Below are 143938 nucleotides of genomic sequence, written 5' to 3' on the forward strand. Positions count from 1 at the left end.
CAATGTGGGTGTGTGAGGCTGGGGGGGAGGTGTGCCGCTGCAACTGGGGGACACAGTCTGCTCTCCAAGAGTAGAACCAAACTCTCAGGGGGAGACTCCTTCCTGCCTCTTCCAGCTTCTGGGGGCTCCAGGCGTTTCTTCGTTTGTAGCCACATCACTCCAATCTCTGCCTCCATCTGGAGGAGGAGGAGACTGGAGTTCTTGGGTGTATGTCTCCTCTTCTGTTTCTTATAAGGATGTGTCATTAGACTTAGGGACTGAGTAATCCAGGATGATCTTCTGAGATCCTATCTTGATTATCTTCATAAAGACCCTTTTTCCAAATGAGATCACCTCTATAGATTCTGGGGGTTAGAATGTGGACATATTTGGGGGGGCACATTGAACTCACTGGAGTGGTCTTCTCTCTCTCCACTTGCTGTCTTCAGCTGAAAGTGCCACTATTTAGAGACACAACTGAAATTTAAGCACTATACCTCTAGAGGGCTCCTATTAAAAGGGAAAATATCCCTGAGAAAGGTCCCCCGAATATTCAGTGCCTATTAGTACAGGGTAGAGAGCAGGATCCTGGGGGAAGGGACAGATGAGGCCAATTTTAGTAAAGGAACAAGAGACAGGAATGGTCTGGTAGATGGGCATACGGGGTTCAGGACTGCATTGTGTTTAGGGGAGGACCTTGGGCCCCCAGAAGACTGGATCTCCGAAAGGGCTCTCTGAGCAGTTAGGGCAGGGGTGTCCACACTTTTTTCAACGTTTTTCACCAAGGGCCATACGCGATAAAATACACAAACAGCTGGGCCACTCACTCGAGGTGAAGTACGTATTGCCTCTCCTGGTTTATTTAAGTAAACTAAATATATTTTTGGAATTTGCTGTGGGCCAATTAACAATGGATTGCGGAACATAGTTGGCCCACGGGCCGCAGTTTGGACACCCCTGAGTTAGGGAGTCAAATGTAGAGTCTGACGTTCCTATTTTCGCATCTATTTTCATATTTTTGTATTTCGTATTCCATTTTCGTATTTATACGGGGCTCACCTTCCGGGACTGCACAGGAAAACTGACCAGCTTCTTGCTCTCATCTGTTTATTCCTGGATCACCCCATACAAGTGTGGAGTCTGCAGCGGAATTGAGTTGGGCTTTTACGCATGAACAGAATGTCGCTAGCCATTTAACGCATCATGAAACATGAATCCACAAGCCAAGGGTCACATGCCTAATACGTGGAAAGGTCTACAGACCTCTGACTCCCAGGTAAATGTTTCCCCTGCTACATTTAGTTGTCTCTGAAGATTTCAGTGGAGTTTAGGAATATGTTTCATGTATACAGATCTTTCTGTTAGAATTGGAGTTTATTTAGACAATCAGCTGACATCATGAAATCCGAAATTTGTAGAGATCCCAATGGTGTACAGTGCTTGCTCCCCAGGGGCTATGGCTTTGACCTCCCTATTATATCTTAACTATCACTTACATGAATGAATGGATGGATAAGTAATTTAAATCAACCTTCCCTTTAAGGATTTTACGTGTTTGCTCAATGGAAGAACCAAGGTTAGAAATACAGCCTTGAGGAGTGAAATTCTCATTTTAAGCTGCTTGTTTTTATGGATAAATGGAAACCTCAGGTCTAACAGGACTGTCCATGCAGTTTGCTCCACTTCGTATCCTGGAGCCAGACAGAATGAGTTCAAATTTGGGTTATTCCATTAAATTCGCTGGAGGTTAGAGGCTAATTACTTACCTCCTGGAGGACTCAGTTTTCTCCTCTGCCAAAGGTGGTGGGGGCAATAATCGTTGCCATCTCTTAAGGTTGTCAGTAGGACTAAGGAAAGCAAACTTAAAGGGCTTGAGCTTTCAGGAGGAGTTCATTGTCATGACGTCTCTCAGGAGCGATGCTAGTCAGCGGGGAGTTAGGTGGGTTGGAAGGACAGGGAGTGTCACATGGGGCGTCAGGCGGGGTCTCAGCTCCCGCTGCCCGCACAAGAACGCAGGACACGGTGAGGCCAAAAAGGAACACCCACGGAGCCATAGATAGGGAGTTCATACCACTATATCCTCACTGGCAGCTGGGTGGGAGACACAGGAAGCAGGAGCCACACAATCCGCAGACATCTGCTTCTCTGCCAACCAACCAACCCCTTGCTAACTGCAACCCGCGCTTGCTAGCTTAGCCATGGCTGTTGTGTCAGTGGCTAATGGCTAACCGGTAACAACTAATGGACATCTGATTGCAGCTGATGGCCATCTGCTACCCAAGCCAGCACCTTTCCACGTGAGGCCGAGAGCCTGGAAACTGCTCTCTGGGACTCCGTCCCCACAGGGAGTATTTGGTTAATACACTGCTCTCTGGGCTGGGGTTGGGATAAGGAGGTAACAGTTCTTTATTAAGGCTTAGTTTGCCAACCTGGCTCTCCCCTTGAGCATCTCCTCCCTCCGTGTCCTCCCCCAGGTCTGCACCTGTCTCATCCACGATATGCTCTCCCTGGAGACCAGCTTCATGTGCACAGGTATTACAATGAAATCTATCATAAGAAAGATTCCCTCCAGGCTCCCCAGGCTCACGGTGGGGCACATTGGTAATTTATGTGTGTTGTGTGGCGTGTGAGGCATTATACAAATAAAAATGCCATATATTTTATAGGAGTGAGGGTAAGCATGGCGATTACCCATGACTGTCGTGGCTTCCAAATGCAAATTGAACAGCTTTCTTTTGATCCTGAACTATGGCCACAAGCTAACATGGATCTTTGATCCTTTTCCAGCGTCTAGAGAAAGGATGAGGTCTCCAGGATGGGATAACAGGTCCTCATCAAGACGTCTAGCTTTAGGAAATTGTTTAATCTCCCTTCTCAGTGGCTGCAGCTTTGAGGCAGCTGTGACTGAAAGGTCCCAAGTGCTATTGAAAACAGCTCATCAGTTCAGAACAAAGCCGATTATGTAAATCGTGCATTACCGATGCAGCTCCAATTTAATTTTACTCTGTAAATAAATATCCCATTAACATCCATCTGTTGAAAGTCAGGTAAGACTATAAGGCTAGGGCCCCCGTGAACACCACATAAATGCCGATGGGGGAGGGATTAGGGCATCCAAGTTCACTAGGGAGAACTTTGTTTTTTCTTTAAATGGCAAGTCAGCTATAAAATAATTTTAGAGCAAGAAGAAGCCCAGATTGGCCGAGAAAGACACTGCCTCTATTTCTGGTCCTGCTCTTTTCAGGGCACAGGAAACCTTTCTCCGATTGCTGTCACAGAGATCAATAATAATTATGGCTCGCTGGTTTCCTCCCCAAATAAAAACATTTCAGCTGATGAGAAGTGAACACTAAATTAGCACCAGCTCTCTTTGCTGCAGGGCAATCTACCCAGCCAGAAATGCCACATGCGAGAACTATCTTCCCCGAATGGGCACAACTTCCATCTCAGAGTTGGCTGTGGTGGAAAATCCCACCTTGCCTCCAGAACCGGAACCGGAACCGGAACCGGCAGCAGGATTGCAGGGATCGAGACAGGCCGCCTCCAGAGAGCTGCCTTCTCCTCTCAGTTTCAGCTCCGTAACTCCCCATAGGCCTTGAGCTCTAGGAAAAGCTTCTGATACTTCCGTGGTAGCCTATTAACATCAGGTGCTCCTAGAGCGTGATGCTCAGCCCTTATCTGCTACCATTTAAGTGGGAATGAACTGTCAGTCAGCTGCCCTGAGGAGAGGTAAGAAGCTGTAGTATTTCTGGACAGTGGTGTACTTCTGTGCTGCGGCTGGTGGTGATGGCACGGAACAGAGATGAGGACTGGGGTTAGCACAGGGCTGGGAGGATCTGGGGAAGACCCCTAGTGGGCTACGCACACTCACCCCCAAAGCCCTGTTTTCTAAACTGTTGGTCACTTTTCCTGTCAAAGTAGCCATATAGCTGGCTGGGGGCATCCCTGGAGGGTGTGAGGCAGAGGCCCTTCAACCAAGACTACTGGGCCCAAGGCCCCCAATATAAAAGGTGCTTTTGTGCATATTGCAAAAAGAAAACCCCTCTGAACTGAAAAAGATTAAAGGTACCCCTTCTTCCCTGCTGATGAAGCCCTGAGTCTAGGCCCATGGAATCAGGAGAAGCAGGTACGTCTCTCCCATGCTTCTCTCTCTAAAGTATGCCCCTTCCTCAGGTGTGAGGCCTGGACCTCTGCCCCACCTGTTGTACCACAGGGAATGGGACTGAAGCTAATTCCTCCTCTTTTCTTCTTCCTGTCTTGAAGGTGGACATGATGTTGGAGCTAAAGCAGCCATTTTAGAACCATGAGGCAGCATGCCCACTTGCTTAGGGAGGCAGAAGCTAAGATGGGTGGAGTCTGGTCCTTAGTGACGTTGTTGAATTGCTCCACTAGCCTGGGACTGACTAACCCTGAACTTGTTACATGAGAAAGGGAAATCTCTATTGTAAACCACAGCTAGTTAAATATTCCGTTATAGCCAAAACAGCAGTAATAGAAGCAGGGAATGAGGGAGGTGGCAGCTAGGTGAATGGTAGCAGAGTCTGGACTCCTGATGCTTGGCAGGCTCATCTGCAGAAACAGCACTCATGCCTCTTGTCAACAGGATGCTATGACTCCCGTCAACGTTCACTGAACGCCAAATGGCTAAGTCTGTCCTTATCTTGTGCCCTTTTACAGAATTCCCTTTAGGTGTTCATTCCAGGATTGTTTGTTTCTGCACTGTCACTATGGGTCCTGAATGAATCAAGGACGCAGGTTGAACGAGGCATTATGGTAACTGTCAGCCCTGGAAGTAAAATATCAGAAGGAGTTCCATGGGCAGGAATGAGGTAAAAACATCTCAGCACGTGTGGCTGTTACACAGCCAAGTGAAAACCCCAGCACCAGCTGTGCCTGGAAGCCAAGTGCTTTATAAGACCTGTTCAGCCTCATTTTTGACTCCGGTGTCTGAAGTGTCACTGGGCAAAAAGAGCGTTTCATGTCCTGCCTTCTCTCTCACAGGAGATAAATAGGTGTGTGTGCGTGTGTGTGTGTGTGTGTGTGTGCAGGAATGACTACAAGCAAGATCAGGACGTAAGGAGTATCTCTTCCTCGGTGTCCCTTTCCTACTGCATGTCTTGCCATCCCTCCACCCAGACTGGCTCCTACTGTCTTCATCTTTCTTGTGTCAATTAGAATAGACCGAGTCATCCTGTGGTAATGAACAAAGCCAATCTCAGTCACTTAAACTAATAAAAGGTTTATTTCTCTCTTATGCTGCTGTCCTTAGAGGATAGCAGGAGGGCTCTCCCCACGTTATTGTCATTCCCACTCCAGGATCCTGGCCACCAGAAGTAACCTTATCTGGCACATTCCTAATCTTTGTAGCAGAGGGAAACAAAGCTCTCGGGCAGCACTGTCCAATAGAAACCCATAATACAAGCTAAATGTGCAAGTTCACGTTTTCTAGTAGCTACATTAAAAAGGCAACATGAAAGTAAGGTGGAATTAATTTTAATAATGTATTATATGTAACACAATATAATTTCCACATATAATCAATATAAAATACATTTGGGCATTCTTTCATATACATTTTTTGGGACACTTACTCTTTGTAATCCAGTGTGTGTATTTTATACTTATGGTACATCAAGGTTTGGACCATATGTGGCTGTTGGCTGCCATGTTGGTTGGCACAGCTCTACAGTCTCCCTTCAACAATTATGTGCTTGGTTTAGTTGTGACTGACATGTATCTTTTCTGCTTACAACTCATTGGATAAAACTTGTCACAGGGAACCAGCAAGGACAGTCCTTCCTTGTGCCTTAACACAGAGAGGCGGACATTTAATAAACAGCAGTTACGTCCAGCAAGCCCTGCTCGGCCAGCATTGCCCTTCGCTGGGACGTCTTCCTGGGCGGTGCCTCCTCCGGTATAGAAGCCTTTTGGGCCAGCAATCTGTTTTAGCTTGACCCCATTCCTTGTGTGGCCAAGGAGTGGGAGGCAGATATGCCAAATCTTGTAGGTTATGACCCAGAAGACAGCCACATTCTTTTTGGGGGGGGAAAAAAAAAAGAAATCTTGGAAGTGTAAGGTAAATACTAACATATTGAAGCCAAATGCTGGGGGTTCAGGAAACAAGGGAAGGTAGTCATGGAGCGGAAGGATTTTGTTTATCCTTTACATTTGCTAATACCTTTAGCTTCCTTCCTGGTGCCTTGTTGCTGGCCTCCCCTAGTTCCCCTCCACTCATAACACAAGAGCTAGGAGGCCGGGACTAGTGACTGTCCACTCCACTCTGTAGAATATAAGGTGATACGAGGTCTGATAATTACACTCGTGAACTTGTTGCAACGATGTTGCTAACTTTTGTTTGATATCAGAGGGATTATTCATTATGAATTTGTACCAACTGGACAATCATTTAACTTTTACTATTTGGAAGTGCTGAAAAGGCTGTGTGAAAAAGGTAGACGACCTGAACTTTTTGCCAACAATTCATGGCTCTTCACGACAATGCACCAGCTCACACGGCACTGTCTGTGAGGGAGTTTTTAGCCAGTAAACAAATAACTGTATTGGAACACCCTCCCTAATCACCTGATCTGGCCCCTAATGAATTCTTTCTTTACCCAAAGATAAAGGAAATATTGAAAGGAAGACATTTGATGACATTCAAGACATCAAGGTTAATACAACGACAGCTCTGATGGCCATTCCAGAAAAAGAGTTCCAAAATTGCTTTGAAGGGTGGACTAGGTGCTGGCATCAGTGCATAGCTTCCCAAGGGGAGTACTTCTAAGGTGACCGTAGTGATATTCAGCAATGAGGTATGTAGCACTTTTTCTAGGGTGAGTTTGTGAACTTCATTGTCAGACCTCTTTTATGGGCACTAATTTTTTATACTAGGAGTTCTTGGAAGTCTGGACTACAACTTACTCTTTCTTGAATCTCTGGTACACAATAGATGCTGAGTAAGTATCAGAATGAATGAATTTTATGTTAACGGTCACAAAACCATTTCCTACCTAAGCTGTTTGTGTTTTTAATGGCACTGTGACTGAGAGTGTGAATTGGCCCATGTGACAGCTGTGCAGCTGGCATTGAAGAGCATGCTTCTTGGGGAGAGCTCTTCAAGTAAACAGTTGGACGTGTGCTTTGTCATACATGTGGATGTATGTTTTAAAATGTAGATTTTATTATGGTGAAGCCAACAGATCAGGAGCTGATTACCATGGAAAAGACAGCATATCACTAACAGTTCCCAAGAGAAAAGGGGCATGCCACATCATGCAGCGCCACACAGGACAGCACCAGTGTTGGTCAGGAGCAGAGGGAATGAGGGGAAAATGTAGACAAGAGCCTTTATTGTGGTTTCTGCAGGAAATGCAAGACAAGGCAGGGGAAGCAGGTTTAGGATGAGCTGGTCTGAATAATTTCAGAGGGTTCTGGGGTACAGGTGCTGTCCCTAATTGTCTGATACCTGGCCCTGGGGGGTTAGGCTCTGTGTAAAAGCTTGATAAAGGAAGTGGTGGGGGTGTGGTCGTCCAATTGGTTAGTTTTGTGAAAATTAGTAAACAGAGACTTCATTTAAAATGGATTTGGGAGGCTGAAAGAGAACTCTCACCCGTGTGTCACTTAACACACACTACTGACCCAAACAGGAAGAAACATACTTTGCCTCTTGGACTTTACTACCTCAGCAGGAGGTAAAAAAGGTCCCTCCTCGTTTAGTAACAGCTCAGCTAATGGGAGACGGCCATAACTCAGCCAATGAGAAGTCGCTACACTTCAAACGTTCAGTTTCCTCCAATGGACTCTTCCTTTACAATAGCTTCTCCCGAGTCGGTAAAAGGGGGTTTCTTTCCCTTGTCTCTTGGACTTGCGAATGGTTCACCGTTATACTGCGTGTCCCAAGTTGCAATTCTTTGTTTTTCCTGAATTAAACCCATTTTGACGGAGGAATATCTGGCTTTCTGTTTAAGGTCAACAGTTTGCATATAAAAGGCATATTTACAGGCAAGTCATTTACTTTACCTCTAGGGACTGGCCAGCTCTGGCAGGGGCAGTCTCTTCAGGTTAGTAAGGCCCAGATGTCAAAGTACGGGTATCAAATACAGAAAATAAAAAGGCGTTATTAATACATATATAAGTGACTGCTGAGTTGAAAGATGCCATTTCAGTCTCTCAGGGCTTCATAGAAAACTGAAGCTTATATACCCTTTACTTGTAAGTGTTCAAAAGTGGTGTTTACCACTAGTCTGGGGGATGAAGGGCAAGAATGCAAGTCCAGAAGGCAGAGGACCGAGCTGTATTCGTGTATCTGAGCTGTTGAAGTGCATTCCAGGAGGACCTCTGGAGAAGTTTCTGAACCTCTGTATATCTAAATGGGTACATGTTACTGGATATGTTTTACCTCAAGCAATCTGACTTAAAAAAGTAAATAAATAAGTAAACAGAGCTGTCCTAAACATCCCAGGGGTGAAACGGGGGTTCATTCGTTTTCTTCCTTTGCACCGTGTCCCACAGAGCAGACCACATTGGGATGCCAGACCAGAACTAGAGGAGTTGAGTGGGATCGAGGACGCAGAGAAGACTATCTGCCAAAACTGCCGGGCACGGATGGGGCCGTCAGTGCTCCCCATGCTGAGTGCCTAGCACCTTGCAGAGCAGCTGGGGGGCTAGCACGCGGACAGCTCTGGGAGTTCCTCCAAAGTGTATTAGATTATTTCAGTGACAGATACTCAGAAAGTCAAGTGGAGCTGAATCGTACCTGAAAAATGTCGATGCACCATTTGGTTGTCCCTTAAGCTTCTCTGCAACTCAAATGCATGGTCATTCAACCACATGGAGCGCTTCCAACCAGAAGTTAAAAATTAAGTCTCCATCTCAAAAGATCTGAACATTTCAATATGTCCTGCAGAATTGGAGATCTGTGAGTACTAAGCTGCAAGGAGAACTCTTAAAATGATGGTGTCTAGAGCCAAGGATAATAGCTATTTATCTCCAATAGCGAACATTGGCTTTGAGAGTGATGGAGTGCCTGGGCCGACGCTTGTGTACCTGCAGTGGCAGCGCCGTGCTTTACTGTGAGGTCTGGCAAGGCAGTGTCATCTGAATGGTCACAGCAGAATGGCTGGCAAATTCTTTGGGACTAAAAAATATATATGAAAAATCTGTATTTTCACTTAAAAAATATATTTTTTTACAGCCACACACACAAAAAACCCTTTATATGTTTATTCAGACTTACCTGTCTAATTCAAAAAAGATATTCACTGATGGCTGGGGAAAAAAATGGACTAATGATAATATTAACAATAGACTGATAATATTAATAACTGGTACTTACAGTACTTACTATGTTCCAGGCATTGTTCTGAGCCCTTTACTTATACTGATTTGTTAATTCCTTACAACAACCCTATGAGGTAGGTGAACACAGCTGAGATTAAGCAATTTGCCCAGTGGCCATGCAGCTAGTAAATGATGGAGCTGGGATTTGAACCCAAGGAGTCCAGCCCAACACTGTTAAGTGGGAAGGACAGATGGGAAGGCAGCACTGCCTTTGCTTCAGCTGGTTACTTCCTTTCCAGTCTGTATTGATGTCTATTGAATAGCCTATAGGGAGTCATGGCATACTTGTATATCAAGTACTGAAAGTCATATCGCTAGAGTCATGAGATGGTCCATAAACCCAAACAGGCCTCCAAAGGGTTTGGGATTTTCATACTGCTGCTCCAGAAATAGAGCTCCACTTAGAACACCAAAAATCTTAGGGATCCATAATTTTCACAATTCTGGCAAAGGCTTCCTGTGATCGCAAGGCTCCTGGTTTTCTTACTTGTGCCTGGTTCAAAAGCTTAAATGTATCACGGTAACAAAAACTCGCAAATCCCAGTGGCTTAAAACAATAAAGGTTTATTTTTCATGCATGACACCTGTCCATAAGTCACGGGTATGTGGACAGATACTTGCATGTTAGGTGCCTATCCCAGGTTGCTGAGAGGTCTTTGTTCATAGTAATCAAGAAAGGACCCAGGATATCAGAGCAGCCACCATCTTGAAGTTGGCAGCTGCCATCCAGAGGAAAAGAATGCCCTGGGAGTTCTTGTGCCTACAATTAAAGGTTCTTCTGGGAAATAACACATAATACTTGGGCCAGAACTGGTCTCATGGCCCCACCCAACTGGAGGAGACCAGGAAGTGCCACCCCCACATGTGCCCAAAGTGGGGGAGAACAAGCAATATTGGCAAACAGCATTAGTGACCTCCACTGGGCTCGGTGTGAATGACTATGAGAAAGAGGGTTTCAGAAAGAGCCCCATGTACCAGTCAGAGTCTGCTGAGACCGTGGTAGCACAGTGACTGGGATCGGTGTCAAACTTTACTGAGTCGGACGTAAATGCGTTACATTAGAATGCACTTACTTTGGCTGGTGGTTTCCCAGATTTCAGTGGCTGTGCCACCCATTTTTCTCTGCTTGCCTCCTTCCTTTATCCCCCGTTCACCTGCCAGATGCCACGATCGTAATAGTGATGCTGTGTATTTGGCACAAGGCAAGGTGCCAGGGCAGCTTTCATTCATAGTGATTTAGGGGATTGAATGGAACCACAAAGGGTGAAGAATGAGAATAGATTTGTAAACATGTTCTGTACCATCCATTGATTATATGTTCACAAGAGGGGGCTCTGTGGGACTCCTTCCTACCCCTCATTCGATAGAATCACTTAATTCTGTCTGTGCTGTTTTTGGTGTGTGTAGGACGCTGCTCATCACCCACACGTTGACCTAGAGCAGAGGAGGTAAGAGACCTGTCACTATTTCCCAGTTTGACTGATTGTGGGAAAAGGCTGAACTACAAACGTGATTATCTCGGTGTGTTCTTCTCAAGGCAAAAGACAGAAAGGGAATTGATTTTGGAGACATGGGTTCAAATTTTAGCGACATCTCCTATGGCCTGTGTCTTGGGCAGGTTTGTTTCTTCTTCCTTCATAAATGAAAAACACTGTCAACAGCTGCTCAAAAAGTTTGTGTTTTTAAGCAGACATAAAATAAGGAAAGCACTAGGCTGCTGTGAACTTACCTTTGATTCCGACCTGCTAGGAGCTGTGGTAGGAGTGTGGTGGCAACGGACCCATAAGGGTTGTCATTAGGGTCAATACACGGGGCGCAGAAGCCACATGTTTGCATGTCCTTGTCACTCCCATGTCTTCAAAGAGCCATAGTTAAAATATTTCGATGTGTGGTCCATATTTAGGAGGGCCAATGAATAAACAGAGATCACTAATAAAAAGACTTTCAAGGAGAGAGATGTCAAAATAGCCCGCACTGGGGTGGGGGCTGATATTGAGTGTAAACAGCCTGATTTTTAGAGGAAGACACCCGAACGCATCCAAAGCCGGGAGGGAAGAGAGTCTAATCAAAGTGGTTACTTTTAGTCCTTCATTATTGAAGAGAAACATATAGCAGTGCTGGGTGAATAAACTCCATTGCATTTTCCAGAAACTTATGTATTTAAATAAAATTAAACCATATTTCTTGTTTTCTTTTTCATTAGAGTGAAAAGTACGGCAGTGAGACTGGTGAGTCCTGACTAAATCCATAAATCACCAAAGCAAAGGCCCCTTGAATCCTGTTGACTGCCCCCTCCCCAAATCTAATCCTGGGGGACCTGGCAGCTTTCCTGCTCGTTCCCGCTGTGGCTGCACTGGTGGGTTATTAAAATCAGGACCACTTGCCTGCAAATCACGTAATCAGGACCCTGGAGATGCGGTGTAGGGCTGTGCATTTTCACACGTTCCCCAAACACTGATGCTTGAAAACCAGTGACTTAGTGTCCATGTAGGAGATTCCTAAACTCCATCATCAGCACAGACAAGCCTCACACCCCGAAGGCTTATAAAAACCAGAGGTGCACTCCCAAATTGGGGAAAATGTTGAATTTGTGAAGCCCTCTGCTCCAACTTCGTATTCTAAATATTATTTTGGAAGGGGCAGATAGTATTTAGTGAATATTAAAGTCAGAATAATTCTCAAAAACAAACAAACAAACAAACAAAAAAAACAGAGGTGGAACGTTCTAGAGCCTGCCTGTGGGCAGAGAGCCTCCGGAAACCCAAGCGGTTACCCCTTCCCCCAATTGAATTCTCAAACTCCCAGTAAGCATCCTGAAGAAGAGGTGATTTGCTTGTGGCAACACTCCTTCTTGGAGCCCCGACCCACCATGTGGGGTCTGACTATGCTGAGACTTCTGCATGTGGGGGAAGCCACCAGGAGGAGCTTCGAATGGCAGTCCCAGCTGAAGCCTTCCTCAGCCAGGCACAGACCTGTGAGTGAAGGAGCCCCTGGAAGTGGGTCCTCTGGGCATGGTGGAGCCCTTTCCGAGTTCCTGACGTATAGAGCCCTTGAGCATAACCACATGGGTGCTGTTTCGTGCCACTAGGTTTTGGGGTGGTTTGGCAGCAACACGTAACTGAACAGTGGCATATGAGAAAAGGGCAGCTTTGGAGTCAGTCATAGGTCAGTTCACATGCCAACTCCCACTTGGCTAGTCCTGTGACCGTGGACAGGGTCTGATACAGCTTTAAAGTGGGGACCGTATCACCTCTATGTCAGCTTGATATGAGGGTTAAATGAGGTGATATATGTACAAGGCTTATCGTGCGTTAGGCATTTGCAAAACGTCTTCCTTCCCCTTTCCTTTCCTTCTCTTCCACCTTAGGAAGAAGAAAGCAATTGCCTAGCTATGTCCGTGTTGGAAACGTGAGTATAGTTGATGCAAATTGTGACCCCAGGATGCGTCACTCTGCATCAGAGCTGTCAGGTCACTTGCTCCAGTGCGCTGCCTGCCTCCCCCAATTCCTTAAGGCGGGGCCTGCTCTCTACAAACTTAGAGCTTAGCCCAGGGCCTCGCTCAAAATAGCTGCTCAATAAATGTTGTCAAATAAACGTGTGGAAGAAATGTCCACAAGCAGAAACCTGAACCTATATGTCTGGCTTCATAGTGGTTTAGGGGGTACAAGCATTATATCTCTAAGAATTAAGCTTGCTTTTTAAATGTCAGCTATTAAAGAGACCCAGACTTTGGCACTCGACTTCCAGGGTCAAATTCTGGCTCTATTCTCCATTGGCTGTGTGACTTTAGGCAAGTTAAATAACCTCTCTGTGCCTACATTTCTCCATCTACCAAAAGGGAGAACAATAATGCTACTTACCTGAGAGGTTTGTTGTGATGAGTAAACACTATGCGTAAAACACCTGTAACAGTGCCTGGCTCATGGTAACCTGTAACCTGTAAAGTTGCTCCTCAAAGTATGGTCCATGGAACCAGGAGTCTCCACATCACCCATGAACTTGTTAGAAATGCAGGAATCTCAGCCGGTGGCCGGACCCCAGACCCAGATAATTGAAACCTGAGAAAATTTGTTCTAATAAGCCTTAGCTATTATTACGACGAGGAAGAGAATTAGCATTTGGGAAAACGTCTTCCTAAAAATTTTGTGCAGCCCCAACCTGCAGGGTTTTACAAAGTGGGATGACTTGTGGCGAGGTCAAATGAAGGACAGTGTCAGGGGCTGCCTTCCACTGGTCCAGCAGCATCTTCTCCTTCCCCTCCCACCGTACTCAGTCCTTCAGCCTCTCTTCTCGCTTGCCGACCCATGCGAGCCTTGCCAGGGGACTCCTGTTCATTCCTGGGCCTGATGGCTCTCTGTGGTCCAAGTGAAGTTCACCGGCCGGTGCTTACTCCAGGTAAAGGGAAGTATTTTAGTACCATCTGCAGGATCCCGACGCAGAGAGTTGCTCTCCATTTGTCGGAGACATCTCCTTTGTTGCACCTGTAAGTGTACCTGTAATCTTATGTGAAACTAGGAACCCATAAACATGTATCTTCGTGTAAAACCTCAGACTGCTCCACAGTTAACACCTCTGGCACTCATGCAAAACTAACCATCTGGTCTACTTGTGGATTGGTTCTTTCAGTCACGTATACCCTCTGATGGCGGGTATCATTGGGGAGAGTTATGCAGATGGTTTGGGACTGAAGATAATCAGTGCTTCTAAAATTACTGCAAGCTGAATTCTCATTTACATTTTGTTAATGCTGTTCCTGGTGTGTTAATCAGATACTTTTCAAAGCACATTACTCTATTACGTTTCCATTAGTATTGTCCACTATTTTAATAGTGCCGGATTGTTTGGATACCTTGGTATTTCATACGTTTGCATTTTGTATTAACACCTTTGTGCAAGAAAAGCAGTGTAGAGTGACTGACCAGAGTAAACATCCTGGTGTGGACTTTTGCACCCCCGGCTGTTCCCACACCTCACTAATACCCCAGAGTTCAGCGATAAAGGCAGGAGGGCCTTGGCGACAATTCTGCGAAAGTACCAATTAGGAAATCAGCAGATTCTGCATTCGGGGTCCTGGGGCCCCTGTGTTGTCACTTGACTGATAAGGACCACCCGGGGCTGGCAGTGCTGTTTCTTCCCCAGCCTGGTGTGGGTGGCTGGGGCTTCCCGAGAAGGGACAGGCAGGCTGTGGCCTTTTGGACCCGGCGATCAGGTGGGGAGCCTGGGGGGGGCTTGTCCATTGCTGCGTGGAGGTGCTCTGACCTCTCCCTGCCCACGGAACCCTGTGCACCAACTCTGCCTCACACGGCCCTGGCCTCCTGAGATGCTGTGGACACCAGGTGTGAGATGGTTTGGAACAGCAAGGGAGGAAGGAGTGCCGCCTGACCAGAGACACCTGTGTGTACGCTGCCTCCCCCTCCCGCTGCGGTTTTATTGATTCCATTGTGGCAAAGCAAGCTGCATGTCTTTCTGTCCCCAAAGGGAGTCCTTCAAATTTGCAAAGCCTCCCTCCCAGCCCGCAGGCGTCTGAAGGTTTTCTGGACCAAGTGGCCGTCCCCAGTACAGATGTGATTGTTCCAGATGCAGGGCTCACAGTAGCCCCCATCCTTCAGCCTTTCACGCCGGGCAAGTCTATTTAGTAAACAAATGGAGTGATCAGGGAGCACAGGGCAGCCTGCTCCATTATTCAGGTTATTATGGAATCAGAACTGGCAATATTTATTTTCTTATTATAGTTTTCCAATTATGCGAGGGGACTCCAGGGAGATGCCTGAAATTTCATATGCAGCTTGAAGGGATAGAAGGAGTTCACCAGGGCGGCGACTTGTGTGAATCTTCCCTTGTCACCGAGGGACTAGCGGAGCGCTGTGGATTTGCAGTCTTAATCAGAGGGGCTGCTGGAACTTTCATCATGACTCTTTCCTTCTCTGATGGAGCAGGTCACTGGATCCTTTGTGCACAGGATCTAGGCGCTCAGGGCTTCCTGGAATGGCAGCCCAGTGGCCAGCTGTTTCCTGTGCTGAGACCAACGAACCTTGCCTGTCCTCGGCCACCAGTGTGGTCGAGGACAGCATACTTAGCAGGGCACCTCCCGTGCTCCAGCCAGCCTGGCCGCCCCCTCTGCCCCACCTGTGCCCACTGCCACCCCTGGAATGTCCTCCTTTCTTCCCTCTTTGGCCACCATACTTGGCTGCCTCTTCCAGCTCTGAGGACACTATCTGACATGCTCTCAAGGCTTTAGAAGTCTCTAAACAAGCCCTTTCTTAAAAAAACAACAACAAAAAACAAAAACAAAACAAAAAAAAACAATGCCAAGATCTAATCATAAGAGCAATTCATTTGCGCAAATGTTGATAATACAGAATGTAATGTAACCCCGCTGCCCCCGAAGGTATTTGTTTTTCGCTCTTCAGCAATGGTTTTCATAATACATACTCAGTTCCTTTGGTCGCTTGGCAGGGCCGTGAGCCTTTTCTCATGCCATTACCAATCTTTCTGCAGCGTCATTTTTAATGGCAGAGTAGTATGTTATTATATGGGTATCTTTTATTGTTTGGAAACCAATTCCTCATTTTGGGCCATTTACGTGGTTTTTAAGATTCACATAAACTGCTTAGTAATGAATGTGATGGTCACATCTGTTATTGTCGCCTTAAGATACATTCCTAGACGTGGCTTTGCCGAGTTCAAGTCCCCGCCGACTCTGAAGCGTTTGGACCAATACTGGCATTTTATCTTCCGTAAATATTGCTCCAGCTGCCTTTGCCCAGCAGGCAATTGGATTGCAGCTGCAGTTCCTGACAGGCAGGCAGCAGCACGCCTTCTTCTCGGGTCCCTACACCAACTGTCGGGACTGCATCTCTTGTTCGTGCCCGGCCCACCCAGCCTGGGCCAGGTGAGGGACTCACTTTCAGGGGCAGATCTGGTCTGTTTACAATTCTGACAGTTTTTTCATCATGGATTTTTTTTGGCATCAGTTTTGATTCTTTGAAAATATTGCACTAAATTATTATTTATCTTGATTACTGACATTGTGGCATCCTCTTAGATTTCACCTGAAGGGAATGCCTCACTCTCCTTCCTCTCTTCCTGGCCCTGTGCCAGCTTGCAAGGCCTTCTCTAATCCACTGTCACCTGCCACACAGGGCCTTGTTGCGTTGTCCTGCATGAGCTGGCCAGCGGCCGAGCGGTCAGTGTGTCTGGCCGGTCCTGTCTCTGCTGTAGTGAGTGTGTCTCATCTCTTGTAGGTGCATGAGATGACAATGGCAGCTCTGAGGTTGACACCAGCTTTGGCCCCGCTTGCTGCTTGTCTGTGGGGTGTCTGATGCTTCAGGAGGGTGCAATGAATGGTTCAGGACAAGAGAACGGGGCCATGCTTCTTGGCTCAGGGCTTTCCAGGAGCAGAGGTTTCATTCTGGCCCGGAGGTTCAGTGGCACCCCAGGGGTCCTCCCTTCCTCCTCCTGCTTTCTAAATCCCAGGGGTATCCACCTCATTGTCTCCATAATTTGTTGCTAATACGTATGATGATAATAATAGACACTGTTCTCAAGCTCTTGCCGTATGCTCCGGAGAACACAGCCAGGAGGAGATGGAGTCCTTATTTAAACTCCTGGCCATGGCCAAGCCATTACAAACCATGGCTCTGGGTTTAGCCCGACTGCGTTCAAAATCTAATTGGGCCACTTTCAAGATGGGTGACGTGGGGCAAATTACTTAAGCCTCCCTAAGTGAGCCTCAGTTTCCTCCGCTATAAAGTGGGAATAATAAGTGTGCTCGTTTTATAGGTGGTGCTTTGCCAATAAAGTACCAAGCCCAGTGCTTCACACACAGTGGGTGATGAGTCAGTGTCAGTGTGTCAGAGGCCGTAGTGATCCTCCAGAATTGGTTCTCTCCTTCTTATATAGTTCTAGAACCTTCCGTTGTTCAGGCATATAGTTATACTGAATAGCAACTCCTCTTCCCAGCACCCACAAGCCAGTGTGGTCACCCTAATTCCAGCCCTTCAGAGAATCCTAGGTTTAATTACAGTGCAGAAGGGGCCTCAGAAATCATCTCGCTCTTTACTACACAATGTGTGGTCGGAAGCCCAGCAGCACAGCTGTCACCAGGCACTTGCCAGAAATGCAGAATCTGGGACGCGACCCAGCCCTGTGGACTCAGAACCTGCATTTTTACAGGATCCCCAGGTGATTCTTGGGTACCCTAAAGTCTGAGGAGCACTAATCCCGTCTAATTCTCAGCTCTGTCTCTCCTTCCCAGGCCACCACCTCTCCTGCCTCTACTACCCCGTTTGGGGTTCACAGCCGGCACTCTCTCCCTCTCCTTTCTCTCTGATGCCCTGTTCGCCCGTGGGGCAGAGGAAGAGGACAATTGATGCCGCATCCTTGAAAAGTCGCACCTTCTAATCTAGGCTCTCAAGATGCTCCTGCCTTGACTCACATTCCACACGTCCCCAGGTGGCCAGGCGTGGCTCTGACGTATATAAGAAGGTGACAGCTTGTGTGGCACCATGGTCACTAGCTTCTGCAGTGACCGCAGTGTTCCCAAACGTGCACGAGTAGGGCATGTGTTCCTGGGGGGCCCCAGAGGAGATTATCATCAATGTAGGTGGTGGGTCTGGGGTTAGGCATGGGGAGGGAGCACAGTTGAACCAAAGAGCTAGGATAGTTGAATAATAACAGAATTGCACCAATGTCACATGCGCCAGTCCTCAAATCTGCCAACAGGGCCCAAGGTACTATTAGAAAGGCTAAGTAAGAGGGGCATCATGTGGAGTGACCTGTCCCGGGTTTGCAGAAGTCAAGTTGCTCTTCGCCCTGTTTCTTTGTACTCAGCCTTTGGCACACTGGCCTCCAAATTCAGCTCCATCAACAGTAGCAGGTGTTAACTGAGCTCCCACTATGTGCTGGGCCTCGTGCAGGGGTGAAGAAGGGATGGTCCTTGTCTTTCCGTTCACAAACAGAGATGGGGGCATCTGTGAATATCTGGGATGAAAGATGACCTGAGGTGGAGCTGTGATATGGACACGGAAATGGCAGGAGAGACGAGTCCCGCGCAGGGGAAGGTGGCACACACCCGGGCTGCTGACCCAAAGGCAGTTGGTTTTGCTTCTTCCCGGCTACTATCACCGTAATTTTGTTCAGACAGTGGCTGACCATGGGCTTCAGGGGAATTGGATCCTATGTAACTTTAACAACCTAAATAGGATGATGAAGAAAAAGGAGGATTGTAACTTTTCAAAGCCATCACTTTTGGAAGTAATAATATTTCTTTTTCATCTGTTTGTGTCTTTTTAAAATCTCCTTCCATCGTAGCACAACACAGTGACCACAGAGCTTCTGCCAGCCTTGTTCAGGCCTGTCCCCTAACACTTTGGGGACAATGTCTGGCATGTGGTCAATATTCGCAGGAAACATGTAGACCCCCTTAGTCGGGCAGCTCATTTCAATTCCACAAATAGTGATTGATTTTCTGTGCTGTGCCAGACCCTGTGTTGGGCCCGCGGGACAGACACAGATGCAGGAAGACGGACACCAAACTCAGTGCTACAAGTGTGATGTGTTACTGTGCATCAGGATGCCAGGAGTGCAGAGCAGCGGGAGCCGCGTGGTACATCGCGGGCGTCAGGAAGGTACCAGGAGGGTGGGAGTTATCCAGAGAAATGAGGTGGGTGGGCAGGAGGGAGAGCATCCCCGACAGAGCACCAGCATGAAGACCCTGAAGAGAGAGCGCTCTGCACAGTCCCCAGGGCCTGAACGTTGCAGAACAGAGAGTGAGGGGAAGACGGGTGAAATAAGGATGACGGAGAGGGGAGGATCAAAGGGCCAGGGGGACAGAGGTGACAGGCGGAAGGGAGAGCAGGAGGCGTTGCACTGGGAGGCGGTCAGACCTGGGTCAGGAGACTCTGGAACCCCGCACAGGGGCGAATGGCAGTGCTGCGTGCTGGGTACTGAGATGCTCGTGTGTCGTCGTTGCTCAGAGCTGACTGACCGCGGGGAGCGTCCCCCATGGGGACTCCCGGCCCAAAGCCCGCCGCTGAATGAGTGGTGGGGATTTTACTCTTAACCAGAAGACGATTGGCACTAGAGTCACCCCAGCTGCCACAGTCCCATTGGGAAGGACCTCCGGGGCAGAAACAGTGATGGTGGTGGGCTTGCTTTGGAGCAGAGTTTCGGAAGTCAAGCTGGCTTTACACTATCGTCTTTTAAGGAGATGGGGCATTTATTCCTCATTGTTTTATTGAGGTGTGCTTTTTCTTTTCTATTGGGTAAAGTGAACACGACTTTATTGGGGAACAGTGTCTACTTCTGGGACTTTTCCAAGTCAAGTTGTTGTCCTTTCAGTCTTAGTTGTGGAGGGCACAGCTCAACTCCAGGTCCAGTTGCTGTTGTTAGTTGCAGGGGGTGCAGCCCACCATCCCTTGCGGGAGTCGAGGAGTCGAACCGGCAACCTTGTGGTTGAGAGCTTGCACTCCAACCAACTGAGCCATCTGGCCACCCGGGAGCTGAGTGGCAGCTCATTTACTTCATTCTAGTTGCCGAGGGCACAACTTGCTGGCCCATGTGGGAATCGAACCAGCAGCCCCATTGCCCAGAGCTTGCGCTCTAAGCAACTGAGCCACCCGTCTGCCCGAGAAGTGCTTTTAATCTCAATTAAAATAACAGGATGGAAATATCAGAGGCCTTTCCTAGGGGAACCCTAAGCTCTTAATTTAGTTTCATTAATAGGACTATGGAAACTTCCCTTCCCTCAGCCTCACACAACTGGTCTTTCTCCAGAAATAGTTTGAGTTCTAGCAGGATTTGCTATTTCAACTCAACTCAATAAGCATTTATTTTCTTTCCTTCTTTCCTTCTTTCTCTCTCTCTCTTTCTTTCTTTTTCTAATTACAGTATTATATTAGATTCAGGTGTACCACTAGTGGGTAGACATTTATATAACCTACCAAGTGATCCCCCTAGTGAGTGTAGTTCCCATATGACACTATCAACAAGCATTTCTTGAGCACATGCTCTGTCAAAGCGCCACGTGCTCTGTCAAAGTGGCGAGTACTGAGGGGGATGCAAAGATGGGGCAGTCCTGCCTCGGGGGACACACACACTGGGGGAAAGGCATGTAAACAACTACCCTATGGCTCAAGGAGGGGTGAACTGGCCACCCTGATGGGGCTTATTCAGGAAGAGTAGGGGGCCTGGGAGCAGGGAAGGCTGTGTGGAGGGGTGACCCATGTACTGAAGTTTGGGGGGCTGTTAGGAGGGAAAGGGGATTCAGGTGAAGGGAGCAGCATAAGCAAGTGTCTAGAGACACTCCGGTTACTGAAGCGTGTGATGTGTGGGGAACTCAGAAGGACACAGCCTGAAGGGACCTCACCGCGATGGCTTTTCCTGGCACACTCCAGGGGAAGAACTGTCTCTCAAGACAGTGGGGAGAGGAGACTGACATGGTCTGCAGTGTGTTGTCTAATGATCTTCTTTCTGGCAGTGTGAAGGGGGGGCTGGGGAGATAAGAAGGTGGAGATACAGGGAACGGGGAACGGGGTGGATGGTAAGTTTAGGATCTAGGAAAGAATTTAAAAGGAAGCAGTGGGCCTGGCAAGGAAAGCTCTGAGAGAGAGCAGCATTAACCAACCCCATCTGAGATGAAGTTCCTAAATAATACAAGTAACTTACTCGCATAACTTCGGAAATTATAATACACTAAGTGTAATATAAAGGGGACATGTTGAGAAAGTCATTTACAATCAAATAACATTCATTTCATTATGAAGTAGTTAGATATTTTTACCCAGATCTGTTACTAAGATCACTGTGAAGGTGGCAACTGCAATGGGACATAATATCACGGGGAGCACTTTATGCGGTAATTTGAATACCTTGAGTGGTACTGCCAGTTGTGAAGAGAGTTTCTGAAATCCGGGACAAGTCTTGGACAGCTAGTGACATAGGGGAACAATCAAGAGGGTGCCAGGTGGACTGGGAAAGCTAATGAGGAAAAGGGAAGGGCTAAAGATGCCTCTGGGATTTCCGTTTCCGGATGACTGAGAGGAGGCAGGGAACTCCAGAAGAATGGATGGTTTAGTGGGGACGCCCCCATACAGGTGGAGAATGCAGCCAATGATGAGTTTGGGTAAACTGAGTTTGAGGGGCCTAGTGGACCTCTCTATGGAGTGCTCAGGAATTGCCCAGAAATCCACGAGTACCCATAGCATCAAATGTGGCAGACTTTGAGTAAAACGAAGCTGATAAGAAGCCACTGAATTTGGTGATATGTGACGTGAGCGAGACGAGGCAGCCACGCTGTGCCGGACGACGTGGGACACAGAAAGGGAAGACACTGGAAGTTTATGAAGTCGAAGGAGCGGGCTGTAAGAGTCTGGGCTGTTGCACGGAGCGGGGAGCGAGCGCGGATACAGAGTGTGTGTGTGTGTGTGTGTGTGTGTGTGTGTGTGTGTCCACGCGCACGTGCCCCGGGCATAGAGGTAGATGGGAAATAAAGGTAGGGACAGGGAATTACAAGTCATTTGGCAGAGGTTCCATTTAGAACTTAGACAATTATGCTCTAGCCAGCATTTTACAGAATTTGTTGAATTAACAAAAACAATGTGAAGATTTGTGTTTCTCTTCAGGAATTTAAAAGGCACCTAGCCCAGTGTTCCTGGTATAATCATTGCCACTTCATTGTCACTTGGCTCTAGGCATTGGTGGGCCTTCCAGGAAAACAAAGGTCACTTGTTAAAAGATGCTTTGGCAATTTGTTGTTTTCCAATGAGGAGGCCAAAGGGTCCCCTGGAGTCAGCGGAGGCTTCTGTCGGGCTGAGCCTCCTTGAGGAGGCAGAGGGCAGATCGCATACAGATTATCATCTCTCCATTTGGACATGGACAAAGAAAAATGTGTTTTGTTTTTTAATAAAAGATCACCTGCATGGCACCAGGGCACATGGCACCAGGACGGAACCCCATGTGGGGTTGAGTGGTGAGATTAAAATACTTAGGGTTGGTCCTTAGAACTCAGTCTAAGGCACTGCAGACCCTGGGCCCCTCCCGCTGAGCCTGTTGCTGAAAAATTCATTTAATTCCAGTTTCCATCTCTGACCTGCTGGGCTTATTACCTTGCTTTTCTCCCATTCACCCAATTGTTTAGTACAACTGAATCAAGCTGGCATTTTGATAATCAACTCCAGGATAGGGCGAGTTTTCAAATTTGGTGTCTTTTTCCCTAATCTGGTTTTCATTGATTCTGAGAGTTGTTGGAACAGCGGTGGCTCGTTTACAATTCCCGGCAGGGACTGACAACACTCTCTCTTTGTACAAAGATGGCTTAGATTTCTTCACAGCTTCCTCTCCTGCAACAGCTCAGGAGGCATAAATGGGCTGGGGGATGGGCAATGTGTCGAATGGAAGCGTTTTGTAATTTCAAAGCAACCACGCAAAATAGATCCTTCAGAATGGTTTTCTCTTCCGTGGCGATGTAGTCCGGGCACGCACTCTCCTCTTCCTCTCCCTGCATCTGTAGCCTTTTGCATTACTTCATCACTAGCAGAAAATAGGATTTCTCACCTGCAGATGGGGAAGAGGGAAGAGGCTAGCGTGAACATTAGGTAGAAATTACTTGTCAAGTTTGATCAATTCAGAGAAAATCCAAACCCTTTTTGCAAAGGCACAGTTGATATTTGACAATTTGTGGGGATTCCTTATAGAACCATTGTTTGGCTAAATTGTCTGCATATGCAGTGTGTGTGTGTGTGCTAAATGAACGATACATTTGCATCTAAATGGTCCATAAATAATTGGATTCTGCTCCAGCAGGGTAATAAACAAGCCCCCTCCCCTCGGTTGGACTAGTGAGATGCCTGCGAGTGTGGGCTCCTCTCTTATTGCTTTGACTGTGCCATTATTTGACAAGGCACTGGGGGAAAAGTGTGTGAATCTATTAACGAGAACCAATCTCCATTATGAGCTGAGATTGGAAGGAGCTGGAAGAGAGAGTTTTCATAATGTGCAGCGTTTGGCCTCTGGCTCTCTGGGCAAACATTTAAAACAAGAAGTCAGAAGTCAGAGTTGCTGTCACCGTAGCAAGTCTGCTTCAGATGTGGGGACAGTGTGAGGCGTTAATTACCATCCGAGTGCTGCGTTGTGTGAAAGCATTAAGTACCTGCGCCTCGTGTCCAGCACCTTGGCGAGTATTTATAGTGTACACATAGCCGCGGCCCGTGACCTACGTTGGAGGTGGTCCTCAGAGGACGTCAGCGACTAAGCCCTTCGAGGACCACGCAGGTCTTTCCCACCGCGTCCAAGCAGAGGAGTTCCAGCACTTATTTGGGAAGGCAGGGAGTGCAGCGAAGGCAGTGACGGTGGCCACTTTTACATTTGTAGTCATGCCATGCCTGTTATGTCAAAACTGTGACTTTTTATGGCCTCCTTTCATAAAATTTGTGATGTTCCGCTCTTTTAAAGGCTCCAAGGGGATGGTATACCTGAATTCGAGAAAGCGCAATATATTAAATCCAGCTTCATGTGAAAGATATATAGAAGGACGATTATTCACTTTGCCAAGGGATTCACACTGGGGTGCTTTAAGTAATAAATACTGTATGAGGCACTTAGCATGTGATTTAGTTCAGATTTTCAGGACTAAGGTCTATTGGCAAAATGCAGTCTTACTTACAGCATTTTGGTGCTTCTTCAGATGACTCACCCCTTGTTTCGTAGCTCACACCAACATGGGTACAGTCCAGAACTCAGATGACAATCCCAGTGGCACCTGCCTCTAATCCTCAGTTTTGGTCTCGAAACTCGAAACCTCTCATTCTTTACTCTGTCAGGTAGTGTGACTGGCTTGCTGCGCTCACACTCCAATTCCCTTTCACTTTGCCTTCCTGAGCAAAGAGCCCCAAAGCTGAGACCTAGGTTTCGGTTCCCTGGCATTGAGGACTGTTCACATGACTTAGGGATTTGATCTTTGGCAAGCGTGGTGACAGGGGAGGGAAAATGCTGTTGCTTCTACCCTTCTGAGTTCTTAGCTGAGACTCCCGCAATAAAAGACAGACTCACAAGAGAAAAACAAACAGAAGCTTATTAACATGTGTACCATATGCATACATGGGAGAGGCCCAGGAAAAATGAGTAACTCCCGGGTGACGTAGAACTCAGCATTCAGTACCCTCTTAATAGGGAAAGGGGAGGGGAACAGAAGCCTCTTCGGGGAGTGGAAATGATTTTAGGGGAAGACTGATGGGCCGGGTCCTTAGGAGAATAGATGAGAGGTAGGACAGTTTGTGACAAAGTTTGTCTGAGTGTGGAGTCCACTTGTAGTCTCTCCCGTGACTTCTCTGGTTGATGAAATTGTTAGGGAGGGGATCTATGACAGCAGAGTTCCTTCTGGAGGATCCGTCTATAGGCAGATAAGGACAGTTCAGAGACAGCCTCTCCCTGCATTTGCTGATTTTAAAGTGCCTACAGCTCAGCACAATCGAAATAGCAAAGGGGCATATTTTGGGGTAGCATGTCCTGAACTTCCAGTGATGTTTTGGGTGGTATGTGCTGCTACCCTTCCCTCTTCTGGGGAAGCTGGGGCTCAGTTTCTGCCCCCAGTGTCTGGTTGTTACCCTCAAGGTGTTGAGAGCAGAGGGCGACAGCAGTGTGCTTCTGCTCAGAGAGTTCTGTGCTGTAGCTGAACGTTCCTGCTGCTCTGTCCCTCCTGTGAACTTCCTAATTGATTTTCTGCTTACACTAGACTAGATGTCCTTGTCTGCAACTAAAAACCTTGACTGTAGGGGGCGGCCGGATGGCTCAGTTGGTTAGAGTGCGAGGTCTGAACAACAGGGTTGCTGGTTCGATTCCCACATGTGCCACTGTGAACTGCTCCCTCCATAGCTAGATTGAAGGACAACAACTTGGAGCTGATGGGCCCTGGAGAAACACACTGTTCCCCAATATTCCCCAATTAAAAAACAAACAAAAACCTTGACTGTACACGTCCACTTCGCTGTGTGTCCTGGGTGGTTCCCACTCAGAGCTCCCGGGTACAGCTGTGCAGACTGTGCACTGCACAACTACAGAGGGCACCGTGCACAGGGCTGAGGCCGAACAACGTTTCCTTATGAATTGCTGTCGTCTCGAAAGGCTGTTTTCTGTCTCCAACCCTGCTGCTCCCACTGCCTGAGTTCAGGCCTCACGCCACAGCTTGTGCAGTAGTCATCCAGGTATGAAGAGAGCACCTTCCACGAAGGTTACACTTTCAGTCCACACGACCTTTTCCAAGACATTCAAACGCGTTCAGGCTGTAATTTCTTCTGTCTAGACACTTACAGAACTTCCAGGAGCTAGGTGTTTTAATCATGTGTTCTGTTTTCTATATTTTCTGATGCTTTGACAGCTTGGGACCTTGAGGAACCAAGAGGGGACTGGCCCTTCCAAGGTCAGCTAGCTAATTCCTAGAGCTAGCACAGGATTTGCTGTGAGTGTGCCTTTGACATGCAAACCAGCCAATCCTGAATCCACACCCCAGGGCTCCTCCTTTTATCAGCCTCCCTCCTGAAGTCAAGAACACTTCTGCCCCTACCCTAAATCACCCCAAGGCCAAGTACGGGATAAACTGGAGACCATCCTGCAGCCTAGAACCCAATGAAATGATTCAAATAGCCAACCCAATCCTCTCAGCGGCTTACTCTGCCTCACCCATTCCTTCCCATGAGAAAACTACAGTACAAGCTTTTGCCACTGGTGCTTTCCTGCCTCCTGGTCAACGCTGCTTCCTTGTGTGTGGCCCGGCGTGGCATGGTGTGCCCTTCCTCCTCTTGGGAATTGTAAGTAATAACCTTTTCTTTCAAAGGTAGTCATGTCTGTGCCTGTCATCTTACCATACCTGATTCAATCAAACCTGGGTACATCTTAAAACGCTGGGAAAGAAGATATTTGAGCAGCATCACAGCATGTCTGTCACATGCCGAAGTCTTCTCTTACGATGAACTGGATTTCCCAAGACAGACTCTTGTATTTTGACTGTCTTCTGCCTCAAGGATGTTACTTGTAGAATTATCCACCAATGCACTGCCCCCGGCCCACATTGTTATAATGAAGCTGTAGTCCTGATTTTGTAGAAAGGTCAAAGTCCCTTTCATCATTTAGAGAGCATAGGAGCTCTCACGAGTAAGGCTCACTGTGGCCTTCTAGAATATCTAGTTCTTCTAGAATCTTGGAGGTGAATACATAAATTAAGATTCTAATGGGACTGTAACTTTATTCTTATATTAGGGAGAAAGCTCAAAATACTTGTATAGTTTGTAGTCATTCTATCAAGTTTCTAAACAATTATGAAAATTCAGAGTGATAAGGTACGCTAGGAATTATGTAGTATAGATATTTCCTCTTTCACTCTTTTCATCATTTGCTGCTGCTTCATCCAACTCTCTTCCCCGTGAATGAATCCCGTCCAGCATTGTCAACATTTGATCATTCCATTGCATCTGTGTGGATGCTAATTGTTGTGCAGGAGTTGATAAACTAGCCTGTAGGACCAGTTGGCTGCCTGCTTTTGTAAATGGTTTCAATAAAACTTTACTTGCATCCACACTCATTCGTTTAGGTATTGTCTATGGCTGCTTTCACACCATAAAGGCAGAATTGAATAGTTGCAATAGCAGACATATGGTCTGCAAAACCTAAACTATTTCTTATCTGGCCCTTTATGGAAAGAGTTTGGCAACCCCTATTTTAGCAGATAAAATGTGCTGCTAGTCTCGAATATTACAAGTTCTTCAGGGACAATCTCAAGTTCTTCCTCTTTATGTCAGCTTCCATTAGCTCTTCGTCAAAGGATGCCACTTAAGGTCCTAATCATTTCATTAACTCTGCATTATACTGTTGGTAGACAGGTGTCCATGAATGTCTCATGTTTCCCCACGTATAGGCATTAACAGCCAACTTACTTCAGAGCTGTCTTTTCAGGAATGTTAATATAAGCGTAGAGACAGTGACTCATTCCAGAGCAATATTCCTGGATAGTAAAATTCCTATATTCCTGGATAGTAAAGTTAGAGGTATTCCTTCTCAGAGATTTGTTTACGTTTCAGGGGGAAAAAGTCTCTCTCCCCAGAGTGGGGAAGGGCAGGTTTGCTAGCAACCCCATGTAAGATCAGAGTCTCCGAATCTCAGGGTTCCTCTCCTGAATGCACCCCACTCTCCGCACAGGCCATGCCTGGCCCTCACTGCATCGTCCTGTTGGAATTGGGGTTCGGGGAACCTGCACCAAAATGTCCTTATTGCCGTAAGTCGTAAGCTGTGTAAGTACACTTGGCCTCATCGTGTCCTTGCTGGCCAAACCCATCTTCTGCTACTAGGCTGCTGCTTAGAAAGTGCTGGAGTGCTTGACAGTGGTTGAGGCAGGCGTTCGTGCATTTGTTTTGTCCCCTGGAGTACACTGAGGAGTTCCTTGACGGTGGGGACCAGATCTCCTCTTCCCTTTGTATCCTCCAGCAACCCCAGCATCCAGTAATATTTTGTTGCTTGAGATGAAGGCACCCACACATCCTGTCCTGAAGTGCTCTTCTTAGCGGTGTTGCAAGTGAACTGACATCTTAAGATGCTTAACCATAGAGCTGGGAAGACGATGGGTCAAGCTGGGCCCCTTGTTAACTCTCTAGTCTTGACTTCCTGTTGAACTCTATGGTAACCTCTGGCGGAGGGATGTTGGGGCACCTCTCCTTTTACCATGTGGGTGGCGGGAGGGCAGTCCTGCCTCCAGTGTGCTTGTGCTCTTTGGTGGTTCCATTTCTTTTTCTTTTCCCGAATAAACTTTTTTCTTTGGTGTATTATCTGGAGAATTATTTGGCCAGACGACAGTGGCACACAGAGACTTAGGACTATTTTAAATGGCCATGACTTCCTTTTGCCCAAGTGCCCCTGAGACTCTGGGGTCTAAAGCCACCCTGGTCTTGTTCAAAAGCAGAGGCAAGTTCCAGCCCACCAGCGTCCACTCAGAACACGGGCCCCTGGATGTGGTGGGGGGAGGGGGGCTAAGGAAAATGGTCCCGCCAGCCCTGTGGCCAGAGGGAGTGGGACACACTCTTGGGTCCCCAGATTGGGGGCAGAATTAGCAAGGGGACCCCTCCCTCCTGAGTGGTTGCTGGGGGTAACAACCTCCATCCACAATAAAATGAATGTACTTTATGGACTTGTGGGGACAGAGCCCCAGAGAGTAGTTTACAGGCTCTCGGCCTCACGTGGAAGGGTGCTGGCTCGGGTGGTGAATGGCCGTCGGCTGTGGCTGATTGGCCGTCGGCTGTGGCCGGTTAGCCAGTTGGCCGCTGGTATAACTGCTGTGGCTACGGAGGGCCGAGGAGAGCGGAAGAGGAGAGCCGAGAGAGAGGAACAGAGAAGAGAGTGGAGGAGAGTCGTCGGTCGGTTGGCGGAAAGGCAGACGGCAGGTCACGCGTCCAGTGGGCCCAGCCTCCAGTGAGACCGTGGTGGTATGACTCCCCTACCTATGGCTCCGTGGATGTTCCTTTTCGGCCTCACCATATCCTGCGTTCTTGTGTGGGGAGCGGGAGCAGAGACCCCGCAGGCCGCCCTGCCTGAAAGATGGCGCGGCGAGGCCTCCGCGCACGACAAATGGCGCAGCGAGCAGGGTCGCCCGCACGACAGGACTTTTCCTCCTAGGTTTGCCAATTTAGCAAATAAAAATACAGGATACCCACTTCAGTCTGAATTTCAGATAAACAACAAATACTTTTGTAGTATAACTATGTCCCATATTTTGCACAAGAGACACTAAAAATGTTGTTGCTGTTGTTTAGCTGAACTTGAAATCAGCTGGGTTCCCTGTATTGTAGGAAGCAGCCCTGTTCTCTGCCCACTCCCTGGGAGGGCCCATTCTCCCCCTGCACCTCCCCACAGGGGGTCGCCTCTTCTCTAAAGCAGCCCCGGTGAGAATGTCTTCCTGACAGAGCACGTTTCCCCCATTTCCTGGGTGCAGAGCTGGGTGTTCAGGGGATGGACACAGGCTTTCAGGAGAACTGCGAGATTTGTTGATGGACCTAAGCTCCAGGGGGTCCAAACTGCGGCCCGCGGGCCAACTGCGGCCCGCAATCCATTGTTAATTGGCCCGCAGCAAATTCCAAAAATATATTTAGTTTACTTAAATAAACCAGGTGAGGCAATACGTACTTCACCTTGAGTGAGTGGCCCAGCTGTTTGTGTATTTTACCGCATATGGCCCTTGGTGAAAAACGTTGAAAAAAGTTTGGACACCCCTGGCCTAGACCTTCTGTCACTGTTTGCAGGACGCAGGACCAGGGGATATGTGGTAGGCTCACCTTTTGAATGATCTGGGAGCATTCCAATGTATTGGGGGGCTTCATTTCCTGTTGAATTGCCTTTTATTTTGCAAATCTGTAATTTCCAGAATTGTCTGTCAAGTCAGACCTAAAAATTAAGAACTGCCTATGTCCTGTGTATCAGTGAAAGTTGAATTGGAACCCAAGAAGAGGCAGAAAGATGGGAAAATTCGATGAGCTCCTATGGGGTGGTAATCCAGGCCCCAGCTTTGATCCTTAGCAGGTGCTTGCCCCCTGTGGGGACAGAGCCCCAGAAAGCAGTTTCCAGGCTCTCGGCCTCACATAGAAAGATGCTGGCTCAGGTAGTAAATGGCCATCAAGTGTGATTGCATGGCCATCAGCTGTGGCTAGTTGGCCGTCAGCTGTAACCAGTGAGCCATTGGCCACTAATATAACTGCTGTGGCTATGCTAGCAGAAAATGGGGGCTAGCAAGAGCAGATTGCAGAGAGGCGGATGCCGCCAGTGAGAATATAGTGGTATGACTCCCCTACTTATGGCTTCATGGGTGTTCCTTTTTGGCCTCACCCATATCCTGCATTCTTATGTGGGGAGCGGGAGCAGAGACCCCGCCTGTCACCCTGCACGACAAATGGCGCAGTGAGCAGGGTCTCCCGCAGACCGCCCCGCACTACACCCCACCACCCCCGCCCCTTTGGAGAGGGTGTGCAGAGTGTATCTTGTTTACCTCCAGGCTGCTCAGAAACTAGTCCCGTGATTTCCTTTGCTCTCACCCCATAGGCAAGGCTTCTGTGAGGTTTAGCTCTAAGCTGCTGGGGAAAGTGGCCTGATAATTCACATTCCCCACCAATGGCCCTGAAATGGTGACCCCTGCTCAGGCATTCCAGAGAGATTTGCAGAAAAAATAAATGCATCGCTGGTGATTTGGTCGGTAACTCCCTGTCAGGGCCAGGGGCAGAGATTTACATATGAATTATCATCCTGACTTGGTGGGGATTTACAGGATGAGCCCCTTCTGCGCTCCCAGGGAAGATTTACACAGTCCGCAGTCTGTTCCTCAGCACCAGGCTGCAGGGATTGTCACTGTGTGGCACGCAGCACGGGGACCGCTCCACACTGGCCTCCATCAGCCAGCCCCCGTCCTGGGTCGTGGCTGATGAGCTCGGGCATCCTGCCTGCGCAGCCATTTCTCTGGTTCCTGTCCCCACCGCCCTCCACCTCCAGCCCCCAAATGACAGAAGAATAGAGCGCTCTCTCCCCCTTGGTCGTAGGGAACCCCGCTCAGCTCCCCTCTGCTCCCCTCCATTTCCTGTTTCTCCATCACAGTGTAACCATGGCCACTTCCCTCCCCTTGTTCCCTGCCTTCCTACCTCTTGCAGGCCCCCCCCCCCTCAGGTGACTTTATCTGCTCCTTTGTTTTCTGTGGCCCCTTTTCTCATCAGTGTGCTCAGCTCTGGATTTGAGAATCTAACGGTCCGCCAAACACCTCTAGCAGAATCCCGTGGGGAGAGTGTTAAGAATCAGAGCCCCGGTTCCCCTGTGGACCTCCTGAATCAGAATCTCTGGTTCCGGGCCCAGAAATCAAGTTTTCTGGATAATTCCTAAGTACACTGAAGTTTGGGCACTAAAACTCTAGGTCTCAGGGAGCAGCCTGGACTGGGCCTCCCTCCCCCGCTGAATTTCAGGCAGTTTCTTCTTTCAGCAGTCTCTCTCTGGTGTGTCTTTGAGGACATTTGGGAGGGAGGGGCAAATATCTGGGACCCCATAGGAACGGAATTGTCCCAAGAGGGAGGAAAGGGCCTGAGAACACACGTGGCTCATGAATATTCATGCTGGCCCTGTGGTCAGGGTTGATCACTCAGATCAATTCAAGGCGTTCTCTATAAGCCTCTGTGAGAGCAGCAAACAGGTTCTGGGAATAATAAGGTAGGGAAGGAGATAGAGGTTAAAATGAATCGACAGGCAATAGGATTAGAACTCGTGCTCAATCCTCATCTTGCGAGTAAGTAACAGTAGCCTGAGATTAAAGAATTAAACCAAGAAGCTCTCCCTTGACAACTGATCTGATAAGCCCAGAAGTAAATTTCAGAATCGCTGTCATCAGGGAGAGGCAGGGAGAACTGAGATAAGGGCACTGGGAGGGAGGGTGCTGGGGGTTGACCGCCTGTTTCTTTCTCTGCAATCCAGGGCAGAAGGCTTGGTCCCTCTTCTTGGGGCAGCACTATATTGGGGGCAAACTAGTTGCTTTGCTTCAACTCCACTGGCACTTTCTTTCTTACATCCAGTTATAACTGTAAAATGGCAGCAAAATTGGAAAGGGGAGAAAGATAATGAAACATAAGTCAAAAGTGGCAGCTGGCGAATTTCTGATAATAGTGTTTTCCCTTGTAGCGTTTCATTGCTGTTCCCTCATGTTGCAGGGTAGCCTGTGGGAAGAAAGAACCCCCAACAACAACAAAAACAACTCCAAAGAGTTCAAGGAAACAATATCAAATGCAATTTAATGACAGTTTTCATGGCAGAAAGGGTAGAGATCAAGTAGCATTCTAGGTCTGCTTCTTCTTGTTCTCTTTAACATCATCAGAAAGCCTAGAAAATTGTACATACATCAATTTACGTTAAGTAAAATGATTCTCAATTACCTTTCTCTTTCTTATCTCTATACCTCTAAAAAAAAAAGGTTAAAAAAATGGAGGGGAGTCTTTATAGCATAGCACTCAAGGTGAAATATTTTCATACATTATTGGAAAAGACAGACGCTGACTCATGTGGGTAACCCATGTGATAACCTGATTTGGAGGAAAAAAATCAATGCTTATCTACAGCAGTCCTCTTGCATCTCTATTCAGTGAAGTTTTTCTTGGCTGGCCCTTCTCCAGGTTCACATAACACAACTTACCAGTTCTTGGAGGAAATTTTCTGAACAAATCATCTCAAGGTCTAACTATCTACTAGAAGACTCTGCTCTTCCTCTTGATGCTATTTGTAGCCGAACTTTAATCACAGCGTAATTCTTGGATGTCCAGGCCACAGTCCTTTCCCCTCCCACCAGAAATTGGACCCAAGTGGAAGCTGCAGCAAGCCTCACCTCTTCCATGCCTTCCATTGAAACCACTGGGATCAGAGTAACTGAGTCACTGTTGACCGTGGAGTTTCTGCCTGCTTCAAGGCACTCACCCTGCGGTTTCCTATGTCTTTTATCCTAATGGGAACCATAGCCTTCATTTAGGAAGAGTATTACTCTGAGCAGCCTATGGAGAAAGAACAGGGTCCTTGCTAGGTTGCAATGAACTGTAATAGCCAGAGTAGGAAGGTAAGGCGGTGGGCTCCATTCTCTATGTGACTCATCTCTTGACTCATTCCCTTTCCTGTCCCTCAGCTTTGAGCTATGGAAGACTCCCACTTTTGTAGTCACACATTTTATGTGATGTTTGAAACCACTGCTCACTGTGCCCTTCTCAGATGTTGCATATTTCCAATCTCTAATTTCAAAGTAAAATACTTCCTTAGGCTGGGTTTTTGTCTACACGTAGCGATAAGAAAGATGGCCTGTAAGAATAAGCAGCAGGAGATTCTAGTTTGGGAGAGCTTGGTTTTGTTTTTTGGATTGGGATGGCCAATAGGCTGGTTTTGTGGAGCCAGCTTTTTCTATGAAAGTCATCAGCCAGCAGTTCCCACACTAACAACCGTAGAGAAGGGGCTGGAGTAGGGCAGGGAATGCTCTTGAAGCAGCTTCAAAGCCTCAGAGTCTCTTCTCTAGAACAGTTTGTATTTTCCCAACAACTTGCTGTTTCACTGGCTGGGTGGTCATCTGTACCCCATCAGTATCCTCACCAGGGTCTCGTTTCTCCTTCTAAAGTTTCCACCCCACTCTGTGCATCCGAGATGTCTAGGTAGTGTGTGTTGGGAACCCTTTAACAACTAGCTCTCTGAGGAAAAAACCCCTAGTTTATAGCTCTTGCCAATTTCCATGGTGTAACTACTACCATCCTGGCCAATTTCAAACTATATCACTACACGTGGACTTGGGAGATGGGCTGTAGACATCATTATATGGTATGTTCACCATGCAGCCACGCTAGATGGAAACAACCGCTGGAGCACAGAAATAATTAGGAAGTGATGGGTTTTGAGTATAACCTTTGCTTTTTAATATAAATAATTGTAAATTTATATCATTTCATTCTTAATAATGGCTGTGCTTAACAACTGGCTCGCAAAATTCCTAAAAAAATGTAACAACTGATATGCAAGCCACCTTAGCACAGCCTCTGTCTTGGGGTAGGAAAAGAGGGAGGAAAAGGAGAGGTGAAAGGGCACGTTTAGTTCTAAAGCACTGAAAGGCCTCTAAGCCTTACAGCCTTTATGACCGGTCCTTCTAAGCCTTGGGTCCAGGAATTCATTGAAATAACACGGTTGATGTTGGTCAGAAGCCTGGACTTTGGAGCTAGACATGCTGGGTTTGAGGCCCGGCTCTCCCCTGTGCGAGCTGTGTGGCCTGAACCGTGTCTAACCGCTCTTAGGTTAAGAGTCTCATGGGTACCATGATGTAGTTGCTTTGTCAGTTTGCTATGGAAATTAAAGGAGCTACTGTACACTAAGTCGTCAGCCCTCTGGGCCACATAGTGAACCCTCAATGAATGGTAGCTATGAGTACTACTGTTATTATGAACCTGATCTATTTCTAAAATGTCAGCAGTAACCGCAGGTAGTGATGGGATCTATCTCAGATGTAAGATCATGCCGCGTCCGGTTGTTGAAGACAAACCTCTTTGTATGGTGTGACCTTTCCTTCTGCATTGACCATGTATATAGAGTCAGCCTGAGGGGCAGAAATGTCCTCTCCACATCTCCTGAAAAAATTGTTTTTACAGATGCCTGAAGTTCAAATACTGTTAACTCATTTTTTTGCTATTAAGTGCTACTGTCTCCCTAGGCCTGCTTTTTAAATGCAGATACTTAGAGAGTGTCATTAAGTCAGCACCTGGGTGGGAATGAAGGCAAACAGGTCCCAGGCTCGGCACAGGATGACTCCTGAGAATGCAAGCCTGAGCCTGGAGTGGGAGATGGACCCAGAAAGGGGCCTGAGGGCTCCACATGCCCCGTGCCGCAGAGTGGATCAGTTCTTCACGCTGAGATGCCTCTCAAAGCAGGTCTCTCTCACTGTTCCCCCAAGTATCCCGGGACCAAGACCCAGCTGACCCTCAGGCCCACAGTTCACTGATGAGGTGGGGACCTTGCTGAGTATTTGGGGTCGGTCTCCCTATTGCAAGAACACCAAGTTTGCAGTCAGTTTACTGGGTTCTAGTTGTGGTCCCAACCGCTTGATGTGTGACTTCGAGAAGGTCATTTCATGTCTCTGGACCTATTTTGTTGTTGTTCTTGTTTTTTTAGGAAATTGAAGATTCTGATGAAGATTAACCTGAGACTCAAATGAAGGGGCCCTTTGTGATTATGAAGGTCGTGTGACTATAAAGAATGGTGCCAACATGCTTTGTTGGTACCACTCTCTATCCCTCCTCATTGCTTTCAGTTGGCTCCTTTTTCTTTAGTTCTTCACATGTGGATATGGAGAGAAAGGCCTCTTGGCAGCACCGTAGATGGACAAAAATAACGCACTTCTACCCTTTGTTCTAAATTTGCTTTCTAGGAACCAAACGTAGATCCTATCTGGGCTCACATATTCATAACACAATGTGCACTAACAACCTTGGTTACTGCCGGTTTGGCTCAGGGCACTTGGCACAAGGAGGCCGGGTGAGGTTTGCAGGAGCCCTAAGGCCCTGTGAACACTCATTATATTCCTGCTGAGGTTTTGTTTGTTTCCCTGGGGCACCTGTTAGGATACACAAATGTTAGCAGGTGGCTGAGTACCAGAAACCAGGGGAGGAATTGTGGCTCGCAGAGGTGACAGACCTGCAGCCAAGAAGGTCTTAGGTGCCAGGGAAGGGCCTGGGGACAAAGGAAGGAGCCAAGAGAGCCAACCTGCCTCAGCTCGTTCCTCACCATCCGTGTGGTTTGGGGGGGGGGGGCAGCTGGTGCCCTGGTAGGATGTTCTGACAGTGCTAAGGAAGGAGGTGACAACCTTTTCCTTGGGACTGCGGACCTGACTTTTGCCTCGTCAGTGACACAATATTCACTGGCCCCCTTAGAAGTCTAACAGAAGGAAACCTCAGCCCCAGGGTCCCAGCCATTACTGTGTGACCAGAGGGAGCTTTGTTATTAAATCTCCTATTGAGTGGCACCACCCTTCCGGTGATTGGGGTGGGGGTTGGCAGCACGGGTGGCTAGAGGTTTACCTGGCCATGAAGGGAAGGGAAGGCTGTTATGTTTTAGGATCGATTATTTTTGGTGGGGGAAAGATTGCTGATGGCCAGCCAGGCCAAACTGCCTGAAACTAAGTACTCAGTTGGAGGCCTGCCAGGATCCAGCAGAGGTGGACGCGGTGAAGAAACAAGGCAGAGGGAAACATTAGGTTGGCAAAAGGCCCACTCGGTTCTAATGAGCTTGGTTCTAATGAGCATCGCGTGGGGTTTGGGCGCCTTGCTTCTGCAGCGACTGGAGATTAGCCAAGGGGAGAACAAAAATGACACGGAGGGAGAAGAGGGCCTGCTGGGAAGGCTTACAGGTACTCGACCTTGGACAGAGGAGACGAAGTTGACTAAATATGCCTGTGTTCTTTAAATACACGGTAGGCTCCCACAAATTGTTCTGATAAGCAAAGACAAAGCCATCCGCACAGAGGCAACGTGGATTTTCATTAACCCTCCGACAGGCTGCCGAATACGTATTTGACCAGTGAGAATGTCTGTGAGCTGAATGGGGCCCTCAGAGCATTTTAGAAAGTACAGAAAGGAAAGGGGACCCTCCCAGGTGTAGGAGGGATTGGGCCAGCTCTCCACGTCCCTTGTGTTTGATGCTGAGCTGTGGTTCTGGTTTAATGAGGTACCAAGAGCACAGTGGGTTCTTTGCATGATACAAAAGTGCTCAGCACTAGTGAAAAGACTGATGGATTGATAACATGATACCGAGCCTCTCTGAGGAGAGAAAGCCCTCCCAGAGGTGGGCAATTCATTGCATCCTTTGTTTCTTCAGCTGCTTCTCTTTCCCCACCTCTTGCCCATCCTTTTTACTACCTGGTCAAGGGAGGGCAAAGACATTCACAAGAAAGCACCAAAAACTTGAGGACTTTGATTGCAGAGCTGGAAAAGATAGCACAGGCTGAGAACAAGCCCACGGCAGGCCGCCAAAAGAGGCTTAAACACCTGCCCACTCCTGAGCCCTGGGGTCGACCCACAGGACTCAACATAGTGGTGCCTCCAGCCCCATGCCTGGGCCTTCAGAGGAGGCACCATCTCCTCACACCCAGCAGCTCAGCTCTGACCCTGAGGTTCCTGGAAAGGTGCCAGAGTTGTGTGTGTTTGGTCTGAAATGTACCTCTGAGCCAGCCAGGTTCCCCTTCCCAACCTGCCTTCTCACACACTTCAGAGTTAGTGTGCCCTGAAATAGGCTGAGAAGAGAAGGAAGAAATGGTTTGGATACTAAATCTCCTTTCAACCCCAAAAGTCTGCTTCATGGTCTCAGTGACTTTTGCTCATTTTGGAAGCCGTGGAGAAGGGAATTGGGGGTGGCGGGAAATGACCATTCTGATTGACTCTGATCCAAAAATTTCTATAAAACTATACCACTAATTAGAACAAAGGACACACCAAGGTCTTGAATCACAGGATGCTTACATAATATAATGCCCACGGCAGACAAACACTAAATACTTCTAAGTACCTGAGACGAAAAAAGAAAGGAAGGAAGGAGGGAGGGAAGGAAGGAAGGAAGGAGAAGAATAAAAAGGAGTCTGGAGTCCTGGCATCTGGAGATTCGAGGGGCACAGGCAGAGTGTCTTGGTGGAGGGGTGGCTGTGTGTGAGCATCTAATGGCTTCTTGCTTCACATCTCAGCCTCTGTGGAGCAGACCTCCGTTGCTGTGATAGCGATTCCGATGGCAAGGCTGCCATTGTCGGAGAAGAGCTGGGCCAGCGAGGTGTTGAGGATGAGGCAGTCTCCGTCAGTGATCACCGAGTCCACGCACTCAAGGACGGACCGGGGGGTGGCCTCCCATTTGAGACGCCGATGGTTTCTGTTAAGCTCTAGGCGATAGGTGAAGCAGTCGGCCTGGGTGGGGGTCCCAATCAGCATCATGGTGGCAAAGAACTGGGGGTGCCCTTCATGCCGCTCCTGTTTCCTAAGCACCAGCAGAAAGTGGTGGCCAAGGCAGGAGTGCACGATGATCCAGTCAGCCGGGGCGGGGAGGTGCATGTCCGTGGCCAGGAACACTATCTCGGCTCCCTGAAGGATGTCAACCCTGTGGATCTGGCGCAGGTGAGGCACCACCACCTCCAGGTGGCCTTCCCACGGGCAGGAGAACAAGGGGCACAGGCAGGTTGTCACCTGGGCGGCGTGCAGCTCTGCCTCGTGGTGGTGCAGGTGGTGAGGGTGTGCATGGTGGTGCAGGTGGTGCTGGGGGCGGTGTTGTTGCCGGTGGTGGTGGGTGAGGTGGTGATGGGGGCGGCTGCCTTGCTCTGGCGCGCTCTGAGTGACGGCCCGGCGGCTGGACACACACTGCAGGAGAAAGAGAAGAATGTCAGTGGGCGTGAGGCCAGTCTCTCAGCCTGGCTGAGACTCCCCTGGTGTTCAAAGGAGACTCTCCAGCACAGGCGGAGAAAACTTGATTTCTTAAAAAATGAGGAGAACCGCCATACTGTTTTCCAAAGTGGCAGCACCGTTTGACATTCCTGTTAGCCATGTAAGGGGCTTCCAATTTCTCCGCATCCTCGCCAACAATGGTTATTACCTGTTTTGACAGACATTTTGTAGACAAAATTGTTTCAGATGTTTTGCCAAATTTATATGCTGAAAAACTATAAGTCTTCTCTACATCAATTCATTTTGGTATAGGACCTAAATTTACCTAATTAAAAACAGAAACTCCTTCAAAGATTCCTCCTGCAAGAATAATAGATTTTTCAAATCTAATGGAACATTTTTTTTTTTTTTAATCCAAAAGAAAAATAAAGGATATGGTGGATACCTTGGGTGGTTGAAATTCTGAAAATTCAGTGCAAGAAAATGCAACATTTATGCCTTTCTGATTCCTTAATAAGATAAACAAAGAAGCAGTTTCACACTCAAATAACATACATTACGGTGGTCATTAGTATTAAGAACAAAAGAAATTATTGCTACTGTCGATATTTATGTGCTGGCACTGGATGCCAATGGGTTATTCCCCCGAACTTCATCATTGCTTTTATTTTTAAAACAAAATTTCAGTAAATGCCCATTTGTCCTCCAGTGTTATCAGGACTGTGCTGTTTTGGGTGCCCCTCTCTTGGGTCCTAAGGCAACTGGTGGGACACAGGGCTGGTTATGTGCAGTTGGGCCATGGTTCCCAGGGAGGGAGCCTCACCTGTGACTCCCGGGACTTTGTCTCCAGGCACACTTCTGCCCTTCCAGGCTCACTGTTCCCAGGCAGCCTCCACCCCGAGACTCTCCTGACCTTTTGTTCCTCATGGCAGTGTGCCCACAACGTCCTCCAAAACACCAGGAGCTGTGATGGCACCTATTGAGCAGGTATCAGTAAACATTTATTGACCACCTGCTATGGCCAGACCCTACAGGAGCTAGGGGTACAGCCTTGGGCGAAGTAAACACCACGTTTCTTGGCGTGGATGGCAGACATTAGTATGCATATGGTTAATTGTGGTTTTCACAAGGTTCCTCCCTGTGACACGAGAACTGTGATTCATAGTTTTCAGATGAAGAAACAGGCTTCCTGTAGTGATGTGCCTGAGGTTACGAAACTCTTGTACATTCGTAATGAAAGTTTGGGATTCATTTTCATACCTCCTGACTCTGAGCACAGCAGCGTTCCTCCTCCCCCAGTTATCCCCGCCTCCAGCATGCCCCCTCCCCCCTCACACCGTTCCTTGAGTTCCTGTTCTCTGCAGGATCTAGGCTGTTCTGTGGAGGTGGCAGCTGTATGGGTGCTCCCGGCGTGAGGCCATCACATGGCAGCCTTCTCTGGTCTGCCCTCAGGTAGAGACTGTGTCTTCTGTCCTAGCTCTCCAAGCCCTTTGGGCGCTTGCATCCGTGCCTGGCTTCGGCATAGAGTACAAGGACATAGGTCTGTCTTTCACACTCACCACCACTGCTGCCAGACTTGCTGCCTCCCCAGACTCAGTGTGTGGCTAGCGGCTGAGGCCTGGCTAGTCTCTTTCTTTAGGGCACACGGCGGTCACACACACACACACACACACACACACACACACACACGCGCGCGCGCTGAGATTATCTCCCTGGTGGTGGAGGTGACTTGCAGGCAAGTGTGGTCCAGACCAGCTCTATTCTTGAGTTCACCCCAGCTGCCAGTTTCTGCATCTCCCCGCAACCTCGGGAATGCCGCAGTTTGAGCTACAGGGGCCCTTCCGGTAGCTCCTGCCCTGTTCCTGGATGGCAGCTACTGGGCAGTCTGTTGTCACCCACCCAACCATGAAGGGACCAGCGGGGTTCCGGAATCCTGCAAGCAGTGCGTCTGACTTACCTTGTGGTATTAAATTCAGGGAAGGAAACTACTATGTAGGATCTCCTAAGTGTTTGGCATTGTGGAAAGTAGGTGTTTTTTGCATAATTGTTTAATTTTGCACAGAAAAGATCAGTTTCCTTTTTAACAAAAAATAAAATCTGGCTTAATTCATTCCCACTTGCCTGCTGGTGGCATGTACCATTTAGTCAGTGGGTGATAGCGGGCATGGGGTCTCTTCCCATCCATTGAGCTTGTACGAGCCCAGGGCTCACACACTCCATCAGCCAGCTGCGAGGGCCCCTCCCAGGGCCTTCTGTCAGTCTCATGCACTGCAGAAGGTCAGCCTCTTCTGCTGAACTCAAGTGCATCTGGTCTTGGCTTCTCATGGAAAGCCCCAAACGCTGTCCCCTCTCCCAGCCTTTGAGAAGCCCCCCTTCTCTCTCACTTAGCTTTTACAACAATTACGAGGGAAACATATTATGTTGTCGTATAGATGAAGAAACTGACACACAGAGAGGTTGAGTCACTCGCCCAAGGTCACACAGCTCCTAAGGTGTACAGCTGGGAATGGAACCCAGATCAGTTAAAGGTGACATAGATTATAGACTGGGAAGATCACAGGTTGGATCCAGCAGACTCTGGTCTGATTCACGGTTTACTCATCCAGAAGTGTTAGTTTCCCCATCAGCAAATATTTATCTCAAAGGGTTTAGGGGATCAAATGAAATAATGCCTGCCAAACAGCTTTAAAACCACATTAAGTATTACATCAAGATGGCATTTCCAGGGGCCGGCCCGGTATTCAGGCGGTTGGAGCTCCGTGCTCCTAACTGCGAAGGCTGCTGGTTCGATTCCCACATGGGCCAGTGGGCTCTCAACCACAAGGTTGCCGGTTCGACTCCTCGAGTCTTGCAAAGGATGGTGGGCTCCACCCCCTGCAACTAAGATTGAACACGGCACCTTGAGCTGAGCTGCCGCTGAGCTCCCGGTGGCTCAGTTGGTTGGAGTGCGTCCTCTCAACCACAAGGTTGCTGGTTCGACTCCCACAGGGATGGTGGGCTGTGCCCTGCAACTAGCAACGGGCAACTGGACCTGGAGCTGAGCTGCGCCCTCCACAACTAAGACTGAAAGGACAACAACTTGACTTGGAAAAAATCCTGGAAGTACACACTGTTCCCCAATAAAGTCATGTTCCCTTTTCCCTTTAAAGACAAAAAAAATCTTTAACAACAACAAAAAAAGATGGCATTTCCATTTGGATGTGCTTTGGGGTGAAGACTCGGTGGCCTCCTGCCCCAGTCCATGCCTACCTGTGCCTACTCTGGTCAGCTGGCCTTCGTGCCTGGGCAGCACCCCGGGCTGAGTACAGGCCAGCATGAGCCCCACATCACACTTGCCCTGGGGCCTCCTGTGTCCGTGCTGACCCGTGACGACAAATATCCCGAAATTCCCATCTCAGAAGCAGTCTCTCGGCTAGTTATTTTCCACATGCCCTTCTCCAGATCAATTTTCCACCTTCTCCATTGTCATGCACGAATTCAGCTCCCACCACCTCCCCCCCCCACCCACACAAAAACGCAGGATATGGTGAGGCCCCAAAGGAACACCAATGGAGCCATAGGTAGGGGAGTCATACCACTAAATCCTCGCTGGCGGCTGGGTTGGAGACACGGGAAGCAAACATCCGCCAGTACCCCAACAAGGGGTCTTCTGCACCCCCGTTTCGCTGGCAGCAGGGGAGACACAGGAAGTTGAATCCACCCGATGCTCAATCCTCCATCCGGTTCTCTGCCAGCCAACCAGCCAACCAACCAACCAACCAACCAACCAACCAACCAACCAACCAACCAACCAACCAGTGTAGCCACAGCAGTTACATCAGAGGCCAATTGGCTAACTGGGTACAGCTGATGACCAACTAGCCACAGCAGACGGCCATCCACTACCTGAGCCAGCACCTTTCCACATGAGGTCGAGAGCCTGGAAACTGCCCTCTGGGACTCTGTCCCCACATCCATCCTATTCTGTGCAGCAAACATTGGAGATGTGAAATCACAGCAGGGAGGGGGTGGGAAGAAATGCCTTGATCTCCCTTTCTTCCCTTCCTCCACACCCTGCCAGGGCCTCCCACTGGTTAAATCCAGAAGGAAGCCCAGAGATGCACTCAGCAAGGGTCTGCTCCCTTTGGAAATGGTGCTGGGTGAGAGGACAGGTGAAGAGGGAATGCCCACCTGTATGCAAATGTCTCCATTTCCTCCTCTGTGATGTTCGCTGATCCAAGCAGGCTGGGCCTCCTGGGCTGAGATTTGATGAGGCTGAAGGAGGCGTTGGGGGGTAGGCCTATGCCTACAATTAATTAAGCCATTCCACAAAACCGCACACACCACCTACCGTGTGCAAGGGGCTGCGAATACTGAGCAGAGTAAGGTCCTCATTCCTGCCCCAGTCGCTTGCTATGATTATGAATAATATTATACTAGAACGCACAAAGGCAGGATGCCGTGGGGGCCCTGTCGCTACCAGCGGGGCAGGTAGCCATTCTGGTCAGTGTGAAGTGACATTTAACGTGAAGGGTGAAGGCTCTAACAAAATAGGCAAAAGACGTGCTCACAGGGTGAAAGGCAGCTGTGACGGAGCCGGGGACAAAAGAACACGGGATGGTTAAGACATGCCAAGTTCCAAGTGGCTGTAGATGGAGAAGCTGGTGGACAGGACGAGCAGCTGGACCGTATTGCCCACATCTTGGAAGCTGAGCTGAGGTACCAACGTGGCACCCAGTTCCGCAATGGGAGTCCGTAGGGGGCCCAAGAGACACAGCGTCCTGCTTTAGGGAGCCCTGCGGCAGCACCAGCAAAGCCTGTTCTAAGGGGGTGCCAGGAGGGGCCAGCCGTCAAGAGGCCGTGCAGGAGTCCAGTTATCGGACCCTCACAGTGGCCATTGCATCTAGACTCTCCCGTTGCTACCTTTGGGCCTCATCCTCCACTAGCCTCTTCATGTTTCAAATTGCTGCCGGCTAACAAAGCAGCTGCAGGTCTAACCCATCGGGATGGAAGTGAATGACTGTGCCTATAGAATGAGACATGGAAACTCATGGAGAACCGGGAGCTTGCTGTGCCCCAAGAAAGCACTACGAATACTCATGGCCTTAATTCTTTCCTTCCTGCTCCATCTTCTGAAGCAAAATATGTTTCATTTAAATGATCTTGGGGTGAGCAAGGTCACAGGGCTGCCGGCAGGGAGAAGGAATTCTTTTAATTGGCAAAACGCTAATCGTTTTGGAAAATGAATTCTAATCTTTCCATCCAATACAGTGGATGTGTGAGTAATTACTTTCCTTCACTAAACTGTTAGTGCAACATTAGTGATTATGCTAATTAAAACTGATGAACTCTTACAGACTGATAAACCCCAGCCAGTCCACAGATGCCTTCTTTCAATCGGCTGTATTTAACTTCCCATTTGGAAGAGAGGTCTTGAATTAACCTTTAGAATATTGCCCAAAATTGAGTTTTAAAATGTAGGGCTTTATGGACTGGGTATAATTCTTTCTCGAAGCATTAGTGAGACCATTTCCACTGAGGGTGTAATTGAATTTAAAAACACTTCCTTAATCCGATCAGCCACACTCCCATAGTTGGTAATGGCGATCCCTCCAAATCCTGGCGTCCAAAGGGGAAAACTGCCCCTGGAAAAATCACGTGACCCTTTCTCCAGTGTCTGTTTCCTTTACTTAGAGGATGGCTTTGCTTTTGCAGTTGTTTCCAGGAACATGGCTATGCTAATGCGTTTCAGGTGAAGGAGGATTTTGCACCCAATTTCAGATGAAAGGCGTTTGCTCTGAGTTTGCTCAAGCTGTAGTATTTGTGAGAGTTAATTACCTAGGGTTTTCAGTGCTGGGTGAAGGGGGAAAGCAGCGACGCTATGGATGCATGTCTGAGAGGCAGAGCTGGTGTGTGGGGTGACATTTCAGGGCGGGTATCAGAGTAGTGGGATAAAGTCAAGACCTGAACCAAGCTGGGCATCAGGTCGGCTAAGGAGAGAGAACTGTGACTACTTTTTCACTCCACATGAAAACTTGTTGCTGTTTCCAGGGAGGACAGTCAAGGCTGAACGCTTAGTGCTGCCCACTCCATTTTCCTGGGGTGCCCTGGCTCCCCACTTCTCATCAAAATCTAGCATGACTGTACACGAGCCCACAAAATCCAGGAGGACTCTGGGACTCTTCCAAACAGTTAAGAAATAAATTAAATGGAGACAAAACAACAATGGGGCTTTTATCAACGGGAATAGAACATCTTAATTAGAAAGCATATCTACGCTCCTGCCCCCCAGTCATACTTGGTACGCAGATGGATGAGGTCTTCTGTAGACAGCATGATAATATCTATAATTTTCTTTAAAAGACTTCAGTGGAGAGAATGTGATATAAATATGTACATGTTTAGCCTACACTCTAGGGGCTGTCAATTCCCTAATCAGGAATTCACATTTCGAGGTGATCACCTAACATTTTACTGGAAAGGCCACATCCAGAGATAACAGTTACAATTGCTTCAATTAGCATCCATATTTCTGATCCACACCAGATGCTGCTAATTAGCATTTCCGCAGAGGTTTTCACTGGTGAAGTCAGTAGTTTGTTAGGCAGCATAATAGAAGCGAGAGATGGACTCTGATGAAATTCGTAGTTTTCAAGCTATGAACATAGGTTAAAATATTTCAGAGAGATCCATTACTATAGGGGTGGGTCCAGAAGCTTATTCCCGAAGAATTCCTACATCCAGTGTGGGGACAGAGTCCCAGAGAGCAGTTTCCAGGCTCTCGGCCTCATGTGGGAAGGTGCTGGTTCGGGTAGTAGATGGCCGTCAGTTCTGACTAGTTGGCCATCAGCTGTAACCAGTTTGCCATTGGCCACTGATATAACTGCCATGGCTAACCTAGTAAGCGCAGATTGTAGTTAGCAAGGGGGTTGGTTGGTTGGTTGGCAGGCAGGCAGGCAGAGAAGCGGATGGTGGGTTTCAGCTGGCAGGTGGGTTTGGTGGTTGGTTGGCAGAGAAGCGGTGGCAGATTGCGAATCGTGTGGCTCCTGCTTCCTGTGTCTCCAACCCAGCCGCCAGCAAGAATATAGTGGTATGACTCCCCTATCTATGGCTCCATAGGTGTTCCTTTTTGGCCTCACCATGTCCTGTGTTTTTGTGCGGGGAGCGGGAGCTGAGGCCCTGCATTACATCCGGCCACTGAATCAAGGATTTATGGTGGTCTGATGTCATCTTTAACAGTATCAAAACCTTGCCTCTGATATGTGACTACATACACAATTTCTTTATTGGTGATCAAAATTATGTAAATTGAGCAGGGAGACATTGGTTAGCAAACACACAGAAGCCTTGAGTCTTGGGCTATAAGTGTATTATCTAATTAGAAAAGAGAGAAATGAGTATTATTGGTAAAAGAGGAAAATGAAAATTGTGGTGGCCAAAACTTTTTAAAACCTAGGTTCATGGCTGAAAAACTGTAAAAAGGGGTCAGTACAGACGTGTCCACTGGTCCTATCATCTCAAAAGCCTGCCGACCAAGCTGGTCGTCTTATAAACACAGTCCTTGGCTATGACGGGGGCTGGGAAGGAATTTGTGGGTGACATTGTGAAAACAAAAACTATGACTCAGTCTTCGAGCTCCCGGGCCCTCCTGTAGTTCCTAGCTGCCCAGCGTTGGTTGACTTACACGTGCGTACTTTCCTACCTGTTGAGTGCCTGTAGAATGGGGACTCATTGTTCCCATGTCCTCACTGCTAGCACAGGGCCCGCACACCATAGGTGCGTGACACATATGTGTAGCGCTCATCAATGCATTAGTGGCAGCTTCATACATGAGGATTACGTTGGTCCTATTCATGTCGGGCAGTCATGGTCCCAGCTGGCGTTGTCTGTTTGAGACCATCGGCCCCTATAAGACAGGGATGCTGCCTGCCTCCCTCCCTGGCCTGTGGGTCAGGCAGGCAGCAGTTAAGGTCTGTCCAGACAAGTCACTACTTATTTCAACTCAGACTGAAAATCACTAGTTCATGGCCTTCTCTTCTCCACTAGGATGGCAGTCATTGAGAGCAGGGGCTGTGTTTCGTCTGCACGGTGCCTAGTCCAGTGATGGGCACATTTAGCACTTAGCAGTGTCGGGCATCTAGGAGACTCTCGGTAAGTATTTGTTGTTTGAATGAATGAGTGACTTATAGATGGAACCCTGTTCTGGATCTGGACCATATCTATGGTGGTAGGCTGTTTGTCTGCAGTTGGAGGCTCTGTTGCCTACCTTTCCTTCTTGGTTGTACAGAAATGTGTGTGTGTGTGTGTGTGTGTGTGTGTGTGTGTGTGTCCATCTGTGTGAATCCACAGCTGTGGGCTCAGCAGGAAGGTGTCCTGGCAGCTCCTCACCCAGAACCCAACAGTGACGAGACACAGAATATTCTCTGGGCTTTGACCAGGAGAAGGGCACTGACACTTGCTCAGCTGCCATCACAGGAAGTCAAATAAAAGCTTTGAAGAAGAAATTTCTCATGTCAGAGAGGTACTTTCTTTGCTTTTACTTTTCAGAGAGATTACTCTCAGCCTCAGGTGTTCCCTTTCTCAATAGCGCTGGTTTTATATAAGTTGCTTGGGAAACTCAGTCTTCTGGGTCACCCCAGAGAATCTGTCCACCTCCTAGAGTGACCTCGGCCCACTTTTCCTTCCCACACCTGGCAGGACCATTGACCTAACTAAAGCTGGATGCACGCTCACTACCTTATTCATTGTTAACAGCCCCCAGGAAGTAAGTTCAATCCAACCAAAGATTACTGCCCTCTCCCAGCTATACCCCTCCCCATGAGATGAGGTGCCGAAGGGCCATGCCCACCCCCAGCCATGAACTGGCCCGTTTAGACCACACTCCAGATATCTGGGGTCCTGGGATTCTCTACACAAGGCCTCTGAGTCAGTTTCCTGCAGCCTGTGCTATTTCTGGGATCCAATGTACAGAAAGTGGACCATTAGACACGAGGTGTGGCCAATGGGTGAATATTTGGAGGTGGATATGAGCAAAGCTTGGATGTGTGACCTGCTGCGTCCGCTTGCCTTTGCGTGAGATTCATCCCAGTGTAGGATTATGTCTCACTTGGAAGAAAGTAAGACATGTCATGGGCTGAGGGCTGTAGCCATCCAGATCACTGTGAAGGGACAATCACTAAGGTAGGAGGGTAGAACATATTTTAAGAGCCTCTTGCCTTGATTTTTACTTGTAAGCATTTAGACATCCAGTATATAGGCCTCCATTTGCACTTTGGTGGTTAGCCCTGCACATGTCGGGGGTGCCCCGCTATCAAACCACACAGTCAAAGGAATGCTGCTCCATCTTTATTTAGTCTTTGGCTCTGCCTTTCATTTGCCATGAGTTTTATCAATCTTGCTAAATCTATGCTAATGAGTTTTATCAATCTTGTAGATGAAAGACTTTTTCTTAAAAGCAACTTTTTGTGTAGTCAGAGTTTCATATCTGCAATTGGCAAGTGAAACCCGGTGACTGTATGTGCAGTTGAAAGGCTAAAAATTAATTAATGAAGCCCCATTAATGATGACATCTCCAGAAGATGACTTCAGGACCACAGGGGTGACTGAGGGAGGTGTGCCTAGCACGCTGGGAGCACTATTGCCCATGGACACACACACACACACACACACACACATACACACACACACACACACACGGTATGGGCAGTAGTGTTGCTCATGTAACGGGTCATTATTCTAGGAGGGAGTGCTGTAACCTTAGAGAAGGGGTGGGTTGCTAAACATGGTTATATATGCAAATGCAAATTTCAGAAGCAGATGTGTTAGCAGACGATGCACGGGCAGAAGTGTGTCCTAGATGGTCTGAGACATTCTGATGGCCGGGCTGCCCAAGGCCCCAAGCCATCTTTGTTTGTCTGGTTCATTAAAGACCTCATGACCAGGAACTCCATAAATTCAGCTCTCGCTGCCAGAACCCTCCACCCTCTGCATCCCCTACCCACAGAGCACCCTTTGGCCAAGTTGTATTTCTCCTTTATGTGTTTCTCTGACTAGGTCATGTCTGTCTGTTGCATGTTTCCTTCCTAACATGCAACACACTTATTCAATGTCTAATTTTCCTGGAGCATGATGTGAGCTGCTGGTGGGTGTGCATTACCCACTGTACCCCCCACTGTACCTCCCTTGTCAGCCGTGCTTGGAACATGGCTGCTACCATAGAAATATTTACGGACAGGATGAATAAATGACTCTTCCCCATTGACCTGTCCCCCCAACACAATCTAACCACTTCTCACCATCTGACTGCCACCAGCCTAGGGCAAGTTACCCTCGTCACCTGTCTGGACTATTATGACAGCCTCCTAACTCGTTGTAGAGGGTTGAAAGTTGATCCCCAAAAGATATGTCCACATCCTAACCCCTGGAACCTGTGAATGGGACTTTACTTGAGAAAAGGTGTCTTTGCAAATGTCAATGAGTTAAGGATCTCGAGCTGACATCATCCTGGATTATTCGGATAGGCCCTAAACCCGTGACAAGTGTTCCTAGAAGAGATGGAAGAGGAGAAGACACAGACACAGAGTGAAGACAGAGCCTGGAGTGATGTGGCCACAAGCCAAGGAGTGCCAGGAGTCCCCAGAACCAGGAGGAGCGAGGAAGACCCTTCCCTGGGGCCTTCACAGGGGACGTAGCCCTGCCAGTACCTTGATTTTGGAATTGTGGCCTCCCAAACTGTGTGGTAATAAGTTTCTGTTAGTTTGAGCTCCCAAGTATGGTCAGTTGTGTAGCAGGCCTAGGAACTTAATCCATGAGTCTTCCTGTGTCCATTCTTGCCTCATACAGACTGTCGCTCTTCTCACTAAATATTTTAATGGTTTCCATCACACTCAGAATGAAACCCCATGCCCTATCATGGCCACCAAGAGCCAACATACGCTGGCCCCCAGCTAATTCTCTGACCTCGTCTTTTGTCTTACCCACAACCCCCCGCTCACTCTGCTCTAAGCACACTGACCACTTGCTGTTCTTTGAACATGCTGTCTACACCTGCCACAGGGCCTCTACACTCTGTTTGGAACACTACCGGCTCCCACGTGGCTCACTCACACTCCACTCATGTCTTTGCTCCATACTTACCTTTACCCTGAGGCTGTCCTTCCCTCACCTATTGAAAAAACAACCCCTCAATCCTCTTACCCTGCTTTATTTCACTTCACAGAACTTATCGATACTACAGCAGTACCCCCTTGTCCTTAGGGGATATATTCCAAGACCCCCATTGGATGCTAGAAACCGCGGGTAGTGGTCAACCCTATATACACCATGTTTTCCTGTACATACATACCTATGACAAAGTTTAATTTGTAAATTAGGCACAGTAAGAGATTAACAACAACAACTAACAATAAAACAGAACAATTATAACAATATGTTGTAATAAAAGTTATGCGGATGTGGTCTCTCTCAAAGTGGAATTTTCCATATAATATTTTCAGACTATAGTTGACCATGGGTGACTGAAACTGCAGAACATGAAACCTCGGATAAGTGGGGGGGCTTCCATATATAATCATAAAGTATATATAGTGTAGGTCATCTATTTATCTGTGTGCTATCTACCTTCCCTACTGTGATGTAAGTTTCTTGGGAAGAGGAACTTGGTTATTTTCACTGCTGTATCTTGAGAACATTATCTGGTACTTAAAAAAAAAAAAGCTCAATAAAAGTTTTTGTTAATGAATGGATCAATTCTTCTGGGTCTTAAACTTTTCCATCTTAGAGGCCCTGAGTAACGTGTACGTGTCACTGGCATGTTGGTTTGACTATTCCCATCCCCCCACTACCCCCCTGGTCTCCCTGTCAGAGTTTTGGGCAACTCTGAGCTGGTGATGGGTTTCTCACAGCCTCTGAATGCTGGTACTATGGAAGTGCTGGTGCCGGGAGGGTACCAGGCAGGCCATGGATGGCAGCATTCATCCCTGTGTGTCCCTGAGCCCAGGTGTATCTTTGAACTGCTTCTCAGCAGATTCAGAGTAAAATGAAGCAGAAGAAATCCCAAGCTCACTTGCTGGACCAGTGCTTGGGGCAGGCCTCGCTTACTGTGTACAATATCAGGCACATCCTGACTCCCAGTCTGTTTCCAAATCTCCCAGCGCTGATGAATTCATGCCTGCACACCTGACCTCCTCTAAGTCTTCTAGGCCCAAGATGGCAAGGCTGTGCGAGAAGCAGGGATTCCCTCTGCTTGCCCAGGACCTCTCCTCAGAACTCTGGTTTCCTACCTGGCGACTTGCTTCTGCCCTGGAGGACTGAGACTGAGCGTGGCCTCACTGTCAGGACACACTGTTATGTCTACACAGAGGCATGGCTATGGATGATTATCAACTCACACCCAAGGGATCACACCAGAGAGGCTGAATCAAGAGCAGACGACCCGGTCATTTCACACAAAAGACCGTCTTCCAACAGCAGGCTCAATTCCCAACAGTCGTCTTCAGCAAATGAGGCCTTCCTATGAGCCTGTCCTTAAAATAGGAAGTGCGCCGTTGGACCAAGCATAGAAGGAAAGACAGTGCTTCCAAGTAGAAAGAAAACACATTTGAAGTCAGACAAACTTAGCTATGAATCCTGGTTTTGCTACTAAAAGCTGTGACACTGTGGACTGTTCACCTCTCTATGCCTCAGTTTCTTCATCTATAAACTGGGAATGATAATATCTCATAGGGTTGAAGTGAGGATTGAATGATATACAAAGTACCCAGCCCAGAGTAAGAAGATATTATTATGTTCATCATCATTATTATTATTGCTATTGAACAGCTAGCTGATGGAGACGTAAGCAAAGGAACTTCACCTAATTTCTAGGCTCGTATCTGAATTAGATGAAATCATGGAAATACCAAAGCCCTCCCAAGTCACCCTTAAAGCTCTCTGACAACTCTCACCCAGGACCAATGGTTTCACTAGCAACAAGCCTTTCACTGAGTATTTCCATCTCGTCACTGGCTAATGGATGCTGGCTGCAATGTACAGATATGTAAAGAGCCTCGCTTAGTGCCTGGAACATAGATGGTACTCAAGAAACAACCGCTACGATCTTCATCATCATCATCATCATCATCATCATCGTCATCATTTACTAGCATTTTGGTCAGTGTAGTGCTGCTGGAAAGCTTAGCTATGCCCATGAGCAGCTCTGGCCAGTGGCCCTCCCAGCCTCCCGCCAGTTCACCCCTTTCTCCTCCACTGGGAGTCTGTCCTTCAGGTCTCTTACCCACCATGGCAGGTCTTGAAAGACATTGCACAGGCATCACCTTCCCTTAAGATTAGCTTTCCCTGCTTGGGAACCACCTCACACTTCCTCTGTCTTTAAAATGTGTTACCTGAGAGAAGTTTGCCGTGTGTGTCTTTCTGCTTCCCCAGAGCCTGACCCCCGTTGCCGATGGCTCCCTTGGTATACGGCTATAAATGTATAGTTGACAGATCAAAACTTGGTAATAATATTCACGTTGATCTGAACCATTTACATTATAAATAACATGTAAGCAGCCCTGTATGTGGAAGCATCCCTGAAAAATCAAAGGCATGGCCATACCAGGAGGGTTTAAATGAAACAGACCAACAATGCCAAGTGCTGACAAGGGTATAGAGCCCTTGAAACCTCCTACATTGCCAATGGGAGTATAGACTGGTACAATCACTTCGTGATACTTTTCTGGTGGTATTGACTAAAACTTTGACACAGCCAGTCCACTCCTGGGCATACTCCTGTTGGGAAACAAGTCTCCACTGGGCTCTTGCATTTCTGTCCATCTTGCAAGCCAGGCATTGACTATCTTTTGTTCCAGAATATCTTTTCAAGGATGTTTGTCTAGTGAACAGCCTTGAAATATAGCGACACCAGTCGTGTCTCCCTCTGAAGCAAAAGGCAGGTTTTCTTGCAGCCGCAGGCCTGAGATCTGATCTCTGTCTACAGCTAAGGGCAGGCAAGCCTACTATTCATTATAAAAGATTTGGGCTTCCTAAGCTTTAGTAATGCAATCTAGTGTGCGCAGCCATCTCTAGCCCTCTTTGCATTTCCCTGTGGTAACTGGGTCTCTAGGAACGGGTGCAAAAATGCAAATGCTCTGCCTGCTGCTCTTGCTGTGGGTAAAAAGCTGCCCTTCATCTCTGACCCAGGAGCTCACACGGCATCCACGAAACTGGGGCAGGCTAATTGGAGAGCCTGCAAGTAGAGTAAAATCTCAGACTCTTTATAGTTACATTTAACACCTGATAGAAATGAATATTAGGTGATCAAAAAACACACATGAATATTTACAGAAGGATTAATTCACAATAGCCAAAAATCTAACAGCCACCTAACTGGCCTTTAAATGGATACGTTATGTTATCTTCTTACAATGAAGTGCTACACAGCCCTGGCAGAGAATGAACGACTGCTGCACAGACACACGGATACATTTCAAAACCATGCTGAATAAAGAAAAGTTAGACACAGGAAAGTATGTACTTAATAATTCTATTTGCGTGAAGTTCTAAAACATGCAAAACTTAATCTATGGTGACAGAGACGCGAACAGTGGTTATCTTTGGGTGGGGGCATACAGACTGGGAAGGGACCAGAGGAGGCTTCTGGGGAGCCAGAAATATTTTCACTTTGATCTAGGTGGTTGTTGTATGGGTAGACCTATAGATAGATTGATAGATAGATAGATAGATAGATAGATAGATAGATAGATAGAGATGTTATAGATAGATAGATGATAGATGATAGGTAATATAGATGATAGACAGATATAGATACGTGTACATTAATACATATTTATATATGTATATCCACTGAGAAATACACTAAAGATTTGTATACTTTACTGCATGTTATACTTTAAAAAAACAAAACAAAAAAAACAGCGGGCGTGGGTGTGTGTGGCCATTATCTCCGGGTCACTACCAAACGGGCATGTTGTCCGGGGCTTAAGGAAGAACCCTAGAAAGCCTTTTCTTTCATTTTCGCATGTGCTCATTTGACCACGTATTGATCTGGCTGCTGAGACGCTAACCATTAGGAAGACTGGAGGTCGCGGAGGGGAGTCACTGCAGGGACAGACAGGTCCTGGGTGTCCAGAGAGAGGAAGAGTCACATAAGCTTGGAAGGGGGTCGTGGCTGCCACTTCCAGGGAGACTCAGGGCCTGGAAGCCGGAAGAACGGCAGTGAGGGCGTTCCCAGCCTTGCCTGGAGTGGTGCAGGCCTAGCCCTTAGGTTCTAGGGGCAGAAACCTGCTCCCTGAGACTCGATTAGGGGCTAAGGACCGAAACCAGTACCACAGCCACCAAGTGGGGAGAGGAGGCCACCCCTGACATGGCACGTGCCTGGCTGGACAAATGGCTCCTTCTTTCTCTCCAGCACCGCCATGAAAAGCTGCTGACAGCTCCCAGGAAAGCCCCATGAGTGAGGTGGGGACAGGTGTTTTATTGGCTCGAAAGCTTTCCCAGTCACTGGGTATATATTTAATGAAAAAATCTTAGGCTTTGGGGGAAGACATGGGAAAGCCGAAGCTGGAATTGCTGTTCCTGGGCTTGGGAGGCCAGCGGTCCGGCCAGTCCCTAATGACTCATTCCTCCAATATTCATCTTTGAGTTATTACGGTCACTGTGTGTCTCTAAGGAACACATTTATTAGTGTCTGCGAAGATAATTAGCCCGATGTACTTCAAGGCAATTGAAATTGTGTCCATATGTGTATTTCCTTCCAGAATTCACCCTGGCTGCTCTTCAACATTTGTCCTGTTTTGCTCACATTTCCCCCACTGGAGGATTTCCTCTTACTTCCTGCAAGTGTCTAAACTCTTCCCCTGGCGCAGGGGAAGGAGCGTTTACTCCCCAGGCTCAGCCGGCTGCAGGCTAGGATGGGTGCAGCCCCACCACACCTGCGGCTTGGGCCACCTCTGGGATGACGCCAGGGGCTGGCTTCCCTTCCTCTCTCTGCTGTTCCCCATGCTCTAGGCGGGTGTTGTAGAAGGGAAGGCACATGCAAAGCTTCGACTGATTTAAAGCACCCGATTGCATGCCTTGCCTGTGTATGAATCTCCCAGCGGCCCTTGGAATTCCAGCAGCAAAACTCTCCTTTCACCTCCCCACTGAGGTTGGGCTAGACCTGCCAGCCTCCAATGCGGCCGTATGCACGAATCACCCGGGCGTCTTGTGAAAATGCAGACTGATTCAGCAGGTCTGGGCTGGGGTTGGGATTCTGTGCTCCTAACCAGCTCCCCAGACAGACGGACGCCCAAGCTGCTGGGTCATAGACCGCACTTTGAGAGGCTCGCACACCGACCTTCCCTGCCCTCGCACACCCCGCTGGATTCCCTTGTGGGATCAGAGCTACAGTTGGGGTGACCTCAGACATTCCTCTTACCTCTCCAATTCTTTTACAACCTCCTGCCCTTACAGGTTCCAAAGTACCTTCCTAAGGGAGGGCTGCCCATTCTGCAAGGTGTTGACTTGACTTGTCAGTCAGAGGGAGTCCCCATGCCCAGGCAGAGCTTGGAACACCGACTGGCTTCCCAGAAGGCGCAAGGGGAAGCATAGCTGTGAGGGAATTTTTAAGTACAGAATGGGAAGTTGGTTTATCTTCTTTCTTTTCACAGTAGCTAAATTCATTTCTTAGGAGCAAGCTCGGCTTTAATTCATAAATTCCCCACTTTTTAAATGGCTGTCGGTAATTCCTACTATTTAGTTTAATTGGGTTTTCAGGCTCAGAATTTAGAAGCAGCTTCGTCCTCTTATTTTTAATCAGCAGTAATACATGAACGTGTCAACCTCTTCAGTAGCATCCATTGATTCCCATACCATTCTGCTGTTCCATAGTGGATTCATTCATTCATTCCCTCACTCATTCATTAGACAAATATATACTGAGCGATTACTGTGTGCCACGGGAGGTGCTGGGGAGTAAATGGTGAACAAGGCAGACATAGTCCCTACGGCCACGGAGCGTGCTTTCTGGGGTCAGGAAGGGGTTCGTAGGAGAATGACCAGAGTGGTATCCTGTCCAGGGACTTGCAGAGGTCTGAGTGCAAACTGCCCATCCCTCCTGTTTTTCCTTTCCTGATGTCAAACCCAACAGGAGGGCAGGGAGGAGAGGGTGCCTCGGTGGGAGGTGAGGGAGAGCTGGAATGCACTTACGAGGCTAATTTCTGTATGAATTACCTGTAAAGGAAGGAGAGTTTGGAAGCACTTCATCCTCCGCCTCATCCCTTCCCCCGTTCCACAGCTGCCAAGCATTCTTCCATGAATCTAACTGCAGAGACTATTTTGGAAGGAAGAGAAGCTGCAAATGGCACTAAAGCCTTCCTCCATAAAACACAGAAATGACAGGTCCTCAGTCCCAGTGCTGCTAATGTACCAGCCTCGCGTAAGGACTCAGAAGGAACGGTGCTTCTTCACTTTCTCCCCACGACTACAACTTGGCATTTTCATAGCATGTGAACTCGGCCGAGCACTTAACAGTAACTACCTGGCTAAGCTCCACACTCTTTATAGATGGGCCTCGGGTTGAAACTTTCATTTCCTTGTGTTGGCGGGGGAAGGGGACTGAGGCACAGATTGTCAACTCAGCTGTGTGGGAGGGGAGGGGGCAGGGCACGTGGGGAACTGAGAGGTGGCCACAGCCCTGCCACACCTTGCAAGACCAGGAGCAACTCCTCACTTTTCCAGGACTTAGTTTCCAGGACTGTACAGTGAGAAGGATGGCGCCTGCCCCACTCCTAGGGGACACGGCGCCTGCCCCACTCCTAGGGGACACGAGGACGAGGTGTCAAGTCATTGGGAAGGAAGGATTATGTGAATACAAGTCATGGAAGACCACGCCCCAAGCAGAAGTGCCCTGTCTGACACCTGCTGAGGACCTATGCTGAGCCTGGACTGACGGTGTCATGGCATTTGGTCCTCCCGGGGCTCTGGCAGGGGAAGGCCATTATCACCAGCAGTTTGCATACAGGGAAACGAGGGTGCAGAAAGGATGAGGGTCTTTCCTGAGACCTCAGGGTTAGCAGTCATGGAGCTGGGTTTTGATCCTCGGGAGCCTGGCTGTAGAGCCGGGATCCTGGGCCCCCCCAGAGCTTCCTGCCCCCTCTGCGTGTGCAGCCAGAGCTCAGTTACCCGCCTGTGGGTTATCTGCAGCTCACATTTCATTTCACTCCAAGCTGATTTTTTCCTGCCATCCAATTCAGCTCATTATTGGCAAGGGAGCTCAGGGACTTAGAACTAATCCTAATATTAAGTAAAGAGCAAAGCATAATTAGGAAGATAAATCTTCTGGGGAAGAAATGTATGGAACGTATTCCAAAGTCAAGCACGGGTGATTTTTTCCATCTTCTAGATGATCTACGCTGCTGTTCTCTTTTTCTAGCACAGAGAACTACAGGCTGATGGGGGATATTTAAAAAAAAAAACTTTTTTTTTTTTTTCTGATTAGAAGGAAATATATTCTCATCACAAAATTTTTAGAAAATTCTGCATAGCACAAAGAAGAGAATGGAAAACTCCGAATGCCACTATCCTGACAGTACTACTGTTAACATTTCAGTGTGTGCTTTCCCAATGCCTTTTGCACATAAATACCTTAGTATTACTATATGCATAGTCTTTTCTTCCCCACTTAATAGCTTATGGGAAAAATACACGTCAAAAAAGCACAGCTTGACACCATTGTTTTTACTGGCTCCATTGGCCTTGGCGAACTCATGGAGAACTCACATGGGTGTGGCATAATTGGTTTCCTTCACATCTGGCTAAGAGAGACACAACTGCTGTACGCATCCAATCATTTACCAGCTAATTTATTCAGTAAACCTGACAGATAGTGGGACTAAAAAGAAAAATAACATTCAGTTAAGATCCTCAAAGAGTTCACTGTCTTGTCTCAGGTCTCTGCCTCACTTTCTTTTGTGGCCCAATCTTGTTGGTTATTCTCTGTTGCCCCCTCTTTGGACAGTGTTGCCACACCTTGCGAGAAGCAGCTTTGTCCCTGGAAGCAGTCAGGCCTTATTCGCAGACCCTCTCCCACTTCCAATCCCTTTCCCCACCCCCACCTTTTTTTTTGCCTCTGGGTTTAACAGTAGCATAAAACTAATTTATAGCTGTTGCCAGGAAGAGGACAAATTTTCATCTCAGCCCGTCATGCGTAAAGCACTAGTACAAATGAATAATTGTTGACCCATGCTACCTATTAGAGATTGTGCTGGGATCACCTCGCTTGTTGTTTTAACACCAGAAATTAAAGGCCCTGGCAGGGGTTTCCACAGGGACTGAACTGGTCATGAGGGCACACCGTCTTCGTGGGTGACCTCTCCTGGCGCCCTGTTCATGGCAGGGAGGGGCATGGCACCTCACTTCCATGACTATCCCATGAGAAGGGCAGGTTCTGCCTGTGTTCTCCTTGGATGGTAGGCTCAGGGCCATTTCCTCTCAGGGTTCTTATCAATCAGTATATGCCTGGAGGGCAACTAGAATGTGCTGGACACTGTGTGACCTGTTGAGGGGACATGGCGATCGACACGGCTGTTTTGTCCACCAGGGAGCTCACCAGCACCTGCCATGTGTGGAGCCATGTTTCTGCAATATGAGCGCATGGAGTGAAACAGGCGCCTCCCGTTCAATGTCAAATGGCTTGAGTGGTATTAATAGAAAAAGACCTGTGCAGGGGGTGACCCTTGCAATGGGCCAGAAACAATGGAGAGAGCTGGGTAGTGGAGGGATGAGAGGACGGCCCCCCTTAGGAAGGGGTCCAGCCTGGCTGGCAAGGGGCTAGTCTGTTCATGGACTGGTGAGGCCTCAGCAGAGTCATGAGAAATAAGGCGGGTAGGAGTGGGGGCACCAGGTTACCAAGGGCTGGGAAAGCAAGACTGGGGTCCGGGGCGGGAAGGGATTTCACACCACTTTTGATTGGTTCTGTATCCTGGATATATGACCATGATACATAAGCTCCATTGAAAATGACATGCCTTCCAACAGGAAAGACTAAAAATTGCAATGGAAATGTGTGTAGATAGAACCTTTCACACAGGGGCTCAACAGGCATTTAATACCACGTTACATTATTCATTCTTATGCTGTCTCTCCAGTCCAGAACTATTACCCTGAACCGTCGCTAGCATTTTAGGAAGTGTTTTCATACCTAGTGTCTCATGTAATTTTAAATATAGGTAAGGTCACGTGCACGTGTCTCCCAGTTGATAGCATTTGCTGACTGAAACTCCCCACTTCCAGGCATTGGTCTAGGCCAGCGGACGAAGATGCTAAGGGGCAGAGAGAGTGAGTTTTGATGGAGACTCTGCCAGCCTGTCCATGCTGAGTCTGGAAGATGCAGGCACCAGGAGGGAAAACTGCTTTTCAAAGAGACTGAGATGTTATGCAAGAGAACCAACCAGGAAATTAGTACAAAGAGTAAAAAAAAAAAAATCAATAAAGTGGCAGGGTAACAGGAGTCCAGTTTTTTCCAGCCACAGAACCCTGATCCGACAATGGTGAGGTTACAGAGTGAGGAAGGGTGTGGCAGAGAAGGAACTATTGAGTGAATCCTTCTTTTGGATCTTGGACTATGGTCCCTGGGCAGAAAGGAGAGTGGGAACACCTTCTGGATTATTAGGCTCATTCTCGGCAAAGGTGTCCAAACACTCGGAAGGGGAGCCACATTTGCTGTCGCACGGGGCCACAGTTCACATCATGTGACAGGCAGTGGGCAGGCTCTGGGATAATGCAGTGTTTTGAAACATGAGGCCTTGGGGAGCCTCACGAAGGCTCCCAGCGAGCTCCAGTTCTGTATTCAGCATGTTGTTATCCTACATTCATGGGCACGAGGCAAGCAAAGAAGGTGGAAGTAGAGTGCTGGGTTGAGGCAGCCACGGAGCCCAGTGCTGCTCAGCAGGGTGGGCAGGAGTGATTTAATCTCCTAAGGAGTTTGAAAGTGAGGGCTGCACTTTATACACCTCTAGCTCAGGTCACCGGGGGTATGGAGGAGGTGATCAGGTCGTGTCTGTTGATATGCCTAAAGCTGGAGTGTGTGGATGTAGTTTCATTCTTTCATTCATTCACCAAATTTTATCAACCATTTTCCATGTGCCAGGAACTGTGTTATGTTCTGATGATAAAATAATAAATAAGACCTAGTGTTTGCCATTCCATAAATTTAACAGGATCATGATAAACACGCCAGTAGTTTTTAAAAAAACACACACAATTAAACAAGTTAATTAAAAAAATTGTATGAAAAAATAAAAATACAAGTATAGTGAGGATGTTACAGAAAAATGAGTAGTAGTGAAAAAGACTGGCTGACCACGTGGCAAAATACAGATGAAAGTTACAGTATTTAAAACAGTGTGATTCTGGTGCACAAAACGACAAGCAGACCTGTGAATTAGCACAGAGTCCAAAAATGATTTATTGGCCTAGATCTAGTAGAGTAGAAAGTTAGCATTGCATATCACTAGAGAACAGAATCTCTCAGCCCTTCTAATGAGTTTTAAAACCTGCGCCCCATTCATCCAGAAGCACAGAGATGAGCGGAGGGAAAGATTGAGGACCTTAAGAAGACAGCCTGTGTGAAGTCCGGGCACAGTCGTTACCTGCTCGGACAGATGAGCAGAGACCCGATGGCAGCCAGAACTGCAGTGGGTGTCGGGACGGATCAATGACAATAGCTAGAAAGAATGCCCACCAAATCCAACCACTGACAGCACAGGCTCAGCGCGTATCAGCTCACAAAAGCTACTGGGTAATGTTTCAGGAGTTTTGTGAGCTGACTGTTAAATACAGCCATTATTAAAATTAAATTATGTAAACTGACAATTAGATAATTTATATTAAAAACAAAGGTAATAAATACTCCAAACTCATCACTTCCTGTTTTACATGTTATACGTGTTCTTGAGGTTATTTACATATCCATAAATCTGTATTTGTATCTTTATGTATGGTGGAAATACTCGATAATGAGAAGCATCTCTTTCCCAACTTCATGTACAATGTCACATTGGTAGCTTGACATTAGCCATGCTGAAAGTATTTACACCATGGACATTAGTAAATGCTGGAAATCAGGGATTAATTTCCTCTTGGGTTTTTTTTTTTTTTTTTTATTGTCTAAAGTAGACTGAAGAAAGTGATGGAGAAATGTTAAGAAGGCAAATTAAACTTAAAAGTGTATCATGTATGTAGCCGTTACTTTGTGTTAAATAGCGCTAACAATTGAGGAGGTATTATTTTAGTATTCCAAAATTATCTGAGTCAGCCAAGAAGTCAGTCATTCAGGTCATTGATGAATGATATTCCGACATTTACTTGTACTGTTTCACTTTTATCTTGTTAACGAAAAAGGAAATATCAACCAACATTCATATGGAAATCACACACATTCATCAATGATGCAGTGATTTCTCATTGTAATCTATTTTGTCAAATGATGGTTGAATTGCAACGTAGGTTGACTATGGGTACAAAAGTTCAGCAAAACCAATGAAGGCATTCTGTGTGGCTATAGGACATTTAAAATTAAGACTACTGTATATATTTATTATTCTTTAAAAGTTGTGTCACACATCCTTTATATTAGTAAAATTTATAATAAATTATGTACATATGTGCATGTGTATTTCCCCAGCCCCCCACACCACCCCCACAGAGCTGATTGTTAAATATCTACTAGAACATCACTTTATAGATCCCTGAAAACTTGGACACAACTCTGGACAAAGGTGGGGACTCTTCAACGTGGCTAAGATTAAATTTCCACTCTTGATGGAACAGGAACCCAAAATATGTATTAAATTCAGTTATGGAGAAAAGAACGTTGCATTTACTACACACCTCAAATTATGAATCTGTTTAGGACTTGTGCTCATTTCTCATCTGAAATTGCTTAGCTGAGCAAGGAGCCTCTGAAGCCAGAGTGCCCTCTGTCTGTGCCCTCGGTGGCATGGCCCACCGGTGAATGAGTGGGCTTCCAACCCTGTTGTAACAATATTGATGGCCCCTTCCTGGTCCTGACTCATAAAAGAAGTCGATGAGGGTCAATGAATCCTGAAGTGGATATAAATTCCGAGGCTTCTCTGCACAACCTCTGACCTTTCAGTGGCTGCTGCCTTAAGGTAATTGGCTGAACTGGGAGTTAGGGTAGGGGGGATAGGGGTGTTGGGGGCTCCATAGACCTGAGACCTTCAAATGGACTCCATAATTTCCATTACACACTGGAAATTTATAGACTGCGGTTTGGAAATCATTACAAGTTCTAGACACGTTTTTTGTGCCTGCAGATCTGAGAAATGAGAAGCTCTGGACATTGTAACAAATGCCCGCTGAAGATTGAGAGCTGTGCCTCGTGGAGAAATTGCCAGACATGACTCCGGCTCATTGGCAGAACCAGCTGCTTCGTGACTGCAAGGAGAGTTTCAGGCAAGAGTATCGGTAATTGGGACTATCTCCCTCTGGCCTGGCCAAGACGTAAATCAGGGGATACAGAGCTGAGAAGTGCCCCGAATGCTTCCCCCAGAAGGTCCTATCTTCATACTGACCTAGAAAAAAATGCTTGTAATATAGTGATTTTTTTTTTAAAAGCACGGTAAAACTGTATATGCATGATGCTATTTAATGCTCTTCTTATAAAGAATACAATCAAACGTTGCATTAAAAATTTACTGGAAGCACAATCGCCAGAATATTAATTGTGATGATCTTTGGGTGGGATTATAGGCAATTGTTTTCCTAGTGGTTTCCTGTATTTTATAAGCATCCTTATGAATAAAGAAAATGTATTGATTTTGTAATTAAAAAAATAAATGTTGTTTTAAAAATTGTGTGTGTGTGTGTGTGTGTGTGTGAGAGAGAGAGAGAGAGAGAGAGAGAGAGAGAGAGAGAGAGAGAGAGAGAAAGAGAGAGAGCAAGAACAACAAAAACCACTTCCGTTTAGAACTTGTCCTACCAGCAGCCCAAGGCCAGGGTTGTCACTTGGCCATGGGCTCCTCATTTGTGCTAATCCTGACCCACAGCACCCAAGGTTCCTAAACCATTGCAGACAAGCTGAAGGCACAGTTCAGCAAGGGTAGCTGTGAAGCTTTCAGCTTGGATCACCGTGGCCCACAGCCAACATCTGGATCCTCCCAGGAAACCAAGCTCTGCATCCTCCCCCAGGACAGGCCAGGGTCCTCTGGCTGCTGAGCCCCTCCTCCACCTTCCATGGCAGTGAGGCCAGCAGGCCTGTGCTGCATACAGGGGGATGCTCCATAATTCCAATTGGCTGAATGGATAGGCGAACTTCTGCTTTGCATGGGAGTCAGCCCGGGTGAGGAATGGTTTGCACCAAGAGCTCACATATATCGCGACTCTGGCGTGTGATGTCGGGCTGATGTAATGCTGCCACAAACCACTCTGGATATTTAAAATCCACAAGGAATTTCTCAAACCCTGCTACCCAGCTGGTGTTTGGTGGCTTAGACATGGGGTATTGATGTGTCCTGGATTCGGAGCAAATCGCCCCCTGGAAATAGAAAAATGCTGCAACAGGGACCAATGTATCATGGAATTTTAGCCCAGCATTTGCCCAGAGCTCGTTGATTTCTCTACTTCTAGGCTTGGAGTCGAGGCAAACCCTTAGAGAAACAATGTGCTGCTATACTCAGGCCACTGATGAGAGGCTAGAATTTGTTGAGTGATTACTTTGAACAAATTCTATTGCTAAAATCTGGCTGTGCATTGTCACTACCAATTCAATTACAACCAGTTCTGGAGAGATGAAGCAACACCCCCTCCCCCCAGCCCTCCGCTTCGTCACCTCCATGGACCCTTAGAGCAAGGGTCTGCACATACAGTTCCTAAAAGGGCGTGGGACAGAATTTCCAGAAGTCAGGCACAGAGTCAGAAAGAAAAAGAATGCATAGCTTGCATGCCCAGGTCCTTCTGGTTGGCTTTCATGGGAATACGGTTGAGGAAGTATTCTGTTACATCCAAGAGCGGTAAAATAGGGAAGAAGTTAAGAGCATGAATTTTGGAGATTTGATGTTGAGTTCCAGTACAGCTGCTCATTCGCTGTGCCACCTGGGAATCATTACTTAATCTCTCTGAGCTTCATCTGCAAAATTAGGATGATAACAAAACTTCTGTCATAGGGTGATTTCAAAAATTAAAAGATTCATGTACCTTAGCACATGGCCTGGGACAGAGAAGTTATGATCAGTGTTGGTGGGTGTTGATGATGGTGATGATGGTGGTGATTATGGTGGTGATGATGGTGGTGGTGATGGTGATGGTGGTGATGATGGTGATTGTGATGGTGATGGTGGTGATGATGATGGTGGTGATGGTGACGGTGGTGATGATGATGGTGATTCTGTGAACCTAATGAGGCAGGACTAGTCAGAGGGGATGAAGGGTAGTAGTAGTGAGTACATTTCCTAAGAGAACTGAATGCTTTTAGCCTCACTGGATTTTGAGAATTCCATAATTAGCCTTTGTGGATAGAACAAATGGAAGATCAGTAACATTTGAGTAGAGCAGATTCCCCTGCATAATGTGGGCGGGCCTCCTCCAATCAGCTGTAGGCCTTACGAGAAAACAGACTGACCTCCCCTGAGGAAGAGGGGATTCTGCCAGCAGAACTGCCTTCAGACTTGACAGGAAACATCTACTCTTCCCTGGACCCACAGCCTGCTCTGCAGATTTTGGACTTGCCAGCTCCCATAATCACATGAGCCAAATCCTTAAAATCTCTCTCTCTTTCTCTCTCTAGGTAGATTATTCTCCTTTGTCTATAGGTAGGTAGGTAGGGAGACCCTATTGGTTCTGTTCTCCAGAGAACCCTGACTAGGACAAGCCCTGGGGCCTTTAAGGCACCTGATTTATTTGAAAGTGTTATATCTTATCCACCAGGAAAGAGGACGCTTTCTGGCTTTTCCTGCTGATTACTTGCATACATGTTCACACTATGACCTCAGAGGGCTTGGTAGGAAAAACAACAACCCCAAATTCCATTCTTGCCCCTGCCTGTACCATGTTTCCCCAAAAATAAGACCTAGCTGGACAAACGGCTCTAATGCACCTTTTGGAGCAAAAATTAATTTAAGACCCGGTATTATATTATATTATATTATATTATATTATATTATATTATATTATATTATACTATACTATACTATACTATACTATACTATACTATATTATATTATATTATATTATATTATATTATATTATATTATATTATATTATATTATATTATAGACCCAGTCTTATATTATAGTAAAATAAGACCAGGTCTTACATTAATTTTTGCTCCAAAAGTCGCATTAGAGCTGATTGTCTGGCTAGGTTTTATTTTCGGGGAAAAACAGTAATGAGACTCTAGAGTCTAAATAAGTCGATTAACTTCCTGGGAGCTGGTTTGTTCATGTCACACAGCTGGCAGAGGTTGCTAAAGTGACATGGCAGTATGGGGGATCCTTGTAATAAAAATGACAACAGACACTATTTATGTAACGTTTTCCAGGAGCCAGACCTCCCAGTAAGCACATTACATGAACCATCTCAATTAATTCTCACAGGAAAGCCAAGCATTAGGAATCATCAACTCTGCTCTAGAGATGAGGAAACTGAGGCACAGAGACACTCAGCTGTATTGCCCAGGTTCGCACAGGTAGAGGCAGGACCGACGCCCAGGCAGCCAGGCTGGGCCCTTTCTGCTTTACCACTCGGCTGGGCCTGGACTGGGACCAGGAGCTGAGGGCGAAGCTGCTTCTAATTTGTGTTTCTGTTCTCTGCCATCACATTGTGCAACTCCAGAGACCCCCTCCCCCTTTCACAAAGGCCACAGGGCCTGGTGCCCTGCAGCCAGGCTGCCTGGTGGTCCTGTTTCTGCTGGCCTCTTCACCTTAGGATGCTGGTGACTAGACTGGAATAAAAAGAACGAAGTGCGGTTTATCCAGTAAAACCTGTTCATGTCCGAGCCAAAGAAGAGAAATGTTTACCGCCACCTATTTCCACTAACATGTGGACTGGAAAATTATGCATAGAAATCTATTTTTAAAGGTCTTGTTATAAACTAGGGCAGCTGAGTTAGGAAACGCTGGAGGAATGGCATCTGTCCAAATGTGAGTGTCAGCACAGCCCCAGGACAGCAGCACGCCTGGTCACACCTGTAATTAGGGTTTCTCCACACTGCCCACCTCCACCTCTGCCAGAGGGTGAAGGCCCCGGGCTGCCCTCTGAACCATGTGCATTCAACAAGGGGCTCTCTTCTCTTTGGACGACATTTACTGCTTCTCACCTGCTCTGGGACAGCCAATCCAGTGTGGCTGGAGAAGATGGGTCGGAGAACAAGGACCGTGGGGAAGGAGTGTGTGCTGTGCAGGACGGGGGCCCAAAGGTCGCAGTGATGAGCGACAATGACAACAACAACCACAACAATAACAATACACTGAGCACTTCTTACCAACCAGGTCATTCTCTCACTGAATCAGGTAATAGTATTCATTGCAAAGAGGCCGTGCTTTGGCATGATTAGGAATTTGCCCGAGGCCACCAAACCCCATGCCTGCTGCTGACTAGCTAGTGCCTTAATTTCCTTATAGGCAAAATAGGAATAGTAATATTATGGGCCCTTTACCATTACTGAGGATTAAAGGAGCTATTTATATAATGCACTTAAAATAGTGCCTGGATCACTGTGAGCACTTCAATATATATAATACCTATGAATTCTTAATATATGCATCATTTCTTATTTATAAACATATCTACTCCTAACAACCCCATTAGTCAGGCAGCATTGCTCTTCCCGTTGGAGAGATGAGAATATGGTTTGAGGTCTGTCAGAGTCCCAAGCCCCTACGCTCAGTCTCTGTACACCTGTCGGTGTCCCCTGTCTCCCGCGTGCGTGTGGAAGATGGTGTGCTGCACCTGCCTCGTCCCCCGGCACTCACAGTTCCCAGACACGCCACAGCAAGTGCCCGTGACTCTGCTGCAGGGGCAGCTTTGACACAGGATGAGAAGAAATTGGGGTAAAACTGCCCAGATTCTTCCTTCTTGAGGGGACAACTCTGAGGCGTGTTCCACATTGTCTCCCATGGGTTCCCCAGGGTGACTGTGCCCCAGTCGCCCGCAGCTAAGTTGCTCATGCATGCACCTCGCATGGCTGCCTTCCTGAGGATGGGCAGTTCCTGAGTACACCTGAGCAACAGCGCTTCTCTGCTCCCTGCAGCTGCCTCCCTTCTCCACCAACACCCTAACCAGCTTTCTGCAGAAAACGTTCCCCACCTGGGCCACCTCTTCTGTTTCTCTGGTTCCCTGGGGCTTCCTTCCCCTGCCCCCAGGTTCCGGGTTCCTCTGAGTGAGCGTCTCACCAGAGAACAGCTCAGCTGTGGGGCTTGTTTCTGTCGTGTTGCTGTGGGCCCGGTTTTCTAGGAGGCTGATCTAGGTTCCCGGGCCTTTGCACATGACATTCTCTCTTCCTGCATGGTCCTCTCCTCCCCAAACTCTCCCAGCATGACCTGTTATTTCTTGCTCTGTGCTTTGTACATGTATATGGGAACCTTTATGGCCAGAACTGTGCTCCCAAAAAAGCTGTTGAAGTCCTAGCCCCTAGTGCTGGTGGTGAATGGGACCTAATTTGGAAATAGGGTCTTTGCAGATGAGCAAGTCAAAAAGAGACCGCTTTGATGGGCTCTAAGCCAGCATCATTGTCAAAAGGGGAATTCTGGACACAGAAACCAACATAAACAGAGGAAAGAGAAGGTGAAGATGCCGGGAGAATGCCATCAACAAGCCAGAGAACTCCTGAGGCCACCAGAAGCTGGGAGAGGACAGACCCTCCCTCACAGTTCACAGGAGGAACAAACCCTGCCTCAACTTGATTTGGGATTTGTAGCCTCCAGGATGGTAAGATAATATTTTCTGCACTTAAGGCCCTTGTTTATGGTACTTTGCTAGTGTGGCCCTAGGAAATGAATACAGGTACAAACAGCCCAATCACAGTGTGTTAGATTTATTTGGTGTCTTGTCTCCCCAACTAAGCCATCAGCTCCTTGAGAGCCAAGACCATATTGCCCCAGTACCTAGGACAGTGCCTGACACATAGTAGGTGGTCAAAAAACGTTAGTGCCATAAGAATAGTTAGACTTTGAAGTGGGAAAGCACCAGATTGAATTTTAGCTGTTTCCAAAAGAACTAAAACGAGTTCTTAAACGCTTGCAGTTTCTGGGCAAGCGTTATGTTGTGGCTCTGTGGCCCTCTTAGTCACATCATCACCTAGATGTGGCCCCAGGAAGTCCCTGTTCTCCTAGACTGGGTTGATAACCAATGAAGTGGGGCTGAAAGGCAGTGAAAGGGGGATTTGCTGCTCAGCAAACTGGATAGGGAGAACAAGAACAAATGTTCACTGAAACACCTGGGGGTTCTTTTTCCCCGAGCCAGATTGATTCCTGGTTCTTATCTTTCGGCACCACCCTCCCTGAAGCCCAGCGAGGGCCTGGGGAAGAGCTGGCAGTGATTTATGGGGCCACCAGCAGCGGTTACAGGGAATGCATCACACCTGTGCGCTCCGAGCTCGGACGACATGCCTCTGCCTTACAAAGCTGGTTTTAAAGCTGCCTCCGTGGCCTCCAGCCCCCACCTTAGAAATTACCTCTGGAAGTTCTATTTCCTTGATTAAAGAACAGATGAGGACCGGAGGTCACATGGTCTCCCATGAAAGTCTACGCTTAGTCACCCTAGAGAGAGGCCAACACCAGGGCCTCTTGTAAAAGCCCTCTAGACAGACAGACCGTCCTGAGGTTTAACGGGGCCCTTCTACTGCAGAGTAAAGCTGTTAGCTCTTATCTGAACCTTTGTAGAAGGCGGGCACCCCGTTCCATCACAGTGCGGGGTCTACTTGCATAGTCATGTAATCACAAGTCATATTTCCACGATGCTTCCGAATGGTGGTCTCTCAGCTTTAACTGTACATTTTAAATTGCCTGGGGAGCTTTTACTGCTGGGCCCCACCCCCAGCGTGCCGACATCACCTGTGTATGGTGCCCTCTCCCCCCTACCCTTCCCCCACCTCGGAGTCCTGTGATAGCTCCCCCAGGAGATTCTAATATGCAGCCAGCACTGAGAACCCCTGTGTCCCCAAGAGTTTCAAAGCACTTTCTGCACTATTTCAGCTGAACCGCTAGAGGCAAGGTGAGCCTGCCCCAGTTTCCCAGGCAAGTCTTTTTATAGCCCCGACTTCAGAAACCTTAAGTCTCATTCTACCCCTGGAGTTTTTCCAATTTCCTTTTCTTTCATGGAACCTACAATTGATATGCCTTCCAGCTTTAAAATTCTCCAATTATCTGAATGTACCCTCTGGGCACTAGAGAGCTCGGTCTGTTCCGTGATTCCCCAAGCACTGGAAACATTTTGGCCCCAAACCTTCACTCTCTAAAGACACTAGGAAGTCTTTCCAACTTCCCTCCATCTAAGGAGGAGACCAAAAGACCCAACTGCCTTCAGGGCAAGCGTGTGAAAGTCTTCCTCTGGCGGAAAGGCCCCACCTTATGGAGAGTGGGGCTGATTTCTATTCAAAGGACGGTGTCTGTCCCTTGGAAGGCCTGGGCTGCGACCTGTGACCTCAGGCAAATTGCTTATTGGGTCTGCACCTCAGTTTTCTCCTCTGTCATATCAATGGGACAGTGTTTTTACGGCTCACATAACAAACCCTACAAAGTGCAAAGACACGCTTTCTTCCACTTTTACTCAGGGACAATTTTTACATTCCGTTTTACAAACTAGGCACATTTGACTGAAAGAGGTTTAAGTGACTTGCTCAAAATCGCACAAATAGAAACCGGCAGGACTTGGTTTGGAAGTCAGTTTGTATTAGTTCCCCACCCTTTATTTGTTTCACTATCGCACAGTAAGTTCCCGAAAAGTGTCAATAATAGCCTCCGCCTCAAAGGGTTTTAGTAGCATTGAATGTGGTAGGCTGGGCGGCAGGCTGTCAGCAAAGCATTGCTACTGGTACAAATCATAACAGAATAACGATCAGATTCCCACCATTTTCTTCCTTCTCTCTCCCATCTCTATAAGCTGGAAGGTCTGGGCCTGCTCTGATCTAATGAAAGCACGATCTCTGGGGCTGGGGTCCAGGTTTTGGCTTTTTTTTTTTTCTTGTTTGAAAGCTTCCTAGATGCATCTAGCACGCAGGCAGACTTGGGAACCACTGGCAGAAAACGTATCATGTGCTAAATTTCTCTGGCCCTCCAGAATGCGTCACATTGAGCCGGGCACATAAAGAACATGGTGTGATATAAAACCAGGGTACTGGAATTGGAAGATCCAGCCTTACTATGTATGTATGTATGTATGTATGTATGTATGTATGTATGTATGTATGTATTTAAGTTTACATTTTTGCAATAATAGATGAAGCTGGAAAACCCAGCTTTCAATCCAGCTCTACCACCTATTAGGGGAAGGGACTCATTCTGTCTGCACCTGAAATTCCTCATTTATTAAAAAACAAACCCAGGGTAACAGGCTGTTTTCTGCTGTCTGCAGAGCTGGGCTGAGAAGTGAGTCAGAGGCCTAACGTGTGCTCACGTGTTCACATTCGTTGAGTGCCGCATGTTAGGCAAGGTAAGGTGGTATGACGGTATGAGAAGTGCTTAATAAATATTTATTGGTGTTCACACGAGCTAACCTCCCCATCTTTTCTTCACCCTTAAATATGAAGCCGGAGGAGATAAATAAGAAATATAATTGCACCTCACACTTCAGGACTCCCCAGGCATCTCACATTAATAGGTCTCTTCAGCTGTCCTCTGAGTGCTAATAATTCCAGAGCGTTTGATGCTAGCACTTTCTCCCTGCAATGAATTGACCCCAGCTAAGAGCCCGGCTCCTTCCCAAATCTCATTACAATCAGCCTGATGGCAGACAGCCTTTAGAATGTAACAACATTGGAGCTTTTAAATCATTATCCTGACTCTGGGAGCATCACATTAGTAAATGGGGCTGAAGATGAGAAAGGAAAGGCAGGGAAGGGAGAGCAGTCTCCATGCCAGAGCTAACCCGCCACACGCCTCACCGTACGTAACCCACGGGATAATTTCGCCGAAGCCCGCAGCCCAGCTCCCGGCCGGCCAAGTGGCAGGATGTGTTTGGCATCACCTCACCCCTCACCCCACAGTGGAGGGTGGGGAGACATCTGCATTGACCCTTTCACACCTTTGCAAACTAGTGCCTAGATTACCCACTTTTCCCAGCTCACCATCCCGCCAAGGTAAAGGTCGTCAGTCTTTAAGACACATCTTGGTGAGCAAGAAGGGACTTAGGAGGCATTACTTTCTGTCGCTGCAAATGAGTTCCCCTCTTGCTGCTTTCCTGAGCTTCTGAGCTTCCTCATCACCTGTTCATTTGTTCCACAGATGTCAGTGCACACCTGTCATAGGTAAGGTACCAGGGAGGCCCTGCGGAGCATCCAAAGATGAAAGCCCAGCTACCCTTCTACTTTCTGCTTATCTCCCAGACGACTGTTTCCTACCACCAGCCCCCTCCACGGTGTGGGTTCTTGTCACGTCTCTTCTGGATATCGCGATGCGTCCAATGGGTCGGCTGTGGCCTGCAGTGTCCCCACCCCAGTGGTCCTCACTGCCAACGCCCTGAGATACCTCTCCCCACTCACTGGGAGTTCCCAGGGAGTTCCCAAGGGCCCAGGGCAGAGACCCTTCTCAAGACCCTTTCTGCCTATGTGGACCTTCCCTTGTCTGTGTCACACCTGCTCCAGTCCCACACTCAGCCACTAGGACTTTGTCACCTTCCTGCTTTGTCCACAGGAGGCCCCTTCTCTGGCTCCGTTCTTGCTACCTGGACTCATCCTCTAAGACCTCGCTTTCCTTCAGAGGCTCCCACACGTGGGACAAAGCCCAGAACCCATCACTCAGGGGTCCCTGCTTTCCTGCCTCTGGCCCCCAACACTCTAGATCAGTTGCTTTGTCTCCTGGTGTCTCCTTAGCTTCTGCCCTGGAGGCCATTCCCCTGAGCCTTGCAGGGCGGGTTCCAGAAACGTTCTTTGCATTTAGATTCTAACTCATGTGCCACTTCTTTAGAGAAGGCTTTCCTGGATGACCCAGTCCTCAGATGCTTGTTTTAATTCTCTGTAAAGAACTGACCATTACTTGATATATTTATAGTTTTTTTCTTCCTCCCTAGACTAGATTATAAACCCCATGAGATCAGGGACCAGTTTATCTTATTCACTAATACATCCCCGGAGCCTAGGACACTGCTTGGTATACAGTAGGTGCTAAATAAATACTTGAATGGGTGGGCGAGTGTGGATGGATGAATTGATAGCCTTCTCTGAAAGCGCTCCTTGACTCTCCAAGCTGTTATGACAGGCACACTATGCTTTCTCTTATCCCTCTGCTCAGGTTTGTGTTGTAGCCTTTATTACACATTAATGGATTGTAGCATAACCACAGCTCCTAACTCAGTTGACGTCATTAAATACATTTTCAAATCGAACATGGATTTGCCGTCTGGGAGTTTGCAGTCCCACAGGAGAGGTAGGGCACGCTCAGAAAGACCTAACCCCTCTATGTCAGTGTAAGTACAGTCCTCCCTTGGCATCCACTGGGGATTGGTTCCAGGACTCCCTGTGGGTACCAAAATCTGAGGGTACTCAAGTCCCGAGCACACCCTCCATATCTGTGGGTACCGAGTCTGTGGATTCAACCAACTTATTTCCCATCCGTGGTTGTTTGAATCCTCAGAGGTGAAACCCAGGGACATGGCGGGCTGCCTGTGCCCCAAAGGGAAGAGATGAAGTGACATGGAGCTGCAGGCTATGGGCTGCAGAGGAGGCCAGCTCCCCACACTCCTGGGGTAATAGGCAGGTACCCCCAGATTGATACCCAAGCTAACCGGGACTGGGGTGTTTCCCTGCCCTTCTTGGCAATTCTGGGTGGCTGTGTGGCCCAGCTCCGGTCAGTAAACCTTAAGGGCCACCCTTTGGAGGCGGGGATTCTGAGACAGCTGCTGCTTTCCCTTTCGGGCACAGCGTCACCCCTTCCCTTTCTCTTTGTCTTGAATGCAGTGAAGATGGTTAGAGCTGCCTAACCATGAGGTGACACCTGACAGGAAGGGAGAATCCCAGAGAGGCCAAGACCAACACTTTGAGAACCTGAACTAATGCTAAGAAAACATCTACTCTTAGACTTGTTTGTGAGAAAAACAAACCTTATTTGTCCAAGCCACTGATGCTCGATTGTTCTGTTCTTTCCACCCAATCTTACTCCTCACGGATAGAGAACAATGCAGACAGGTCCCATCCAGGCCTGGAGCTGGTCCAGAAGGCCACAGAATTCTCAGAGGAACTGGGAAAGTGACAGATAGCACAGAACAGAACCAAGAAGTGGCAGCTTGCTCCCAGGACAGACTCCTAAGTGCCACAAGCTTCAGGAGACCCCTGAGCTCCTGGCTCTGTCTGGCTATGGTTACAAAGCATTGGCGTAGTAGTCATGTATGTGACGATAGGAAACCAAAGTGACATGCCCTTCCGGTTCACCGTCACCTGTATCAGTGAAGCTCTTCATTTTCTCAGTCGTTCCAACCAAGGTTAGTCTCTTCCTCCTTCCTCCTTCCATAATTCTTCGTAGCTCCTCCACTCAAGGCTGGCTTCATGGGCCTCCAACCTGAGCAGCTACACACGGTCCCAGGCTTAGAGGTCCCCATACTTGATTTGATGCCCCGCTGTCACTGCCATGCTAATGTTTTAGCACAGGGCCCGATAGTTTTACTTTGCACTGTGCCCTACAAATTATGGAGCCAGTTCTGGTTCCACTTACAAACTCTGTGACGTTGGGCCAGGTCTTAGCTTCCCTGAACCTCAGTTTCCTCACTTGTAAAGTAAGAATAAAATAACTGCTTTGCCAGGTTGCTGAGAGGACTTGCTGAGATACAGACAAAGCAGCCCTCGTGCCTGGCGTCCGGGAGTGCTCTGTTCAGGTCTCTGTCCTGCCCTTCTCTTCTGGAGTATTTGTCCCAGCCTGACTTGTACTGTGGTCAGCTGGACACACTTCCAAAGCTGTGGAGGAGGTTCTCACTCCCGATGCCTCTCTAGGGGGTTGCCAGGGTTGCTCTCTGAGGGCTGAGAGCTCCCCCATTTCCTCTCACTGGGCCTGGGATGGCCCCTTGTCCTTGGAGGGCATCAGGTAAAGGTTAGAATGTATGAATGCTACTCTCGAAGCTTCTATGACTCTGCGTCAAAGCCCACTTCTCCTTTTCAAGTTGAATTTAGAGAACAGCGTAATTTAACAGAAGTATAATCAGGAAGGCACAATCAATATTTTGTGAGACTCAAAAACTGCTCTCCCAGCTCACTTAACAGAAGAAGGGTCAGAATGTCCTCGCCAGCCCTGCTGAGCATCCGTGTGGTGTGAGGTCAGAGCCAGGGTTTTACCAGACAGAGTCACAGGCAGACAGGACCTGGCTTCTTTCAGGGCCCAAGGTGAAGTCCACCCCGGGAGCAACAAACGTCCTTCGCAATAAGCCAGTTTCAACAGGGCGCTCCAGTCCCCTCGGACTGAATTCCAGGGCGATTGTGGGGCCTGATGGTGAAGGGTAACCCGTCCGCCACGCAGAAAAGTGGACACCGAGACCGAGTGTGGTTTCAAAGAAGTCAGGCCGCGACGTCAGGTGGTATTGACAGAGCAGTCAGAAGGCAGGAGAGTTTTGGACAGAGCTAACTCATTTTGTTGCATTTAGAAAAACTGTACTTTCAAAAAAATCTATACATTTCAAAGTTTTGTAAACAATAATGTAAATGGAGCCACTTAAAATGGGGCCAGAGCTGCCATCCTACAGGAACTGCCTGGCACGTCTGATGCCTCCAACCTTGGAATGTTCAAACAGGACAAAGTAACCTTCAGACCGGGCCCAAGCCACCTTGTTTCCCAAAGAACTGTTTGCAAAGATAACAAGAAAGCAGTTATTATGACTACCGGACTGCAAATTAAAAAGTGTTTAGAATGAACATCACTGTGTTATGTTATCTGCACCAATAGAAACACCTTCCTGCTGTGGATGTAACTGTTCTCCTTCCCTTTCTCATAAATTCCCTTTGCCTGTGTTTCCTAATTGGAGCACTATTTGGGCTTCTACCGGAATGAATGATGTCCAGATAGCTATCTCTTCTTACTAATGTCAAAGAAAGTCTTGGTTGCCTCTCTCTGTGAGAGGCCTTTTCATGTTTAGGTTAGCAGTTTCAAGCATTTTAATAAGCAACAGCTAATTGAATAGTACTTGATGTGGCCCATAGGACAAAGGACCGCCACTGACTGGGCCCCGGCTCCTCCCCTTTTCCCCGTCGCTATGGGTCAAATGTTCATCGCACCCACCAAGCGTTCAGTAAATCGAGCTTTACGAGGATAAGTACCTTGCTCAAGGACATAGAGCTGGCAAGCCCAAGCTGACGGACTCCAAAAACCACTTGTGTGTAAAGTGCTTTAATCTCAAGTGTGCAGCTTGGTGAATTTTAACAGGTGCATAACCCAGGAACCGCTGCTCACCTCATGCTACTTCCAGCATCCTGGAAGCTTCTCGCATGTCCCTTTCTGGTCAGTCCCCCTGCACCCCCTTCTCCAGGTATCCCCTCTTCTGACATCTATCTCCATCAGTTAGTTTGAGGCAAAATTATCTTGCTCGTTTCCCTTTCTGCATTTCTGTCTCCAGAGAAGACCAAGGGGTGCTTGTCTCTCCCGGGTCTGCTCATAAATCGTGTATCGTCCCGAACTAGAGTAGCAATTGTCTTGAATTTTTATAGGCTTTTGTGTTCAGAACACAAGAACCATCTGCCACGATCTGCCTCTTCTGGAGGGGAGGACTTCCTTTCTGTCTGGCTGAGGTGCAGGCCATCCCCTAATGTGAGGGAGACCCAGGGCAAAGGTCAAGTAGAGGCCCGCAGACTATTTGTCTAGTGTTTCAGAGTTACACACCAAGCCAACAGACTGCTAAGCAAAGCACATTTTTCCTTCCTATCTTGATACACAAACATCTTCATAATATGTTAGAAGCCCAGTCTTGAATTTAGACAGCTCAGAGTTCTGGAACACGGAGTGGAGAAAGTCAGCTATGGCTCCAGGCTGGGCAGCCCACCTGCTTCTCTTCCTGTCTCTGGCTCCATCCACTACCTGACGTATGGATATGGCCACCCCAGCCTGTCCATCTAAGTTCTGTCCACAGTCAACACAAAAATGAAACCGGACTCCCTGCCAGGCCTAAGGGCACGCATGCTGGGGGCAGTTGCATCCTCGGGTGGGCAGGTGTGCAGAAGACAAGCTCCCGATACCCAGAGAGGGCCTGGAAGGGAGGTGCAAGCTGCAGGTAGCAACACTTACTTGGGGCTGCAGATTCCTCCCCCCACGGGGTGGGGCACACCTGGAGGAGGACCAGGGGGGACCTGCAGAGCTTGGGGCTTAGGATCCCCTCTTGTCTGGTCTGAGGGTGGCGCCCCAGAATCCAGAATCCAGGTCACCTGTCTCAATCAAGAGACAATTCTCCTCATCCTCAAATTCACTTCATCCAGCACATATCGATTTCCCGAGGGCCTGCTATGGGCAATGGCGCTAAAATGGAGGATCAAACAGACACTGTGCCTGTTTTCACAGTGGTTATGTCTCCTGGGGTGGGGCTCATTCGACTATCCCACCACCGGTTCCGCTTTGAAGAGAAGGAGTGTGGATCTTTGAGAGCATATAACCAGGAACCAGGCCTCGTCTGGGGCGTCTGAAAAGGCTTACGCTGGGTGGGCGAAGGAGCATTGCAAAGGTCCAGTGGTGGGCGGGAGCCAGGGGAACAGTCTGAACCAGTTTCAGGTGGTTGGGGAGAGAGAGAGAGAGAGAGAGAGAGAGAGAGAGAGAGAGAGAGAGAGAGAGAGATGGAGTGAAGCCACCGGGCAAGCAAGGTCCCTGTCGCATATGCCCACATTTGTTCGGGGACTTTGCCTTCACTTAGAAAACTGAAGTTTTTCCTTTTTTTTCAATATATTGTAAAATACATATAAATAAAATTTACTATTTTTAGCATCTTTAAGCGTACAATTCAGTGGCATTAAGTACATTCCCAATGTTGTACAACCACCACCCCTATCTATTTTGAGAAATTTTTTTATCACCTCAAACAGAAACTGCCATTAAGCAATTACTCCCCATTTTCCTTTCCCCTTAGCCCCTGGTGACCTCTAAATAGTTTTTGTCTCTCTGAGCTTGCCTTTTTGAGATCTTTCACATAAGTGGAATACACAATATTTGTCCTTTTTGTGTCTGGCTTAGTTCACTTAGCATCATATTTTCAAGGTTCAGCCGTGTTGTAGCGTGTATCAGACTTGCATTCCTTTTTATGGCTGAGTAATAGTCCACTGTATGTACAGACTACATTTTGCTTCTCCGTCCATCTGTTGATAGACATTTGGGTTGTTTCCACCTTTTGTTTTTTGGGAATAATGCTGCTACGAACATTGGTATTCAAATACCTGTTTGAGCCCATTTCCAAATCTTTGTGGTACCTACTCAGAAGTGGAATTGCTGGTCCTATGGCAACGCTACATTAAATTTTTTGAGGAAACTCCGTGCTGTTTTTCCCAGCAGGGGCACCATTTTATATCCTCACCAACAGTGCACAAGTTCTCCGATTTCTCCACTCCCTCGGCCAACACTGTGACAGTCCATTGACTTTGTATCCTAAGAGTGTCAGGTGTAAATCCATTCTCAGAACCTATACTGACCACTCAGGTCTGGGAGGCAAGCTGGGGAGTCCTCCTTTCTGGGGGGACTTCGAGGAGTGTGCCTTCCAGGTAGTTGAAAGAATTCAGGGGGATTGAGTTCAGCATCCTCATTACTCAACATCAGTTAGAAAGCAGGGGCCGAGATGGGAGGCAACTGGATAAGAATTGGAAAACTGGTGCAGTATGTGGGACCTCTCCCCGGAGGTACCTGTTATGTAGGTGTCTTTTGAGGGTTCTTAAAATCTCTCCATTCTAGTGCCACTCTCCATAGAAGGCCCTTGATAACTAAATAGATGCTCAATAAGTGGACACATGAACGAATGGGTTACCCCATCTTCTTTCCCCCCTCGACCACTACCCATAGTGCATTCCGCACTCTGAAGACCTGGCAATGGTTCTACTCCCTCTGGGGCCCTCTCAGCAAACCATCCTGTATCCTTTTTGATACTGAACCACTGCCTGCCACGACAGTTATTCTGCAGGGTGCTCATAGCACTGCAAGAAATGAGAAAGAAAAAAAAAAAAAAAAAAAAAGGTAGGTGGCCTTGAGTCCTTTTTAGAATAAGGCAGGGCTGAGAAAAAAAAAGGAATGAGAAATAATACTTCCCACCCACACTGACTTTGGGAGCGCTTTGTCAGATATTGTCTCCTTTGATCCTCACAATAAGCCATTGAGGCTGGCGGGTAAGTGCTGCTACCCGTCTGGTTAGCAGGAGGGGACAGATTCAGACAGGGGAGGTGATGTGCTCCCAGCAACCTGTCCCCCACCCCTGTCTTCCTGCGGCAGACCTGCTTGGGGGCTCTCAGGGCAGCTCAGCCAGGTCTTCAATTATCAATCAGAAGTTTCCCGAGGCATCTGCACAGACTTTTAGGCTAGTCTCCTGAAAAGCTGTTCTTGCAAAATGCTTTCTTATTTTTCACCCAATCAGTACTAAGCTTAAAACTGAAACAAAACAAAACAAAACAAAACAAAACAAAACAAAACAAAACAAAACCCCTTCCATTCTCTTTTTTCTGCACCAGCCAGCCTGGTAAAGCCTATTTCATTCCCGAAATTCAAATTGGAAACTGCCTTCTGTTCTCATTAGTTTGGGTTGTAGCAGTCATTATATTCTAAACAATTAATCCCCGAATGCCAGTTTCTTACTAGAATTACCCTGGACTCCACAACTGGTTTTCTTAGCAGCAAGGCTGGAGCAATTATTCCTGGTTTTTGTAACTTAACATGCTGTGCTTGGCACTTTACAATGTTTTCATCATCATTGAGTTATCAACATTTATCTCTATCAGGGGAAAGAAAAGGCTGTCTGATTGTGACGGCTCGGCAATCACACAGACCTGTTTAGGACATCCACGGGCTCCCTGGGGCTTCCTCCCTCTGCTTGGATCAAAGGAAGGAGACCCCCGGCCCCAAGCCCTCCCTGTTCTATTTGGGAAACAGTGGAAAACCCAGGGGAAGAGGAGGGAGGTAGAGGGCTCTGAGGCCACAGGGCCCCCGGGGAGCTCAGGGCCCATGGCTGACACGCCTTGTGCCATCCTCATGGGGGGCGTCTTCTGGGGTTCTCTGCTCAGGGTCTGTAGGAAACAAAACCTCCCTTCCGAAGCTGGGCCAACTGGGGTGAGCCCTAGGAATCTGGTGGGGTCTGTGGGGCCCCCTTTCCTTCCAGCATGGAAGGTAGAGCTGTTCTGGGTGGGGGACTCTGGGACAGGCAGCAGCTCAACCCACCCTGGACTGGAGTGGCCTCCTTCCCTTCTTGTGCATTTGCCCCAACTTAGGCCTTTGGACAGGAGGCAGAAGAGGAGGCACAGGAGAGGCTCTGGGCCAGGCTCCTGAGTTCACCCACCATCCTGGCTCCAGCTCTCACTGCTGTGTGGCTGTGAGCACATTGCTCACCCTCTCTGTGCCTCATGTCTCATCTGCGAAGTAGTGGTAATAATCACTCTATTTCACAGGGGCATTTTGAGGACTAAGTGAATTAATATTTGTAATTAGAATGGTGTATCTGGCACATAGTAAGTGCTTTCTAAGTGTGTGTTTAAAAACAAATAAACAGGAACTTTTGTCTAATAACTAACGGGGCTTTGTAATGTTCTTCTGTCCCCTTTAGGTCTGAGAGCCCACAAGACAGACTATAATGACAGATGGAGAAAGACTGATCCCTCCATCACCTAAGCCACAAAGCCCCCTGATTCATTTGAATGCTCCAGCAAAGCAATTCCAAACCCATCGGTTGTTTTTTCTGTTTGTTTGTTTTTTTTGCACCATTGTGGGAGTGACTCTTCCCCAGGCTCTCAAAAAAATAGAACTTAAAATATTTCTTGACAGCACGTGGAGAACTAATTTTCAGATGACCAACTCCTAACCAGTTGAAGGTAGAACAGCTATGACACAGTACGTGAAATCCCGGAGTTACTAGATTCCTCATTCTCCTTCTGCATCACCGTCAGGACCTGTGGGCTAAGTGTGCCTTCCTCACATCTGGTAATGATAACGACGACAGCAGCAGCAGCAATAATAATAGCTATCACCACTTAGAATTTACTCTGTGTTAAGCACTATTCCAAGCACTTTACTATATTAACTCATTTCGTCCTCATGACAACCCTAGGAGGGAGGCACTATTATTATCCCCACTTTACAGATGGGAGAACTGAGGCATAATAATGCTAAGTCTAACACTTACTATCACACTACGCTTTCTTGTATCCCTGACCCCAACCGTAAGCCCAGGTCCAGTCAAAGCTCAGAAAACCAACAGTTTTCAGGCAGGCGGGATCTGGGGGCTTGGGGCCAAGTCGCACTGCGTGTCTAGCTCTGGCCTTGTAACCTCACTGTGCTCCTCACACAGGGCTTCTAGCTTGGGGCAGCTTCGGACACAGGCTCTGTCTCTTTCCGTGTTCTTGAGCCTCTGTCTTGATAACACGCTCAGTTCTCCCACTTTCTTGCCTTGTTCTCACAGTCCTGAGCCTTCTGTTCACTAATTAGACTCACATTTACTAAGCACCTACTATGTGCCAGTCATGGATTATAGGCCTGGGGACACAGAGCCCTTGGGGGACTCACCGTCCAACAGAGACACAGATGTGCCAATGCCTGCGAAGAGAAAGAGTCTGAGGGATCAGTGAGGCAGAATGAGCAGGGCCTGATTCTCCCCGGGGGAGAGGTTATCAGGGAAGGCTTCAGAGGGGGCAACGTGGGCTGCTTTCTGCTGCCTCCCTTCCCATAGGCCAACCAGTTGCCTGGAATTCTTGCTGGTGGTCACTCTGCAGACACCACATCCTGCCTTCCTGGATGCATCCATGCGATCTCAGAGAGTAGAGGGCAATGCATTGGTCATCCTTATTTTCTGATGGGGAGTGGGAAATGTGCAGACACTTGCTGTCCCAGAATGGCAGGTCCTGGCACCGCAGACTGCTCAGCCACTCTGCTGTGGGGAAGCGCCACATGTGTCTGGTGTCGTGCCCTGGCCTCCATAACGGCGGCCCTGTATTCCCGACTTTGTGTAATGAAAACACCTATGGAATTTCACTTTTCTACTAAATTTCTGTCACGCGTGACAAATGGGTTAGGCCCAGACAATTAATCCACTAGCATTCTCCATTTCACTTCCACTTTATTTACCTGGTCACTCTACCATTTGGTGTAAATTGCCTCAAACCCCTTTTGAAAAGCATGTGGATAAGACCACTGGTAGAGACCCACTGCTGCACAACAAGGTCACCTCAGAGAGAGGCACAGAGTGAGGGTCACCCTGTCACCTGACAGCTGGAGAAACCAAGGTTAAGCAACTTGTTCAAACCCCCCCCAGGAGGGAGCCAGACTGTGGGTAAAAGCTTGGCCTCTTGGTTCTGAGGAAACTTCCTCGGCCAAGAATTTTCAAGGAGGGGGTGGGAAAGTGCCTGGGAGCGCTCCTTTCTGCCTCTAATTTCTCTCAGATTCTTGGACGGCCTTGGGTATCTGGCACTTGCTTCAGTAAGCACGCTGAGAAGGGTCCAACTGGCATTTATTTAATTACCATAAACAGATGTATTGCTTTGGCTTCCATGAGGCAGCTACTTAAGTGCTTATCAGCCCGCCCGCTTGTGGGGAGGCCGGCCAGGGCAGGGGAGTGGCAGAGGGTCCCTCTGCCAGCACTGCCTGTTGGCCTTTATGTGACCCCCCCTCACCCCAGCAGCAGGGGCTGTGATGAGCAGGTGTCACGGGGGACGGCATGATGGTGATGGCACATCACCCATGTCTGACGCACTTTCCTCACAGAATTCCCTGAATTCTTTCCACTTCAGTGTCCCTCTGCGGCTTTTCCCAGATGTCAGGGCTGCTGCATGAGGTGACTCTGGGCTTTACTTTGGTGACTTCCCTCCACAGCTCCTGGCTGAGTGTCTTGACGCTCTCTGAGGCAGTATAAACCCTGACCCGAATTTCTCCAGCTTGCACACTGGACAGGGACCTCACAAGCATCGTTCCACTTTCCTGCGATAAGCTCACCTCTCGCCTTGCTGCCTCCCTCACTCAGGACTTCCCACAGCAGCTGTGGAAAGAGACGATGTTTGAAGAGCATTAGAGGAAGGGCGTACTAGAAACCAAGGTAGAGGCTGAGTAAAATTAGGTAGAAAATGGTCATTAAAATTTTGTTCCTCTTTGCTTTAAAAAAAAGTAAATTTGGTAATGAAGTATGGCTGCTAATGAGAAGGGAAATTTCAAAGGCCTGCGATCCCTCAGTGGACAGGTGTGGCATGGTAAGAGCCACAGTTCTCATAAAGGACATTTTTGCTTAAGTAGGAAATGATTTCTTTCTTTTCTTCTTTCCTCAGAGAAAAGGCAGCCTGTCTGATGCTATCCCAATGCTTAGAGAGCGTCTGCATTTCTGAGGAAACTTCCTGGGCCAAGTGTTTCCAAGCTGCCATTGTCACTGAGAAGTCAGGTACTGATAAGACGATCCTACGTTCCCGATTTGGGGGTCACCGTTTCAGGTGTTCTGTCCACCTGTCAAACCCTGTAACCTATTTTTAAAAACATGGCTATAGAGCACAAGTTTCCTTTCCTGCAGGATCATTTTGAGTTGGGGATTTCAGTCAAGTTGTTGCAAAGGTTTCCCTCAAGTATTTTATGCAAAGTGTAATTTTTATGGAGCCTGAATGTGGATGGTTGGGCTCTTTGCAGAAGCTTCCAGACAACCAATTCTGTGATCAAGAGGCAGAGACAGCTTAACAGAGAGGTTAAGGCACCCGCTAAACTCTACCACTCATAGGACGCACCTTGCATGACGGACTTAATCTCTGTGTGCCTCAGCTTCCTCCTGTGTGATGTGGGCCTAAACTGACGGCATGGTTCTGGGGACTTAAAAGAAAAAGGGCAATTAACTCATGTCAGTCACTTAGCACAGCACTTGGCACTTAGTAAATGCTCAATGAACATTAGCTGTTAGAAAAGCACATACACATACTAGTCCTCACTGGTTTCCCCAAAACAGAGCCTGAGATAAGGCCTTGGGTGCAGGAGTTTATTTGGGAGGCAATTCCGGAAGCAGGAGGAAGGGAACAAAGTCCCTGCTGTAAACCACAGGCGTGTATCCACGGGCGGCACAGGGAAGCCTGGGGCATGGCTCCCAGGGCCGTCCGCCAGCAGCGGGGCTTCTGGTGTGTGTTTGATGTACACACCCCGGTGAATGACAGGGTCCCAGGTCAATATTTTTGAATGAAATGTCATACAGTCAGTATCAGTCCTATGGCCACGCATTTGGCTCACTTGTTTGTTGTGAAAAAAGACCACTAAGGAATGACCTATCAGGAAGTGCTTAAAAGCACAGGGTTTTAATTTTAAAAGGTTTTGCCACAAAGCGCTGTGTGACATTGAGCAAACTCTTTCACGTTTTTCTGCTTTGATATTCTGTACGAAGGAGAATGACAATAATATACCACTTCCCAGTGAGAATCAAATACACAACATTTAACACTGTTCCTGGACATAGCATGCCTTCGATAACTGGTCGTCATGCTGTGGTTGTTTATTATTATTATCCTTATTATTACATGCATAACTGAGATAGTGGAGAACTATTTTCTGAGGGTTTCAGGACGTGTAGTCAGCTAAGCTTAGTATAAGCCACAATGTACCCTGTTTACAGAAAGGGAGCCTGAGGTTCCGAGTGGCTACTTGCCTCAGACTTCCTGACATGTCCTTGTCAAGGTCTCAGGAGTCAGATCTGAGGGGCCGTGGCATTTGGCTACAAAACTGGGCAGATGGTTAGACTTGCTGGCCAGCCTTTTGGAAAATGTGTTATTGATCTGGGTTTGGTTCCATCTCTGTGGGGCTTTCCTGATGCCAAGTTAAGCCCGTCTTCCTTCTCCAAACATGGTCTGCAATGGCCTTTCTCCTCCATGGAGGACACTCTCTGGTTTTGTCCTGGGGGCCTGGCTCTGCCCTGTCCACAAGCCACTGTCTCCTGGCCAGAGTTCCTAGTGCCGTGGCTAGAGACAGCCCTGCAGCACACATCTCCTAATCATGAATTCATGATTAAAAATACATTAAAGGACCAAGAAATGATTAAGAGATCCAGCATCTTGCAAGGAAAGCTGACATTTCCCCTTAGACCACAATTCTAAATTATCCATGAGGACCCTGTTCTTTAGCTAAAAACATCAGGCTGGTTTCAAATCTGTTTTCTGATGGCTCTTTCATCCTGGGCCCATGGTCAAGATGAAAATGTAGTGTTTTGTAGCAGAACATGGTCCATCCTACTATCTGAAAGTCTGGGGCTGTGGCTTTGTGGCTTTGATGCCTTCACTTGGAGCCTCATCCCTGTCCTCGCTATATACCATTAACCCCCTCAAAATACGTCCCCTCCCTTCAAACACACTTATCCCATCGTTCTTGCCACTTTCTGAAGCAGTTCCGGAAGTCCTCTTTCGTGTCTTTAGTTGCACTGCTGTGGCTGCCTCGATGTCCTGAATCATTTTGACTCTGGGGAAAAGCCAGAAGTTGCACGGTACCAGGTCTGGAGAATAAGGTGGGTGAGGCCACACCGTAATGTTTTTATTTGATAGAAATTGCCGTACTAGAAGTGTTGTGTGACACAGAGCGTTGTCATGATGGAGGGTGAGTTACGACACATTTTAAAACACAATTTCTCTGAACCGTAGCTCACACCCGACTGACTGCACCAAGCAAGTTGAAACTTGTCACACTCTGTGACTAAGGTTCGACCTGCCGCTTCCTGTATTGAAGATCCTGCCTTTCCGTTGGATGGCACTTGGCAGCAGCATTCACTGTATTTTATGATCGCAACGGAAAGGCTTCAGGAGAAGAGGACTGATCTGCTGGACTCCTGGCTGTAAGAACGACGGGGGACCCAACTCTTCAGCCCCTGTCCCAACATGGAAACGCTGTCTTCCCAAGGCCCTGACTCTCTCCCACTGGACTTCTGGGCTCAGAACCCAAGCAGGGGTCAGTGCTGTCTTTGAAATTAAGCATCAAGGACAAAGCTGACTTCTATTTAAGGCAAGAAATTGTTCTATTCCAAATTCTCTTCTTGGCCAAGGGCAATCTACATACCAAGGACCAGCCAGCACAGAGGCTTGCAGAGAGGGAGGAGAGGCAGGGAAAGATGGCCAGGTGGGGTTGCTTTCATCGTAACGACGGTGTTGACAGTAAGTGCTGTGATTCCTGACTCTCTCCTCGGTGGCAGACAGTGTCCTCTGTGAGCTCGAGAAACCCTCACAGCCACCACGGAAACGGCATTATTTTCTCCTTTTTATAGTTCAGGCCAAGTCATTTGTTCAAAGTCGCACATGGGCAAGTGACACAGCCTGGATTGGAATTCAGGGCTGTCTCTCCCAGAGCCGGGGTTTTCCTTACACCCTCTGCTTCTCTCCATGTTGATCAGGTGGGTTTATAAAATATGCACCAAGGGCAAAATGTGAAGCTCCATCCATGCTTTTGACTCTGTATCTTATTATCATTTGATTTTTAAGATACGATGTGCACGCATCCACCTGAATTGTATTATTTTTAAAAGAATTTGAAAAAGGAAAGGAACGATTTAAGGGGATGATTGATGATGGAGAGGGGTCTAATTTGTTATGGAAATATGGGTCTGGTGAAGGGGAGACGGTAGGCTGTGGGGTACAGTCCCTGGGGTCATATTGCTGGCCCAGGGCAGAGTGGTGGGGTGTCGGAAGGGTGTCGCTGTGATTTTCTGCTCTCACAGCATGTACCCACAAAGGACCACAGTTTGGGATAATTTGAAGGCAGTGTAGGTATGGAGGTCTGTCATTAGGACACCTAAGTTCTGGTTCTAATTCTGTCAGGAAATATGTTGACTTTGCAAAAGTCCTGCATGGGTTCAATGTTGGCCCCCCCAAAACATATGTTCACATCCTAATGCCTGGAACCTGTGAGAATTACCTCCTGTGGGAAAAGGGGGGCTATTCTACGACTAAAGTTGTGCTTCCATTCAGGCTTTTGAGAGGAGACGTTTGTCTTGGATTATCTGGGTAGGCCCTAAATGCAATCACATCTATTCTTATAAGATAGACACACAGAGGAGAGGACACACAGAGAAGGGAGGACGGCCATGTGACCACAGAGGCAGGAATTGGTGTGACACGGCCACAAGTCAGGGAACACCAGAAGCTGGCTGATGCAAGGAATAGACCGTCCCCAGGAGCCTCAGAGAGAGCGTGGCCCTGCGGACACCTTGACTCTGGGTTTCTAGCTTACTGGACTGGGGAGAACATATTTCTCTGGTTTTAAGCTGCCCAGTTTGTGGTCATTTGTTACCGCAGCCTGAGGAAACATAACAAGTCACCTCCCCTCTCTGGCCTCAGTTTCCTCGACTGTCAAATAACCTTCCAGTTCTGACACTCTCCCCATCATTCCTGTCGCAGGCCTCCGTGGGAGGGCACGTTTCCTTTCTCCAGGTTGACCCCTTCCACACAACATTTAATGTCTAAACAGGTCAACTTTTCCCTTTGGGGAACAGAGCTGGTTGAGTCAAGATGACTTTGCTGAGGGTAAAATACCTTCACAGACAGTTAATTTTTTTTCTTACTGTTAATTGCTAGAAAAATTCTGCCTTACCCCAGGGAAGCCATCCAAATCACTCTGACCTCTCTGTGCCTTTCAAAGTCAGCTCTTGGTACCTGTTTTCTAATTTCTTCCAAACAACCTCTGCAGCTTGAGGGACCGTGGTGAAAGGAGTTCCATAAGATTTGCTTTGGGGCTGCTGGCTAAACGTGGTTCAGAGGCAATCAGCTCGCCTCATCTCAGAGCCAGCCCCACCCCCACCCCCACCCCCACCCCCACCCCACCCCCACTCTGCAACTCCATCACTAGTCCGCAGTTCACCAAATGACTGCTCCTCAGGGCTCAGGGCGTCCAGTTATGTGACTCGGGAGCCTCATTTGCAATCACCATGAACCAGAAAAGCCCCATGACTGCTCTGTGCCCACAGAGTGGAGTGTCATACAATATTCACAGAAACCAAAGGGTTGGAAGAGGGGGCGGAGGAAAGCATGGAGAATAAAGCTCCTAGCGTGAGCCACACGCGCTCCGGCCCCTCCCTTTCTTATCCTTTCCAGCCCCTGGAAGCTGCTAATGAGCTGTGAAGAGGCTCAAGGCCAGGAAGCAGAAAGAAGACGGTGACATTTCCAGAGGACCGGGGGTGGGCCCCTCGAGGTGGCTGTGTCAATAAGAACTGCGTAACCCACACGCTCGCCATTAAACGGTCTTGTTGGAGCCTTTGACTGCTTTACTGTAGAAATTCAGACTGAACACTCCAAAAGCCACCACTAAATCTCTACAAACAATGCTAAGGTCTTTAGCTGTCACTGGGCTGCCTGCTGGGCTGTGTCAGGAAGAGTTAGTGAAAGCCCCAGGATGCATGAGCTGCCAAAGATGGTCCCATCACTGGTAGGGGCAGGGGTGCGGTTTGGCTTTGCCACACTTCTCCCCTCGGCTCCCTCCTTTGATGAGGCCCAGCCTCCTCCAAGCACCCCCACCCATCCCTCTCATCACTTAGCACACTCCATCCACACAGGTGGTCTTAGAATGAAAGGCACCTGGATGCTTCAAGTAATGGTACTAAAATGTCCTAATCTTAGATTTGGAACCGATCAAGCACTGAAAGCCATGGTCCCATATGCCACTCCCACCACTGTGTGCGTGTGTGTAAACCGAAGGTGAACTGGTTACCATAGAGAAGAGCTCTGGGAAGCCTGGGTAGAGGCATGAAGAGCCTCCCAGGAAAGGTGGGGAGGTTGCTCCGTCAGGCCTGGATGCTGGGGAGGGCACTGTGGGTCTCAGCAATGATGCTGGCACTGGCAAGGGCCTTGCAGAAGTTTGCCAGAAGCGCTTTGCTGGTCTTCTTTCAGAAAGTGGTTTATCAAGGGCTGTGGGTAAGAGGAGGAAGTTACCCAGCCAGCCTTAGCTCAGCTACTGTCTGCTTGGGAAGCTCTGAGGACTGACCCAGAGGGGCTCTGGCTGCCACTACAGACCCTTTCCTGAAGAGGCCTGGGTCCAGGGACTGGCAGAAGAAGGGAGGGCGGCCCAGGGCAGGGCATTATAGAAACGGCTAGTGTGGAGCTGGGAGACAGGCTTCTTGGGTTTGGAAACAAGCAGAGGAGAGGAGGGGAAGGGAGGGCTGAATCCAGACCAGTAGCCCTCCTCACCGCGCCTCGCCTCGCCTCACCTCAGTTAACCTCACCAGGCCAGCCTGATGCCCCCAGGCCACCTTTTAGAAACCTCTGTGAGTGAAGAAGCAGAGGGCGGCCAGCCAGGAACACTGGCTCCTTGGTGGTCACTTTCATGGCTTGGGATGGGGTAGTGGGGGCAGCATCTTACAAGGAGTCATCCCCACAGGCAGAGACAGACAGACAGAGGGAAACGGAGTGTCATTTGCACTCCAGAGACGCTCTGCTAGGGAGCCTTCTCTGCCTAGGGCCTGTTTAAAGCAAAGGTCCCTCACATTCCAGGCCATCTACACTAAACAGCCCTTTTAATTAGGGTGGGATTGAGGGGTGTGATGGCTTTAACTGGGGTGTCTGCATTCCTGGGAAGGCTTGTGCATTGAGAAAGAAAGGCATCAGCTTTGCAGGAACCCCAGGTCACTGAGTAATGGCCATAATAAGACTGAGAATGAAGGTGACCTATAGAAGCATAGTAAATACATGATTTTCTCTGCTCAGTCAGTGAATTTTGATTATAACTCAGCACTTGCCTCGGGTCCTAAAATATTGTCAGCATTCTCAGGAAAGCCCAGGAAAGGACAAAGTGCAAAAATGCTCCCACGAGGAAAAAACGCAGGCTGCCCAGCCCTCTTTGTAGTTACACGCCACCCAGAAAATTGAAAGCGAGGTTGCAAGCTCTCTGTCCTTGGTCATCCCTTCGTGTACCAGCTTGTCACACAAAGTGCGGGAAGCACCACAGATCAATAGCTATTCTGGGTTAACACTGCCACAGCGTTTTATTTTTCTTAAGGAAGAATTTTCCCCACGTGGATCACAGCTTATTTTATCCAAGGTATATTTCTGTGGTCTGTCTATGGAAATTAATGCCTAGAAGGAGCACTTTTCTCTTGAGGTTTTACACACTTTTTGGTATAAGTGATGGGAGCAGCAGTGCTCCTACAGGATACTCCTTCAATATCTCTGCAAGCAACTGTTAGCTGCCAGGTTTGAGAAGCAGGTAAAGCTTACCTGAGGGGCCACCTGGACTGTGGGTGGGCACATGGAGCTTACGGGGACCAGGACCTCCATGGAGGCAGCCTCTGAGTCCTGTGTGCCCTGCCACACCCCCTGCTGCATTAGCAGCGTTCAGTTTGCTTTGTTTACCTGTGGTGATGCTCATCCGAGCAAAATCTCTTAAGCGTGTTTTTTTTTTTTTAATGGGAAATGAAAAGCCAAATGAGAATGCATTTGAAAAAGTGAGCCATGGAAAATAGCCTTCCCAAAGATATGTCACCTATTTTTATGTTACTGCTTATGTGGTTTCTAAGTTGGCCAAAGGCTTTAAGTGACAACTTTTGAAGGTCCTAATGGACCCCTACACATTATGTGCAATAGCATAATGTTTTTTTGGAGGAGAGTGTTATAAAGCACGTCCACTTCCAGTATCTCTTTTCAGCCTCACAGAGCCATGGAGGAGGCAGGATACGTATTCATAGGTTCATTTTGAAGGTGGGGAAGGAAAGGCTCAGAGAGGTCGAGTCTTTTGAGGTCACATAGCTGGTCAGACATGATCCAGGGCCTCCAGCCCTGACTCTGGCCCCTGGGTCCCAGCAGCAGGACTACTGGTCGGTGCCCAGGCATACAGCACTGAAATACGCTCGCAGATGCGTTTCCCCGCACTCCACACCAAGACCTTAGCACCCCCTCTTTCTCCATCATCATCAGCTGCAGCCAATGAACCATCTAAATTCAAACTCGGGAAATGCTAAATCGCATAAACAATTTTTAAATGCATTGAAATGCAAAACAGGAGTAAACAAAACTTCTTGCCATAGGGAACTAACTAATGTGAAGTGACAAAATAATGGGAGTTTGAATGTGGTCTCAAAAGTGGCCATGAAATGAAATTCAGAATCATTTTTTAATATGTACACCATACACTTGCTTTGCCAAGGATGACGGGTGGTGAATTCTCATTTATAAAACTAAGCCATGAATGAAAAAAGAAATAGCAAGAGGAGGGGACAGAGACCACAGAGAGAGAGAGACACACAGAGAGAGACAGCGACTGCCTGAGATAGTATTAGTCACAGCCTGGGCACCGCGGCTCCAGGTGGGTGCACAGAGCACTTCCACAGCGTCCACCCAGCACTGGCCTTGGCACATGGCTCCAGGGGCTCCAGGCAGCTGCCCCTGCTGGGGACTTCCAGGAATTGGGGGGCGAGGGGTGGTTGGAGGCGCTGACCTGCAGTGCTCGGGCTGAGAGAGTCTGACGGTTCATAGGAGTTTATAAAGTGAGGAGCAACAAGCAACACTTCCCGGGCAAGAGCAGCGATGAACATGACAGATCGATCCTGAGAGATTGTTCCAGCACTCTCCCTGCAGACATGCCCTTCCCCCGTCACGCGACTCTGGGTAGAGTGAGGACAGGAAAGCAACTCCCAGTGAGTCAGTCCATCGTGTGTTTTAGTACAAGAGCCATGATGGCTCCGAGTTTCACATTTGGGGAGAGGCCAGCTGCGTCCTCCCCTCCGCGCCCCCACCCCCCACGACTGCACTGCTTTCCCCGCTTCGCCGCCACTCCTTGCCAGCGGCTCTTCGTTGCCCCATCAGTTTTGGCTGGGATGAGACGCGGTGCTCCCGCATCCCATATTTTGGCTGCACTTTTATAGGGCATTGACCTAAAGGCACGAGAGCAGAGGCAGCGGCGCCAGACGCGCAGCCGGCAGGTCGCAGGCCGCAAGGCACCCGCAGCCGCCCGGGGTGATTCAGGCGGCAGCTCGGAGCCGGGTTGATTATTACACAATCGAAGCAAGCAGCCTCCTCCCGGCCTCAGTGCAAGGGGCGCACCTCGCTCCAGAAAGCAAAGAACAGAACTCCTGATGTTCATATTCTCTGTGTCTCCCCCCCCCCCCGTCTGAGCGCAAGGAAAAACAGTCTGCAGGAAGAACCCCCTTGCCAACTCCCAGGTCCCTGTCTGGGGGGTGCCTGCCCCCATTACTTCCGCAGTACCCAGAGGGGGCTTCCAAAACCCCTGGGCTCTCCTGCCCTTTCCAACACATGAGGCAGATGGCAGTTTGCGGAACTTTTCAAATCCTGCCTCTAGGGCACTTGCCCACAAATATTTGGGAGACAGAGGAGGACGCCCCCCTACTCCCTCCGCCACCTCCACTTCTGACCGCCACCTCCCTCTTAGGCTGACAGCTTGGGAGAAAGAAACTAGACTGTCACTTCAGCTGTTGTTGCCAGTCAGGGGAAAACACACGGTCACGGAGAGCGCCACGCCACCCAGACAGCGACAACGAGCCGAGGCAGCCTCTCCGGGCACCCACGGTCCCGGCGCCCGCGAGCCAGCTTTTGCAGGAGCCCCGCGCGCACGCAGGAGCGCGCGGGAGGAAGGACTGGGACCCCCGAGCGGCGTGAATCGAAAGCCATGCAGAGCAGCTCACCTTTAGGTTGTGCGTGGGGTTTACGACGCAGACAAGTTGCCCCGCGGCGGAGAAAACCCGTTTAGCCTTGTAGTGCTGAAAGCGCAGGTGAATGAGATCTAACACAGCCCCGAAGCACTGGGTGAAGAAAAGCATCACAACTTTTGGGGGGTCGTTGGCACAGGAAGGCCGCCGAGGCAGCTGCAAGTCCGTGGGCTGTGGACGCAGCGCAGCCTCTGAGCACTCGGCTCCTGCCCGGCTTAGCGCGCCATCATATTCATCATCGAAATAAGACGGTTAGAATCTTGCGGCAGGGAGCAGGCCAATGAAAAGGACAGAAGTGCTATCCTTGAGGTGCAGCGACAGCCAATAACAAATGCCTCCCCGCTGAAACTCCCTGATGAATTGAGCCTGGCGGAGGACGTGTTATTGGACATTACCACCATCGATGAGCACATGGCATTTATCTTGTGATTACAGCCAGCCATACATAATGCTGGGGAGACTGGCTGACAAAATTGATTGCTTAATGTGTCTCCATTTATTAATTGACTTAATTTAACACGAGAGCCTTTCTTAACGCGCTGGCAAAAACGGAAACCGTTTAAACCGCCAAACAGTACAACAGCCCGCTCCAAAGTAGGCAGATGGGTAACGCAGATCGCGGCGCAACTCCGCAGAGCTGCTTGGGAGAAAATCAAACAGTACAAGATTCTTCTGATTCCAGATAAGGACTTGGCAGGAGGAGAAATGTGCCTCTTTCAATCTTGTGCTCTGATGCTCTGCAGTTTGGATTTTAGCCCCCTGATAAATCTTACTCTCTCTCTCCACATATGTGTGTGTGTGTGTGTGTGTGTGTGTGTGTGTGTGTGTGTGTGTGTATATATATATATATAAAATGAATCCCGGGCAAGGAAAAAAAATCAAAAAAATATGTATGCTCCATACTACTGTAATTACTGGAGCCTGAAAGTATTAAAGCATAAAAAGCCCTGAGTATGCGTCTGAAAATAATGAAATCCCAGATGCATGAATACACACAGAAAAAACCTACACAGAGAGGAAAGTGGCTTGTAAATCCGAGAAATAATTACAGATGCCGAGAGCCTTTGCTTGTCATTCATTTGCATATTGGTGGGCAGCAAATTGCTAATTAACCACTAGATTGTTGGAGACATTAAAATAGAGAGTAAGCACACACATGCCACACCGCAAGCTGGTCTCTGTGAATGCTGGCAGCACCTTTTTGTGCTGGAGCAGGCAGAGGGCACCCCAGTCCTCAGACTGTACCCCCTCCCCCTCCTGAGCAGCCCACCTGCAGTCTTAGGGTTTCTGGGGTGAGTCAGCCTTTGTGAGTAAACCAGGAGCATTGAGTGTGTTGTGTGTCTCTCTTCTTTGGTTGTTTCTCTACTGAGAAGTCTGCCCAGATCCTGGGCATCTGGGTGAGGGTGGGCCTTGTGCATGAATTGTGCCCAGAGTTGTCAGCCCATTGCTCCTTCTGGAACGGCTTTCACTCTGCTCTGGCTGCAGTGCCACACTTGTGATGGATGACACTGTACACACACTTGGGGCACCTATTCTGTGACCTGATCAGGCAATTAAACCAACAACTGATTAAATTAAAACAACAACAACAAAAAAACGATGAACGGGTTTAACTGAAACCAAGACAAAGCCCAGGTGGTCATTTTCATTTGAATTTAAAGCCAAACAAATGTTTTAAGAGACAAATAAACCAAACTCCAATTAAAATGGAAGCTTTGTACTTGTCAAAATAATTGCACTGGCACAAACCTAGAAGATGACAACACTGGAAGGGATGAGGACCTCATCAGTATGATACTTTTCCAGGACGTGAGTCCCTGCATGAGGTCATTAAACGGTTTGTAAAGAAGGTTGCTAACCCACAACAGCAGAATTTGCTTTCTAAAGTTTCTATTTTCCAGAACACGGTTTCAGCATTCGGCAGGAAATCATTCAGTGTTCTTTTATTGCCTTACATTTTTATAAAATAAAAGTGAGCATGCAATCCCAGAGATTTCTTAAAAACACGTAATTCCCAAAGGCCCAAACTTCTCCTTTCTCTATTGTTTGTTAGAGTGGAACTATTGTGTTGTTTGTTTCTCCCTTTGTGGAACCTCAGGCCAGGTTCTAGCCTCACTGAGGCTCAGTTCCCACACCTGTCACCTGGGGAAAATAGAAATTGTTCTCTCTCTGAAGATCGTTGTGAAGACAAAGACAACACATCTGGAAGGACCCAACACAGCACCTGATTCAAAGCAGCCTCTCAACACTTGAGTCTACACAGCATGTTTGGTGGAAGGGTGATGATTTGGCAGCATGAGTTTATTTCTGTCCCGTAAAATAGTTTACCCACGGATATCCACGCTACCATCTAGGGACATGCAAACGAGAGGGTGTGGTAAGAGTGAACTTGGCTCCTGCTAAGTTCTTCCGGGTCAGCGCTCCTGATATTACCTACAGCCGGGCTCGGAAGTGAGGGCTGATGGGCTAAGGAGGGCATATCACCTCAGTCATGAGAGCAGTGCCACAGACCTGCTATTATGGTTTCTTTTCCTTGGTCTCAGACTTGACCCCTTGCGCTACCTCTGTAGACCAAAACTGGTCAATGTCACTCTGTTTTAGACGATTAAGTGCCCCCATCTGTTCTCAGAATCAGTCCTCAAAATAATCATCCACTGGGAAATGTCGGGAGCTCACCTGAACAATAGATGTTCATGTTCAATGTCCCCCAAATAGGGTGGCACAAACTGTCATTCAGGTAGAGATGTAGAGCTGTGACCACCTCTTACCACTAAGTTGTCCCCTGCACAGTAGCCACACCAATCCCTTTAGGCTCCATGACGATGCCTGGGCTCCCCTTTGCCGCCCTGACAACCAGACTTACATTTTATCTAGATTAGAAAGTCTCTGTGATTAGTAATCAGACATCTGGATTCAAACCCTCTATGGCTACTTACTGTTACTTTGGGCAAGTGAATTTCACTGACACTTAGTTGTGTTGCCTGTAAAATGAACCTAAAAGCTTGCTTGAAAAATAGCTGAAAGACTGAATCACATAATACAGGTTAAATGACCAACCCAATGTCTACTTTTCATAACTTTAATGAGAAGCTATTAACATTATTATTGTCTCCTCATCAAAAATACCGTTGTCCCAGTCAATCCAAAGTGCTGGTGAGGATGAGGAACAACCCAAATTCTCACACACTGTGGGACCCACTTCGGAAAACTGTCTGGGCGTATCTACTAAAGCTCAACACACACACCCTATGAGCCAGAAAGTCCACTCCACGGACCCAACGGAGATGTGAGCATGTGCTCACCAAGGGGCCTGTCCTAGGATTTGCATCACAACACATTCCTAACATAGTCTCAAGCAACTATATTCACTATAGTTAAACACTGGAAACCACCTGAGTCTCTAGCAACAATAAAATGGATAAATTACATTAGCTTTTCCTCCTTTTGTTAAATACTACGTAAACATGAACAAGAATGAACTAGTGCTACACGCAACAATGTAATAACATGGATGCATCTCACAGACATAATTTTGAGGTAGAAAACCAGACAGAAAAGAGTTCATCTTACGTGATTCCATTTATGTGAATGAAGTTCAAGAACATAGAAAAGGTAAGCCATGGTGTAGGAGAGCAGGAGAGTGGTAACCTTGGCAAGGGCTGATGGCTGACTGGGACATACGTTTTGGAAGGCTAGGTATATTCTATGTTTTTTGACCTGTGCTCTAGTTTCATGACGGTTGTAGGTTGAATTGTTTCCCTAAAAATAGGTATGTTGAAGCCCTAACCTCCAGTTCCTCCGAATGTGATCTTACTTGGAAATAGGGTCCGTACAGAGGTGATCACATTAAAATGAGATCATTCGTGTGAAATAGTCATAGCTAATGTGACGAGTGTTCTTAGGAAAGGGGGGAATTTGAATATAAAGACAGACACACAGGGAAAATGCCATGTGACCATGAAGACAGAAATTGAAAAACATCCAAAATATTGGGGCATATATATTTGCAGCAATTACGACAACAAAAGATTTGTATTCCTACTCAACAACTCTTGCATATGCATTTTAAAGAACTAAAATTATACAGAACAAATAGGCAAAGGATATAAATGGAATACACCAAAGAAGAAATTAAAAGATTAATGAATAAATGAAAAATGTTCAATCAAACTAGAAGTGAAAGAAATGCAAATTAAAACAAGATACCGTTTTTACTTGTCAAGCTGGCACTTCTTATGTTTAAACAATAATATCCAGGGCTGACGGCTCTTCTGTGAGACTCATATTCTCATCAGCTGGTGATAAGAGGAATGACAACAGACATGGAAATGCCCGGCATGCTGCATGTCAGGTGCCATGCCACGTGCTCAGCAAAATTAACTTGTCCAGGGTCACTCAACCAGCAAATGGTAAAGGTAGAATTTGAACCCAGATTTTTCCACTGCCAGATACTGAGATTTACTGCCTCTGAGAGTGTAACTTGCCAGGCATTTTCCTTGGAAACAATTTGACAATATGCACCAACTGCCCAAAAAGGTACAGAAGCTTTGACCTACTAAGTAAATTTCTAGGAATCTGTTCTTATGATATAAACAGAACGGTCAACAAACATTTAAGCACAAGGATATTCATTGTTGTATCACTTATACGACTGGAAAAAAAATAGAACCTACACGTCCACAGTAGAAGTACACTTAAATCATTTAAGGTACATCTATCTAAAACATGGAATAAGTTACACATATAAAATATGACACTGGAAAAAAAACAATTAGAAAGACATGCACAAAGTTATTCATTGCAGCACTATTTGTAATAGTAAAAGACTAGAAACTTCCATATTATCTCTCTGTAGGGGACTGGTTGAATGAACTATAAATACCTATATAATGGTGACTATTAGCCATTAAAAACCCCTACAGTTATATTGCTATGAATTAATTCAGGTTATATTTGTAGATTTAAAAAATTGCGAAGGATCGTGTGCATAACATGCAAATATTTATCTCAGATGGGGATATATATTTATTTGTTTAAAAAATGGAAGAATAAGTCAAAAACTAAAAACAAAGTTACTGATAGGGGAGAGAAGGGAAGAGGGTGGGGAGGGCAGAAATGCAGCCAGACTTTTCTGAATGTACCTTGTTCCATGGTTTGACTTCGAAACCTTGAAAATATCTTATAAAATTATAAAATAAAAATGAAAAAGAAATCTCCAAAAGCCAAAAGCAAAATGAAGCAAATCAACTGTTTTTCAAGTTGGTGGCATATGCACAGAGAAAGGACAATTTTAAGAGACTTTGGAACATAGTAATATGACTATAAATTCTTAGTAAAATATACATACTCTAAGGACAAAAAGAAGTTCAAAAAATGTAACTGCTTTTAGTATTTACATTGTTAGTGGTAGTGTTTTAAAAATATGTCACCACCTTCAAAAGGTGGAGCCTACTCCCTGTCCTTTGAGATGTCAACCAGACTTAGTGACTTGCTTCTAATGGGAAACGGTGATGTATGACTTCTAAAGCTAGATGATCAAAGGAATTGCGGTTTCCCCATTGTTCTCTTGCTCTGCGGCCAGGCTCCATGTCATGAGGACATTCCATTAGCCCTCTGGAGATGTCCATATGGAAAGAGCCTAATGTCTCCAGCCAACAGCCAGTACCAACTTACCAACCATATAAATGAGACACCCTGGAAGCAGATCCCTCAGCCTTGCTTGAGTCTTCAGACAACTTCAGCCCTGGCTGAACTCTTTACTGTAACTTAATGAGAAACTCCCCACCAGAACTGCCTGGCTGAGCTGCTCTCAAATTCCTAACCTACAGAAACTGTGGCATAATAAATGTTTGTGTTGCTTTAAGCCGCTAAGTTTTAGGATAATGTGTCACATAGCAATAGATAACTAACACAGAATCTGTACAAAGAGTAGCGTGCTGCCATGATAAAACCCTAAAACGTAGATGTGGCTTTGGAAGTGGGCAGTGAATGGGAGCTGAGGGTATTCATGAAAGCCCAAAGGACCTTGAAAAGACTTCAGTAGAAGGCCAAGGTGAAGAAGTACTTATTTTGAGTTTGTGAATGTGGTTTTGTCTGACTGAGCTGCAACAAGAATCATAGGTTCAGGATGTTTTTAACAGAAGTAAATTGGAAGAAATACCACAAGTCTGGATTGGAAGGGGCAGAGTCAATGTAACATGATAAGAGGCCCTTGGATCCTGAAGCTTCTACAGGCAGGAAGCAAGCTCAGGAAGCTCTTCAGCAGAAAACAAGGGCTTCTTTTCGTGAAAAAGAAAGGATGACCTTGACAGTGGAACCAAGAGCTCAGAGGCTGGAGCTGAGAGCTATGAGATGCATTTGTAGGCCTTGCGTTCTAGTTAAGGAACTTCCAACATTTATCCTGATGAATTTTGCTGTGAGGCTCCTGTTTTCCTCCATTTTGATTGGGGGGGAGGGGCTTCCTAGTAGTTGTCCTATGCTTGCCCACCATTGTATGTTGTGTGTGTGTGCATTTTGTGCGTGTGATTTGTATGTGTTCTGTGAATTGTGTTGTGTGCATGCACATGTGTTTTGTGTGTTGTGTGTGTGGGGGTGGGTGTTGGTGTATGGTGGTGGCACATGACTTTTCTCTTTAGCTCACAGGTGTCCAGTTGCGAAAACTGTACTCAAGGAGCTGTACTCTAGGACACCTGAGGACTCTCCTTCACGTCTGGACCCGATTTAGGTAACAAGATCCTGGATTCAAGCTGACGCTGCAAAAGAATGAGACTTTGGGGGAGTCTTTGGAAGGAATGAGTATGTTCCACATTTACAATGTAAGTAAAGTTGCAGCCAGAGAGTGAAAAGAAACATGCCTGCAAATTCTTTGACACTCCTCTTCCAGTGGGTGGAGATTAATTCTCCTCCTGAATATGAGCCAGATGAAGTGAGTCGCTTACAACAACAGAATGTGACAGACATAACAATGTGTGATTTTGAGGCTAGAACAAAAACACTGCCGTTTACTACACGCTGTCTGGAACTACTCACTTTGGGAGAAGCCAGAAATCACACCCTGAGGACCCTCTAGCAGCCCTTTGAGAGCAACTGACGTCTTCTGTCCACATCCAGCATCAACCTGGTGGCCTGGAAGTAGGCCCCTTGGGAGCTGATCTCCCAGGCCCCGTCACACCTTCAGATGACTGCTGCCCCGGTTTATATACTGTGCAATCTCATGAGAGACTCGGACCCCGAGCTGAGTAGCTAAAAGCTGCTTCTCACTTGCTGATCCTGAGAAACTGATATAATTAGTGTTTATCATTGCTCTGAACCATTAACTTTTGGGGTAATTCGATGTGTGTGTGTGTGTTGTTGATGAAGCAAATGAGCAATTATGTTGGTGTCACTGGCGTGAGAGAAAGGAGCCACAAGTTTTGATTGATGAGGTTAAAGAAACACTGTCATCTTGAATGCAAATGGCAGTAATTGCAATGGCGCATTTTATGTTAGGGAGCAGGCAGAGGAGGAAGATAACAGTGATGGGGGGAGAGCAAAAATAAAGTTTCTTAATTCTATTCACAGAAAAGACCTTGAAAAATGAGTACCTTAAAACCCAGATTGTGGTTTCTATATATATATTTTCCCATTTTAAAACAAACTAGATCTTGAAGAAATAGCTAGTTTTAGATCTGGAGCAGAAAATATTTAAGATGAGTCTGGAACATCTCATCACACCAGTAAGTGAGGGTGCAATAAAAAAAATACTAGAAAGCAATCTCAGGTTTTCTTAAGGATTCAGAAAGCCGTGGGGAGAGGCGCCCACTGGCTAAAGACAGGACAACCAGAGCATGGTGAGGAATAACAACTGCAATGATTAAAACACAGCAAACATGTTTAAATCCCTGCCTCCATAATGATACTAGGAAAACTAATTAGTTTCCTTTGGCTCATGCTTGGCACTTAATTCATTTCTTTGATACCTGGCAAATACATTAGGCACGTAGCCTGCCTTTCTTCTATGCTGTACCTCAGCACAGCTGGCCAACGAGGAGAAGCGTCTCCTTGCAGAAGTACTCCCGTGAACAAATGATGAAATAATGGTAAAATGGGAACATCCCTTTTGGAAATTCCTGACGAAATAACGGATCTGGGCAGTGGTCGTGAGGTCGCTGATATCACAGAAGACAGCCCGGGGTTGTGTGCCTCCTGGGAAATGTACAAAGCATCTGGCCAAAGTCACAAACGTGAAATCTGATCAAACTTCGAGATTTAGCCACCAAGGCTTAGGAAACATAGGGGACAGAGGACCATGGTAAATGACAACAGGAAAAATGACTGGGTTCTTTACCAAGTAAATACATTGGAAAGAGAAATTGAGGGATGGAGGAGAGGAGCGGAGAGAGAGAAAAATCATGTTTCAAATAATTTTGATAACATGCAAAAATGTCCAATGTATATTCAATTAGGAAACTTAGGATATAAAATTGTGTTTATAAAACAAATCCATCTTATTTTTTAAAGAAACACATAGCACATAAGAAAAACATACAAAAATCGTAATAATGTCTATCTATGGGTAGCAGGATTATTCGTAATGTTTAAATATTGCTTTTGTATTTTCCAAATTTGTTTTAAGATGCAAATTTTTTTTATAATCATGTTATATCCCTTTTGGAATAAGGATAAACAGATAAATTAGTAAAAACATGCCTATAGTCAGAAAAACATGGCGGCCCTGTGCTTCTGTCCACTGGGATTCTGTTTTCTACAAGAACACTGACTGATCCCACTGGACTGTCATGTGTGGATAGGTCCTGTCTCCCTCGTAACAGGCATCTATTTTACAAGGGTCCTGTGGGAAAGACCCGAATCCTAAGGAATGACTCAGCCCTTCCAACTCTGACATGGGGAGAGGAGTTCTGTTAGCCGTCATGTAACTTCAGGCAGGCCAGCACCTGATGGAAGTCTGGCTTTTGGGAGATGACAAACGGGAAAAGGAAACCAACAGCCTCAACAAAGCCCGGGCTGGGTGCAGATGGTCCAAGAGCAACAAGTTTATGCTGTAATGTTGCCAAGGCAACAGCAGCTGCTTCTGGCATCACAGAGGGTGTGGGGAGGGGGAACCGGTAGAAATAAAGAGGCAGAATGATTCCGTAAATCTTTCCTAGGAAGAGGGGAAAGAATATTGTAAAATATCAGATGTTTTCTGGGAGAAGACACTTCCATAACACTTGAAGTGTCATCCGTGAAAGGCAAATAGCATTTTTCATATTATAAACCACCCGGAACCAAACAGGAGCCCACGGTCTCTTGTCACATTGTTTTTCCCTCCCATGGCTCCAAACAGCAGTGGGTAAGGCTTGCTCACAGATTTAATCCCTTGAGTGTGAAAACACATGGATGTTTTCTTGTGACAGTTCCTGCAGCATCTAGTCACACGGCTGAGAGGTGCTTATTATGATTTTACTGTGTGTGGACTTGAGAGGGAGGATGAGAAGGAAGGGACAGTAGGGCTGGTCTCCCACCTCCTCCTGTCTGCCCCTTGGCTCCTGTCTCCAGACCTTTTATCTGCACAGAAAGGTAATGAAGGAAGGGAGGTGGCCGTGAGGAAGGACAGAGAACTGCAGGTCTGGGGAGGGTGCTGGAGAGAGGTGCGCCTAAGAGCCAGAAGGCAGCCCCTGTGGGACCTCAGGGAGCCTGGCAAGAGCTGAGTCAGGGGCTGTTTCAGCAGCACTGGAGCCCAGCTCTGCGAAAGGGATGGGAGCTGGGGATGAAGGCAGAGCGGGAACAACTGGTGGGAGACGTTACGCATCCAAGTCATTCTCGATCGGAGAGACTGACAGAGGCCTGAGCACTGGCGCAGGGGAAGAGCCCCTCCCCACCGAACCCCTTCTGTGTTCAGCAGCTGGAACCGTCACTGGGGAAGTCTTCACCAGCTCGGGAGTAAGGAGAATTTAGAGCCCTGCTTGTCCCCAGTTGTGCCTGAATATCTCTTGCAAATGCCAAACCACTTTTCCAACAAGGCTGGATGGCACAGAGGTCAAAGTCCTGAACTGGGGAGTCAAGCAAGTCAGGTGAAGCTGGAGCTGAACCCCAGGCTTGCTGCTTAGTGCATCTCATACTTTTTAGCTGGACTCACCTTTACAAGGCTAGAGGCAGAGAGCCCAGCCCTCCCAGGCCCGAGCTTCCTCTTCTGTCCCTGGGGGCGCTAAGGCCTTTTAGTGCTGGGTTGTGAGTTTGGCACAGCACTTGGACCCTTCCTGTTATCTGAGCATGTCTTTGAAAGGTGGGGAGGAATGAGGTTCACCCATGCTTGCTTCTTAGATTTGAAAGTGATGCTAGATAAGGTAGAAATGCATGCATATTATGGGGGGAGAGAAAAAGGAGGGCAGAGAGAGGACTTATTTTAAGGAATTGGCTCACACAATTATGGAGGTCGGCAAGTTCAAGTTCAAACTCCGCAGGGCAGGCCAGCAGGCTGGGGGCCTCTGGGAAGAGTGGGTGCTGCAGGACAAGTCCACAGGCAGTCTGGAGGCAGAATTTCCTATTAAGTCTTTTTCTACTAAGGCCTCCAGCTGATTGGATGAGGCCCACCCCCATGACGGAGGGTACTTTGCATTACTCAAAGTCTGATGATTTGAATGTTAAGCTCATTGGGGAAAAAGTACTCTCATGGAAATATCTAGAATAGCGTTTGACCAAATGCCTGAGTACCGTGGTGCAGCCAAGTTGAAAGATACAATTAACCATCACAGGGAAGTCAGTAACCATGACCTCACAGAGTCACATAAATCGGGTTCCCTGAATGCAGTTACTGGCACGGCACCTGTGGAGTAGCTGGGACCAGTTTTGGTTTTGTCTTATTTGTGCTGCAACCTTCTTTAGGAGAAAATAAGACAAAGCGCAACCTAAGCTGACACCAGGAGTTACGTCAAAGAAGCGATTTCTACCATAGATCCTGGGGCTAATAAGTCTTTATTTCAAGGGCCTCAATAGTAAGTGAAAGAGGAAAATATTTAAAGGGAGCACTAGACTGGAGACCAGAGTTTCGACATGCTACCCTGCCGTTTAGGCAAGTGTCCTAGCCTGCAGAGAAGCACGACCTGCCGAAGAAGGTCGTGGGGACCATGTACTACGACAATCTACGTGGAAGCACACAGGTGTCAGTTATACCCAAGTCTGGAAAAGGATGGAAAGCCGAAGCCTCGTTGGGGTGCAGGATCCTCGTTGGGAGCAGTGCTGTATAAACAGAAAGTGTCACTGCTTTCAAAACAGAAAGGAAGGAAGGAGAAAACCAAGCTGCGTGTCCCCGAGGCTGACATCTTGCTCTTTTCTCTTTCTTTCTCTTGAGCAAAATTTCACTGTATCCTGACAGCCCCTCTCAGGGATTTCTCCAGTCTATGGCTGCCTGCCCGTCTTCCTTTGTCTGGTGCACACGTGTGGCACAGAGCTCTTGCTGTGCCCTGCAGTCAGGAGGGGTGTGCCCTGGTTGGGAGTCCAAGGGTAAAGATGATACACGTGTAAAGACGAGCGGGGAAAAGAAAGGGGAGGAGCACACGCTAGAGTGGGGCTAAGGAATTTATTTAGCAATATCTAATCAATTAATTTAGCAATATGCAAAGCACAAGACAAAGGCAATGAACAGAATGTGCTAATGACAGAAAGTAAAGGTGGCCAAGACCAAACTATATACATTGATAACAGTATCATGTCAAAGGAGTACACATACATGTAAGTTTAAGAGATCTGAACACATATTTACTATTGATCAAAAATCACTTGGCTAAATACACAAATAACATCAGTAAGGAGTATCCAAAAGCAGTAATAAGCTCTATAGGATAGTAACTATTACAGTAGATGCCAAAAGCTCACCAACCCGGGGAAGAACAACCCTGGAAAAGTCATAAAAGAGAACCTTGCCAGGTCTGTAGCTGAGAGAAACCCAGGCATCTCCCACACGGCTGTTTGCTAGGTCCCAAGAATGCTGCTGCTGTTGGCGTTGTTGTTGTAGTTGTCGGAAGTTAGGAAGTCTTCTGACACTGCAAGCTGCATACAAGTTCCCAAAGATGCTAGAATGATGACAATTCACCAACAAAGGAAAGCTCTACTGTCCATTGAGGCAAGTTCCGATCTCTTACTCTGAAACAATCCAATCCTGAAAAGCAGTCCTGAAACAGCAAATCTTCTGACTAGCAATCTCTTGAAACAGCAATCAATCAATCAATCCACCTGAGGTCTGTCTTACATATCTCTTTAGCTGCACCCCAGAGCCAGGTTTGGTGTTCCTGCCTCCCCATAAGGAAATGGCCAGTTCTGGGAGGGTCCAGCAGTTCCTGATATAAGTGTTGCCCAGCCGGCTGAAGGGCTAGTTCATCCGAATAAGCACCAGGGCCTGGCGATGTGTCTGTCACGTCGTCCTGACATAACTTAGCTCCTTCTTCACTTCATCTGCTGATGCGGGCGAAACAGACAGAAAGCAACCTCATCTCACGTCTCCCCTGCCCGAGAGAATGAGACCAAAGGGGGAATTTACTCAACCCCTGATCACAGCACAGAAATCACCTCACATGCAGGAACAGACAAAAGCTAATAGGCAGAAGTTAACACCAGCCAATGAAGGCAAATTTTCCTCACAATTTTCCCTACACACGGGATTTTAAAAGATGCCTCTCCTGGGTCTAGGGGAACAGCCTCTCTCAGACACTGTTGCTAAAAGTGTAAATCGGTGCAATATCCTGGAGTACAGTTTGGAAATATGTAGCCGATGCCGCAAGGATACGTATGTGCCTGGCAATTCCATGGTACAGAGTTTAATCCTAAGGAAGTAACAGACAAGTATGCAAAGTGTAGCTATAAAGATAATCATTTGGGTCTGTTTTTAATAGTGAAAGGTGGCAAGCAACCTAAATGTCTTAAAAAACGTACAGGATTGAATAAATAAATCGTAGTCCATCTTGAGAATAGAATAGTATTTAACTATTAAAAATAATGATGTGATTGTGTGTGCATCTATAACTATATCGCAATGTGCACGACCTATTAAGGGGAACACTAGGTCACAAAATATTAAATATTTAGCATGAATAAATAATAGGTATCAATTCTATTAAAAATAAACACACACATGAAAAATAAAAACACACATATGAAAAATTTTGATGGATGTGTTAGCCCATGTGGGCCTCTAGAATAGAATACCATAGACAAGTGGCTTATAAACGACTATGAGAAGGAGGCTGGACGGTCCAAGGTGTGAGCACATCCCGTGCCTGGTGAGCACCCTCTTCCTGGTTCACAGACGGCTGACTTTTCACTGTGTCCTCACTTGGTGGCAGGGAGAACCGAGCTCTCTGCAGCCTCTTTTCTGCACTAATCCCACTCGTGAGGGCAGAGCCGAATCACCTCCCAAAGACCTCACCTCCAAGTACCATCCTTCACATTAAAGGTTAGGATTTCAACCTTCTATAAATGCGGGGGGCGGGGACACAAACACTCAATCTATAGCAATGGATATACACTAAAATATTTGCAGTGATTTTTCTCTGGGTAGGAGAATTTTGGTTCATTGTTTTATCTCTTTTTACTTATCTGTATTTTCTATTTTTCTACACTGAGCATACGATTATTTGTCTAACTTACAAAATCAGGGGACAATGCTTTTCTTAGGTATTATTACTATCCTATGATCGGCCCACCCTTGATCAGAAGGGTGGGTGCTGTGTATTCTTGAGGCCCATCGGGGCATCTGGCGAGGAAAATTGTTCTCAGCATTATCTCTGTTATTTTCTCTCTCCACTGGTATTTTAACATCAACGTTGATGGTAACATCTCAGATTGATTTTTCTCTCTCCTGTAAAAAGGAAAACCCTAGCACACGTCAAAACGGAGAGGTCTTTCTAAAGAGCCCAGATCATGAAGCAGAGCAAGGCGAAGCAGCCGTTTCATTCCCTACGAGGCCCTGGTCCTATTATCATTGGGACTGTATTTCTTTGAGGTTTGTCAACCTAAATTCATCAAGAAAGCTTTGGGTTTATAGTGAAAATGAGAAATCAGGAATATAAACAAAGGTAGCACTGAGAAACCTGACAGTTGTGTGTGTGTGTGTGTGTGTGTGTGCGCGCGCGCACGCGCGTTTCCAGGAGGATGGTAGATATTTTTCTTCCTCTTGGCAGACCATGAGATCTTATTTTTAGTGCATGTAATGGCAGGGCTTGAAATGATGTTATTTCTTGATAACACTGGGACGTTTCACCCTGAGTGCTCACAGTGCAGAAAACCTAAACAATAGCCTGCACTTTTCAGAGTGGATACTGCAGAAATGTCCGCATCTAATCATGTACCCTGTTCTCTTGGACTGTTGATCTGCAATCAGAGATTCAGTCTCCTGGCTGCACAAATGTTAAGACCACTTGAAGTAGTCTCGGGCTTCTAGATCCTGAAATACAAAGCAGAAGCCAAAGTTTTCAGCGTCTTAAAGAGGCACAAATAGTAAGTCAAGGCAGGGGGAGAAAGGGTAGGAATTTCTAATCATACCCTGCCGCTGTATCTGGAATGTTGGATCAGCTTTTGGAGGTTGGGTGATGGGCACCCTGATGGGCCTCTCCCCTCGCCCCTTTCTCGTGTGAGGATGGAGATGGTAGGTTCTTGTCTTGCCACAGCTCTGCCACCTTGGGGCCCCTGCATCTCTCTCACGGCCTTTCCCTTATCCCGCCTTGTGTTATAGTAATATACGAATACTTCTTGGATTCTTACTAGATTGCAAGCTCCCTGATGACACTGGCAGTTTCTACATGGGCTTGGTATTGATGAGACACAGTAACTACAGATGTTCAGTAAAAAAAAAAATCATCAATGAATGAATAAATGAATGAACAGCAGACACTTGCATTTTACTCACTTCCACTGACAGAGAGAAAAAGAAGTTATAGCTCTTTAAGAAAAGCAAGTTAATTTTTCAAGCTCCTAGTGGTTCAATGGATGTGTGTGACTTTCCTCTTCTCAAGAAAGGAGTTGGCTCTGATATCGCTGACATCGCCACTTTGATGCTTTCTTACCCTTCTCCTGCCAGCAGGAAAGGTGAACTTAGCCATGAAATGCAAAGGGCTCATTATTCAGGGAGCTGTGCTCTCCATCTGGGGCTTTGTCTAGTCTCTGCACTGTTCACAAGCCGCCTGACGGTGGCACAGGCTTAGGCTTTCCACTTAGAGTCTATGAAATGGATTTGTAAATTCAGTCCATAGGTATTTATTATTCAACTATTACATCACTGAGTGGTACAATACTTATACTGACGGAATTTTTGCACTGAAAGGGAAAGTGGTTTTCCGTAGATCACAAGGAGTAGTGTAGACCACTGAATCCATCCCTTTTACAGGAAAGACTGCACCAAACCACTGCACGCAACACCATCATCATCTCCTCCAACCATTGGCCACAACCTGTCCCAAACGCCGTCTACAGGGCGCTACCCTCCGTGTGTGAAGTGACTTCAGAGAACCGTTAGGTCAACACATGCACACGCACAGAATTGTTTTTCCCTGGCTTAGTTTCACAGTATAGACTGAAACAGAGATCGTACCTTCCATTTCTAATCATACCCTGGTATTTTGTCACCACGCTGAAGGACTCGCTAGCAACGTTAACAGAACGCACAATTTGCTGGCCCACGCCCCTTTCCCTCTCCCAGAGCCCAACGGAGCGAGGCCAGGGGCAAGCTCTGGGTGTTTCCATCAAAGGAGGTGATGGCACCTCTGATGGAAGTTCCTGGGAGGGGGAGGCTGCCCCTCTAATTACCCTGTTTCCCCGAAAATAATATACAGCAGGACAATCAGCTCTAATGTGTCTTTTGGAGCAAAAATTAATGTAAGACACGGTCTTTTATTATATATCATAAGACCTGGTCTTATAGTAAAATAAGACCAAGTCTTAAATTAATTTTTGCTCCAAAAGACGCATTACAGCTGATTGTCTGGCGAGGCCTTATTTTCGGGGAAACACGGCAGGTACCACCCCAAGAAGTGTGCGCTCTGCATTTCCTCACACGTACCAGCCTCTTCCTTCCCTACTCATGCCCGTAGGTCTTTCGTCCCGCTAGCCCTCCCTCCCTTCAGACGTCAACGGAGCCTCAGACATGCCCCAAATCATCGGGCCAAATGCACCAGAAATCATAAAGAAAAACAAAACGAAACAGTTTCCAGGGGTGAGTTATATATGCCGATGAATTCATACACTTTGTGCAGCAACTCGTCTCCTTCCATTATGCTAATTCTCCCAACTCAATAACCTAATTCCCTGCCCTCCACCACACACATTTTTTTTTTTCCCTTGAGGAAGAAACTGATTGATGCTGAAGGCAGAATGCATCCAATTTTGTGATGGTCTAAGTACTCCAGGCAATTGCCCCACAGCGGCCAGTGGCTACCCTACACCCCCACTAAAACCATCACGTTTTCTTTCAGCAGGCTCATTTACAGCTGCAAGCAGGTCGCTGGTGTGTGCTAGGTATGCATTTAGGAGGCTGTGTGTTTGCAGCCTGAGGTCCTGGCCAAACGCCAGGTCAGGAAATCTGTAGAGGGGTGTCCTGATGCTTCCTCTCTGATCTGGCTCAACCCGCCTTTGTTCGCTTGGGGAGGTGCTGCTCCAGCCTGTTGGCATGGCTCCCTCACCCAGTCTGTCTTGACTCGATGCTTATTTATTATTCAATTATTAGAGTTACTGGATGTGCTCATGGCTTATTACCCTCTGGGCACATTTACAAGTAGGATAGGAAAAACCTACAGCAGCTTAATTTCTGTTATGATCAAGAAGTGGATACTTACTATGAAACATTGCTTTTGTTTCACAAAGCTTTTCTGGCATGTTCATCTTTTCAAACCCTGATTTTCCTTTTAGGGGCTAACTGAAATGTATATATGCGTCTTCTCTATAAAGCAGGTTAGTAGCAAGAGACTGAGCTAATAGCCAAGAGCCCCAGCTACTGGGGAGAGGGCCCCATAAGGGAAAGCCTGATCCGTGCAAGGTGATATACGTGGCTCCTGATTATGTCAACATTTGCATAACAGGCTGTGTTTCCATTCCTTTCTGGTCTCTCTCAGATGCTTGCTCTCGCTCTCTTTAGTCTGTGGACAAACACACACACACACACACACACACACACACACACACACACACACACACAGCTGCAATATCACAGCCTCCTATCCACACAACACAAAGAAGCATTAGCAGTTTTCTGGGGACAAAGGAGACACATTTCATGTCATCTCAGCAGATCTTTTCTCGTGGACTCTCTCAGAGGCTCCTAATTTTCTGTACTGCTGTGTACCCTGATGGAAATGGAAGGGCCTGACCATGCTTGGCCCGACTAAGCCTGTGGATGGTCCTGTCCTGAGTGCACAGGCTGATAAAAGGCTCGCAGAGTGTCCCTAATGTCACAGAGCGTCTCCCCTCCCTACCTTGGAAGAGGAGTGCTGCAATGAAAGGGACCTGGGAACCTCTTATTATTCTGGCCCTAAATTTTCAGTGACTGTCAAGAAAACAGAAGAACACGTGAGTCCTGTCACTTCTCTCTCATTTTCCTGATCTCTGCCCTCATCCTACAGCGACCACCCTGACGACGAGGCCACACTCCAGCTGCCCAGCACCACTGCAGAGCCCATCGGGAGCCCAAACGACTTCCTAGCCTCTTGGCAGCTCACGTGGAAGGTTCTGAGCCTGTGCACCAGCCGGGTGTTTATCAGAAGCCGGGCTCTACCTGCTTGTGGTTCAATGCGGGACTAGGGCAGCAGTCAACTCTGACCTCCCCGGGCACAACACCGGATGCTCCAACCACTTTTCTTTTCAAGGCGTCAACGGACATTGTCCCAAAGTTCTCACGAGCAGCCAGAGCCTGCCCTTCTCTGGTCACTGTCTGGAGAAGGGCTTGGGACCAGCCCAAGGCAGAGGCTGTAGAAATAGCCCACACGGGGGTTTTATTAGATGCGCTGCGGTCCCTGGCGACAGCAGCCCCTGGGCTCCGGCTTTGGCCTGTCTGGGAGTCACCAACTGCTGAACTTGAGTGTCTACAGGAAAACCAGAAGACAGCAAGGAGACCACCCTAGCAGGGGCCTGGTCTCCTTGGTGCAAACGTGTGATTGACATGGGTGGGAGCTGGCTTGTGCCGTCCGAGTCACGCTCAATGTTAAAAGCAATGCTCACTGAAGCCCTGGAGAGGAAAGGTCTGAGTCATCGAGACACCAAAGTGTGTTCGCTGCTCACCCATTGATTGTTCCTATGGCAGCTCAGCTGTCTGGCCAGTGAGCAGCCCTTTCATCCACAGGCCATGCCCCCCACGCAATGTAGGGCACCCCAACCAAGAGTTCTGCGGGGGTGCTCTGTTCCAGTCGCCTTCCACCTCTGTTTCCCTGCCCCTCAGATGCCATTGTCAGCCCTTCTGTGGATACTTTCCATTGCGTCTTTCGTGATGATACACTTTGGTGTATTTCTTGGAAACGCTGTTTTTCCACCCCGGAAACACAGCCCCCAAACTGTTGCGTCTGGCCTTCTTTTTCCTTGGCTGTTCGAATCAGATGAGGACGGTGCCTGATTCTGGAGCGTACTAACCAGTGACCACTTATTGGACAAGCTTCCGGGAGGAGGGGCTCTGCCCCTGAAATGCAAATAGCTGGTCAAAAGTGAAGAATCCCTTCCAAAAACATGGGCTGTCTCTGCCGTATTGGGCTTTGCTGAATATTTCAAATAGCCTTTCTGATTTGGGCGAGGTGCAATGTTGGTATTCACCATTAGTCAAAGGCAGTCTTCCTAAACTGTAGGTCCTGACCCGCCATTGGGTCCTGAAATCAGTTTAGAAGTTTACAACTAGCACTGAAAGCTAGGCTTGAACCAAATGCAATAAACGTGTCAGGGTACACACCTCATGTAACAAAGGTAGGTTTCTTTGCGCCATTGTTGTTTCAGTGTAAACACACAGGTACATAAATGTGTGTCCTGGGGTGAGGCATAAAATGTATTTCTGCTTATTTTCTAATCTTTATTGTGAAATAAATTAAACTCCCCGAAGCATACATACCATTCATATAAGACGAATAAAGCCCGGACCTGAATTCCTCCCACTACAGTTGACAACTAGGACAGACAGTACCTTAGAAGTCACCTGTGAGACCCTCCTCACCTCACCGCCCCTTCCCCCCGAGACAGCCACTACCCCTCCCTTTCCTCCTGCTTCCGTCGTCCACGTATACATCAGGGAAGACAGGGCTTGGTCTGGCCTGTCGTGCAGCTCTTCCAGACAGTTCTTCTGGGATTTGCTTCCTCCGCTCAGTGGTGTTTGTGAGATTTATTCCTGTTCATTCGTTTTCACTGCTGGGTAGCTTTCTTCCCCCCGAGGCACCAGGAGATAGGAGCCGCCCCAGGGCTGGTGACACGTGCGGGGAAGGTTCCAGTTCGGGTGTTGACGAACAGCGCTGCTGTGAACCTTCTCCCGATTTCCTTGGCACGCCTGTGGGGCAGTTTCTCTGGACACCCACAAGGGGGGTCTTGGGTGTGAGATTCCAGCATGTTCAGCCTGATGAGATGGATGGAGTCCAGTGCTTGCACCCATGTTCCCCACCAGCCCACACGTGATTTTGTTCACATGTATTTTTGATTGTGGGTGGTGATTAAAACTGAAAAAAAAAAAGTTGGAAAACACTAGTCTAAATGCTCCTAGGGTCAGGACGGTACTTTTATAAAATGGAGACTTCTCATTGCTCTGAGGGTGTGTGTGTAAGGGATGGGGTGGGCTCCAAGGAAACTGCAGCCCGAGAGGACAGGAGGAAGCCCACGTTTCCTGGGCCCTGTGACCTGCCGTGCACAGCTCAGTGCCGTCCTCTTGTACGTGTGGTGTCCCCTAAATGTTCCCAGAAGCCTCAGGGATGTGACTGATCCCACTCGATAGAAAAACTGAGGTTCCGAGAAAACAAAGAACACCCCGCGAGTCACAGAGCAAGGAACACGCTGGAGCTGGGATTAGAACCACGGTGTGTCCATCTCCAAAGCCTGACCATCCGGTCCCAGCTTAGGGGTCCTTCCTGGGGCCCCCGAGTCTCCAGGCTGTGTTCCTCTGCCTCAGGGGCACGTGGCCTTGGCACACGGCTACACTGACATCACCGTAAGGGAGGCACGATTCATCCCAGTGCCCTTTGCCGCCCTCGTGGAGTATCCTGGCCTTCCAGCCAGGCACCAGGGACTGTCACAGCCTGCCTCCTCACTTAGGCTTTCCATCCCTGCACGATACTTGGACGTCTCTTCCCGCTCACCGACTTTCCCTTGTCTCTCAGTCTCCCACCCTTTAAATGGGTGCCCTCTCACTGGAGGGGCTTTCATCAACCTTTTCCCTCGGAAAGTTTTAATGTGTTTGCTCCCACAGACGGAGGTGAGTTTTAATAGGGACCACTCCATAACTGCCCCCTAATGGCGACATTTCAGACACTCGAACTACCTGACAGAGAGAGAGAGAGAGAGAGAGAGAGAGAGAGAGAGAGAAAGAGAGAGAGAGAGAGAGAGAGAGAGAGAGAGAGAGAGAGAGAGAGAGAGAGAGAGACAGGTTTGCAGAGAAGAAACACTGACGCGACCTTGGCCACACATGGCCAGAATAGGACAGGCTGGGATACTCAGATGCAAAATCAGGGCCTTGGTGGCCAGCCCAGCAGGAGCTCTCTACGGTGGTTGCTTGTAGCCAAGAAACGATTCCTCTTCATTCAAAACAAAATGCAGCATGGAAGGGAGATGAGAGAAAGGACATTCATTTATTCACTCATCAAACATTTACTGGGCATCCTTGGGCACTGTGCAGGATTGCCAGGTCTTGGGGTGGTAAAGGGCATAATACGCAGCCCACTGCCCTGAGGGGCTTGCCATGTGGTGTGAGAGACAGACGTGGAAGTTACTAAGCACAGTACGTTACTGTGGGGGTGATTAATGCTACCTGCTGAATATTTCCGGCACTCTACTTTCCAGGCAATGGGAAGACTCTACTTCCGGGCCCCCGGGATCCGGGTGGGGCCCCATGACCTGTTCCGGCCAGGGGGTTGTGAGTGGAGGCTGCACTTCACGGCCAGGCTGAGCGTTTCCTCGCCATGCGAGTGTCCCCAGTGTTCTTTCTTCCCTCGTCACAGCAATGAGAAATGCACAGACAGAGGCTGTTTTGTCAGCCTGAGTCCCAATTAAGGATGACCCAGCACAGAGTCCCTGGTGATGAGGAGCATGAACAAGAAAGGAACTTCGCCTATTTTACGCTGCTGAGTGTGGGAGCTGTTTGTTCCTGCGCTATAACCAAGCCAGTCTCCACGGGCACGAGGATGTGAGCACACGTACACATTCCCAGCTTCTGGGTCGTGTGCTGATGTGCCAAACACGCACGGAGGCTTTCTTCTGGAATGAGACACTCTCCCAACCATGCAGCGGCCAAGTGTGGGGGGATGTTTCATTACCAAGGTATCTTAGAATGCTCCCAAAGCTCTAAACAGTTCATTCAGTAATTAATATATTCAGGCAGGTTAGTCATTTACCAGCAAAACCCTCGACCTCTATAGCACTGCTGGAGGCAGAACTCTCACAGCATTTAACACTTAATGACGAGCTCAGGACCACATCTGACAGCATTTAGGAGGCCAGTGGATAGGGTGGCCAATCACCAAAGACTGAGAAAAAGTGTTACCTAGGAAAATAAGACGATAGCATTTCCACTTGGTCAAACTGGATTTGCTTTCAAAGGGCAGGTCCCTACTGAGTAAAGACCTCATTGAACAAGCTGCTCTGGAGAAGCAAGCTTTTCCCCACATTCCTGCAATCCCACCGCACTCCAGGAATGGGCCCTGAGTCCTCAGGGACTGGGCCTGCAGCTGCTGGGCAGCATGGCCCCGGAACCCTGACAGAGACGCCAGAAGACAGGCGTGCCTGGCACTGCCCCTATTATTAGATGTCATATTGTATTCTATGCCATATGTTATATGTGCATTCCATTGTATATCATGTTATATACCACACACATATCCGTGTGCGTGCGTGTGTGTGTGTGTGTGTGTGTGTGTGTGTGTGTGTATCAAGAGATTTGATTTAAGCAGTTGGCTTATGTGACTGGAGGCTGACAAGTCCCCAACCTGTAAGGCAGGACAGAAGACCAGCAGGCAACTCAGTCAGGATTTCTGTTCTAGTCTTGAGTCAAAAGTCCTCCAGGAAACCTGTTTTTGCTCTGAAGGCTTTCAGCTGACTGGATGAGGCTATGAGGGACTGACCTGTGTCCTCTCAAAATGCATATGCTAAAGTCCTAACCCCGTATATGGTCTCTAAAGAGGTAACTAAGGTTACATAAGGTCACAGGCGGGGCCCTAAACCAACATGACTGACATCCTTCTAAGAAGAGGAAGTGACACCAGGGACGGTACACAGAGTAAGGCCCTGTGAGGACGCAGGGAGAAGGCGACCGTCTGCACGCCGAGGAGAGAGGCCTCAGGAGAAACCGACCCTGTTGGTGCCTTAATCTTGGACTTTGCAGCCTCCAGAGCTGTGAGACATAATTTCTGTTGTTTAAGCGCCAGTCTGTGGTATTTTGTTACGGCGGCCCTAGCAGACGCATACAGAGGCCCACCCGCATAATCCAGGGTTATCGCCTTTATTTAAAGTAAGCTGGCTGTAGATTGTCATGCATCTTCCAAATACCTTCACAGCAACTTCTAGACTAGTGTTTGACCAACAGCGGGGCACCAGAGGCTAGTCCCTCGCATTGTTTAACACTTCAGTAGAACACGTCTCAGTCTTCATACTAAGATGAAGTCTGTCACTAACCTCCTTGACTTGCGGTCAGGTTTTGCCACCAAATGAGATTTTGGAGCTTGGGGATGGAGGGTAGAGATGGGAGGCGACCAAAGACTAATTTCACTTACTTTGCATTTTTGATTCTGGTCAGACCTGCTTGTATTGAGAAAGCAAAGAGCTACATGTCTTCCTAGTAGTGACAATAATGGCTGTCATTTATAGATGTCTGCACGAATATCAAGTGTTAAATAAGCTTTTTCTTATGTCTCTTCCGCAATACCCCTATGAGGTGCATATTACTACGACCATTTTATAGAAGAGGAAACTGAGCTCAGAGAGGTACAGTAATTTGCCCCAATCACACAGCTACAAAGAGGCAGAGCTTGGAAGAGCTCACAACCCACTGGCCATGCTGCCTCCGCCTGAGGGGATATGCGCAGAAGGGAGAACGTGACACTGCTCAGAAAACAGACAAAGTCCAAACCCTGAAGCCGACATCACTGCCAAACCACTGAAATTCTCCCAAAGTCCTCCCACGTGGGTCTACTCTCCAGGTTATGGCCCCCGGAACCTTCCTAAACATCTGGCAGCAGCACCCCTGTCCTCACACGTCCTCAGTGGCCCCCATGGATGACTCAACATGGGCAGGAAGCATCACCCTGGTGCTCAAAGCCCCCAGGACCTGGCCTTCAATGAGTTTTCAGCTTTTCCTGGCGGCACTGCATTTCATTGCTGCTTTCCCGCCCCTGTGCTCCCCCCGGACTGAAAACCTCCTCTCTCTGTGCTGGTCCCTCGTCGAGGTGACTGATGGAGCCTGTGGTTGGATGGGAGTGGTGAGGGCTGTGGAGTCCTCCTGGCCCCCCATTTTACCACCTGGGTGAATGTTCCTATGTGGTTCACTCACTCAGGGCCTTGTCCCCATGTGTGAAGAGGGCAGAGAGAGTTGTATTGCTGCACAGGGTGGGTGTGAGGACGCAGAAGGAGCGCTCATCACGTATGAGGACCTTGGGAAATACGGGTTCCTCCCCTCTCCCAGAGCGTCCGTGCACCAGGGGCCAGGAGAAGGCTCCCCCCTGCCCCTTGGGGTCAGCGTGACTGCCCCTTTCTGCCCAGTGGGTGACCTCACACCTCTGGTCCCATGCATTCCCAGGACAGCAGAAGCCCCTTGGTGACTGCCAGCGCCTGTCCCCAAGCCTCAGACCTGAGCTCCCTGGGAAGCCTCTTCTTCCTTTCAGCCCCCAAGTTCCCTGACTGACATGCTTTTTTCTGGAGAGAGAGCTGGGAGTGAACCTCCACAGGCTAGAAGAACACCAAGCAGAGTCTCACTGAAATTGCGCCTTTTTTTCCTCTTATTTTTAATTAGAAGAAAACAAAGGCCCAAACCCTGCAGTAGAAGATTCATTAAATAATTTACTGCACTTGCCATTTTAAATTGGCGATTTAATAATGCCCCCTCCAGCCACCTTTACAACAGAACTTTTCCCAGCGCCTCACTGGAGTCCGTCCTGTAGATGAGAAGCAGCCCTGGGGGGTGGGGGTGGGGGGTGTTTCCTGGAATGGGTGCCATGAGGAGCCAGAAGCCCCACTGAGAACCAACTGCATCAGAGACACAGCTGTTGGATGACTGCACAATTCCACACAGAAGAATTTACCGTCGGGGTAAAATATGGAGACTTAGACAGAAGCCCAAACGCTGAGTTGGAAAGGGAGCCTGAAAACTCACGGTGCTGTGTGTGCGCCTGAGAGCCTAGTTCCGGGGACCTGAAAAGAGGTTTGTGATCTTTGGGATTTAATGACTTGGACGTTTCTCACTGGCTCTTCAAAACTCACGGCACCTTTTCTCTTTGCAGAGCTCACCGGGTTAAGAATGCCATCGTTCTTACTAACAAAAAACCGAAATGGATTTATTTCTTAGTCTAATGCTCTAACTGCATTACTAGTAACCTTTTTTTCATCTGATTCAAATCCTCAAGAAATCACCGTGACACTTTTTAAAGAAACTGTGGCTAAAGACATGTGCCATCGTAAGCATCTGTAAGTTGTGCTTTCCTACTGGCCCCTGTCCCCACCCGCAGAAGTGGCCACCACAAGACTTTGTTGACTAATTGCTAGTTCTCCCTGTCCATTCCGACTTTCCTGGGATATCGTGCCTTTATCCTGAGAGCCACTCCCACCCCTCAACAGTAACTACCATCAAACTCCTTTGCTTTAGCCAGACACCCACAGAACTAGAGGGATGACATACTTCTCTCTCATTTATGGCTGCTCTTCTTCACACAAAGATTACAAACAAAAAGAAGAGCCATCAGGGGAAGGAACCAACGCTTACTGGATAGCTCTGTGCTCCTTTTCGACGAAGCTATTCACAATGTCATTCCATTTACTGTTTGCAAGGATCCTCCACCATACTATCTCCATTTAACAGATGAGGAGATTGCGGCCCAGAGAGCTTAAGTAAGCAGGCCATACAGCTGGGATTGAACTCCATGTTTGACTGAATCCAAAATCCAATATGGTCCATCGCTCAGGAGAAAAAGAAGCTGGAAAGGCAGGAAGATTTTGGACGGGGTGGGGAGGGTGAATGAGTGCATGAGAGTAAAGAAAGAGAAGGCTGGTCTCCCTTTTCAGGAAGAATCAACACCACTGACTTAAGATCTTGACAGCACTTGCAGCTGGCTAGGCCTCCTTCTTATGGAGAGACCTCCCCAAAGGACTTAGAGGCCCTGCTCTCCCTGTTGGGAGTCTTTTTACAGACATATGGATTACTTTCATCACTTGCATTCTCCAGCTCAAAGGGTCACTCAGAGCTGCTGGCAGAGTTTGTGACTCTGCCTCAATTAAAATGCCAACTATTTGTCAAGATAGATTTTCTTAACCAACTGTCTCCAAGTGTGGGAATGTCTCTGCCTAGTTGAAAATGCCCCCTGGAGAGTTACCATGGCAACGCTAGTCTGCAAACTGGCAGGATCAAATCCTCAAAAGAGACTTCCAAATTGGTGTGGCCACTTTCAGCCACAGGCTCACACTGGGTTTTGCTTTTGGTACCTATCTGATGACTCTGGCCTAGGGGATGAAAGTCCGGGAAGAAAACTCAAAGGGACCAAAGACATCTGAGGGGTCTCCCCCAGGCTCAGGAGGGGGCTTTCAGTGTCTTTATCAGGCTGTCCTTATTTTCCCCTGTCCTTCCTCCATTTTCTGGGTTCAAGGTCAAACACCGAAAATCAGATTTATTCCTTACAGGAAAGTACTGACATACAAGTTAGGGGAGAGGTAACTGGCTCAATAAAGGTGGATAAAAGGAAAAAAAAACACATTTCAAGGTTTGAAAACTGGAATTGGGTTTTGATAAAGGACTAAGATGATTTTCAAGCGCGCTCAATGTTGCAAGTGTGTTTCTCTTTCTTCCTTCTTTCCCTCTCCTCGGTCCCTCCCTTCCCTCCCTCTCTCCCTTTCCTCCTCCCCTTGCCTTGCTTTCTTTCTTGGAATGGAATAGAAATGTACACAGCCAAGAGATCTGGAATGCACAATTTGACATAAGCAAGTTTTAAAGTTGTACAAACTCCTGTGCCAGTATTTAATTAGTGAGGCGATCCATCTGAAGATGGCAAACATACCTTAGCGTTTAAAAGCTGTGCAAGCTCAGTTACATGTGAGTGTAGGGTTTGATGGATGTGTGTGGAAAAGATCTGTAAACGTTACAAAAGCATCAGGCATTTCCAACCCTGTCTGTTTGTAAAATCTGGTCACATTGTTATTTTCACTGGCTGGCACTGCCCAGGAGGACTCTAGAAGAGTCCATTTGCCTCCTTCTTCCATCCTTTCTGTCTGATCTGCCCCTCTTCACAGCCTGACTCCAGAGCAGGAACAGTGTGGAGTCCTGCAGGGAGGGACTCAGAAGCACGTGGCCACAGAGCCTCAGCCTCTTGGAAAATTCAGGAGAAGGAAACATTCACTTTTGTCATATGTTGGTGTATTAGTTTCCGAGGAAAGTTGTAACAAAGGACCACAGACTGGGGGGCCTAAAGGAACAGGAATGGATTCCCTCACAGTTCTGGAGGCCAGAAATCCAAAATCTAGGTGTCGGCAGGATTGGTTCCTTTGGGAGGTTCTGAGAGGGAAATCCTTTCCACGCCTCTCGCGGCTTCTGATGGCGCTGGCAGTCTTTGGTGCTCCTTGCTTCCCAGCTGCATCTCGCTCCAATCTCTGGCTCTGTCTTCACACGACCTTCTCTCCGCGGGTGTCTATATTCTTCTTATAAGGACCCCAGACATATTGGACTGGGGCCAACATTAATCCAGGATGACCTCATCCTAGCTTGATCTTATTTGTAAAGATCCTGTTTCCAAATGAGGCCACATGCGTGGGTGGAGGAGGGGAGGTTAGAACTTATTTTCTGGGGAGACACAGTTCAACCCATGAGAATTGGGTTCCTCCTGAAATGAGCTTGAAATAAGCTCGGGATCATTCAGATCCTGAGCCAAGGATCTGAATGCAAATGGTTTATTTTTGAGGTGACCCCAGGAAGTGCTGGTAAGGAAGTGGAGGAGGGAGGAAGAGGAGGGAAGGAAGCCGTATGCAGTGCACTAATGAGCGAGACGCTGATGTGGACACCTGGGGTGCAGTCGCCCTGGGGCCCCCAGGAGACAGTGCAGAGTGCACCTCTGAGTTGTCACACCTGTGGAAGTTGGGTATTTATCCTCCAGCATTCTGTCACTGGCCTAGGGCTGCTGGGGCACTGCCACGCAGCATTTCAGCCTGCCGTGAGCAGGCTGGGCCCACCTGGGAACGCCCCGAGGCAGAGCTGCAGGTGTGCAGGAACTGGCTGCACACAGGAAGAGTGAGGGCCACGCAGGACGGGCTGCCAACGGCCTCTGCTGCCACCTCAGATAACGGGCTCTCTCTTCCTTTGAGAAGCAGGAATTTCTAGCATAAATTACCTCCACTCCTTTGCGAACATTGGCAGTAACCATTGTTTAATAAATTATGAGGGACAAATAATATTTTACTCCAAAATCACTTTCTTCAAATATTGCTCAATTATAGATCATCCCAAACATTTTAAAACTCATAATTGCCTTATCTGAACTTTCATAAACCCTGTCCCTGTGTCATAGTGTTCCATCTTCCTGAAAGTTTGATTTTCAGTCCTACGCTTTCCCTACGCAGCCCAGACCCATCCTGGCACATTCCTATTGAAACTTTAGGACCAGTTTGCCTCTCCCCATTGACCATGAGCTCTTCTCAGTCACCCTGCACTACCAGGCACAGTGGCTCGCACGTAGTCATTACCCCATGAACGGATGAATGAATGAATGAATGAATGAATGAATGATCGATCATTGGCTATTTCGAGCTCTCCATACCCCACAACTAAAAAGAGGCACGCTAACAACAGAACTGTGCAATTCATTACATTTCAAAATACATCATAAACCAAGACGCACTTTGTATTCATGCAAACACCCTGAAAATAGCTACTGAGAGTCTCTTCAGGTATCACTGGAAAGGCCAGTGTATGACGACCTGCCTTCCCACATGGGACTGTCCTTCGATAAGCAACCACAGGGCTTTCTCCCCCAGCGTCTGTCCGTATTCCGTTCACAGCTTCTTCTCTTGGGCTGTAGGTGAGCTGGCTGCCCTCCCTCAGAAGAGCAGGCCCGTCCCCTCGTCCCTCCCAGCAGGTCACGGCTCCGTTCTCTGTGATGCAGCTCCCTCCGTGTGGGTGTGGGGCGAATGCAAACTTCTTTTCTAAGCCCAGATCTCTTGTTTCTTCGTCTGGACTTCTGCAGGAGCTGCGGGACATCTGCCACGCAGGCCACTTGTCTTTGAAGTGTCCGAGCTTGCCATCATGAATTAACCTTCGAGTCTGTGAGGCAGAACGCTGCTACCAGAACCAGCTCCAGAATGAACATCACCCTTGGTTTCTCCTGCATCATAATTGTCCATTTCTTCGTCACTGTTGGTACCAAACAGTGTGAGCTGTTTTCCTTGGCGTTGGAGATGAGGTAACAGGATTTTTTAAGCTTAGAGCTTAACATTTATTACATTAGCATATTTTTTTCACAAGCATTTTTTGACCATCCACCCAACTATTTAATAAATATCCACTGCAGGCCTACTGAACTGAGACTGTAATGGGGAAACAGACCCAGTGCCCCAAGTGTTCGTGGCAGCATTATTCATCACAGCCACAAGGTGGAGACAACCCAAATGTCCCTCAGAGGGTGAACGGATAAGCAAAAAGTGGTCTATGCAACAGAATACTATTCGGCTATAAAAAGGAATAAAGTATCGATACACACGGCAACACGGATGAACCTCGGAAACTTTATGCTGAGTGAAGAAGCCAGACACAAAAGGCCACACATTATCTGACTTCATCAGTACGAAACGTCCAGAATAGGTAAAGCTATGCAGGCAGAACTCAGATTGGTGGTTGCCGGGGGGGTGGGGGTGGGTGGGTGGGGGAAGGGGGGCAGAGGCGAGTACAGCTTAATAGGGACAAGACTTTCCTTTGGGTGATGGAAATGTTTTGGAACTAGATACACGTGGTGCTCGCACAACCATGTGAATGTACCAAATGCCCTTGAATTGTACACCTTAAAATAGTTAATTTTTGTTATGTGAATTTTGCTTCAATTAAAAAAGAGGACCCTGTTCCTATTCTTCACTGTCCATTATTTCCAAAAGGTTCAGGTCCGAAGTTGTACAGGCGCCCAAAGAATCTGTAATGCGATGGGGGAGACGGCGACACACTTAAGATGAAGGCAGTCATTGATCTCTCTGAAGGCTTTAAAATGGAAGAGGATAGAAACCTATCAATGGACAAGAGCTACGGATTAGCAGAGAATTGTGGTGTTCATGCTTCTTAGCCCAGTCCTTAGTTAGCAGAGTTTCTGTTTTGCTTTTGCAATACTTGGCAGCCACCTGGTAAGATGATGGAGGAAGAGGGAGATACTAGGATGAACGAGACCAAGACTCTGCCTTCAGTCCAACCCACCTTTCACCGGCCTACCTTTTAATGGGGGAGGGAAGAGACCTGTCCACAGACAACTGAGAAATGAGATAGAGTAACAAATGCCTGGGAGAGGCTCACACCAAGCTCTCTGGGGCAAGCCCAGGAGGAGGAAGGGAAATAATCTCCACCCAAGAGAAAGGCTCACTTTACACCCATGCAGGGCCCAAGGGGAAATGCCAAGGGTTAAGGGGACCCCATACCCCAAACTGTCCTGCAAGCTTATTAGTAAGAAGGCCAGTTCACTGTGCTCCAAATGATTTCCAGTTAGTCCGGCATCCTGCCAAGGATGAAGGACATGCCCAATTGCTTGTTGATTCTGGTTTTTTCCTAGTTTTCTGTCCCCAGTAGTAGCCCATGTGGTTTTCCACATCCCCTAGGGTTACTTGGTTGTGGGAAACACGAGGGGAAGGGAACGCTGTACCTGGGGTTTCACTTGGCGCTTACCTCAATGAGAGCAAGCCCTCGGACTGGAACCATTAAAGGAAAAAGGAGCATAAAGCTGAAAACGTTAAGGACTCACAGTTTAAAATACCACACCCAGCGCAGACAGTGCCCTCCCCTTTGACCCAGGCTCACGTCCTCGAGATTTCAGCTCTCCTAACACAGGGTGCACCCACCGCAACCTGACATTAGCTGTATAGATCAGCTAATAGATCAGCTGACAACGCTGTATAGATCAGAAGCCAGCTGGCAGGGGAGGTGGAAGGAGAGTAAACTCAGACAACAGACATGTCCTGTTAGGCCCTCAGAGTGGGTTTTTTCTTTTTTTTTAACTTTTGAATTTGAGGCCACTATTTAAAACTCAGGAGATTTCACATAAAATAAGATCCCTGCCTTCTCGTGACAAGCCACACTAGACCTATATTCCTGAACGTCCCCGGGCATTGGGTGGCTGTACCCCGGTCACTCCCGGGACCTCCCTGGCTCCCTGGGCCTCACTGCTGCCTACAGTCTGTCCTCAACACCGAGCTGAAGCCTGCAAGGTTTCTGAGGAGGAAAGAGCAAAATGCATGCAAATTCGAGTTACACTCTGTCACCATGAAAAGGCCAGAATTGACATTTTAAAAATTCATCGACTTCTAATAATAAAACTGTATTTACAGAGAGTTATGCTTCCGAGAGCGTCAGACTGTGCAAACATCCCTCGGGAATGCTCCCAGCAGAGGTTTGGGGAAGTGAGAAGGTGACTCGGACTGGGGTCTCTGCAGTTAGAGGAAACAGGCATGACGGAAGAGTGGCGTGTTCCAGGCGGGGCAGGTGGGGCAGGTGGTGGCCAGAGGGATGTGATGTGAATTCAGAGAACAAATATTTGCTGAGCCCCCGTGGACCGGGCGGGTGAGGCAGGCGTACAAGCAGACCAGTCTTTGTCCTGTGGAGTATGTGCTCCCTGGGTCCTGTGCTCAGTCCCTCATTCCTTGACTACAAAAGAAGTGGAGGGAGAGGAAGCTGGTCCTCAGCGAGCCAGCAGGACGAAGACCGCCTGACTCCCTGCCTGCCCGTCCACCCTCGTCTTGCGCTCGCCCTTTTCACACCAGGCTCCGGGCCCAGGCTCACCCTCGTTCTTCTGCAGCTTGTCCAGCAGGCAAGGGCCCGTCTCATCCTTCTGGCCTCAGCCCAGACGCGCCTGCTCCGTAAAGCCATTACTGTGTTGCTGTATGATTCTTCTCCTTTACCCCTGCTGTGTGGCCTCTCCATCAGAGGAAGGACTGTATTTCTTAGGAGGCATCTAGTTCCCTGGCACCATGCTTCCAGGTTGGGGGGCTTTAGCCAGAACAACCTCCCTGGCCCTCCTCCCACGTCACTTGTTCTTCCTTACAGAGGAGTCACTGGTGATGGTACTGAAGTGCCCCATCCTCTGGGCTCTGCCCTTCCTTCCTCTCTCAGCTCGGGCCCTGTGGAGGAGCCGGGTGTGCAGGTCTGCTGGCAGCCTGGCAGCTAACTCCCTGCACATGCTCTGCCCTTTGCCGCAGGCTGCAGTGGTCTGGCTCTGCAGTAACGGGCAGGGCACATGTGGGAAATAATAGGAGGCCATGTGTCTAAGCCATGTCCTCCAATTCAGCTTCTACCAGTAGTAAAGTTGACATTTTAATCTCCATCTATCAGCCTCCTCAATGCATCTCTCCATTGTTTCTGAACCCAGATGATAGAAACAGGAGGAAAGAATTGCCTCTTCAACAGATGGATATTGAGGACAACTGGATACCCACATGCAAACAAATAAAGTTGGATCCCTATCTAATACCATCTACTCTATATGCAAACAAATACGCAAAAAAAGTAACGACTCAAAAAAGTAACTCATATGGATCAACTTCCTAAATACAAGAGCTTAAACCATAAAACACTTAGAAGAATATATTGAGGTAATCTTTGTGACCCTGGATTTGGAAATGGATTCTTAGATATGACACCAAAAACACAAGCTACAAAAGAAAGGAAAAAAACAGATAAATTTAACTTCACGAAATTAAAAACTTTTTTACATCAAAGTACATTATAAAGATAGTGAAAAGACAATCTACAGAAAAGGAGAAAATATTTGCATATTACACATCTGATAAAGGTTTAGTACCCAGAATATATAAAGAACTCTTACAACTCAACAACAAAAAGACAAACAACCCAATCAAAAAATGGACTAAGTACTTGAACAGACACTTTTCCAAGTACATCAAAGACACACAGATGGCCAACAGGTACCCGAAAAGATGCCCAACATTATCAGTCATTGGAGAAATGAAAATCAAACTACAATGACATATCACTTTACATCCACTAGGATGGCTATAAGTTAAAAACAAACAAATGGAAAATAGCAAGTGTTGGTGAGGATGTGGAGAAATTGGAACCCTCATATACTGCTGGTGGGGATGTAAAATGGTTCAGTCACTGTGGAAAAGCTGTTTGATGGTTCCTCGAAAAGTTAAACATAGAATTAACATATGACCTGGCAATCCAGCATTTCCAATCCTAGGTATCTACCCAAAAGAATGTTGCTATGGAAACAATCCTAATGTTCACTAATGGATGAATGGATATATATATAATGAAATATTATTCAGCCATAAAAAGAGTAAAGTACAGATAACACAGTACAACATGAACGAACCTCAGAAACATTATGCTAAGTGAAAGGAGCTAGACACAAATGGTCACCTGATTCCACTCATAAGAAATATCTTAATAGGGAAATCCATAGAGACAGAAAGCAGATTGGCGGTTGCCAGGGGCTGGGGGAAGGGCCAGTGGGGAGTATCTGCTTACTAGGTGTAGGTTTCCCTTTGGGGAACCAAAAAATTTTGGAATCAGACAGAGGTGGTGGCTGCACAGCATTATGAATATACTAATTGTCACTAAGTTGTTCACTTTTAAATTGTTAATTTTATGTTATTTGATTTGCATGGCAGTACTTTTTTAAATTGAATTAAAATGTAAAAGACTGTTTGTCTGAGTCCAAAGCTGGGCTTTCTTCACTGCTCGTCGGGACTTTCGCGGAGGGCAGTCCACAGAATGATTCTCTAATAGTTGTGGCTCTGGTGTGACCACGTTGAGGGACATGAGTACGTCGCCCTCCCTCAGCACCGCACACACCACATAACGGTGATCATACCTGGCCCCCCAGCGCTTTGACGGTGACTCAATGAGTGAGAAGGAGGAAAAAGATAAAACCAACAAGAAAATGAGAGATGATGATTAATGTAATACCCAGATTCTGCCATCATTTTTAGAGCTCATCTTATAATTCCCGGATGTTCTTTTAAAAACAAAACAAAACCTTAAAGAACCCCAACATGGGGCACAGTCACAAAGAGCCAATAAAGACGTTTTAGATAATATCTCAGATATGATTAGAGAAAATAAACCAATTTAAACTAGGACTAGCAAGAAACGTTCTTAACTTGAAAAGGGCATCTACAGAACCAAAACCCAAACCAAACCGACAGCTAACGTTACATATTTATACTATACTTAGTGGTGAAGACTGAATGCTAAGATCAAGTACAAGGTAAGGAGCTCTGTTTTCATTACTCTGATTCAGCATCACACTAGCAGTCCTAACAAGTGCAGTAAAGCAAGAAAAAAAAGGCATACAAGTTGGAAAGGAAGAAATAGAATTCTCTCTTGGCAGGAGACATAATCACATATGAGGTATGACCGAAAGGTACAGTGAACATTTAAATAAAAAAAGTTTATTGCAGCAAACAGCACACTGCCATTAATCCCCCTCAAAATACCTCCCCTCACTTCAAACACACTTATCCCATTGTTCTTGCCACTCTCTGAAGCAGTTCTGGAAGTCCTCTTTCGTGAGTGTCTTTAGTTGCACTGTCGTGGCTGCCTCGATGTCCTGAATCTATTCAAAACGTTTAGCTTTCATGGTCATTTTGACTTTGGGGAAGAGCCAGAAGTCGCACGGTGCCAGATCGGGTGAAAAAGGTGGATGAGGGCACCTGTAGTGTTTTTATTTGACAGAAATTGCCATACCAGAAGCGATGTGTGACATAGAGCCTTTGATCACAAAATACAGTAAATGCTGCTGCCAAGTGCCATCCAATGGAAAGGCAGGATCTTCAATACAAGAAGTGGTGCATCGAATCTTAGTCACAGTGCGTGACAAGTTTCAACTTGTTCAGTGCAGTCAGTTGGGTGTGAGCCACAATTAAGAGAAGGTGTGTTTTAAAGTGTGCCATGCCATCAATCATCCTCCATCATGACAACGCTCCATGTCACACATCGCTTCTTATACAGCAATTTCTGTCAAATAAAAACATTATGGTGTGTCCTCATCCACCTTATGCACTGGAAGTGGCACCGTGCAACTTCTGGCTCTTCCTCAAAGTCAAAATAATTCAGGACATCGAGGCAGCCATGACAGCACAACTAAAGACACTCACAAAAGACGTCTTCCAGAACTGCTTCAGAAAGTGGCAAGAACGGTGGGATAAGTGTGTTCGAAGCAAAGGGGAGTATTTTGAGAGGGATTAATGGCAATGTGTCTTTTATTCACTGTATTGTTTGATCACACCTTGTAGGTAGAAAATCCATACAATCTACCAAAAAAGACAAAAAAAAAAAAAAAAAAGCTCCTAGAGCTAATAAAAGAGTTTATCATGATTTCAGGATGTGAGGTTAACATAGGAACTGCATTGTATTTACATTTCATAGTCATAAACAATTAGAAATGAAAAACTAAATACCATCTATAATAGCACTTAGAATGATACAATTAGGTATAAATGCACAATATGTAGGATGAAAAACCACAAAGCTCTGATGAAAGAAATCAAAGACAATGTAAATAAATGAAGAGGTATATTGTGTTAATGGCTTGGAAGATTAAATATTGTTAAGCTATCAATCCTCCTCAAATTAATCTATAAATTCAACAAAACTTCAAATCCCAGTAGGATTTATTAATAGAAATCGACAAGCTGATTCTAAGGTTTATGCGGAAGGGTAAAGGGACTCGACTAGCCAAAACAATTTTGAAAAAGAGAAAGTTGGAGTACTCACTACCTGATTTTAAAATCACCATAAAGCTACAGTAATCAAGTTTGTGTGGGATTGGCGAAAGGATACACACATACCTCAATGGAACAGAATGTTCCACATCCTCTGGGACCCACTTATGGCCAATAGATCTTGTCAAAGACACAAAAGCAATTCAGTGGAGAAAAGATAGTCTTTTAACCAACAGTGCTGGAACAGCTGCACATATACATGCAAACAAACAAACAAAAAAGAACCTCAACTTAGACTTCACATGCAATACAAAAATTAACTCAAAATGGATCAAAATACAAAGCTATCATTTCTAGAAGAAAACAAAAGAAAATCTTTGCGATTTCAGGTTAGGTGAAAAATAATTAGATATGATGCAAAAAGCACCATCCATAAAAGAAAAATAATTGTTAAGCTGGACTTCATAAAAAATTAAGTCATTGCTCTGTGAAAGGCACTGGCTGTTAAAAGAATGAAAACACAAGAAACAAACTGGGAGAAAATATTTGGAAATCATACATTCAACAAATGACTTGTATTTAAAGTACATAAAAAGCTCTAACAACTTAATAAAAGTAAAACAACCAAACTTTGTAAATGGGTAAAAGATTTGAACAGATACTTCGCCAAAGGAAACAAGCAGATGGAAGATAAACACATGGCGAGATGCTCATCATCAGTGTCATTAGCGAATGCAAATCACAAGCGGAGCTACCACGACACTGATCAGAATGGTTAAAATTGAAAAATAAAATAAACTAGCAACATCAAATGCTGGCAAGCATGTGGAGCAATTGGAAAGCTCATACATGCCTGGTAGGGATGCAAAAGGGAACAACCACTCTTGAAGACCGTTCCATACTTTCTTAAAAAGTGAAACATAATGCTTACTACACAATGTATGTAAGACAGCAATCCCACTCCCAGTATTTACCCAAGTGAAATAAAATTCTATGTAACACAAAAACCTGTCCAGGAAGATTCTGAGGAGCTCTATTTGTAATCCTCCAAAATGAGAAACCTGAAGTCCCTCCACTGCAGAACGAATAAACTGTGGTAAATCCACAGCATGGACTGCTGCCACTCAGGAATAATCCGCAATGAACTGTTGGTATACATAACAACATGGATGAACCACATGCATTACGCTAAGTGAAAGACTGCAGACTGTATGATTCCATTCACATGACAGTCTGGAAGAGGCAAAACTATAGAGAATAGATTGATAGTTGCCAGGAGTTCAGGATTGAGAAAGATCAATTATTCTTAAAAGAGAAATTCCATTTTCTTCTGAATGAGGCTTCAGGTTAATCAGAGTCTCTCTCAAAATAGAAACTGTTAAATGGCTTGGGAAGCCAAGTTCTACTGAACTCATTTCCTCCCCTCCTCCTGTCTCCCCTCCGCACCCCGTGTTTCCTCTCCATTAAGATGACAGCACCAAGCTGGGGTTACCCAAGGCTCCTTCCCTGCCACCCCAACAACAGACTCCCAGGCCTGTGATGCCTGCCTCCTCAGTACTTCGTGTAACTGCTTCTCTCTGTCACCAGACCTCATCATCTCTTGTCTGAGTCACTGGGCCAGCTTCCTGTCTGGGTCTCCCTGACCAGGCTGAGCTCTCCATCCAGCCTTCTCCCTGCAGCCAGAGTGGGCTTCCAAACCACTGGTCCAACCATGTTGCTCTCCTAGCCGAAGGCCTTCCGAGTGCTGGCTTGGGGATGGGGGTGGGGGAGGCGTGGGCAGGCATTGTTCTGTTTGCCACTGCAGCCTAGTACCAAGCACAGTGCCTAGTGTCCCTGCACACTCAGTGACTGATGGCTGAATAATGCACATGGTAACAAAGTGGATGCAGGAGTCATTCGAGGATGTGCAGGCCCCCCAGAAACTCATTCACAGAGGTCAGGAGACAGTGGCTAAGAGTGGTCGGAGAAGCACCACATGTACCCAGAGCACCATCCATCGTCACCCAACAGTACTGACTGAGCACCTTCCACGTCCCAGGCCCTGTCCTGGGTGCTCCTGACCGGTGGTGCACAGAGTGTTCACCGAATAGACAGATGAATGCACGCTTACAAACAACGGTACGGCCCTGAAGGACAAGCGCTCCGCGCTGCGAGAGGACGTGATGTGGGAGGAGGCAGGAGGCTGCACGGGATCTAGCCGGCAAAGGAAGGCTTCCCTGAGGAGGTGATGCATAAACCAGAGGATGAGAAGTTACTGGTGGTACAGCTTGCAGCCAGCTGGAGGATTATGGGCAACAGTCCTGAAATCAGAAGAACCAAGATCCCTTCCAGGCAGGAGAGAAAGGGCGGGGTGACTGGAGCCTCAGAGTGAGGGGAGGGAGGGCACTGGCGGAGGCCAGAAGGGAAAGGGCTGGATCCAAAATGGTGTAGGATTTTAGGTGGGAGGCTGCCGTGATGGAATCTCTCCTGGAAATATCATTCTTGCTGTTGTATGGAGAACGGATTGAGAAAGGGGCAATCGCCAAAAATCCCAAAGAGAGATGCTGAGGCGCTGGGATTGGTGCATGTGGGCAGAAGGGTCTAAAATGCAGCTCTATCTAGGAAGTAAACTTGACAAGCCTGGGTGCTGGGAGGGAAGGGAAGGGAAGGGACGTTTGCAACGTCCCCTGGGAGGCCCAAGGCATTTGTCATACTTGGTGGTTCCTGGAAGCCAAGATGCCACAATTAGCAGGTTACTAAGTTAGACGCCTCGCTCACACTCATCACCAGGCAACGGCTTTTCCATAGACACTTCAGTTGTTTTTCAGCCTCTCACCATGTTTGTAAGGAAACAGAATCAGACAATATAAAGTGCAGATCAAATGGCTGCAAACGAGGGCAATAAGATTTGACAGCAGAAAAAGTGATGAGGGACAATATCCGCAGACAGGAGAAGGGGCCTGTTATTTATGGAACCTGTGGCAGGTTCTTTTATAGAAATCACTGCAGATGACACTATATATATATATTCAATATAGACAGTAACCCTCTGAGGAGGGTAGTAATGTACTTCCTGTTACCGATGAGAAATGTGAGACCCGAATAGCTTAAGAGACTTGCTCAAGGTCTCAGCCAGCAAGGGGCTGATTCGGGGTTCAGCCCCAGATCTGTTTGACCCTGAATATCATGATCTTTCCATTCTGCCACCATACCTCACCTCCAATTGGACTGGACCATTCTTCCTTTCCTTTCATCTAGATTGCCTTCGTGGCTGACCATGCCCACCTGGGCCCATCCCGATTGCATTCCCAGTAATAAACTGCAGACCCCTTGAAGGGCATAAATGTTTGATGTGCATGGAGCTATTCTATAGTGTGTGGGTTTGAATACATGCACTAAATCGACTGAACGGGTCAAAAGTGGGTAAACAAGGCTAACAGAAATGTGTAGAGAGTAAGTAATGGGATAGTTGATTATTCACATTTTTATTTTTTTCTTACTAGAAATGAAGTGTCAAGTTCATTCAATACATACTAGTATTATGAAATTCATATCCTTCTTTTCAGGCACATATTAAAATCATCTATACCCATATGCAGAAAGCATTCAGAAAAACAGAAGAATGGAACTGCATTCATGAATAAGGTTGAAATGAATCTTTCAATTACAAAAATAAATTTTAAGACATTTGATAGACATCTTCTTGTATAATATTTTCTTCAAAGACTTTTTTTCTCTTTTATGAAACTTTATTTACCTTACTATAGACAAACTCAAAGACTCACGCGATGTTACAGTTAGAAGGGAACTTAAAAATAATTCAGTCTGATTCTTTCATTTTGCAGTTGAAATTGAGGCTTAGTGGTGTGGAATCTGTGTTCAAAGTCACAGCTAGACAGTGCCAGGGACAAACCTAGAACTCTCTTCTCCCAAAATTAAACTACAAACTCCAGGGAAGAGTTGGCCGCTTACCTTAATACTCACTCAGAACCTCAGCGACAGAGCCCCAATTTTAGTTAGGGGTTACATACAACCTTGAAAAGACATGTCCCAGACTCCCTGGCAGCCAGATGTGACCATATGACTATGCTTCAGCCAATGAGGTGCGAGGGTAAATGTGTGAACTTGCAGGAAGTCTCCTTAAAGGGAGGGGACACACTGTTCTCCCCTTTCTTCCCTCTTGCTACCTGGGACGCATATATGAGGGCTCTAGCTCTGGCAGCCTGTGGGACCTCGAGGATGAGGACCACACCTTGAGATAACCTTTTAGATCTTCTTTTATGAGAAATAAATTTCCATGTTACTTAAGCCATCTTTTTTTATTTTTGAGTTTTTCAGTTACAGTGAGCCAACCATAAGCAACGCACATTACTCCCCACCCCCAACCCCCCACCCCACTCCCATATGCCTATTCCTCTCTTAGCTCAGTAAACGGCAATTTCATTCCATCGGCTGTTCAGGCCAATATCCTGGGAGCCAGTAATAGTGACTTGTTTTCTTTCCCATCCCACAACCACCCCACGTGCCCCTCTCATCACCTCTTCCTTCAGAACAGCGCCAGCCCTGTCCGTGTCTCCCCACTGTCACCGCTCTCACTCTCATCCCAGCCATCAACCTCTTTCACCAAGTTTGCAGCAGTTCCCTCCTACCTCGGCTCCTGCTTTCATTCCTACCCGCCACCTGCGCTTCCCAGGCTCCTTCCACAGAACAGCCAGATTTAAGTTCTTAAAACATAAGTGGGCCCACATTTCCGCTTTGCTTAGAATTTCCCAGTGACAGACCCTGACTCAGGGGAAGAGCCGAGCCCTTACTGTAGGTGAGCAGGCCTACATCTCTGCCTCACCCACCAGCCTTCCTCTCACCCACTGTGTCCAGCCCCCCAGCCCCCACTTTGTCATCCCCTGACCTTGTCCAGGTTCTCACCACCACAGGATGTTTGCCTGGAGTCACTGTCTCCCTCCCCCACCAGAGTTTCATTTTGCTACTCTGAGCTACTGCCAGCCCCATCAACACTTGTTAAATACTTGCTGAAAACAAAAATAAGCCAGCTTTCTCTTAGTTAATGAAGAAGATCTAAAACGGTAATATAGGTTTCTGTTCTAATGATAATAGTTAATAGCAACTACAAAAGATTTAAAAAATTCAAAAGAAGAATGAGGGACAGCAGTACGCCGGGCCAATTTGTAAGAACCAGACAGCCTTTTATAGCAGCCCAAAAGGTGCAAAGCCTTTTCTGACTCTTCTCACATGATCTCTTTAGTGAGAAGAGGGGGTCAAATTGACCACTCCGTGCCTGGTGAAGAGCATAGCTGTCCTCTCACAACCCTCCAGCTTTATGGAACATTCTGGTTCTTTAAAACATGAATAAATAAAAGCGCACTGGAACAGATTTAGCTTTTCACTTGCAAATAGTCTCTCTCTTTTCCAAGTTATGAAGTTTTCAGTTGGACAAGGAAACTTAAATAAGAAATCTTTTAAGTAAACTTGACTCAATAAATAGGTCTTCAGCTTGACACATTTAATATTTGTCTTCATGCAGAGAAGGAGCAAAGACGGAGAGAACATCACAGTTCCCATTTTCAAAGAAGACCAAGAAGTCAAGTCTATCTTCTTGAAGCAAACAAGAGGCTCAAATTTGCAAACGGAAAAACAGCAAGCTATTTCTAAGATTTTGCTTAAAATATATATGTATATATATGCCTCTTGTACATTCCAAATGATTATTGTTTCAAGCTGCTAAAACATTCCTTTTTTGGGGGGTGGGAAAATATAGCTCTGAAGAAACTTAAGTAAGAGCCTGGCTTTGAAGGCAGATGTCCCTGAATCCCATCTCCACTAGCTGTTTTCCTTAGCAGACTCACCTCACTTCTTCTCCCCTCCGGCTTCCCCTCCAGAAAACTGAGGGAAACTTAACAACCCTGGGAGACAGATGGTATTAGAGATAATGTGTGAAGAGTGTGGGGCCCAGACTCCAGCACCTCTTAGGGGCTCAGTAAATGGCTGCTGTTATCACTCCACAAGCAATGATCTAACGAGGCCGGCTCAAGCCATCGGCACTTTTAAACACAATGTATAAAAATAACTGACTGTTTAAAGAACATTTGGAAAGTACAGAAAGTTATGGCTAAAACAAACTCTCCCACTAGCTGACTACAACCTCCCCCAATCAAAAGAGAAACGGTGTACACCGTAGGTTATTTTCCTAGAACAACTTGGAAATGGTGACCTCTGCTGGCCAGTGGAAAACATGAGTTTTCCAACCAACGGTTCCGGGATTGAGGGAGGAGGACTGAGTCAGCCTGCGCTGCAAGGGGCAGAAATGACCACCAGGGTGTCCACGATGTAACTGGGATGTTAACAGAATTGAAGGCTGGCCTTTCCATTGGCTAATGCGCCCAGAAGCTTCTTTTTTCCCCAAACCCGTGGTCTCCTATTTTTAAAGTGCCTCTCCTATTTTTAATTGCATGCAAATGTTACAGCCTAGAAAGAACGCAAGGAGCATTAAATATCAATCGTCCACGGAAGCCTCACATCTTCCAGCATGAAGATCTAAAAGCAGAAGTGGTGACAAATGTGTAGAAAACAGAGCGGAAAAGTCAGAATGCACCACTGGAATATAACAACAAAGGGAGGCAAAGCTCTTTGGGAACCCATGTCTGATTCCACTGGGGTGAACAGCCAACTACAAAGAAGGCTTTAGAAAACCCTGCAAACCTCTTACAGGTATAACCCAGAAATCCGACAGGGAAGCAGTCATGATCGTTTTCTTTAGGCAGAAATATGCTTGATGCTCAAGAGTCTATTGGTTGGGGTATTTAGACATGAAACACACCCCCACCTCCTTTTTTTGTTTTTTTAATCTACGGAGTGTCTTTTATTTATTTTTATTTACTTATTCATTTTAAGTTTTCAATTACAGTCTACATTCAACATTATATTAGTTTCAGGTTTACGGCGTAGCAGTCAGGCATTTACATAATTTATGAAACAAGCTAAATATCCCTTGATAGATGACTGCATAAAGAAGAGGTTGTGCATATATACACTGGGATATTACTCGGCCATAAAAAAGACTGAAATCTTGCCAACAACAACAACATGGATGGAGTGAGAGGGTATCATGCTCAGACAGAGAGGGACAAACATTCCCACCTTTTAAGGTGTGATGTAAAGCTGAGGTTGCAAACTGGCAGCCATACAACCATGTAGTCTGGTTTGGCACTGGCTGTATTTATTTTAATTAGTTTCCAACACTTTAAAACATGGAGATTTCACATCGAAATCTGAATTTCCGCTTTCTTATAAACAAGTGGGGGAGAGCTATCCATTCCCGTGCTCTCCCATAGCAACGACCAACAATGGCCAAGCAGCGGCCAAGCACACTGGACATGGGCCATGTGCTCTCCAGTTGGCTACCTTCCCCACTTGTTGGCCTCACACATTACATTACCTGCCTAGCTTTTCCAAGCGCTTGAGTCTGAGACCCTGGGTTTCTAACAACTATAAGGCACTGATGATAAGCTCAATTCAGTTCAAACAAGTACCAAGCCTGTGCAAGGTAATAGGCACTGGGAATATAAAGAATAAGACATGATCCCTGAACCTAAGGAGCTCACATATCACTATTTCCAGTGACAGAAAGTGAACTGGTAATTATTATATAATACAACATGGGCACTTAAAAGGTTGATGAGTGGTAAAGACTAAAATGATTAAATTTACCTTCTCACAATTCTAATAAGGCAGGTCTAGTAGTGATGGACTCCCTCAGCTTTTGTTTTTATCTGGGAAAGACTTTATTTCTCCTTCATTTATGAAGAACAGCTTTGCTGGGTATAGCACTCTTGCTTGACAGTTTTTTTCTTTTAATATCTGGAATATATCATGTGACTCTCTCCTGGTCTGCAAAGCTTCTGCTGAGAAATCTGCTTACAGTCTTACGGAGGCTCCTTGGTATATGAAAACTTGTTTTTCTCTTGCTGCTTTCAAAGTTCTCTTTTACTTTTGACAAATTAATTATAATGTATCTTGTAGTAGCACTTTTAGGTTTCAATCTATTTGGGATTTTTCAGGCCTTGTGAATCTGTTATGTCCATTTCTCTCTCCATGTTTGGGAGAGAAAAGTTTTCAGCTACTATTTATTTAAATAGACTGTCCCTTTATCTTTTTCTCTTTCCAGGAGTCATATAATATATTAATTATTTTTCTTGCTGGTGTCCCTTACTTCTTGTAGACTTTGTTCACTCTTTTTCTTTTCTTTTTTCCCCTCATTTGAGGAGATAATTTCAAACGGTCAGTCTTTGAGCTCACCGATTCTTTTTTCTACTTGGTAGAGTCTGCTGTTTAAGGCCTCTATTAAAATTTTCCATTCAATTATTCTATTCTTCTACTCTAGGAGTTCTGGGGGTTTGTTTGTTTCATTTTATCTGTTAAACATCTCATTTTGTTGATACGAAGTGTTCCTAATTTTAAGTTGTATGTGGGTTTTTGTAGTTCCCTGAATGTCTTTAAGAGGATAAGTCTGAACTCTTTGCCAGACAATTCATAGATTTACATTTCTATAGGGCTAGTCACTGGAGCTTCATTAGTCTCCTTTGGTGGTGCCATGTTTACCTGGTTATTTGTGATCCTGGTATCCTTGCATTTTTATCTGTACATTTGAGTAGGTAGCTTCTTCTTCAAACTCCACAGGCTTGTTTTGGCAGGGAAATACCTTCACTTAGGCAGCTCTGCTTGGTGTACTAGATGAACTTTCTGGTAGCATCCATGGCAGGTGGGACTTGCTATCGAGTTTACTGTGTGAGGCCGCTGTCCATGCTGAGATATGGGTGAGGCCCTGGCTGGGCTCTGTGATGGTTCTGTGGGCCTGCTGGCTGGGCTCCTTATCAAGTGTGGCCACTGAGTGAGCTCCTCAGTTAGGCAGGGTTTCTAGATCCGCTCCAGAGTCAAGTGGGGCCACTAGCTGGAGTATGTAATCCCCCAAGTGGGGTCATAGGCTGTGTTCCTTGGTGGGGTGATGCAATTGGTTGTACTCCACTACTGAGGAGGGCTGCAGGCCGGGCTCTGCAATCAGTCCTATTTAGGTGGGGCCACAGACTGTGCTCCCCGACTGGACAGTGCCACTGGCTGGACAGTGTTCAGATGGGGCTGCAGGCAGTGCCTTGCAGAAAGATGTGACCTCACAGCAAGAACAACATTATAGCTGTAGATATGAATACGTACAGTGTTATTTCAGAGCATAAATGTGTTCAACACATTGTGCTGCATTTAATACATTTTGAAAAGTCATATGTATAAAAGATGTCTCTAAGAGTGTTAATTAGATATGAAAAACTGCAGTGTTATTTCATTGAAAGAATGTGTTCAGCAATGGGTGGTGCATGGAGCACACTATGTAGTGTCACATGGATAACAGGTGTTTCTATGGGTAATAAAACTGCATTGTATCCAGGTAATGTTACTTCATCTCATTGTGCTGCATTTAATACAATGTGTAAAGACACAAGTATAAGAAATGATTCTAAGAATGTTAGTTGTATCTATATATAAAAGCAGTGTGTTTGCACTAACAGAATGTGTTCACCATATTGTGATGCATAGAATCCGCTCTATAAAGTTACATGAATAAAAGATAGTTCTAAGAATAATAGAATTTAATTGGATTGGGGTTGTGTTATTTCAGTGAATAACGTGATCACTACACTCTCTAAGTACGCATATATAAAAGATCTTTCTCAAAATGCCAGTTGTATCTATAAATAATGAAATAAGTGTTATTTCATTAAAGGAATATGTTCAGTACACTGGGATACATGCAATAAACTATGTAATTAATGTCACACGTATACAAATATTTTCATGAATGATAAAATTTCATCGCATCCAGATACTGCTAGGTCAATAAAAGAATGTGTTCACCAAATTTACTGCATTTAGTAAAATATGAAGAACTATAAAAAAGTTATTAGACATTTCCGTAATTATGGAAACTATAGAATGTGATCTGTACTCAACTAAATAAAAAGTAATGTTCCTAGTCCGTTGTGGGAAGGCAGTTTCCAGCTTGGCTACAATTCTCTCCCAATTCAACATGGGGATCACTTCCCAGACCTGCACTGGGAGGCCCAGCCTTTCCTACAGGCACTAGCACAGTCCAGGCTGTGCAAGTCACCTGTGAGGAGCATAGACTTATAACCCACCACCTTCAATTATTACGAGGCAATGTTCCATGCCGACACATTTCCATTGCTCAAGAAAATGGATAGAATGAAGAAGAGAAAAATTGATATGCACTTTCCCTTTGTTTCCCCCCCCCCCCTTAACTTGCTTGAATTGTTTATTACCCTTGTAGCAACTCCTTAAAAATGGATCTACGTGTCTGAGCATTAGAGATGTCAACTGATGGCCGTTGGTGCCAATTCAACGCCAACAGGAATCCCCAATTTAGGGGCACAGTGAAGGAAACTTTATTCAGTGCAAACAGCTTAATTATGATCTGGCACTGTAGAACAGAATGGCTGTGAGTTAGCCGTGTGGCCAGGCCGCTCTTTAGCACAGCTCTGCTCTGTTTCAGTCTGGTCCTGCTGGAAAAACAGTCTTCAGTGGAGAGGAACAGTGCGCTGCTCAATCCACAGGGCAGGTGACTTTTATACGGAGAAGTCCCCACTCCTGGTTCCTGATTGGTCTGTCCTCATGCAAATTAGGACTCCAAATTCTCAGTGTGCTCCAAATAGCACTGTTCTGATTGGTTGGAATGGAGATGCTCTGATTGGTCAGTGAAGATGCTAATGGGGATATAGCTGCACAGCTTTGATCGGACAGGGAAAGTCTCAGTCCTATTGGTTGAAACAAGATTGCAGGAACTCCTTTATAAGGGTTGGCTCAGATGGCAGGAACACAGTGCAGGCAGGCAGTTCAGTGTAGGAGGCAGGCAGCTTAGTGCAGGCTTCTCCCTGAAGCTTGTCTTGCATAAGACGCCATTGTTTAACAATGGAGGCTAGGCTCTGTTTATAAATTTGAGCCTAGTTAGCCACCAGGAGCCCTTCTCAACATGTACATTCATTCTTGGGGTCAACATACATCACAATAAGAGAAGTCTATAGCATAGTATTTATTGTATTACTCATTTATATTAAAATTTTATAAATGTGTATTCATGTGTATATATAGAAAATGATCTGAAAGTTATAAAATAATCTGTTACCAGTGATTATTTGCTAGGGATTCAATTGCAGAATAATGTGGCTTTGCACTTTGAATATTTCTTTATTATATATTTTGTATATTATGTGTATATTTCTATATTAGTTGCATTTTTATGATTAGCATACACTTTTATGAATAGAAAAATAATAAAGTTGAATTTTCAAACAACTGAAAAATGAGAACACTATGAGAAAAACATTAGAATGCTAGTTGTATAGGTGCATATAGTTACTTCTATGAAAAAACAATGTGTTCACCACACTATGCTGCATTTAATACACACGTACAGCCACATGTTTAAATGTTTCTAAGAGAGAGAGAATTTTATTACATCTGGGTGGTGTTATTTCAGTTAAACAATGTGTTCACCACATCGGCTTCATTTCACATACTTTGTAAATGCTCACATATAGAAGATATTTCTAATAATTCAAGTTTTATATGTCAACAAATATAGTGTTATTTCAGCAAAAGATGATTTTCACAACAGGCATCCGAACTTTGTAAAAGCATAGGCATAAAAAGACGTTCCGCAGGATGCTGGCTGGGTATGTGATGGAGCGCCATGCTCTTTCACTGAAAGAAAGCACTCACCACATGTGGTGGGTGGCCTGCACTCCGCAATGTGACGTGTGTAATAAATGTTGCTAGGAGTGATGTAATTTCCCTGAGTCTGGGTAGTGCTATTTTGATGAAAGAATGTGCTCATCACATATGCTGCGCTTAAAACACCCCGTAAAGGAACATATATAAAAAGATGTTTCTAATAATGCTAGCTGTATATGTGATTAAAGACAATGCTATTTCACTGTATTCACATTGATATGCATTTAAAATATTTTGTATTTACATTTAAAATGTTTTGTAAAGGCACATGTATGAAAGATGTTTCTAAGAATGATATTTGTATATACTACCAAGTACAGATTTACTTCCTGGAGACAATGTGTTCAGCACTCTGGAGCATGGAATACACTATCAGGCGCATGTATAAAAGATGTTTCTATAAGTGATAATTGTGTCTAAGGAGTGATTTTTCAGTGAAAAAAATGTGTTTACCATATAAGCTACATCGAATACACTTTGAAAAGGCACATGTATAAAAGACAGTTCAAAGAATGCTAGTTGTATTATCAGTTCTCAGACAATGGAATTAAACTAGATATAATAACAGAAAGATGACTAAAAAATCCCAGAACACATCATGTGAACAACACACTTCTAAGTAACACGAGGGTCAAAGAATAAATCTCAAGAGAAATTTAAAAACATGTTAGACTAAATGAAAATGAAAATACAGCTTATCAGAAACTGTGGGGTGTAGTGAAAGCAGTGCCAAGAGGGAAATGTATAGAATTGAATGCATATTATTAGAAAATAAAAAAAATATCTAAAATCAATAATCTAAGTTTCCACCTTAGGTAGTAACAGAAGAGCAAGTTAAATCCAAAATAAGCAAAAGAAAAATATATGGGCAGAAATCAATGACATTGAAAACAGAAAATCAATAGAGAAAATCAATAAAACCAAAAGGTAATTCTTTGAAAATAGCTTAAAATTAATAAGCTTTTTGCTGGCTAGCTAAGAAAAAAGAGAGTGGATACAAATTACTAATACCAGAAATGAAAGGGAACATCCCTAGAGATCCCACGGACATTAAAGTCAGCAAGGGACTAATAGGAACAACAACTATGCCCAGAAATTTGATAACCCAGAGAAATAGACCAACTCCTTGAAAGACATAGGCTTCCAAAACTCACACAAGAAGAAACAGAGTTTCAGTATAGGCCTACATGTATTAAAGAAACTGGAAAAAAAAAATAGCTTCCCCCAAACAGAAAGCACCAGACTCAGGAGTTCTGAGACAAAAATTATACCAACTTGTGAACATACAATGCAACATACAGATGATGTGTTATAGAAATGTACACTTGAAACCTATATAATTTTATTAGCTAATGTCACCCCAATAAATTTATTAATAATAAAAAATTATATCAATTCTCTAAAATCTCTTTCAGATGATAAAAACAAAGGCAATTCAGAGGGAATTCTTCCCAAGTTATTCTATGAAACCAGCATTACCTTAATGCCAAAACCAGAAAAAGACATTATAAGAAAAGACAACAAGAGACTAATATACCTCATGAACATAGATGCAAAAATTCTCAACAAAATATTTGCAAATTTAACCCAATATTATATAAAAAGACGCATAACTCCATGATCAAATGGGACTTACCCCAAGATTGGTTCAACATTCAAAAGTTAATAAATGTAATTAATCTTAACAACAGGCTTTAAAAAGGAAAATTGCATGACTATATTGATAGATGCAGAAAAATATTTAAAATGATTTAATACCCACTTATGAAAAAAAACAAAAACAACTTTCAGTAAATTAGGGAAATTTGCAGGCTTCTGAAATCTGATAAATAGTATCTACAAAAAAATCTATAGTTAACATCATACCTAATGTTAAGAAACGTGGAGCTTTTATGCAAAGATCGGGAAAAAGGCAAGGATGTCCCATCTCAACACTCCTTTACAGAATCATACTGGAATTTCTGGCTAATGTAATGAGATAAGATAAAATATATACAGATTGGAATGAAGAAATAAAATTATCATCATTCACAGATAATATGATTGTCTATGTAAAAAATCCAAAAGAATCAACAACAAATAAAGTTCCTGGAACTAATAAACAATAAAGTTAATACACAAAAGTCACTTTCCTGTATATCAACAATGGACACATAAGGTTTCGGGGGAAAAAAACCCCACAATAGCATTCACATTAGCACCCCCAAAATGAAGATCTATATGAGGAAAACTGAAGAACTCTGATGAATAAACGTAAAGAATAACTAAATAAGTGAAGAGATATTCCATGTTCCTGGGTTGGAAGGCTCAGTATTGTCAAGCTGTCAGTTATTCCCCACTACAGCTCTACAGTCAACGCAATCCCAATGAAAATTCTAGCAAGCTTTTTTGTAGATATTGAGAAACTAATTCTAAAGTTTATCTGAGAGGCAAAACACACACAATGGTCATCACAATATTGAAGGAAAAAAACCAAAGTCAAAGGATTGACACTACCCAACTTCAAGGCTTACTATAAAGCTACAAGGATCAAGTCAGTGAAAGTGTTAGTGAAAGAAGAGATAAATGTATATACACAACGGAACATAGGGACCAAAAATAAACCCACATAAATATAGTCAACTGATTTTTGACAAAGAATCAAAGACAATAAAATGGTGCTGGAACAACCGGATTTCCACATGCAAAAAAATTAATATAGACACAGACCTCAGTTTTCACAAAGACTAACCCAAAATATATCACAGTGCTAACTGTAAAATGCAAAAAAAAAAAAAAGCAAAACTATAAAACTACTATAACATAACATGAAAAACCCTAACTAACGATGGACATGACATTGACTTGTTAGAACACCAAACGCATGATTCAAGAAAAAATAACTGATAAGGTTGGTTTTACTAAAACTGAAAAAATTTGCTCTGCAAAAGACAATGTAAGAGAATGAGAAGACAAGCCACAGACTGGGAAAAAATATTTGTAAAACATGGGATAAAGGATTGCCATCCAAAACGTACAAAGAATGCTTAAAATTCAACAATAAGGAAACATACAACCCAATTAAAAAATGGGGGGCTGGCCCTGTGGCTCAGGCAGTTGGAGCTCCGTGCTCTTAACTCCAAAGGCTGCCGGTTCGATTCCCACATGGGCCACAGGGCTCTCAACCACAAGGTTGCCAGTTCGATTCCTTGACTCCCGCAAGGGATGGTGGGCTGCGCCCCCTGCAACTAACAACGGCAACTGGACCTGGAGCTGAACTGCGCCCTCCACAACTAAGACTGAAAGGACAACAACTTGAATTGGAAAAAGACCTGGAAGTACACACTGTTCCCCAATAAAGTCCTGTTCCCCTTCCCCAATAAAATCTTTAAAAAAATGGGCCAAAGACACCTCACCAAAGAAGAAACACAGATGGCCAAAAAACAAACATATATAGTGGTACTCCACATCATGTCATCGGGGATATGCAAATTAAAATAACGAGGTGTTGCCACACATCTATTAGAATGGCGATAATCTGGAAGACTGACAATACTGCATTGTGGTGAGAATGTGGACCAATAGAAACTCTCATCCATTGTTGTAAAAAGGCAAAAATGGTACAGCCACTTTAGAAGACAATTTGGCAGCTTCTTACAAAACTAAATATACGTCTACCTTACGATCCAGCAACCACACTCTTTGGTATGTATCTAAAGGAGTTGAAAACTTATGTCCACACAAAAACGTGCACACAGATATTTCTGAAAGCTTTATTGATAATTTCCCCAAACTTGGAAGCAACCAAGATGCTCTTCAGTAGTTGGACGGATACATAAAACGTGGTCCATCCAGACAATGGAATATTATTAATCGCTAAAAAGAAATGAGCTATGAAGCCATGAAAAGACATGAAGGAAACTTAAATTTATATGACCAAGTTAAAGAATACAATCTGTAAAGGCTACATACTGTATGATTTTAGCTATGTGACATTCTGGACAAGGCACAACTGTGGGACAGTGAAAACATCAATGGTTGAAGGCTAGGGGTAAATGGGTAAAGCACAGGGGGTTTCTAGAACAGTATGACACTATAATAAATGGATACACGTCATTACACATTTGTCCTAACCCAAGAATATACAATGCCAAGAGTAAATCCTAATGTAAACGATAGACTTTGGGTGATTATAATGTGTCAATGTAAGTTCATCAATTAAGAAATGTCTCAGTCTGGTGAGCGATGTTGGTATTGGAGGAGGCTATGAATGAGTGGGGGTGTGGGATATATTGGCATTCTCTTCCTCTCAATTATGCTGTGAACCAAAACTTTTCTGAAAAAAAATAAAGTCTTAAAAAAGGGTGTTTTTAAGAACACTAGTTGTATATATGAATAAGCACAGTATTTCATTGAAAGCGTATAAATTACATTGTGCTGTACTATGTAATGTCATGACTATGTGATATTTCTTCAGTTGACAGAATTTTGTAATTTTGTTGCATCTTGGTACAATAGTCCCCCCTTATCCGTGGGGGATATATTCCAAGAACCCCAGTGGATGCCTGAAATCACAGATAGTATCAAGTCCTGTAAAATACTGTAACGTTTTTATTATACATACACACCTTTTCACTTGAAGGAAGCATTTCACAGTTTCTTTTTAGCCTGTCGGAATTGGCAGCATCACAACTCTTGCACTCTGGGGCCATTACTAAGTAAAACAAGGGTGACGTGAACACTGTGATGCCACACAGTCTATCTGATCCCCTAGGAGGCTACTCAGTGACAGGCGAGAGCGTCACTGGACAAAGGGATGATTCACATCCCAGGCAGGATGGAGCGCGATGGTGCGAGATTTTGTCACGCTACTCAGAACAGTGCGTAATTTAAAACACATGAACTGATTAGTTCTGGAATTTTGCCTTGATATTTTCAGACCACAGTTGACCACGGGTAACTGAAAGCCGGGAAACCAAAATCGCAGGTAACGAAAGACTACTGTGTTATTTCAGTGAAGGAATCTGTCTATTCAATAGAGGCTTGGTCATAGAAGGTGTGCCTAAAACCAGTAGATACATATACAAATATACACGTGTTCATTAAGTAAATGGATATGTTCACAAAACTATGCTGCATTTAATAAATTCTCTAAAGGCACATGTAAAAGGGATGTTTCTAAGAATTCTAGTTATAGATGTTAATTGGCAAAGTGTTATTTTAGAAATGTGTTCAGTACACTGCGATGTAGGTAAAACAATTCAAAAAGACACATGTAGAAAATGCACTTCGAAGAATGGTAGTGTATACATGGATAAGCACAGTATGTTTTTTAGTGTACGGATGTGTTTGTTACACAGTGTTTTATTTAATAACTTGTAAGGCACATCTGTAAAAGATGTTTCTAAGAGTGCTACTTCCCTCTGTGAATAAGAACAGTGCTATTTCAGTGAATAAACATGTTCCCCAAGCTCCTGTAGGAATTAAAAGTCTCCTTGAAGGCGTATGTGCAAAATCTGTTTCTAAGCGTTATAGTTTGGTTACATTCTTGTGAGAGTATGTCTTGGCTATTAAATCTTCTGCCAATTTAAGTCCTGCAGATATTTCAGCGTTGACGGTTTTAAGCAGCGTGCAATAGGTAGTTGATTTTAAAAATGTATCATGTTTTGATCTCCTAAACCTGATTCATGAATTTTGTTTACTATAATTATATGACAAATTAGGAAGTTCCATTGACTTTCTTATTATGTTTTTTAACAAATCGA

At 46.6% G+C, this 143938-nt stretch overlaps 1 protein-coding gene across 1 annotated transcript; it reads right to left on the minus strand.

Annotated features, from left to right (window-relative positions):
* Positions 1 to 32081: 32081 nt before the first annotated feature.
* SIAH3 (siah E3 ubiquitin protein ligase family member 3) lies at positions 32082 to 91597 on the minus strand. Its single transcript, XM_019756993.3, has 2 exons — positions 91128 to 91597; positions 32082 to 38222 (listed from the first exon to the last, which is right to left on the minus strand). The coding sequence occupies exons 1-2, from the start codon at positions 91260 to 91262 to the stop codon at positions 37551 to 37553; spliced, it is 807 nt and encodes a 268-aa protein (XP_019612552.2). The 5' UTR covers positions 91263 to 91597; the 3' UTR covers positions 32082 to 37550.
* Positions 91598 to 143938: the final 52341 nt, after the last annotated feature.

This window comes from Rhinolophus sinicus, chromosome 16 (genome assembly GCF_057876585.1).
Source record: "Rhinolophus sinicus isolate RSI-liver-muscle chromosome 16, RSI-T2T, whole genome shotgun sequence".
Taxonomy (NCBI): domain Eukaryota; kingdom Metazoa; phylum Chordata; class Mammalia; order Chiroptera; family Rhinolophidae; genus Rhinolophus; species Rhinolophus sinicus.

Excerpts from the sequence above, each read along its gene's own strand:
- SIAH3 (XM_019756993.3), bottom strand. The coding sequence starts at position 91,262 with ATGCTTTTCTTCACCCAGTGCTTCGGGGCTGTGTTAGATCTCATTCAC. Across the intron at positions 38,223-91,127 it reads ACCCCACGCACAACCTAAAG|TGTGTGTCCAGCCGCCGGGC; the intron begins GTGAGCTGCTCT and ends TTTCTCCTGCAG.